This window comes from Emydura macquarii, unplaced genomic scaffold, assembly GCF_026122565.2.
Source record: "Emydura macquarii macquarii isolate MOO-44397 ecotype Brisbane River unplaced genomic scaffold, CSIRO-AGI_Emac_v2 contig_1644, whole genome shotgun sequence".
Lineage (NCBI taxonomy): Eukaryota > Metazoa > Chordata > Testudines > Chelidae > Emydura > Emydura macquarii.
Genome location: NW_027131781.1, coordinates 25,465,632 through 25,567,811, shown reverse-complemented (window position 1 = coordinate 25,567,811; position 102,180 = coordinate 25,465,632). Strand labels below are relative to the sequence as shown.

At 42.1% G+C, this 102,180-nt stretch overlaps 2 protein-coding genes across 3 annotated transcripts; both read left to right on the top strand.

Annotated features, from left to right (window-relative positions):
• Positions 1 to 9,295: 9,295 nt before the first annotated feature.
• Positions 9,296 to 99,584, top strand: ARIH1 (ariadne RBR E3 ubiquitin protein ligase 1). 2 transcript variants are annotated; one of them, XM_067555982.1, is made up of 14 exons: positions 9,296 to 9,943; positions 45,030 to 45,097; positions 61,352 to 61,496; positions 69,037 to 69,129; positions 69,476 to 69,531; positions 74,297 to 74,363; positions 76,639 to 76,745; positions 78,691 to 78,733; positions 80,693 to 80,764; positions 89,600 to 89,730; positions 89,835 to 89,892; positions 93,355 to 93,615; positions 94,462 to 94,574; positions 98,039 to 99,584. In XM_067555982.1, exons 1-14 carry the CDS (start codon positions 9,575 to 9,577, stop codon positions 98,121 to 98,123), a joined length of 1,668 nt encoding a protein of 555 aa, XP_067412083.1. In that variant the 5' UTR covers positions 9,296 to 9,574; the 3' UTR covers positions 98,124 to 99,584. The 2 variants fall into 2 exon arrangements, with proteins under 2 accessions (XP_067412083.1, XP_067412085.1); XM_067555984.1 differs by having other exon boundaries at positions 9,308 to 9,943; positions 89,835 to 89,893; positions 93,344 to 93,615.
• LOC137158370 (uncharacterized) lies at positions 24,250 to 29,134 on the top strand. The gene is made up of 2 exons (XM_067556137.1): positions 24,250 to 26,969; positions 27,577 to 29,134. Exons 1-2 carry the CDS (start codon positions 26,894 to 26,896, stop codon positions 28,533 to 28,535), a joined length of 1,035 nt encoding a protein of 344 aa, XP_067412238.1. The 5' UTR covers positions 24,250 to 26,893; the 3' UTR covers positions 28,536 to 29,134.
• Positions 99,585 to 102,180: the final 2,596 nt, after the last annotated feature.

The window sequence follows — 102,180 nt, the reverse complement described above, 5'->3', positions numbered from 1 at the left end:
CGTGGTCGGGCAGGCCTGACACCGCTGGGTCGAGTGAAGAATCCTAGTGCCCACCCTGCTACAGCCTCCCTGCCAGGCAGATTAACAACAGTAACAGCAACCCCCTTCCGTCGCTTTAGGAAGTGGCTACGTGATGGTGCTGCGGGGCCACGTTATTGCTGTGCGGCTGCAGCAGCCATAGCATAGACGTAGCCTAATCCAGCTATTTCCCCACAGGAAGAAGACGGCATGGTCCCAGTGTCAGGTAGCTTTATACCTGGATGACTGCCCATGCTAGGGGCTGTACCAGTATAGCTATATCGGTAGAAGAAAGATTACACCCTTAATGGATATAACAGTGCTCTGTTTACCCTCGACTACACTACGGGCTGGGTTTTGTAATTACAGATTAGACTCTGTCATTAATTTCACTTGTCAGGTGAGCATTTCAAGGAGCCCCAATCTGTCAGTGTTGGTAACAATCCCCAATGCCTTTCTGTTCATAGGTTCAGCTGAAAGATGTCTCCCGTGGGTCTTTCTGTTGACTCTGTAACTTGCAATGACAGAAAAATAGTACAAACAATATGTCAGTGATGAGAAGAGCTGCTTGGGAGGGAATGGAGAGTTTGAACACCATGATAAAATAAAACAAATGTGATTTTGGACTGGAACATGAAGCATGACTTGTTCCTGCTGCCCTGGGAATGACTGATCAGTCACATGGCGACATCCAGGGCATATCAGAGTTCCTCACCTTCCTCTGTTTTTCCCCTTATAACAATGTCACATAGCTTCACACACACTTTTTTCTTTTCCTTGCTCCCTGTTTCAGGAGGAGGAATCCACCCTCAGTTTACCCTGTATTTCCATGGTGGCTGGTCTGTCCGAAAGCACTACTAATATTTAATCACATAAAAGGAGCGGCCTCTGGAGAAATAGCAGAACTGCATTGCCCCAACTCCAAACATCTCAGTTGCCTCTTCCAGCTACGTACGAGATGGCAAGAAGTCTTGTGACCTCTGAGCAGGTTTTTATCTTGGGGCACATACCCAGGATGATGGGTGGAGATGGGTGATAGGGAGGTGGTTTCTTTGGGGCCTTTGCTGGGGGGCCTGGGTGGATTCCCCGGGGAGGGAGGTATCAGGCTGGGGTTGGGAATGGGTCAGTTCTCACTCAGTAGGGCAGAGGTGAAAGGGGTCTGGGATGGGGTGGAGTTATGGTTTGCCTGCATCATATCTGCAGCTGGGCTCAGCCCATGCTTTGTGTCCCAGCCAGCGGTGCCTGTGGGGAACCCCAGTGTGGATGGAGGAATTGGGCGGTTTGATGCCTCGGCGACTTCAGGTTCCCAGGCAGAAGCTGCTTCTGGCTTTGCCTCTTTATTGAGCTCTAGAGACAGGGAGAGCTGCATTCACTGACACCTGGGACCATAACCCGTTCCTGCAAAGGAAGGATGCTGCGGTGAGGCTCAGGGATGGGCGTAGTGTAGGGTCATTGGGAGGCCAGAATCTCTTGGGATCAGTGTCTGTAAGGATGTAGGAATCACAGCCCGGTCAGTCCCCATGGCCAGTGTGACATTTCCGAGGGGTACCCACGGTCTGAGGCACTTCGCTACCACCTGTCCTTAGCGTGAGGAAGCCTGTCTGTGCCTGCAGCATCATCTCCTCAGTCCATGGGCAGCACAGGTGCACTCCTCAGGGCCTTGACAGACCTGCTGTCTCTCCAGGTTAGTGATAGGCACACCCCAAGCCCTCCGAGCACCTCCCTGGCATGCCCAGCCCCTGGTCCACTGGGCATTTGCAGTATTCACAGATCCACTGCTACCAAAAACCAGCACACCCCAACTGACCAGTTACCCCAGAGATCATCACTCTGCTTAACACACGACGCTTAGGTTTGCTGACAGTGAAATCAAGGATAAGTTTATTTAGCAAAGCCTAGAGTTTCAAGCCGTAACAAATAGAAGTGTTGGAAACAAATGGTTACATATGAAATAAAATCATAACACATATTCTAGAGCCAAGACTTCATTAACTAGGTACTCTCATGTCTTGTAGAGTAATGCTCACCCAAAGTCCTTGCAGCACTTTAGAGCCAAGTTGGCTGTGACCCTCCTTTCATGAGACAGCTGACAGCTAGCCTCTGAGTCAGTGAAGGGTCCCCTCTGTTTCCTTGCACCCACAGATACATCAGAACAATCCTTTGTCTTTGTTCAGAAACAGGACCCCACCCCTCACTCTCGCTGATTGAAGAAAATGCCTTCCTCTCTGGGGTGCAGGTCCCTGGCAAGGACGCCTCCTTTCATTTTCCTGATTTGCAGCTCAAATGCCCTCCGTGTGATACAATGGTGTGAGCCCCAGCTAGCGTGTGACGAGCGTATGTCATATAGCACAAAGGGCCTGAGTTTATGATCGTTACAAGTGATAGACTTTGCAACCTAAACATCCATTTAATAGCAGGGGCTGGGGTGAAATAGACAGGCCCCACATTAGGGGGTTTGTCTCAGGAACTAGCCTGTATTGTTGAATACATAAACTGACAGCCAGGGCACCTGGAGAGGGGTATTTAATTGAGATCCCCATATAAGAAAAGCTTTTGGGGAAATATCTGTTACCTTTTCCATGTTTCCATGACAACCAGCATCTCTGCCTTTACCCCGGGGAAGCTGCTGTTGGTTATAGTGACACTGTCCCTGTTTCTCCTCCCACTGCCCCCAGTTTCACCCCAGTGCTGCACCGTTCAGTTCTATGCAGTTCCTTCCGATTCCCCCCATGTGAGATCAGAATCCAAACCCCAGGGCCACATAGGGTGAGCAGAGAGTAAGTGTGAAAAATCAGGACCAGGGCAGAGAGGGGGGCAATAGTTGCCTAAATAAGACAAAGCCCAATAATATCGGGACGTCTGATCACCCTAGGCCCAGATTAGAATGGCTTCTGGGAATGGGGAATGGGACTATGAATTGGCTTTTATGGCTCTTCTCACCATGGCATCAGAGGCCCCGGTTCAGCAAAGCAGTTATGCATGTGCTTAATTTAAAGCAAGCTATCAATCTGACTGACATCAACAGGAGCTGAGTTTGGGTGTGCGCCTAACTGCTCTGTTGAGCTGGGCCTGAGGGTCAGATTTTCCAAGGGATTTAGGCACCACAAAATGTGGATGGGGCCTAGTGGGATTTCCAAAAGTGCCTAAACAGGTAAGGCACCCGACTCTCCTTGACTTCCAGAGTGACCTGTGAAAATCTGGCCCCCAGTGCCTCCCGGAGCTTTTTCCTCAGCACCCATGTAAGGAAGAGAGGCACAGAGGGCCTTGCCCTAGGTCATCCTGGCGTCTGTGGCAGAACTGGGGATGAAGCCCAGGTCTCTGGAGGCCCAGGCAGTGCTTTAACCACAGGCCCATTGGGCCCTCAAAGGTTGTTCCAGAGGAGTGTCCGTGGGCAGGGGGGCTGGAGCAATTTTTATAGTGCAGGTGCTGAGAACCATTGAACCAAACTGTAAACCCTAGATATGCTGGATACCACTTCAAGCTGGGGAGTGCGGCCGCACCCCTAGTTCCAGCACCTATGTCCGTGAGGCTGGGATGCTTGTTCTCCACGCACAGCCGCGCACTCAGTAGATCCGCCGATCAGCTAATTCCCCCCAAACGGTGGCTGTAAGCAACAGCTGGCTCAGCCTGCTGTCTGCAGATCAGCTTGATCTAAACAGATGTTCGACACACCCTCCTTCTCCGCAAGGGCTGAGTCAGGCCTGGCTGGGACTGCTGCTCTGGCAGTCAGGGGCAGGGCAGCTGCAGGTGCTAACAAGGAGGGCAGGCCGCCAGGCCATGTAACAAACCAAAATAAGGGAGGTTGTGTGACAGACTGGTCAAGAAGCACTGGCCTTGGCTGGGCAGGGTGTTATTCAGCCCCTCCCTGCTCACCTGAGGCTGCCCCGCCTGCAGTGCCTCTCTCTCCTCCAGTCCAGTGAGTCCCCTAGTAGTTACTGGGCAGCAGGTGGTGAGTGACTGATGGAATCATGTGCGTGGCTGTAGCAGCTCCCTCTCCCAGCTGGGCTGCGAGTCCGATCCCAGGGCACCAGGGGAGTGAGTTCCGACTCCCAGCAGAGCCAGGGAAGGTGGGGGGGGATGCAGTGCTGGCCCCGGCCGGCCAGGAACCAGGGCAGAAACCAGGTGGGCAAGCGGCAAAGTCCCCGCCACCTAGGAGGGAGCCCCACCATGAGTCTGGAGCCCGGGCAGAAGCCAAGCAGGCAAGGGCAAAAGCCCCAACACCACGGACCGGCTAGGGAATGAACTCCACCGTCCTGGCCAATTTTAAACTTGGATCAATTCCGGGCTGTCTACTTTCAGTGGGAAGAAGACAGTGTGGGCTGTCAAGTGGAGCTCTGGCTTCAGAACTATATTCTCTTCATTTGTTTGTAAAGTGTAGAAATGTCTAACATGCACTGTAACATCGTTTGAATCTATCTGTAACTAGCAACCAGGTAAGGTTTACATACATTCCCCCAGCAAGAATGGTGAGAGCCAACATAAGGGAAATTGTAAGAACTGGTTGAACAGTGGTCCAATTAAGCAAAGCATATGCTCACATCCCACTGAATTTAAGCATATGCTTCAAGGCTTTGCAGAATCGGGGTCTAAATGCAAGTGCCAGGTGCTAAATCCGGATGGGTATGCTTTCTGGATCAATTAGTATGCATGATCATGGAGATCTGCTTGAAGCGCTTGCTGAGTGATACCCAGATCCTAATCCTTGCCTTGGGTCAAATGACCTGTTTATACGATGGTCTGAGGAGAGCTTTGGAAAACAGAGCTCTTCTTTCAGAAAAGTCAGCAGCTGCGTGCATCACTCTGACTTGAATTTTGACATTTCGGATGAATTGGATTTCATTTCCAACTTGCACTCCAGTGAATCACTGCTATCAATCTCTTTTAATCTTCTTTAAGAGAATTCAGAGGGAATATTTTAATGGGATTTAAAACACAATGAGGGCCCGATGCTGCGAACGTTTATACACTTGAGAAACTTTACTCATGCAAGTAGTCCACTGGGAGTAACGGTAATGGTGAGCCCAAGTGTTTGTAAGATTGGGCCCTTATATTGCAAATCTCTGGGCTTTGGGATCAAGATAGCTCAGGGCAACATCACATACGAGCTGGAATGTAACAAGCTGCCTGAATGAGGTGGTGCTGGCGTAATTGCTATGCTGGTTATTCAGACCCAGTTTATGCTATATTGGAAGTACCCTTTTCTGTACCAGAAACCTGGTTCTAATGAAGAGATTCAGTCCAGTGTAATTTTGCACCAATTAAAAAACAATCCCTGACATTGCAACTGGATTGGTTGTTGACACCCATGATACCTATGGCTTCCTATTACATTATATTCTGCCGCTGAATGGTTTTAATAGATAAATGTGGTTAATTTGTTTTTCAGATGGACTGTAAGCAAAGGGAGATGCAAGGGCACAGGGAAATTGGACAAAATAATTAGCAATTTCAGTATTAGCAGACAGGCAATTTCTCCACTGTGGATGTATTTGTGAATGGGAACATTTTAACAAATAGTAACTTAAAATGTAGGTTTTCTACAAAAAGTTTGAGGTGAGATTTTCAAACCCATGGAAACGATGTGGTTATCCAATTCAGGCAGCTTTGGAAACCTTAGCCTTGATGGGTATTTGCAGTCAAAACTTCTGTTTTTGGTTTTTTGTAAAGCATCTCTTTATTTGTGGGTGTACAAAATGCAAAAATCTATGTGCTTACAGCTTTGTTGTTTTCAGTACAGGGCAAGCTGCAAATGTTTGTGCAGTGTCTAGGTTAGTATTCACAGTGGTATCAGTTAATGAGTTTATTGGCAGTCAATTAATTAGTTAAATCAGAAGTCAAAATCTAGTCTAGAAAAACCCTTCCTGTATGAGCCCTTCACATCTCCAGCTAAATCAGGGCTGGGTTAATACTAGGACTGAAGGCCTCCAAAGAGTACTTATGGTGCATGCTACAAAAAGTGATGTTGATCTAGTAGATGACAGTCTTTCCTTGGAGCAGCTGTGCTGCCTTTTGGAAGAGATGTAAAACCAGGGTGTTGACCACGTGATTGGATCATAAGATTTTTGGGGCAAGGTCTGTTATTCATCACAATTCCATAACATTGATATTTATTGATTAGAGACTTACTTCTTAGTATTGCCTTGTAAGATGACACTGCTGCGTAATTACAATTGTATCTAGAGTAAACAATGTCAATGTATTCCTGCTAGTTATTTAAACAGGAATTTGATATTCCAGAATAAGATCTAAGGATGTATAAAAATTAGAAATTTAAACCCTGGAGGATGAATATTGCTGTTTCTTAATGTCTGGAGGCCTGGGGAAGACAATCACTGTGTAGATGGTTTGGTGGTATAATATAATCACAGAAATTCAGCTCTATAGCAAGATTTGACGACCTCTGGCTGGACAGTTTGTTTGGCAATAAACAAAAAGCCGAGACATTTCTAATATCCACTGATAGCAGAGCATCAAGCATAGCTTTCTAGTAAGGCAAATTACCAAAAACAATGATGTGATCTCTTGTGACATTGTACTGAATGGCAGTGACATCTCCTACGAATGGATAGCTTTCTAACCTACTTTATCTGTCCAAACACTGTATACAGGAAACCTGCATAATTTAGCAAGCATAAGATGCCACTGTTCAGTTGATGGCATCTCTACCACCTGGCAATAGAAAAGCGAGATGCAGCCCACTGGTAGGACTGAAGATGAGGAAAGCTCATGATATTTGGCTTTATCAACCCCATAATTCAGTGTGAAACATACATACCAGTCCTAGCTGTCTCCCAAGGCCTGGCTGTGCCTAAGTTTTCTCCAGTGAGACTGCTCAGTCTCCAGCCCCATCACCCTCTGATCAGAGACCACTCCTACCTCTCTTTGGCCTCAGTCCTGCAAGGTGCTAGGTGCCCTCAATTTCCATTGTCTTCAGGGGGAATTTAAGGTGTCCAGTTCCTCATAGGCTCAAGCCCTTCTATAGAGGGTGGAGATAAGAAGCCACTCCTGCCACAGTGAGACCCCAGCCCAGAGCTCAGTTATTGTCTTCTTGCAGGCAGGGCCGGATTTCTAGTTAGGCACAGTAGGCATATGCCTAGGGGCACCGGCGTTCTAGGGCACCTAAACAATGGTGGATTACTGCACGGGCCAATGAGACCCATACTCTTGGGTTCCCAGCCAGTCTGGGGGCCCTGCACAAGCACCAGAACTCCGGCCCTGCCTCCTCCTCCTCCTCTTCGCCCTGCAGCCCTGCCCCCTGGCCAGGCTGGAAGCTGGAGTCCAGGGTTGAGCATATTCCCCCCATCCGAAGTTGGCCAAGCTGGTCACTCCAGCCCATTTCCCCTTCCATGCCCCTCACGCAGAGCTACTGGCCAGCCTCTTTCTCCCCCATCATCCCCCCTATGTGGAAAACACAAAGGTCAGCTGTAGATGGGGAAGAGGGGGCACTGAAGATGCTGTGCCTAGGGGTGTGTAAGATATAAATCCAGCCCTGCCTGCAGGCTTCCAATGCCTGCTAACAGAAGCCAGTCCCTGGGTTATCCAGCTGGAGGCAGATGAGCTGGAGCCTCTTCGTCCCAACACAAGTTTTCCTGGAGGGTCCTTTGCTGTGGAAGTCACTCCCTCTTTGATCCAGCCCAGTCTAGTTCTGGTGACCTTCCTGGCACACTACAAAGCTCACCACTCTTTCCAGAACTTTGGGGAGGGTGATGAGAGGATGAACTGTTGGGGTGGGGCTATAGAGGGTCTGAGAAGGGTTACTGACAAGGCACTGTGCTTTAGCTGGTTAAGGCATCTGCCTAGTAAACAGTAGTGCCTGGGTTCAAATCTCAGTGGCTGTAGATATGGGGCTTTGGGTAAGCAATGTGGTCTAGTGCCTAAAAAGCTTGAGTTCTAATCCCTGTTTGATCACAGACTTGCTATGTAACCTTGGTTAAGTTGTTTTCCCTGGCTAAAATTCTCTGGCCTGTATGATGTAGAAGATCAGATTAGATAATCATAATGGACCCATCTAGCCTGAAAATTATGATTAGTTCGGAGCGGGGGGAGGGGGTTGCTGTATTGTGAGGGCATTGAACAGTTCTGCCTATAAGTTAGTGCAGTTCTTGAATGGTGTCAAACACCTCTGGTCAGAGTTTCAAAAGTACTTAAGCACCTAAAGAAACAGACAGGCACAAAGAAGGGTTTTCAAAAGTGCCCAAGCAGTCAATGGGAGTTGGGTGCCTAACTTGCTTTGAAAACCCTCGTGTGTGTCTGCATCTTTAAGCACCTAAATCCTTTTGACAATCTGGCCCTATAATATTAAATGGAAAAAGCATGGTTAATGTAGTGGTAAGGCTGCCTGCTGATAACACGTGCCCTTCCAGAACACCAAGTTCAGCAAACCTCCAACTTCTGAAAACCAGGAAATACAGAGTTAAACAAATGTATATGCAAACTTAACTCTGCCCCTGGGAGTTGGCAAAGTGTAGCTGTATGAAAACAGCTAAGAGTTGCTTCCAAGCACAATAGCCTATTTTGCAAGATATCATTATTATTTTTAATATTGTGGTAGCACCTAGGGGCCCCAGTCATGGAACTGGACCCACTGTGCTAGGTGCTGTACAAACACAGAACAAAAAGCCAGTCCCTGCCCCAAGGAGCTTATAAGAGACACTATGCTGCACACTATGAACCTGGTTATCTGTTGTTCTGCTCCTTCTGGACACTTCCTATACCCCTACGCCTGCCTCCCACCCCAAATCCCATCTGCCCTACCTACGCCAGTCCCCTACTCATCCCCCCCACAAACCATCCCTCCGCTCACCGCCCAGCGCCCCCAACAGGTGGTGGTTGGGGCTGCAGGTGAAGGGCCCTATGCCCTGCTGGCGGGACTGGGCAGCATGTGCCATGTGACCTCCGCATCACAAACCCTTCACAGGCCCCCCCCCACCACACACACAGACGGGCCCTATGGCGACTTAGTTACCACAGCGGGCGTCGCCTGGAAACACCCCGAGACTGAGTGTGCAGCAATGGGGCACAGGGGAGCGGGAATAAGAGGGCTGCCACACTCAACATGGCGGACACAACGAGGGGCCTGCCGGGTTTCGCCACATCCACGATGGCGTCCGCAAGGCTGAAGAAATCGTGGAGGGGGGGGGCTTTCGCCACACTCAAGATGGCGAGACCAACTCGCAAGACGGCAGCCGCAACGGAAATGAAGCGCCGCGCTTTGCCACGTCCCACATGACAGCCGCAACTCAGGGGAAGACCAGACACCACCCCGCTCCCGCAACCCACTTGCCTCACTCAAAATGGCGGCCACGACGTGAGGGCGCGCAGGCGGAGCCTCGCCGTGCGTGCGTGCGTGCGTGCCGCGGCGGCGGCGCGCGGTGACGGAGCGGGCCCGCCGCGTCCCTTTGTTGGCTCAGCGGCGGCGGCGACGGCGCTGTGTGTTGTTGTCCCGCGGGCAGAGGCAGGCCGCGGCGCAGGAGCAGCCAGGAGCCCGCGCGGGGGGGAGGGTCGGACTCGGCGCGGGCAGCTCCGGGCCGGCGCGGGCCGCTGCCGCCGCCTCGCCATGGACTCGGACGAAGGCTACAACTACGAGTTCGACGAGGACGAGGAGTGCAGCGAGGACAGCGGCGCCGAGGAGGACGAGGACGACGACGACGAGGACGACGAGCCCGACGACGATAACCTGGACCTGGGCGAGGTGGAGCTGGTGGAGCCCGGGCTGGGCGTGGGCGGCGAGCGCGACGGGCTGCTGTGCGGGGAGACGGGCGGGCTGGGGCCCGGCGGCGGCAGCGGGCTGGGCGGCGGGCCGGGCCCCGGCGGGGGCGGCGGCGGCCACGAGCAGGAGGAGGACTATCGCTACGAGGTGCTGACGGCCGAGCAGATCCTGCAGCACATGGTGGAGTGTATCCGGGAGGTCAACGAGGTCATCCAGGTGCGGGCCGGGGCCGGGGCGGGAGGCGGCCGGGCCGGGCCGGGGCCGGGCCCAGCCCAGGCGAGGGATCGGGGGCCCGGGACTGGGGCGCCCCCTGGCCGGGAGCGCTGCGATCCGAGCGCGGTGGTTTCAGCGGGCGGGAGCGGACCCGGAGTCCCCTCTGGGGGCGGTGACTGGGCGGCGGGGAGGGGGGAGAGGATCCTTTGTTGGGGCTGCTCTCCTGGGTGGGGGCTGCTGGCAATCCTCGCCAGCCCGGTGGGGGCTTCCCAAAGGCGAAACAGTCTCTCTTCAGAAGTACCTTTCTCTCACCCCCAGTACAGCCCAGGGGGCTGGATCCCGCCCCAGGCCTGCCTGGCACACCCCAGCCAGCCCCCAGGAAAAAAACCCTCTGCCACTGCTAGTCCCTAGTGTCTGTACTATCAGAGGAGCTTTTCCGTTGTGGATCACCTGATCCTGTGTATCCTCTACGTCCTTGGATTTTAGCTTCAGGCTGGAATGGGGGTGTGAGTGGGGTTAAAATCCTCCTTGGCCTGCTGTAAGGTGTCTGCTCTAGCTTGGTATTACCACCCTCCATACTTGACATCTCAGGAACCTGTTGCTTCCAGTGTCTTCATCATGGGGGCTAGGGGATAATTTTTTTCCTGGCTACCTGTCTGTCTTGGTTCTAAACATTAGCTAATTTATTAGCTTAAAGTAGTTGTTTCTCCCTTCTTTTTCTGATCTCAATTTACCATTTTAGTAAGTATCACATGCTGTGTACTCTTCTTAAGTGGAAGAGGGGATGGCAGCACATGCAATCATGCTCTCATTTAACTTAAACAAATCTTATTTTCTAACTTTAAGAGGACAAGTTTCTTCAAATGCATGGTCTACTGTTTTGGCCATTTGGACTGTTTCTTTTGATACAACTACTTTATCTCAGGACTGGGTGAGCCTTGTTCACTGCACTAACTACATCTTTTTATTTAAGAAAAAAACCAACCCTCTCACCGATTAACTTGAGGTTGAGGGGACTGAAGGCACTTTATTTGTTTAATGGGTGTCTAGCTGAAAGCTTGGGGGAAATGGAAAAGAAATATTTACTTAAAAATTTTTTTTAAAGCGATCTTTTGGTCGAGCCAAAGAACTTGGTCTGTGTAGACCAATATACATACCTTTTGGCTAATATTGCATGATGATTGTTCTTTCTGGTGAAGTCATTATTCAACTTATACAATTAAATGGCGATACATTTGGTACTCAACAGAATTATTTCCCTACATCCACGTTTGTCACCCTCCATTTTTCCTGAGTGTATTTAGAAAGTTATGTAGTTAGTACATGCAGTGTGAATAATGAATGTGACCCTGACTAATCTAATTATTTTTTCTGATGTCTGGCTACAGGAAATTTTAAAAAACAATTTTAATTAAAGAATATAACTTAGTGGTCTAAGTATTAAACTGTCTTCCAAAACAAACCTCTTCTGTTGTAGGAGACTTTTACATAACTCTAACAACTGAAAACATAGAAGGTGGTCCCTATATTACCTGTTTACATTTTGTTACAAAAGTATTCTTAAACTATCATGCTTATGTTGGTACTCTACTATGCTGCATTGTCCACTTTCAGCATGGTGCTTAGATATGACTTTGTATCACTAATGTAAAATTAAAAATCAAAGGCAATTTGAACGACACTAACCTTACTGTAGTTCAGTTAGCAGGCTGGATGCATTCACAGTGCTCAAGGTTTTGATTACAAATTAGTAAATGGCAGGAATTCTGGTGACAGTTAAAAAATTGTTCTTAATTGAAAGGGCTGCTTCATCTACTGCCTTCAGACAATATGACAATATTTTTATACTGATGACTCACTACTTAGTCTCTCTTGATGCATTTTGTTGCATCTGAACCAGCTTCCTGACTGCTTCACATCAATGACATGAATTTGCTTTATACAAAGCCTACAAGGGCCTATGTTCAGGCTAAGAGCAAGGCTATTGTATATTATAAGTTGGAAAACTATTTTAACTATAATTTCTAATTTTCCTTTAGTCTTTTTCTCTTTAATTTTAAGTTGTGTATATGAGGCTTTGTTGGTGACGAGCTGTCACCGTGAACTGATAGCATTCTCTAGAACCAGAGAAAAGGCAACCGGGCACTGTGCTTTTTGCACAGTTGTACTTGTGGAGAGCTGAATCCTGCCCTGTAGTATGTCTGCTGTTCAGTGCTGATTAGGGTTTTCTCTGGGATTTATGTATTGAAATACATCTTTATTTTTAAACTATTTAAAATAAAATTTGAAATGGACAACTATTGCAATTTAAATTTAAAAAAAAAACATATAGTACATGTTTGCTGCTGAAATTTTAAAGAAAGACCATTGACCTGGTGGGGAAATCATGGGCTAAGCACCTGGACTAAGAGTTTGTTGCAGTGCTAAACCACCTCTTGACAGCAGTAGCTTCTTCTGCAGCTGCAGAGAGAATATTTTCTTCATTTTAATTTATTCATCTAGTTCAGTTTAATGACAAGTTTATTCAACGTTGAGAAGCTGATTGGGAGCTGAAGAAGCAGGAAAGTTAATTTTAGTATTATGATCTCTGAATAAAATCGAGGTGTGAGGAAGAGATCTACTAGTTCTAAAATCTTGAAAGATATTGTTTCCGGTAACCATCAGTTAAATACCCTAACTACAGAACGCTTCCTTAATTCAAATAAATCTGTTTTAAATACAAAATATGTTTTTTAAACTTTTGTCTTGTGTATGCAGCACATGTAAGACAGTTTTATTTAACTAATAAAACAGGTTTAAAATATTTGTGCGTTTTTAATTGAATTCGAAGTTCCATCCAAATGCATCTTTACACAAACAATAAGTAAAAAGTTAATCCAAAAAAGTTAGAAAACAGTGAACGACACATTTATTTAACATAATAAATGCAAAAACTAAGAATCTGAATAACATATAACTGTTTAAATAAGTGTATATAGACAGACTGTATCTTCTGGTTTAGCAAAAAGTACCATATATACGTTAAAAAAAAAAAAAAAAAAAAAGCTATGTTTAGCTGCAAATCGACATATTTTAGTGGGTGTACCAATCAATGGGAATCAACCTTTCTTTAGGAAAATACAGGGCAAATGCAAAACAAAATTAAAATTGATGGTTGAAATAAAGTTTTCTGCTTTGTGATTTAAGTAGTGATTAAAATTTATTTAAATCAAAATGATATAAATCAGTTCTGATTGTTTCCTGAGCAGTCAGCCAGTTGTACCAAGTGGTGTATGTAAAGTGCTAGAGAAGTATCAAAGGGCCATTGAGGACTAGATTGAAAATACTGCTTTTGAACTTGAACCACTCGGCGGCATCATTTACCTACGTGCTTCTCTGCCTCATTCATTAATTTCTAAGTCAAGGTGTGGTCTTTTGTACGTATCTATCTTCTCTTATGTTGCCCCTTGGAGCAGTAGTACTTGTGTGCCTGGTCATCTAGACTCCTGCAGTGGGCTCTGGAGACAATATATCCAGAGAACAGGAGTTACCTAAAGTACAAAAAACCAAAACCCATCTCTCTTGCACATGCAGGAGGCCCTAATCCCGCATTATTAATATGTTCGGAGGCCAGAAGGCACCATTGTGTTCATCTAGCCTGTACAACACAGGCCATAGAACTGCCCCAAAATAGTTCCTAGAGCATGGAATAGCACAGAACATTAAAGTCTTTGGGGCTTCACACAGGTGTTGTGGTCTGCCAGTCCAGAACAACTTGTAGGATCAATATTTTAGTAGGTAGCAAAGCTTTTACTTTTTACATATTTTCATGGCTCTGTGAATTAGACCCAAGTCTGGGAGATTTTTTTTGTTTAATGCACATGAGTTCAGAAAATCAATTTCAGTGTTTAGGCTAGAATAATAACACACAAATTTTTGACCTAAAATCAGCTTATACACTCTAGTGTATCAGAAGATGGTAAAAAAAATTTCAATTGCTGATTTAATGCCAATATAGTATTAATGGATTTAAAATCTATTCATGGATACGTGAACTTAATTTAGTACTTAAAAAGATATATAGTCAGGCTTTAAAAAAAGATCTTCCAATGATTGCTCTTCTCCACTTCTCTGTTGCTGTTTGCTTTCTGATGAAAGATTCCAGGATTCTAGTCTGTGTTCTGTCTGTGGCATTCAACTCAGATTGCTGCTGCTGTTTCTGGTTCAGTGAACCTTGTTTAGGATCATATGGTAATATTGGCCCAGATCTTGCCGCAGATCTGTGGTTGCAGTCCCATGATACACTTGTTCTATCTAGTATTAAATGTTTTGACTTCTCTGTATCTAAATTCAGATTACTGATAGTGTCGGATGTCAAGCAGTGGAGAAAATCATGTTTACAACTATTTTATAATGCATGATAATTCATATATTGATTAAAGAGAGATTTTTGATGCAGAGGTGCCCAATATTTAGGAGATTTAGCATTGTCTGGCAGTTCTACCAGAGTTAGTGAATGTACCTGTCTCTGATCAGAATCTAGATACGAAAGTTAAAGATAGACTTGTAGGATTTTTGACTCCACATGGATGAAACACAGAATCTGGCTGGTATAATTTCCATGTGCTAGCAGGTTCAGTGAGTCTTTGGCCACGTTAAAACATTTGCGAGAAAGCAATTTACTACCTAGAAGTACTAATTTTTTTCCCTTTATGAATAAAATTGAAGTAAATTTACCTTCCCCAACCTCCCCCCCCCCATTTGCCTCCCACTAAAGCTGTACAAGATGCAAAGTAAAGCATAATAAGGCAAATCTTAAACAGGAACCACTTATTATATGATTTGATTTGGTCTGAGCCCATGCTGAAATTGTACCTTAATTGAAATAAAATTGTAGGCCTCAAGCATAGCAAACCAACTGATAGGTCTTAAAATGTGATTGTAAAGAGGGAATTATTGAGTGGGTGTGTTTGTAGTTGAGTCCTACTGGGATCTATTCTTGGCCTTGGTATATTTAACATTTTTATCAGAAAACATAGGATCATCGCTGATAAAATTTGCAGTTGACTCAAAATTGGGGGAGTGGTAAATTATGAAGAGGATAGGTCACGGAGAGCAGTCTGGATCGTCTGGTAAACTGGATTCAAGGAAGCAATGTGTATTTTATATGTCTAAATGTAAATGTATACATCTAAGAAGAAAGAACGTAGGCCATATTTACATGGTGGGCAACTCTATCCTGGAAGCAGTGACTCTGAAAAAGATTTGGGGGTCATAGTGTATAATCAGCTGAACATGACTTCCCATTACATTGCTATGGCCAAAAAGATGAATGCAATCTTTGGATGCATAAACGGGGGACTCTTGAGTAGGAGTAGAGAGATTATTTTACCTCTATTTTTGGCACTGGTGTGACTGCTGCTGGAATACTGTGTTCCAGGACTGATGTCCACAGTTCATGAAGGGTGTTGATACATTGGAGAGGGTTCAGAAAAGAGCTATGAGAATGATTTAAAGCATTAGAAAACATGCCTTATAGTCATAGACTCAAGGAACTCAATCTATTTAGTTTAGCAAAGAGGATTAAGGGGTGGCTTGGTTAGTCTCTAAGTACATGCACCAGGAACAAATATTTAGTAATGGGCTCATCTATCTAGCAGAGAAAGGTATAACACGATCTAATGGTTGAAGCGAGACAAAGTCAGACTGGAAACGACACACATTTTTAAGAGTAATTTACCAAGAATCAATTTATTAAAGATCATGGTGGATTCTCCATTACAGACCATTTTTAAATCAGTATTGGATGTCTTTCTAAAAGAAATGTTTTAAAAATTAATTTGGGGAAATTCTCTAGCCTTTTATACAGCCAGTCAGAGTCACAATGATTCCTTCTGGCCTTTGACGCTATGAAAACTTAATTGCAGATTTTGTAATGATAGAATATGTAAAGCTGTTGATATGCTGACGGATGTCATTTTTTTCTGAAGTTTGATCCTTTATTACATTTGAAACCTCACACAGTCTGCCTTATTAACCATTCTGACCATTCTGTTCTAGGACCATTGTGTGGAGGTGATCATCTTAAATAGTGTAAGGTTTTAGCCTTCTGTTCAGCGATTCAGCAATCTGTAAATTCTTGTTGTCTTTTTAATCTGAAGATGGCTGCTTCCAGAACTAGGTGCATCTTTTTTATCACTAGAGCCCATGGAAACACTGCCATATTACTCTAACTGCTGCATACCTCACATTTATTATATCTGCACGCTTGCACAGACATAAGCAGAATTGCAAATGCTTGGTAATGTTTGCTACACAACACTCAGCATTTCTGTTGCTAATATCTGATTAGAAGCTCACTCTTCATTGGATGAAGAACTATTGTGGGATGCAGCTAACACAAAGTGAAGAGATGTGAATTAGCTGCTGAAGCTCATGCTGTTCTTGTCCGGAATTTTCAGTTAGCCAGTCTTTAAATCATAGGTCAGAATGTTATCCATGTTATCTCAGAATCTGATTGTGTAGAACAGAAAACCATTTTGCAAACCATTTTGGGTTTTGATCTTCAAAATATGCATCCAGATTTTTTACATATTTTCCCCCAGGCTTTTGCAGTGTAACTTATTGGTCTGATTTTTAAATGACCAAATACACACTGGGAGATGTCTGGGACTTGACCCACTAACAGACATGACTTTCTTGCTAAAAGGGACACTTCCGATAAAAGTGACTGTCTTGCCAAGTATTTCTTCTGTCAGATCTTTAATAATAGGATTACGTCTGAATAACTGGTTCACTAACTGTTTTCAGATTCAGGCTTTTCTGTATCAGGCCACTACTTCTATCTTGATTCCATTTATTTGGATTCACATTTTATTTTTCTCTTCTGTGAATTGTGAAAATTAAGTTTCAATCTTTTTAACCATATTTCTACTTGGGTTGAAGTCTCTTAGCTGGTTGGTAATGTGAATGATTAGTTTCATTCATTTTAGTTTCTTCTTGTTTCATCTCAAGCAAAGGGCTTGTGTGACTTCAGTCTTTTTCCCTATCTTGATTAATAGGCTTTACTTGAACCTCTGAATGATATCAGTAGTGCTGTTTCAGTAGCAGAACTAGCCTTTTGCCATCTTGGAACTGGTAAAGGTATTAAGAATATTTGGCTAAAAATCCTAGGTGGCTCACATGGCAAAATTATTGCGCAAGACTCATGAAGATGCAAGAGAAAAACTCTTGGGAATCTGGCAGGATTTCATACTAGACCGACCACCAAGCTACAAGTTGTGCAATCTTGCAAGATGCTGACCATTCGGGCCCTGATTCAGCAAAGTGCTTAAGAATGTGATTTATTTTAAGCAGGTGCTTAAGTGCTTTGCTGGACTGGGACAATGCTCAGCACCATGCAGGGTCCAGACCTAGTGCAAAAATACCACTGTATCCTAAACTTAACGTACCATGTTCTCAATAGTTGAATAGATGAAATGTAGTGTAATTGAGCGCTTGTAGTATTGAAAATTGGTGCATCATTAGGGCCTGCCCTGCTTCCATTGACATTAGCAAGTCTTGTTGACATCTGTGGGAGGAGAGTCAGACCCTTATTGGATAAAAGCCTTGACACAGACACGCACAAAATATCCAGGCCACTCCTAAGTTACAATGCAGTGTTTGTTAAAAGTATTGAGGAACAGCTTTTTCAAGAGTACAGCATAAATGGGGCCATGCAAATTCCCCAGAATTCTCTCCGGCAGTTAAAAAGAGCTCTTTTATAGCAAGTGTGAACCTATTGTTGCTTGGAAAAAGTAGTACCATTAAACAATGGTTTTCCGTAGATGTTCTGGTTAGTACAGAATGTGCTGATTTCTGGCCATGGGTTTTATGAAATGTCCTCCGTGTTGAGTAGATTCAATATTGTTGGCAACCCAGTCAAAATGTGTTGCCCACAGTAGGATTGATTTGTCAGTGGCTACAGAAGATGCTGGTACCATCATGGCTTGTATTAAAAATCTTTCTTAATGTCAGAGATGGAATCTTGAAAACTTTACATAGTCAAAACTGCCTGACACTAGCATTCTAAGTAGAAGTCTGTTGTAGGAATAGGCGCATTTAAATCTAATATTCATTGTGTTCTCATCTGGCCTAGTAGCCTGTGTGAGGTAAATTGTGACCCCTTAGAGTTTGTCTTCTCAGTGAATACTTAGCTTATAACGAAATACTGTTTAAGGCTCTGAGTATTGTGATGCTAGAAGGAAATTCTTTATTAAACTTCATGCTTCTGTCATATGGTGTTTATAAGGTGTTTCATTATAGCAGGAATGCATTGTGTTTCTCAGGAGGAAGGCAATTTTCATTGTGACAAAGCTCTCCTATAAGATCTGCTTTGTGTAATTACTGTGCAACTTTTAAAAATGATTACATGGTACTTGTTTGTTGAAGTCGGTCAACTGGCTGACCTGTCAGTTAATGTCAGAAGTTTTCCACTGCATAAAATAGCTGGCTTTTTTAATTAAAGATAAGTTTCTTATATGATGGTTTAGACAAAACAAATCCTGCATCTTGACGGGATTAGATTAGATGATCCTTGCGGTTCTTTCCAACACTATGGTTCTATGATTCTATATGTATTTTGATTTCTTTTCTTTAGCAGGATATACAAGTCCACTATTTTGTACAAGTTTAAGTAATAACCTGAACTTGTGAGCTAAGTGGCATATTTTGTTAATGCCTTGGACTTCTATCTCTAGCAGCAAGTTAAAATTCTGGCTCTGGTCACGAAGGGAGGAGCGGAGGGGGGAAGAATTTGCTGGTCTCATTCTTGCCCTTAGTTTCATTTTGCAAAAATCACCACACATCAGTGGGATTGGCAGCCTTCACTTGAGAAGCCTAGGACTGCACTAGGAGGTTGATGCAGGTCATCACCCAGCTATATTGGAGATGCTTTCATGGTGCCTGAAAACATGGCCTTTCTCTAGCCCTTGTTAAATGTTCACTTCCATGAGCCCCAAAAGTCACAATTTTAAAAAAGAAAATAATAGGTGAAACATACTAATATGTAGCTAGAGCATTTTAATGAACTAGTGCTTGGCTACTGTTGGTTCTCCCAAGCTGAAATGAAAGCACTTAGCATGCAAAGCTATAACTTATTACTAAATCAGTGGATCACTGTGTGCCACTGCACATTTACAGTTGAAACTACATGGTTTTTATGGTACTCTTAACTTGGAGCAACAGATGTTTTCTTGGACACGACCTAACTTGGCCAGAAGCATGAAACTATAGCTCACGTTTTGATGCGTGCCACAACTGAGGATCAGCATGCTTTTGGTATCTTGCTCAGAGCTATATAGAAAGCAAAGTTCAGTTTAGGAATATGAAGCACTGAGTTTTGATGTGACAGTGAGTCTCTCATTCTGGGTATATTAAAATTATACCTGGAAAATGACAACATTCGTCTAAAGTAATAACCATTAACTAAAAGGTTAAAAGTAGTGTTATAAACTGCATCTTCAAGTCCCCCTGCCAACTGTTGTGCTCTTTCATGTTCCTGTTCTGAAAAATTGTTCCTCTTATCTTTGTGAAAGAGCCATCTCAATAGAAGAAACTGACTACACAAAGTGGTGTCAGATGCATTATAGAAAATTTATCCAGCTTGTTTTAATCTTTCACTTGTACCCTTGCGTTGTAACAATGGGGGTTAAAAACCTTCATACATAAGTGATAATTAAGATGGTGCCTCTTAATGAAGAATATACTTTCTTGTTCTACAGGCCAAAGTGACTTTTTGACTGGGGCAATTTAGTTTAAACAGAGTGTAGAAGCTTTGTGTATATGCAAATGGATCTGGATTTTGAAGTGTAGCATCTGGATTTGCAAGAAAATTGCAATCTCATTGATTGCAAGCTTGCACACAGGGATTGTAGAGACTCTGTACTCTGGCATATTTGAACAAGGCCCAGGATATCCATTCAAGTTGTGTTCCATGTAGGTGAGTATTAAAAACCACAAAACAAAATAAAAAAACTTCTACCAAACTTATGTGGGATGCTGATGGAGTATTAGCATAAAGAGGAAGTGTCTGGCTCAAATATTGTCAAGTATTTGAATTTGGCTTTGTAGTCTGATTTGAAAATAATAGTTTGCCAGTGAGCACATCACTATTTGGACCTTTTTTGCTTGAGAATATTGAAAAGCCAAAGGTTTTTGTCTGATCTGCATTTGGCTTCTTCACCTGTCAGTCTTATTCTGCACAACTTAATTTTTTGGTCTTGAACTTTGAGCTAAGTTATTTTGCATACACACATTCTTGTTTTTGTTGGTTTTCCACATAAATCCCATTCCTGTATAGTTTGTATTTTGCTAGAGTTCATTGTCGTTTTCTAAACACTTGAAATGCCCATATCTGGAATACAGACAGGTGGCTTTCAAACTATTGTATTTACATGGCATAGTTCAGAGTACTTATTCTCAGTATTCAAAATACTTTGTTCATGCAAATATAATGAATTAACTTTATCTGGATACAATGGATCAAGCAACTGTTTGCACTAAACTTTTCCATTTCTCATTGTTAGTGGACGTAGAGAAAACTTTAGCTAGTATCTAAACTTGCAACTATAAAGCAATGTTTAAGTTCATGTTTATTGCCTAAGGCTGCAATTTGCAAAAGCATCTAAGTAATTTAGGAACAAGTCATGGAACTTGAGCTCCATAGACACTTTTGAAAATCCCTCCCTTGGTAACCTAGCTATAGGCACCTATTTTTGAAAACCTAATTTTAAAAATTAGCTTGCACGTCATGGTAACTTCTGGAAACACTATCCATTTTGCCAGTCTCTATTTTGAAGACGGGCTGATGGTGCTACTGTCTTGGGCAGTGATAGGGAGCTGATAGCTCATGAGTGTACGAGCATCCCCATCTTCTCCAGGAAAATTATGAAGTCAAACAAACTGAGCTACTGGCAGGTAGAGCTGCCGCACAGCTGTACCGAAGCTGTGTCCTTCCCCCTGCTGCCAGGAGCTGTCACATCAGTCCCCCATTTTGCCTGGCAGCAGGTGCAGGCTCCAGTTTTTAACAGACCTGTGGGGGAAGAAGAGGGATCCAAATGCTGCCACTGGGGTAGAGAAGCAGTTGAGGATTTTACAGCCACTGCCAACGGGAAGTGACTGATTCCTGACAGCAGTCTAGGAATACCGAAAGAGATCACCTGCTCTATACAAGGAGACTTAACTAGAATTCTGCTCTTTTGGCTTTCCCTGGCCTGTTGGTGTTCACCTACTGAACTCAGCTATTCACTCCCGAAAGAGTGGCTTCCCTCCCCCCATTTTTCAGGTGACTTCATTTGTATCTGTACTAAACAAAAAAACTTGTATTAAGAAAATGTTTTAACTCAGTCTTTACTGTCTGGAGACCTGGGGGAGCAGTGTGAGACTCTTGACCACTTTCCCCCAGACTCTGTTTTAGGAGTAGCTGTCGCTTGAATGTGAAGGTTAGAGTGAAGTGTCCAGCATGCAAGTGAGGAGCCTTTTGTCCTAGCTGGCTCACCTCTATCTCTAACTTCTTGGTCTGAGCCAGCCCACTCTAAATGTGTGGAAGCATCTTAAGAGTATCAAGTCTGAAGAAATGGGGGTGGAAGGGGCTGGCGGCAATAGCAGTACATGAGGCTGTGTAAAGCATGGTGGGAATCCAGCTGCTTCATAACTTGACAGACATATCAAAGGAAGCCTTCTGCAACTGCATGAGCCAGTGACTTTATTTGGTCATTGCGATGTACGTTAATTTGAAGACCTGGCTCATGGGTGGTGCAGTCCTGAGCCCTGGTCGGCCCGCCGGCATGGCCCCGAGCATTGCCATGGCCCAGTCTCCATTACCTGCCACCCATGAGGGACAGGAAGTGGTGGGGACACCATGACCCAGGTGTCCGGCGGTGGGTTTGTGGCAGCTGTGCTGGGGAGCCTTAGCTTCCCCTGGCCTATTATAGCTGCCGACCATGGCCTGGCTGTACTTTGCAGCACCATGCTTCATCTGTTTATTCAAGCCTTGGAAGTGCATAGTTAGTCACTTGTAAGGGAGCCATGCTCTTAAGATACTTCTCCAACAGGCGAAGCTGGGTGAAATAAAAGGTTCCTTGCTGAGCAGGGAGCTGTGCGTGGACAAAAATAAAAACCCTTGCAGTTGAGAATTCTGACTTTTGATGCACAACAAAAATGTGTGAGCAATTGACTAAACTCACTGTGCAACTGCAGAACTGCATGCCAACTGGCAAAATAACTTGCGTATGATCTCAAGTATTTAAAATTTGGATCTGCCCCATCCCTTATTCAGGAGAATGTAGGAAGAGACTACTTCAAAAATTAAAATGAAACCATCCCAAACCTTTCCACTTCACCTATTTGCTGTCTTCACTCATATCTGCTTAGTACCCTGAAAGGACAAATTTTACAGCTCAGTACTGCAGAGCCAAGATAGTTGCTGAAGAACTAAGCTATTTTCTGCCTTGTGCATCAATGAAATAGCCAGTGGAGTTCAATTCCAGCATGTTTAATGTTGGTTATGATATGAAAAACATAGTTTAGCTCTTAGATACTGGATACATTTTTATAATGCTTGGAGATGGAATATGCATATATGGGGAGACGGGAAATAATTTAGCACAGTAGGGTAGTTTTATGCCAGGTCTATGCTAGAAGTGATTTGCCCAGTGAACTGCTTTGCCAGTAGAGCGTATTTCAGGCCCCCCCCCTCTGGTTTTGCCAGTAAACGACGTCTATAGTGGGGATTTAGATGACAGCTGTCAGACTGCACCATCATACTCCTGATTAACATGCCAATGCCAGCAAAAGCACAAATAGAGGGGATGGGGGAAACTATATATTTTTAATAAATAGGGAATGTAAATTTTCCCCAAATTACTCAAGCTCATCATTGTCAGTTTTCCTGTTTTTTGCAGACATCCTGACAGAGCTAGGCCTTTAGGAGGAGGAACTTGAATGAGATGAAAGTAGCTGAGTCCATGCCTTGTAGATGAGCTTGGGAAGGGTATTCCTTGCATGGGGATGTGGCATGATGTGGAGAGGCTTGTGTGAGAAGCTGACAAATGAGTTGATAAAGTGGACATCATTGCTGGGCCAGGGGATATGGAAATATTTGACATTTTCTTGTTCAAGTGTGCACATGAATAAGTCCATTGAAACAGATATCACAGTGGGGTTATTTCACTGACGGTATCATTCCTATGAGTTCTTTTGGTTCATGTGGAGAGAAATGGCAGAATACTTACAGGATAACAAGGAGGTTCTTGACAAAGAGTGTAAGTTTCCTTCAAATTTTACTTAGTCAGTTTGGTGCTCATCAAACTGAGGTATTATGGGAATTACTGATAAGCTTCCCATTACGACTGCTTGTAACTCTAGCAAATACTTGAGGTTCCAGTACTTAGGCCTTTCAAGCATGGGATACCAATCCGGACAAATTATGCATTCTGTTTGTGATATGAACGTATCATAGAAGATTAGGGTTGGAAGGGACCTCGGGAGGTCATCTAGTTCAACCCCCTCCTCAAAGCAGGACAAGCCCCCATTAAATCATCCCAGCCAGGGCTTTGTCAAGCCGCACCTTAAAAACCTCTAAGGATGGAGATTCTACCACCTCCCTAGGTAACCCATTCCAGTGCTCCTCCAATCTTCTAGGGAAAAAAGTTTTTCCTAATATCCAACCTAGACCTCCCCCACTGCAACTTGAGACCATTGCTCCTAGTTCTGTCATCTACTACCATTGAGAATAGCCTAGCTCCATCCTCCCTGGAACCCCCTTTCAGGTAGTTAAAGGCTGCTATCAAATCCCCCCATATTCTTCTCTTCTGCAGACTGACTAAGCTCAGTTCCCTCAGTTTCTCCTCATAAGTCTCCAATTTGTCCCCATCCTTTCTGTAGTGGGGGGCCCAAAACTGGACACAATACTCCAAATGTGGCCTCACCAGTGCTGAATAGAGAGGAATAATCACTTCCCTCGATCTGCTGGCAATGCTTCTACTAATGCAGCCCAATATGCCACTAGCCTTCTTGGCAACCAGGGCACACTGTTAACTCATATCCATCTTCTTGTCCACTGTAACCCCCGAGGTCCTTTTCTGCAGAACTGCTGCCTAGCCAGTCGGTCCCCAGTCTGTAGCAATGCATGGGATTCTTCTGTCCTAAGTGCAGGACTCTGCATTTGTCCTTGTTGAATCTCACCAGATTTTTTTTTTTTTTTTTTGGCCCAATCCTCCAATTTGTCTAGGTCACTCTGTATCCTATCCCTACCTTCCAGGGTATCTACCACTCCCCCCATTTTAGTGTCATCCACAAGCTTGCTGAGGGTGCAATCCACCCCATCAATAAGATTATTAATGAAGATGTTGAACAAAACCGGTCCCAGCACCGACCCCTGGGGCACTCCACTTCAAGCCTTTGTCAACTAGACATCAAGCCATTGATCACCACCCGTTGAGCCCGATCATCTAGCCAGCTTTCTATCCATCTTATAGTCCATTCATTCAACCCATACTACTTTAACTTGCTGATAAGAATACAGTGGGAGACCGTATCAAAAGCTTTGCTAAAGTCAAGATATGTCAGAACCAAGGTAGCTGCTGAAGAACTAAGCTGTTTTCTGCCTCGTGCAGCAATGAATAGCCAGTGAATTTCAATTCCAGCATGTTTAATGTTTGTTATAATATGAAACACACACAGTTTGACTCTTATGGATCCTGTACAAACATACAAAGCTACTACCTCTCACTTGTGACCTAGAATAGGACTTGATCTTTGGGTTTGTGGCCTCTATATCGCCAAGTGTTCGTCATATGTGCATACGTATACACTTTTTAACTTTTGGAGAATTGCTGTATGGCTGTTCCAAAATCTTATCTACATCACAGCTGATACCATTGGAGATGGCACCTGTTCTTACTTACCAGTAGAAAGCAAACATGAGCACTGTTCTGTGGCACTTACAAAATAGTAAAGTGGGGAATGGCATGAGGGAGGCGGAATAGTCTTGGCAAACAGGGACTGACTCTTCCAATATGCTGTTGTAGGGAGGAAGAGTAAGTGGGTGAAATTGGCTCTTCATATTGATCTTGTTCATATTAAGTCCACAATCTGCAGTCCATTCAGGTACTTGGATCCGTTATGTGGACTCTGGTGTTTGGAACTCTAGTAGTATGCTGAGGATTAGGGGACTGGAGAGAATGAATTGAAGAAAGATTAGGAGTTAAATATATGTAAAGCTTGGTTAGGAGAATGGTGTGTGTATGTGGGGGGGGAGAGGGGGGAGGTACAGTGGACACATCTGAAAGGGTTTACATTGTGAAAGGAGGTGTAACTAGGGACTAATGGGATGAAATTGAAATAATTGAGCCTGAACGTAGGAGTGGAAACTGCTTAACAATGAAATTAGACTCTAGGACAGTCTCCCAAGGAAGTGTCAGAAGCCTAATTTCTTGACACATTTTAAACCTAGACTGGACAAAATCCTAGTGAAAGTACCAAAGGAGTCCAATCCTGCATTGGCAGAGGGGGTCTGCATAACTTCGTCTCTTCTATGATTCTGTAAACTAGGAAGTTCTGATAACATGACATGGCCCTAAAACAGAGGGAAAGTTCTGAACGCATTTTTCCAAACTGATACCAGATCTGTCTTCAACTTAATTGTCAGCTTTCAACACGATAGAAAGATTTTGTGTGGTAAGAACTTAAAACCGCCTGGCAAGTATCTAAGAAATGAGGGGTGGAATTCTTCTGTGCTATTGCCATAAAGGTCCACAGAACAAACCTACCAGAAGATGCATCGTCAGTGGCCAGAGTATTTCGACACATGAATTCAAGGCCTTCTGGGTGGATTGAGTCAGCTTTTTCGGTTTTATGTTTTTAGATATGAACTAGCAAGTGGTTTTAAAACTTTTTTCTTTAATAAGTATACATAAGATTTTTAGTACATCTGTGCTTGTTTTTAGCTTTGAAGGCTCTAACTCAAATCATATATTAAACAAAGTTCCTTACCTGTATTCCTGATACCTGAAATTAACACTGAATATTAAAAATGCAGTGTGTACTTTCTTAGGTTCTTATGTTTCTGTCAGCTTGGGCAAGGAAAGTTGATGGTGCATAATAGAGGATGCATCCCAGTTTTGGATAAGCTTTTCTGTTAACAGTTGGGATAAATGAGGTTCATAGCCAAGTCTGTCTTAGCAAAGGTGCTTTGTGTGTACCATGATCTAGATCTTGAGGGCTGTTGTATTATAGACATAAGATATTTTGCACTCAGCTGGGCGTGGTGTGATCTGAAAACAGGGTGGATAAAAATCAATGATTTTTAAAAAAACAAACAAAAAAAAAAACCCTGATTTTTTAAAATTTAATCATGTTTTTTATTTTTTTAAATCAATAAATACTAAATTTTTCTCCTTTAAAAAAAGTTACAATGAAATCTCATCACAAACATGCTAAACCTACACTTACAGTCTCATAAAAATGGATCAATGGCTCTAGTCTGTCAAGCTTAACTACCAGCTCTTGCTTCTTGAAAGCTCTGGGCTTTCAGTTTCTGTTTCTCAGGAGACTAAAGTCACATGTGCAAAGAAAGACAAGGGCTGGGATAGGATTGTTGTTCCGTGCTCATGTGGTGGTGGAGCTGGGCTAAGCACGGCAGAGGAGTTTAAGAGACTGTCTTAAAGACAGAGACAGAGGACGGATGTAGAGTAGAATGGAACAGTGGAGTGGACTGGAAAGGAAAAGGGAAGATATTATTCAGTACACACACAGCTTTCTGTATTCACCCACACTTTTGCCACAGAAAAACTGTCATGGCTTCTGGGCGTAAGAGAGACCCTATCTGGGAATATTTTGAAGAAATTCCTTCCGTGGATAAAAAAGGAAAACGTGTCAAGTGTAAGCTGTGCAAGAAGGAGATGCAGGGCCTAGTTGCAAGAATGAAATATCACAATGAAAACTGCTTTATTGGGAGAAAATGATGTGGATGAAGATGTGGATATGTCTGAAGAACAATGTGGATCAACTGGTTAGTAACTTAAATAATTCACTTTGCCATGCATCATTCTTCAAGACTCTCTCTATGCCTTTTAGTATAAATGTGATTTAACAAGTAAATTCCCAAGCTGTTTGCTATGCTGGATGTTGCTAGAAAAAAAAAATTTAGCTAAGCTAATCCTTATGGCTTGTTTAATTAGTTAACTAGGTTTAGAATCTATCACCCAAATATATGATACAGAAAGCTGCGGTCAGAGAAATCTAGAGTTGCCAGTTGTCACTGGGTGTCATTTTCTTATTTTATATTACATAATACATGTGCCTTATTTTGGATCATCGTGGCCACAGACCATAATGGTGATGGCATAAGTCTATCCCTCTTTTACTTCAGCATAATTCAGCTTTCCCAAGGGAACCCCATCCTATACTTGTTTTCTCAAAAAACAGAAGTGCCAGTGAGTTCTATGGGGCTTACTTAAAACCAAGTGCAATCTAAGTGCAGTCAGTCTTAGCTTTTTTGGTAATTTGGAATTAGATCTTCATCCTTGCTGAAAAAAATGTAAATGATTAACTGAACAATAGAGTGAGAAGAACTGAGAAGAACAACTATTCAAAATCATTTTTGAATTTTGTTTCAGGATTCCATTTAATCCTAAGAGACTTTGACTGTGACTGTTTGTCTGCAGCAACTTCAGAGTCATCTGTTGGTACTTTTAGCAACAGTGCTGCAACTAAATGTATTTCAGACAACAAAATATCAGTAGCAAGCAAAAGATTTCAATCATCTAGTAAAACCACCACCATGAACGGGTTTGTAGTAAGGACCAGCAAATACCAGCAAGACACCATAGATGAAAAGATTGCTCAGCTCATTTATGCCACAAATTCTCCTTTTTGCATTGTTAGCAATAAACACTTCATTGACATGGTTGAGTCCTTAGAACCAGGCTACACTCCAGCTGGTAGAGCAGACATTGGTGGAAAGCTTCTAGATACAGCGTATGAGAAGGAACTTGAACAGTGTGCAAGAAATTCTGAGGGGAAATTTGCCAGTTTAAGCCTTGATGGATGGAGCAATGTACACAATGATCCAGTAATATGTGCCTGTGTGACATGGGGTTGCCTATCTTTCAGAAACAATAGATACATCAGGAAATGCCCACACAACAAAATATTTGAAAGAAGTGGCAGTGAAAGCTGTAATAAATTGAACAGAAATTTAACTGTCTGTGACAATGCTGCAAACGTGGCAAAGATAAGATACTTAAAAGAAGAAACGGAAGGATGCTCCTTAACAACATATGGCTGCAGTGCCCATTTAATGAATCTTTTAGCCAAAGACTTAAGTACGTCTTCTCCAGGAATAAAAGAAAATGTTGAAGTCGGAAAATACTTCTGGAACAACCATATTGCCTTAGTTTCACTGAGGAGAGCAGGAGAATCCAAACTAATTCTCCCTCAAGATGTTCGATGGAATTCTGTGGTTGATTGTTTTGAACAATTTATTAAGAACTGGCCTATTCTCATAAAACTTTGTGACGACAACTGGGATAAAATAGATGGAAGTATCTCATCCAAATATCTAACATTGGATTAAAGAGGAATGTAGAGGATATGCTCAGTATACTGAAGCCTATATCCATAGTCTTAAACTTCAGAGAAATTGTTGCTGCATTGCTGATGCTGTCGAAATTTGGAAGGCACTTCAAGAAACATTGAAGAAAGAAATACCTCACCAGAAAGTAAAACTGCAGGCAATAAAGAAGCGAATGGATCAAGCACTAACTCTACCTCATTTTCTTGCGAACATTCTCGACCCCAGATATAAAAGTAGATGTCTAACTTTTGAAGAAGATGATGCTGCCAGGCATGGGCATCTCAAAATCACTCCTCAGTTATGCCAGTCACAATACATTTCAGGGCTGGAGCAGAACCAATTAAACAGTACATGTTTACTGATGATTTGAACAAAGTCACTGCCCTGAATTGGTGGAAATCATTAGCCAGGCACCTTGAAACAGAGTTCCTTCAGCTGCTTAGCCAATTTTTCACAGCAGTAGCTTCCTCTGCAGATACAGAGAGAATATTTTCATCATTTGGTATTATTCATTCAACGCTAAGAAATCGACTGGGAATTGGAAAAAGCAGGAAAACTCGTATTTCTGTTTCAGTCTATGAATAAAAATGACAGTGGGAGTGGGGAAGATGAGCTAGTTGTAGAAGTTTTAAGGACAGCATACATTTAATGTTGTGGTGATTTGTCTGTTAGAGTTAATAAAATTTGAAAGTTTAAAAAAAAAAAAAGGGGGGGGGGGGAGTTCAAAGACAGCCGGCAACTCAGGAGACTGCTGCAGTTGCAGATGTGAAACATTTATGTAACATTTAAGATTTGGTATAATATGTAAATGCTATAGTGTTTGTGTGTGTGATTTAGTTCTTACCATTCCTAATGTACTGCTGCTGCATCTGCAGCTTGACACAGGTAATGAGTATTCTGTACTACTTCCTAAATTAATAAAAATCAAGTTATCTAAAAAATTACACAGTGTACCCTCCTAGATGTTGGAAAATACTGTATTGAGTTGTAAATTAACATGTTAGTGATCAGATTTGCATCATTGTTTAAGAAATATGTGAAGTATCCGTGGGAAACTTGATTTAAATTGGTGATTTTTTTTTTTTGGTGATTTAAATCATTGATTTAAATTGCCTTGATTTAAATCAATTCACCCAGCACTCCTTACTATGCTATTGTAACTAGCCTTGGAGTCCCATTCTGGAAACTGGCTCTGTAAATAACTCAATATGATTCTTGCCTCATTTTCTCCCTGAATCTCTAGATTTCTGTTGATGCACTTTTGCACATCTTGCTGTTACCTTTCTTTAGTTTTTGCCATGGAACTTTCTGATGCCTATAATCCATCTTCCTGTAAATGTGGCTGTTTCTCCCTTTGTGCATAATGAGAGACTAGCAAATCCTATCCTGCTTACCCCATGTCATAGGAATACTGGCATTGGAATGAATGTGGTTATGTTGTAGCAGCCTTCTCTCAGCCACTGATCACAACAGAAGTTAATACAAGTTGGGTATGCCAAAATGCTGTATCATCTTGGGGCGATTCTCCTTGGACTTCAGAATGCTCTGGGTTTTGTCCCTCTGCTTCAAAGGGCTTTTCATTCAAGCTAGTCATAACCTTCATCTCCAGTAAAATGGAGAAGGTCGTAATAGCAACTCATGAAAGGAGGGCCTGATACTTATTTGGTGACTGGTTTGACCAGACACTGTCCAGGGTGTAGGTAGATTACGCAGTCTGGAATATGGCATCTTGAGTCCCATTCAAAGTATGTTGGTGGCAGTAAAGGAAAAGTGCTGCTATCTTCAGAGTACAAATAATCTATGGAAACTTTCCAGCTATCGATGAATGTCCTTAATAGAAGTACAGTGGGCAGGACTACATGCAATCAGCTCCTTTTCTGTTGTAGAAATTCTTGGAAACCTTGTTGGCAGAGACAGTAGCACTGTCATCTGACATAGGTCAACAATGCCAGTCTCTTGAAATGTAGCTAGGACTGAACTAGGCAACCACCCCATTTCCAAGCCCATGTGGGTGTGTGCCACATAGACCAGAGACTTCAGAGTAAGTGGTCCCAGGCAAACACAAGCATCTCAGCAAGATACGTGTGAGCAATTGGAGTGCTTTACAAATTCCAGTTATAGCTTTTACACCAGGCCATGTAATTAAGTTAGAATGCTGTTCTATGTAGTGCTAACCAGCAAGGATCCAGAGGAGCATAGTAAAAAAATGTTATGGGATGCTGTCAACTTGAAACTTGAGTTTAAAAAATTTTTCCCCTGCCAATCTCAGGCGTGGTCTACACTTGAAGCGAAATTTGGCGCCAGTCGACGGGTTGGAATCTCCCATAGACTTCCTAAATTCTAATTAATTCCACTATGCTGTGCTGACGGGAAATGCTTTCCTGTTGACACATCATTTTTGTTTTCGGGGATGGATTTATTGAGTCGACTTCCGGATTGATTGAGCAGGTCTCCACTTCTACTCAGTTGATCCCGAAGAATCGATCCTGCAGCGCCAGGTGTACGTCCATGAGGGAAGACATACCCTCGGTAGCTTCTGTCACTTTCCAATTTTTAAAGCTCTCTCCTTTTGTTATGTCTCTCTCTCTCTCTCTCTCTCAACAAATCAGGGTAATGCTAACTATATGGGGAAATAGTGAAATGGAATGCACAAAGTACTGTCAAATGCCCAAAGTAAACAGGATAAAAAAACTTTTCCTGGTCTTTCTTTTATAGAAATCTTAGTGTTTAGTAGTTGCAAACAATAGTAGGTAAAAGAGTTTCACAAGCTGTCAGATTTAGTCCTCTGCCATTTTTTCCCCTTCTCTTCCACTCCAAAAAAGGAGTAGTCTAGCAAAGAAACTTTATCCCTTCTGTAGATGAAACTGCCAGATCCACAGTTCTCTGAGGAAGGTGGGAAGTACATCCAAAGGCTTTTCAGTTGCAAGATAATCAGTGGGACACTTGTTGAAAACAATCTCTCACCAATATATTTGTGTTTAGTACCTGAATGCAAGGGCAGCACTTGTGAATGTATGTTCCAGTCACGATCAACCTGATAGGGCATCTGTCAGGTCAGATATCCGTCTCTGGTTTCTCTGCTACACAAATTAACCGTGATGAAGGACAAAATGGGATATTTCTATTCTGGTAGCCTTTGAGCTGACCAGATTGTGATGGGACTTCTCTCCAAGCGGCATGGCTGTGCACTCAAACTTGCTGGTGGCTTGGCTAGTAAAAGGGAATACATTCCGGTGTTGAGTGAATTGCTTGAAAGTCAACTGGTGTGTTGAGCTGCTGCATGTCTCATACCCACAGGCACTAGAGCTGTGTCCTGACTTTAACCTGCCTCTTATCCTGTCTCCGATTATGGATACATAGGGACACTGTTTGCAACCTGATCCCCATGCACCTTCTTCCCTGAGGTCCAGGTTATATTCCATGGAATTGAGTGTCTTCAGTGCTGTCTGTCTGACGTGGAAGAGCCCAGTCATCACACCAAGGTGTAACTCCAAAGGCTGAGGAACAAAAAACACTTGGCCCCCAGGCAAACACAAGGAGACTTTATTCTCCCCATCACTTTCTCACGATGTGATCACGCATGGCTCCATCGTCCTTCCCAGTTCTTGAATGACATACATTGACTTCTCCAGGATGCTGCTTTCTGGAACCAGAATGTGATGGGACTGCTATCAGTAACTGGCTGAGAGTTGTTGACATCACTGCACTGTTGCATCATCTTCTGTGAGTGTGTTACAAACGTGAGACTCCCAAACAGACAGTCTCCCCTCCCCACTGGAATTCCAGCTCTTGCCACAGATTAACTTCAGAACAAGAAAATCAGGAATAAAGAAACCGGTTGTCCAGTGGCTAGTACAGAGGTATGGGAGTCAGGACAGATGGACTCGGTGAATTAGCAGCAGAGCAAAGCACAGTGACTCAAGCATTACACTTTTTTGGAAACACATTAATGGGGTTTTTTGTTTTTTTTGGACTGAAAGTCCTCTTCACTTGCAATTAATGAAGTTTTTTGCAGTAGTTGGGGTTGTCCATCCTCACTTCATAGGGACTTGAGGCTTCATTAATGGTGAAGAGGATGCAGAGCCCACTTACATGGGGAAACTCCACCAACAACCCCTCTGGGGCATCACTCACTCAGCTGGGCTGGCTTGTGGCAATGGGGTGGGAAATGCTTTTAAATGGGTTTTGGAAAGCCGTTTTGAACACCCTTTCGGTTAGAGCTGTGTCCTACATAACTGTTCAAGCTGAATTAGTATAAACTTTTAAGGTCAACTATTGAAAATTACTGTAGAATGTGGTCCACTTCCCCTTGTACATGGGGCCCATAAGTTCAAAATACTCCATTAAAATACAACCAGAGTGCCATTTCCCATGATGGCTCTGTGATGGCTATCTCACTCCATGATGTCCCTTCCATTCATGTGCAGTGATGATACCACATAAGTGATGTGCGCGGCTTGACATTTGTGATTAAGACACTGGACTAGGACTTGGTGTCCGGGTTCAATTCCCAGTTGTAACACAGAGTTCCTGTGCAACCATGGACCAGGCCACTTAATCTGTTTCTGATCTCCATCTGTAAAATGGGGATAATGATACTTCTGTCTGTCTAGATTGTAAGCTCTTTGGAGCAGGACCTGCCTCACTGTGTGTGCAGTGCTTAGCAATAGCAATGCAGCTTCCATCTTAATTGGAACCACTAGGCGATCCTACAATACAAATAAGAATAAAAAGGCACCTTTTTATAAAAATAAATTCCAGGTATGCATTAGCTTAGCTTTGCACCAGCAGATCTCATTTCCCCCGTGTAAGGTAATCAGACAGCCAAGGCCTCCCCTGGCATCCTAGAATCCTGCACAAGTAATGAGATCCTTACTAGCTCACTACTTTAAAGGATGTAGGTCTCTGCTGCAACAGCTGGGCTACACTGAAAGCTTACATTGGCGTAGCCACATCTCTGAGGGGTGTGGATTTTTCACATCCTGACTTAATGCCTGGTGTAGACAGTGCATGTTCGCAGCGCGCACTCAATGCGTGCTGGCCTGGACTAGACAGAGGAGGTACTGCATCTCTTGGGGAGAGAAGAGGCTGTGCAAGCACACCTATGGACCAGCCGTAGAAACAGGGATATATATGAAAAGATTGCGTGGGGGAAGTCCGTGGGTGTGCCAAGCATTCTTCCAGGTTAACTGAAAGGAAGAGTTAACTGCCTTTTTGTAGCAGTATCTGCTACATACAGTGGAGGGTCTGTCTTGAGCACATGGTTGGTCAGAGCGAAGTCCTGGATCAAGGGATTTCCCCGATTTGTAAACAAAGGGGTTTTTATATTTGCTCTCCATGCTGCATGTGTTGGAGAAAGCCAGAAGAAGCAGTTGAGTGTTTGACCATGAGAGGAAACATAGCTCCTTGGGTAGAGAGCTTGTTGTAGTTGGCGCATCCTCGGGGACTTCTGAGCAAGGAAACTGCCTGCTCTTTCTACTGCATGCAGGAAAACAGGACTGGGTGTATGCATTTGTAAGTGACAAAGAATGTGTGACTTGTATGTTGATTTCCCATCCTAACAAAACAACCCTGCAAGGCTCCACATATTGAGTAAACACTTGGGTCCAAGGGGCAACAGTAGCATTTGCTAGGAACTAAAATTATACCTGGATAAAACTAAGGGCCCTTTGCACCTCAGAATTGCAAAACTCACTGGGGTCCCAAAGTGGGGCATAGTATGGAGCTTCCAGAGGCGTCCTATCCAAGTGACTCGTGGTGCATTAACCCTTGTATGGAGTGTTAGTCTTAGGATAAACATTGTTTCTATTCTTATAACGGGTATACAGTACTAAGATGCTGGGTTACATTCTGCTGTAATGGCAACCTGTCATACTATTTTACAGCCCTATGGGTGACACCACAACAGGTACTAACAATTGTAGAAATCTGGAAAGGGTTAAACTGAAGAACTTTTTGCCAAGGAAACAATGAAGTTCAGTGATGCTTTGTTTTGAATTTCTTGAGAGAGTCCAGTCACTATATATTTGAAAGTGCCTCTATATTTGTGGGATTTTCTTCTAGAAAATCTAGTATTCTTTAAGGGCTTGGCTTATCTACACTAAGATATGTACCACAATGAAATGCTAATGATAGTCAGAACATTCCTGAATGCAGATCTGTAAATATTTCAGCTGAAAATCTGTTCCTATTCTGAAACCATTGATCCTATCTTATAAAACAAATGTCAAAATCTGACCTTTTTAATGCTTTGCTTGCCTGTAATCCATATGCAGTTTTTAATTCTGTGTTGTGATGCAGTAGCAGAGCTTAGGCAGTTGTCTAGATGCTTGAGGAGCTGGACAAATCAAACTTGTCTCTAATTGAGAAATGTTACTAGCATAGAGGCTGCAGTTTTAACATTCCTCACCTGTGAATTCATACAGGCATTGTCATTTGTGTATTCAGTGTTTCAAGAGCTCGATGAAGCAAAGTAACCTTGTTGTGCTTATTAATGGTTAACCTAAAACTTTCCAAAGGGCTCAAACAACAAATTATGAAGCAGTTGATTACTCTTGCTGTCCATTATTGAGTTACATTAGTGATGGCTATCTTTTGGTGCCATAAACTGTATCGTTTATAGAAATATTGAACTGAATTCCAGATCACTGCTCTGATTTGGCAGCTTTTTTTCAGTAGGCCCTGCAGCAGTGTGGGCCTTTAGGAAAGACTTGGGTGAGGACAGTGGGGACCTTGCTGATGAGCTCTGGAAAGCCAATTGCAAGCTTAGGAGTGGCATGCAAGAATGTATGGAAATGCTTTGGAATGACAAAGCAGGCAGATGAGACTGACCTCATTAGCAGGGTTGAAAGGAGCAACTCAAAACTAGAAAAGGCAGGTAAGTAGGGCAAGTTAGAAGGCTTGTTTACACTGCAAGCCAGGATGTGAACCTGCAGTGCACCACCTTGCTGTGCGGTAACTTGCTGCGTGGACACTGCTATGGCCCACTGAAAGTCCCGAGGTGTGGCCTGGCTTGCTATTAAGTGTAAGGACATTATTGGGTGGCAAGCTGGTGTGCTGTAGATTCACACCCTGGTTTGCTGCACAGTAACTTGCTGTGTAGACAAGCTCAGTGTTTAGCACAGCTTTGAAAGTGTTAAGTTCAAACTTGAATTCAGGAGGAGAGAGAAGGAACCAATGGAGGGATTCAGAAAGGGTGGCACGGTCAAAAAGAGAGGCAAGGTATTTGATCTTAATGACTGCATTTTATGTGGACCGGAGAAGGTGAAATGGCTGCTGAAAGCCAGTAAGGTGGAGCATACAAGAATCCGGATGGGAAATAGGATGTGAACAAGCTTCAGCTTTAGGGATAGAAAGGCTACACCTTAGCCAGGAAGAAGTGGCAGGATTTGGTCATGGCTTGGGGGTGTAGTGCTAGAGAGGAAGGAGTTTTCCCCAGCTTACAAGCCTGAGTGACTGATGGTGTTCAATGATAGAAAATTGGGGTCACAGCATGTTAAGCTTAAACTGGCAGCGAGAGATTTGGGAAAGGGTGTCTGAGAGAGGCAGACATGCAGAATGGGTAAAAAGGAGTTAGGAGTGGAGAGACATTTACAAGTAATCCGCACATGAGCCACTGAAACTACCCAAAGGTGATGTAGACTAAGAGGAAGAGGAGGTGGCTACAGATACAGCCCTATGTTGCCCAATGGGAGAGATGAAGATGACCAGCCAGGAGACACTGAATAACGGAGAGCCTTCAAAAGTAGAACTAAGAGAAGAGGATAATATCGGTTGTGGGTCTTTGAGGTAGTGAAATTGTGCTGTTTGACCCTAGAAAGGCAGAACTGCAGGCAAGAACAAATTGGTGGTGGAGGAAGTCCATGTGGTCTCTGGAAACTCTAGAGCAGTGTTTCTTAACCTGGGGTTTTAGAGGGGTCGCAAGTGCAGAGCTGGTATTGGGGGTGGCAAGAAAGGCAATTGCCTGGAGCCACAGGGGCGCCATGAAACTAAGTTACATGCCTCAGCCCCGTGGGGGTGGGACTCAGGCTTCAGGGGTACAGTAGTTTGGAAAGGTTAAGAACCACTGCTCTAGAGCCCTGCAACAGCAGTTGAGCAGTTGGAAGTTGGAACTGAGCCAGACTTGGGATTTATTTTAGTAGAGTGGCCTTTGTGTGGGAAGAAGAGCAAAGAGCAGAGAGGAGTGGGAGGACTTGACAAGTCTGCAGAAGTCAGCGAGTTAGCAGAGTGGCAGAAAAGTGACCCTGGTGGATTTGATGTCACAAAGGATCAGGTAAGAGTTTAAAGGGAGTGAGGGATAGGTAGTGTTAAATGAGATAATGTGGTGGTTGGCAAGAGGAAGCTGACATGGAGAAGGATGTAGGAGTAGTGATTAGCCACTCACTCAGCCTTATCTTCTCTATTTTGATGAGTGGGGAAGTTGATTGGGTTTGAAAGTCAATTTAAGGAAATGAGGAGGGTAAAGGGGGGAGGATTAAGGGATGAGACTGGAAGTCTGTGAAAGCTGAAGCCAATGTAAATTAAAGTGGCTAATTATAGGGGAGAGCCAGGTGTCAAATCAGAGGAGGGCAGTTGACAGCTATAGGTAGGGAGGAGAGGGTGGTAGTTTGATGCAGTGTTGCTTGGACAGGGCAGATGTGACAGGAGTGGGAGAAAAGCATTCCCTCCATGTATCTGGGGGTGATTCACAGACGTTTTTGGTTGATGAGAGGACACTGAGTACAGCTGCAGAGGGAATGTCAGATGGGGAAATCCTGGCTTCGGTGAGGGCATGGAGATGGAGGGAGCAAAAATAAAAGATGTGAATGGTATTGGGTTTTTTAGATGAAGCTGGTATTTGAGAATGGGGAAGGATGAGAATGCAGGTGAGGCTGGAGATTATGGGCCAAGATAGACTGGACAGGTGGCAGGCAAAGATGTGGCTGGTGGTGAAGTGAATGCTGGCTTGGGAGAAATGAGACAAAAGGTGAGGAGATGGCAGAAAAGGACAACATAGATGTGGGGGTAGATTGGCAGGAGGTGGGAGAGTCTTGTGGAGGGGACCATGAGATAATGAGGAAGAACTGATAAAAGGATGGGAGGGAAGGGAAAATGAAGAGTGGGGTAGAGAGAATGGTAATAAATGAAATGACTGGGTGGTGAAGCGATTGACAATGATTAGGCAAAGGATTATTAGGTGGCTATTATTTTAAATTATTGCAGACGTCCCCAGACAACTCAGTCTGAGTTTGTTGGACAGTTTGCACATTTCAAAGCCATGAGTCCTTTTAGTATTCAAATCCTGGAATTACTTACCTGTAAGAAATAAGATCTTAATTTTGCTAGGTAAGATGAAAGATGCCTGTGGCTCTGGGGTGTTTTCTGTAGAAGTCCCCTGTAAGAATAAAAGGCTTCTTTCACAATTAGAGGTCACACAATAGAAGTGTAAAACAAATTGAGCCTTGTTCTGGTGATGTGATGTTAGTATGATTCAGGCTAAAAGAAGCTGTACACATAACGAACAATAAGTGCATGTCATGTTTAAGCTTTAATTCAGTGATGTGGGTGGTTAGGATGGGGGAATACCAAAATAGCACAGGTGACTAGGTTATTGTCAGTGGGTAGTAGTGTAGGTTTCAAGTCAGCTACTAACCAAACAATAGAAGCAGGTATATGAACAGTGTCTCCTATCAGTTGCCCTCTTTTGTGTGGCACTATGGGACTTGAGCCATTGCCATCATTAGGAAAATTTAAAGCCCTTTATTCACCTAAGTAGGAAATTGTAGATTTATTGAGATGTTTATGGTTTCTGAGCCACTCTTGTTGGCTTTGGTGCATTTTTATATTGGGTATTTGCATCAGTCAATCCTGACTCCCATTTCTAAAATAACCGAGTGGAAGAGTGTGCAACCCAGAGATGGTCCTGGAAATGAGAGTAACTGGAGGTCAGGAAGCTTGATAGCTACTCTCAAACTAGTCTATGAATGTGCGCAAGTGGCTGTGGGGGGGACAGGCTTTATTACATTAATCAGGCAATTAAAGCTTTATCGTATCCTCTCATTTTTTACAAAGGTTTTTATATAAAAATGAATTGACCTTTTAGTGGTAATGTTGCTAAAATACCCAGGGAATAGAATTTCAGATCAATATGTGGGCCCAGAGCAAAACTGCACACCCTGACCCTGACCTGTACACTGGTTTTACTAAGACAGATCAGTGGCTTGGCAGAGGTAGGATTTTAGGATGAACATATGGGAAACACCATCCAATGCTATTCCACATATGCTCAAAAATGTTTGGCACTCTGATATTGGCAAACTTGCTAAAGGTTGACTGATTTAAATATTTGCAGCACGATTCTGATACCGCTTTATTAAAGGAAGATGTCTGTGGTGGTTGGACACGTGGTTGGCTGTTTCAAGCATTTAACTTTGTTTCTAAACTGCTCATCTTACAGAGGCTTGTCTTTCACCAGCTTATACAAGATGTTATTGCCAGGTAGAACTTTGTATTTTGTATGCTCAAACACCTACTCTGAAACCAGCTGTTGTCATTTGCCATGGAATTAAATACCACCTTGCTTCGTGTGTATGCCAGTGGAATGTAGCGGCCTGTCATTCAAATACTACAGCCATTCGTGGAGTTGTAGAGAGGTTCAGGCAAAGTCAGCATTTTGAGGGTCTCTGCATGATTGACTCATATATGCACAAGTATGACAAAGGCATAGATTGCATGTTCTGATATAGCTAAATTAGAAGCTATATCAGAAACCCTTAGCCATATAGGGGCCAAATCTTTGCCAGTGGATGTTGTGAAGGCCAAGACTATAACATGCTCTGAAGTGTCCCTAGCCTCTGTTTGCCAGAAGCTGTGAATGGGTGACGGCATGGATCACTTGATGATTACCTGTTCTGTTCATTCCCTCTGAAGCATCTGGCATTGGCCACTGTTAGGAGACAGGATACTGGGCTAGATGGACCATGGGACTGACCTTGTATGGCTGTTCTTATGTTCAAATAAGGCTTAATAGTGGCTGTATGTTCTATTTCCTCCTGTCAGTTTAACCTTTTGATGCAAGTTGTAGAAAAGCGAAAGCTGACACATTTAAATAAATGCTGAATAATAAAAATATCCAAGATGAGGAACTTACCAGTGCCCTGTCTTGAGGGGGTGGAGGAGTTTTGCTGGGGAACTAAGCATGAGCTGAATTATTAAAAGGCTATTTATGTGTACTGAACACTCAGATTGGAACAGCAGGTTCTCCCCAGTGTGTGGTGAGAAGCTGATTCTTCAAATACATTTTTGTCTATAATCAGCCAGAAGTTAAACTGCCTAGAAAACTCATCTTGAAACTGAATGCAGTGACAGATCAAATACTGCAAAATGTCACTCATCAACAAATGCTATTTTCAAAATTCCCATTTTAAAGTGCTGTTTTCATGATCTCTCCTAAGCTAGTTCACCATTCATGTATACTTTTAATGTACATCCAGGGCTTTAACTTTTCTCTTTGGGAGAGAGTGATTTTACCCTTTCACATCCCCTCCTTCATATGGGGAACCACAATATAGGGAAGGGTTTTATTTGGTAGCCAAAAGAAATTGAATCCAATACTAATTGGATTTGTAGCTATAAATACAATCAACACCACAACATTTAAGCAGTTTGTTTGTACTTCAGTTATCACTTCCTAGTAGAAGTACTCCACCAAACCTGCATTCTGAAGATTTTAGGATGCCCATCTATCCCCTTGTTTCCTGCATTCTTCTTTTCATGTTTGCTCTCTACTTCTGCTATATCCACACATCAGAGATAGGAACGTTAGTGGAACTCCTTTAGAACAGAATGAGACTTCAGAAGGTGACAGTCCTTCAAAGTCTGTGAAGCAATATGGAGTTTCTTCCCTTCTTCTATAGGCAGATTTACTGTACATATGTTCTACTAGAGTTGTCAGAACTTATTTTTAAAGTATTGCTGGAATTTTTCAACAAAAATGGCTGCTTCTTTCTTAGGTTTTCTTACTACCAACATATCCATTGCTTGTTGACTAGCTTTTTGTGAGCTGTAGTCAACCTTCTTTCTAGGTTTAAGCATATGAAACTAACAAGTGACTGGTCTTGTGTGGTAAGTTAAAACTGTTTTGGCTTTCGTCTCAAACACTGAATGAAAATCTAATATTTGAACACAAGTTAGTCTCTCCCTTGCTTGCCATCTGTTTCTGGCTGCTTTATTTGGTTATTGAAATGTGTTTTTGTAAACCGGAGACCTCCTAATAACCCACTTCTTCCTGCTGCTGCTTCAGACTAAATCCTTATCTTTGCATCACCTCAGCTGGCCTCTGGCAACTGTTTCTGGTGGCACAAACAAAGGATTATAATCTTGTGCGCAAGAGAGTAACTCAACCAGTAAGGGAACAAGAAACCAAGATGATATGTAGTCTGAGACAACTGCACAGATTGGTGGGGTTTTTTTGTGCAACTGCATATTAGTAGAGCCATGCAAATCTGTGGATATCCGTTTTATGTCCACAGACCATTTTTGTGGAGTGCAGATCAGCTGCAGATACAAATTTTGTATCCGTGTAGGGCTCTACATATGAGGCTGCTAGTAGTCACTCTTTAAGTAGCACAGTCCTTTAATAGCAAAGATTTTCACATGTGCATTTAATTGTGGCTAAAATCACCTGGTGATTTTTACCAAATTAAACCTTTTAAACTTTTCTCCTCCCTGGTTTTCAGGGTGCTGTTTGCTTAATTCATGGACAAAGATTTTACTGCTGTTAGCATAGTAAGGATGGAAAGACAAAGCTGTTACGTCTTGCCTTCTGTAACAACAAAACTACCGGCTAAATTCTGAGTCTTGAATCTTTGCTGTGGAAAGCAGATAATCCAGTTTTTTAGATCTGGTAGGAGTTTGGTATGCTGCCAGTAAATCTTTGACTTACACTTTTAATTAATTTGGTAGTAAAGTAGCTAAGGGAAACTAAACACCAGCAGGTTTGCAGAAGTGAACCTCTTTTCTGACCACAATCGCATTGCAACACACTGGGCCTATAATGTGACATCAGTGTCACAGGTATAATTATGGTGTAGCATGCCCTTTTGTGCCACTGAAGTCTTTCACCACTGAAGGAAGACAGGAAAATAGTTTCCTTTGTTACATTGCTGAAGATATCTTGGGGAGCCTGACTTAAAGGATTTGATGTAGAAAGCTGCAGTCCCACTTCAGTGGGAAACCAGCAGAATCCACAAATGAAACCAGTTCATCTTTCAGTCTATCAAAATACTTACTGTAAAATGTCATGTCAAACAAAGTTTGTTCACCAAAGTGCAATCTCTATCCAAAGCATTTGAGTAGAAATTGTTGCTGACCTTCAACATAGCATACTTACTGGTCTTAAGATGTCTGATGCGTCTGTACCCATACTTAGTCCGTCTGTTTTCCCTCCTGTGCTAAACAACTTACTACAAAAAGGGTCCATCTGTCCACTGCCTTTGTGCCCAGTAGATCTTTGAAATGATTAATGGAAACTTGCAGAAGAGTGATTTCAGTGGTCCAAGGGCCTGGTGGGCTACTGTAGCAGAGGCAGGACAACACTTCAAGGTAATTAAGACCATTTTAACACTGTATTAAGGAAGGAAAATAATTTAGGAAAACATTGCTTCCTTATGCATCCTTCTGGGAAATAAACTGCAACAGGAAGTATTGTAGATTACATTTAAGAGATTTGCTTAGAATTCTAGTGTAAGGCAGAGCTAACCATCTTTAAAACAAATACATAGTTTAAATCAGTGCATGATGCTGTTGCGATGATTAGCTGGAGAAACCCATATATGGCATTTGTGTGATATGCCTGGCAGGACACTGCCTGAGAGACTGAAACAAAGAGCCTTATTGAAATAGAAGGGAAGTTTTTTCTAAAGTTCAATATTTAGTGATAAGTGCTGAAATTGTAACTTGTGACCTAGGCAGTCTGGAGGTAAATCAGCTCAAAGACCAAAAGGGCACTGTTGCAGGGGCTGGCCCTTTCATGGGATTAAGGAACCAGTCTTTCCGTGACAGGGTCTTTTCAGGAGAATAAGCCAACCCAGATCCAGCCAGGTGACTGGGTGGCAGTTAGCTCACTAAGGAACATCTGGGCCTAATAAAGACTTATGAGGGTTCAGTCACAGAAAGCCCCAGAATGCAGAGGGGAAATCTCATGAGAAAAGGAACTTTTCAGGGGATCTAGTCAGAGAGCTCATCAGAAAAAGGGGGCCTAGGAAAGGGAGCATGTTCTAAAAGGACTACAAATGGCAAAGCCCTTGGAAGGCCCAGTCCCAACAAAAGGATCTTGCCAGACAACAGCAAGAGGTCCAGATGGCTGGGGGAACTACATGCCGCTCCAGAGAAGAGCTGCATCAGTTTGACCTCTGAAGGGGCCCTGAGTCCACAAAAGGAACCTTCCCCAGGTGAGGGCAGGAGACCTGACTCCAGAAGAGGGTCCCAGGTCACGAGGGTCTTAGTGGTGAAGAGCCTGCACAGAGGGCTCCCATGGGGAAGACAGACTAATAGTAACTTTCCGCCATCCACTCCCCCCAAGCTGGGATACAGAGGGTGAACACTGCTTGTCTGGGTGTTGAGCCTTAAACTATACCCTTGAAGGGGCACTGCTAGCTGTATGCAAGGGGAAACACAGAAAGTGACAGATTAGCTGCTCCATGCTGCCAGGAGAACATGAGTGGCCGTATTAGGTCCTTCTAGCCTAGTATCCCGTCTTTTGACGGTGGCTAGTGGCAGATGCTTCAGAGGGAATGAACAGAACAGGGCAATTTATTGAGTGATTCATTCCACCATCCAGTCCCAATTTCTGTCACAGAGGTTTAGAGACACCCAGAACATGGGGTTGTGTCCCTGACCACTTTGGCTAATAGCTATTGATAGACCTATCCTCCATGAACTTATGTAATTGTTTGCATTTATACTTTGGCCTTTGCAACATCTCCTGGCAATTAGTTCCATAGGTTGACTAGGCATTGTGTGAAGAAGTACTTCCTTTTGTTTCTTTTAAACTTGCTGCCTGTTAATTTCATTGAGTGATCCCTAGTTCTTGTGTTTTATGAAGGGGTAAATAACACTTCCTTATTCACTTTTCTCCACACCATTCATGATTTTATAGACCTGTATCTTATTCCCCCCACAATCATCTCTTTTCCAAATTGAACAGTCACAGGCTTTTAATCTCTGTTTATATGGAAGCTGTTCTATCCCCCTAATCATTTTTGTTGCCTTTCTCTGCATCTTTTCCAATTTTAATATATCTTTTTAGCGATGGAGCTTTATCTGCAGGTTTTGCATCTGTTTTATGGCAGGGCCTGGTGCTGTTTTGAGTTGGTGGATCCTGGTCTGTGGGGTATCATTTAAAAATTACAATCTATACTTGATGGGGACCATATCCTGAAAGAAATCTTTCCCAAACCCCCTCTACAGGCCTGCAAATAACCCCCCATCCATGCCAAGCACATCATCAGAAGCAAGCTCCCCATGGATCAGGACCCACCAACTGAAAGCAACACCAGACCCTGCCATAACAACAAACGCAAAGCCTGCAGAGGTACCTTCACTGCTACAATGAACAATACCTGCCACAACACATCTTTTCAAGATCCATGGGTCCTATACATGCTTATTACAACATGTTGTGTGCCACTTCCAGTGCACTAGATGCCCAATAACTATGTGGGTGAAACCAGACAATCACTGCGCTTTCAAACGAACTCTCAGAAAAATAAGACAAAAACACCCCCATCACGTGTGGGCAAACACTTTTCACACAAGTCACTCCACATCTGACCTCGCAGTCCTCGTCCTCAGAGGATACCTGCACATCATTTTCAAAAGACAAGCCCTGGAGCTTAAATTCATAACTTTGCTATACTTCACTTGATCTTAGCCCTTAAGACATTGGATTTATGGCTTATTACAACAATCTGTAACCCACTAACTCTTTTTTGTGCGATGACTGCAGGGGTGTTAATTGGCCACTTCACTTTGAATGGTCCCTTAGAATGTAACTCCTTATGCTAAACAATCTGTTCCACCTTACATTTAGCTGTGACTCTGAGTACCTTTCCCAGATCTAAGGAAGAGCTCTGTGTAGCTGGAAAACGTCTCTTTTTAGTAAAATACAGTCGACCTGAAATCAGCTGCTGTGGTGATATGTGGAGCCCTGAGTCTACAGTTTTTTCTATTTTGCTTAAATGAATTTCTTAGGCTATCAGTTATGAAAAATGCTTATATTCAAACAAATTTTAAACAAACCTATTTAATTTTTCAAATGTGTTTATCTACTTGGACTAATAGTTAACCCACTGTAGAGAGCATAAGGACAGTACAACTTGTCAGTGAACATTTAGTATCTTTGGCCTCCATGTTTGTTTGTGCAGACCCTTATTCAGGTCCATGATCACCAATGGACTGAGTTACAAGAGTGTGCTGTTATCTGTTGTACATTAATTTCTTTTTTTTCCCCTTTAGAATCCAGCAACTATCACCAGAATACTTCTTAGCCATTTCAACTGGGATAAAGAAAAGCTGATGGAGAGGTAAGCAGCCACCTTTTTGGTTAGACTGACACCTTTCACTTGAAACCCATGAGAAGTGTGGGTAACTGAATTGATACGGTCAAGGACTAGATAAATACAAAGTGAATGGAGAATCTATTAGATGAGGTAGAGAAACTTTTCCTTTTTACATGGCAACACACTAGCTACTATTTTAGCACTGATAATTTTCAGAGTCTAATGGGCAAAGTAAATACCCATGAGAAATATATCCTTTTTTTTTTTTTGAGGGGGCACTTGTTGCTCTTGAGTCTTCTCCCTCCCCCATCCCCTTTTGGTTTCATGTGTATATGCTTTAGGAATTTTTTGTATTTTTGCAAGGATTCCCAATGCCCTGAAGAGAAGCAAGCATGAACATGTTCCTATTACCTTGCAAATACTTATAATACTCAGATTGGGTGCCTTCTTCATGTCATCCTTGCATGTTAGTTTTTTTCTGTGCCTATCACGATGAGTCTTGGGTGTCCAGAAATAGACTCTGAATTAATCCTGCTAAGACTAAATTGCTCTTGACTGATACAGGGCACCACTGTAGTATGTGCTAGCCTGCCTTGTTTTCATCTTTTGGACACTGACTTTTTTTGTCTTTTTTTTTTTTTTTTTTTTTGGGGGGGGGGGGGGAGGAGGAGGAGGGGGAAGTGTTATGGTTTGAATCTTGGGTTTTCTGTGTTTTGCTGCCGCCTTTTGCCTTTTGATTTCTAGCTTTCACAAAAATGTTGTCCAAACAAAATGTTTCTTTTGGAAATACAAAGATTTGTATTTTCTGGAGTGAAACAAGGCTTTGCTAGTGTGTATTTTGCTGTTGCTGTATAACCTCTGAGCCCCAATCCGGCAGCTAGATTGGTAATGCAGGCCAAATATGTGAGTCTCTGTAAAAGAGAATATGGGAGCTAGGGAAATCAGCTTTCTTATACAGGTTGATTAAAAATCTGGATGTCAGTCTAGAAACACTGACAAGGCAGGTGCTGGGACTTTACCTTGACCTCCATGTCCTTGCTTATCTCCTCTTTGCTAGTGTTAGAACACTAATTAAGACAAGAAAAAGGTAACTTCAGAGAGAGGGTGTGCACATGCATTGCAATACTATGGAGTCTGGTAGGATAACCACTTTTTCTGGCCTGTGTTGGTTACAGGGGATGTCTGGTCTGTGAGGCTGTTTAGGATATGAGGTGGTAGGGTGATCCAGTGCCTATTATGTTGGGTACATGTGGAAACAGTTTCTTTGGTATGTGCTGGGAGCATGTGGTCACTGATCAGGATAGGGTGAGTTAATTGGGGAAGTGATGGTAGCAAATGTCCGTTCCATATGATGGAATAAGACAGGATCTTGTCCGTATATAAAGTAATGTGGGGTTTAACCCATAATGGGGATATGGAAGAGGGTCTGAATTTTAGCTTGTTAGTGGGTGGATTTGCATTTTAGATGCCCTGACATAGCTTCACTGCAGGATAGTAGAGATATATAACAGTAGCTGAATGTTTTATACATGGTGGTCAAAGGTAAGGGAACATAGTTATGGCTAGTATTAAAACCATAGCCATTTTGACATTGTTTTCTGAACTACAGGTACAACTTCCTAGATTCCAGACTTTCAAACATGGTAATATTGTAGGAGTTAATGTTGACAATGGCTACAGGGTGTTCTGTTTGGGAAGAATGCAGTTACATCGAGGTCACTTAACTTGCTGACGGCAACCAGTGAGCGGTGACATTTGGATTCTTGTACAGAGAGTCGCGGTCTGTTTCTGTAGTGCTATTTGTCTGAATGTCCCATGTTGAGTATTTAAGAAGTCAAATTGTAATCCTGCTGCCATGCTTTATTTTTCACTTTGCAGTAGTGGAACACCTATATGTGCTTGCTTAAGCATTAACACCTGGTTTTCTCACTTACCACCTGTCTACTGGACTGTTTGAAGTAGCAACAGTTTGGGAAAGGAAGATTACAAGTGAGATTTTTAAAGGGACATTGCTGTCAGCTGTTAGATTAGGCATTTTTAAAAGAGAATTTTACAAACTCCAACAAAACTTTTAAAAACACATGTATAATTGCAACATCCTTGGATAAATATCAACCTTGGGTAATGTCATTTATTGTTAAAGGGCTTATCTTAATTCTAGGGTTTTGTGCAAAATTTTAAAATTACAGCCATAAATCAAGAACCATAAGTGACCCTTGCCCCACCCAATGCTATTAAACAATACTAACGGATTGCCAGCAATCTCCTACTATAGCATGGGTGTTAAAATTCCTCCCAAGCCACTATTGATGCCCCAGCCCTCTCTTTCCAGAAAAGCCTGCAGCACAGCTTTTTAGCACTTCACAGAAGCTCAGATATGTCAAACCAAGGAGTGAGGGGCTGGGGAAAAGTTTGTGTTCATTGTCCATAGAGAACACCCAGCTGACAGCCTCTTTTTATACCAAGGTACTAACTTGAGTGCTTCTGAAGACTGCAGTTGCTGTTGTGTAATCGTCATTTGAGCAGCCAGGCCCCATATCATTCAGAGCTTTAAATTTCACACTGACTCAGTGTCGCAGGGCTGGAAATGAGATCAAAATCCATCTTCTGCTCTCATCCCTCTATTTCAGCAATAGGTTTCTATTAAAAAAAAATGTGGCCACCTACTTAATGTAGATATGGTTAGATATGGTAATCTTACAACACGAAATACATATTTAAAGCCTTGTTTAGCTTTAAATATTCTCTGGTAAGTGTTCTCAGTATGGTGCTAGTGTAGGTGGTACAGAAAATGAAAATGACTGGTATTTTCCTTGTCCAAGTAGAGTGAAATACAGAAGTCAGCCAACACATGGGAAAAAATTCTATTAAAATGTTTCACTATTTAAAGGTATTAGCAGTATGCTTTTTCCAAGGAAAGTAACTTTTGACCCCATGCTGTCCATTTACACTCTCCTGCCTTCAGCGTCGAGGAACTCACAGAACAATGTTTGTTACATTTCCTGGTTCTTAATATTATCAAACTTGGGTGCCTAACATAAAGCACCTAAAGAAGGAGCCTGATTTTTTTTAGATGTGGAGTACCCACACATCTTGTTGCCTTCTTTCAGTGGTATAAAATATTTCCTCTTAGCTTTCAACCATGTTACTGACCTCTTGAAGTCTATCATGGCATGGACTTCTCAGAACATGGAGATCTCCTCTCTGTCCTTTGGTGCATTTTGTAATTGTCATGCACATTTTATATTGAATATATTCATTTTTATATCTTTGTGGTGATACTTTTGGTGTGGCATGATGTAGAGTCCAAATGGTCTGAGTTTGCTTTGATTGCAAGAGAGGTTTCATCAGTGGTATTGGTATGCAGTGGTATTAGCAAGACATCCAGTTGAGAGACCGTTCTATCCAAGCATTCATTGTCTTCCATGTGTCTCTGAAAGCAAAATTGGTGTGGAAAGGTACGTTGGCGCATTGAGGCTTGCGGGGAAGTAATCGTAGATAGCAGTGATTAACATTTGATGCCCAATGTGCTGCACAACTGCAGGAGAATAAAAAATGCTCATGTCGCTATTTTTCCCTCTTGATCTCAATGACTTATGCTACTGTCATTGCAGTTAGCAGGATGATGGTTCTTGAATTTCCTCAAAGCTGAATGTGCCTTTGGATGTATGAACTTTACCAGTTGGTTTGTGAGAGGAAAATACCATATACAGAATAAGGGTGTGTATCTTTGGAAAAGACAGAAAAGTGCTTGGAACTGAAGTTTTGCTACTTTCCATACATCACACTTATGCCAGGGCTGTGAGCAGCTACATCTGAATCCATCCCTGTTGAGCATACCAGAAAGATGCATCTAGAATTTTTCCAGTGAAGCATCTTCTAAATGGTTACTTTCCATGGTCAGATGTGGTTTAAAAATTCAGCTTTTGGGATAGTCTGTTTAGTTTTATTGTTTTTCTAATAATAATTCTACTTCTGAAGATGAGCTGGAATGGGATAAAGAATACTAGACACCAGCTCTCAGGATCCTAAACCCCCTTCCAGCCCTTGGCTTAACCTGTCTTCTATTTGCATGGTCAGCCTGAGTTAGTCCACCTGTACCTACATGAAGTTTATGAAGTGAACAGTTGCCTTCATTATTTTTCATATCTTCCTAGCTGTTGACTTGACATCACTTCTTTGGATACTGAAAAAGGGTATACCTATTACTCAGTTACAGTAGTCTTATTAGTGCAGCTCTATTCTGAAAATGAGTGTTCAAGTGGTATTTTGTGGGATGGTATGTACATGTCTAAATGATTTTACAGCAAAAACATATGGTTGACAAGGAAAAATCACTGTTTGCACACTATATATACTCAGCCTAGGATACAAAAGTCAAGCTGGGTTTTGTCCTCATTCATCACAAGCAATGAACATGGTATTTTCCCACGATAGGAGGATTAGGTCCATTATCTTAGGGCTTGTTTTTAACTTCAGAGCTGCTGCTAACATGACTCCTGTTCGTACACACAAATCTGTAGCTCGAGTTAGCTGGAGCAGAATGCACCAGCTATCTGGTCAGTCTGAGAGTGGGCCGAAGCTCAAGTTAGTAATGCAGTGGGGATGCTGCAGCACCTCAGCTGCTAACCTGATCACTATGTAGTTCTCATGGTATTTTGCAGTTTGTCTGCTCTCACTTGAGCTGGCTAGGGTAGGCTAGCTTGAGTGTAGTAACTCGAGCCAACTGTTGCAGTGAAGGCAAACCCTAGTGCTATTTTTTTCTCCAGCAGAAAAATATCAGCAACTTTAGTTTGTGACAACTATCTCTTTGATTCAGTACTTAATTTTTTATTTAACCCCAAAGCATAGTAGCAAATAACGTGGTGACAGTAGACTTAGTAGCAGTGCCAGCTAGTGCCTCATACCAGGAGTTTGAGTCATGAGCGTGAAAGAAGAACGCATTGTCTGGATTTTCTTCAGTTTTCTGTCAAGAAAGGCCATCCTGGTGTTCTCCAGGAGAATCCAGTTCGTTTCACAGGTTTGTGGAAGCTGCCCTCAGAGATTCTGGGTATGTATTAGCGATAGCTCTGTCCAATTTGGCCCAGCTTTTTTTGGTAAAGACTAGCTTTGAAAAAACCCAATTCCAATGGAAGTGTTTCCATGAGATTTACAAATTCCAGTGGAAGCACTTTAAACATACATGCCCCTATTGTGTTGGCAACCCACATATTGTGATAATACATGAGAATACATCACACCTATAAAAGGTCATTGGCATGTATTACTGCTACAGATCCATAGTCCTCAACAGACTGAGTCCTCTAAGGACATCAGGGAAAGCTGACTATAGCATTCGAATCCTTTCTGTGACACTTGATAGAAATGGTTGTCATGGTTTGCTGCAGCAGATGTCAAAATATGATTAAGACAGTGATTTTCAACCTCCTCAGTATTAAGACTTCATGTTACAACAAAGTGTCAGAGTCCTCTGTCTAGCCATAAAAAAAGAGAAAGTGGTTGCAACCTACTTGGACCTGTTTTATTTCATTCTCAGTATGACAACCTCTGGAATAGCCCCCACACAGGTCCTTTGCCTGCTTTAATTTCTCTTAATCAGTAAGGCATTTGTGCCCTTGTGCTTGAATTCCAAGGTGTCAAACAGCTTGAATTTCCAGGGCTGCTGGCAGACAGGTGAACATCTGGAATTGCACAAAATCAGGTTGGGAAATGTCATGTTATGTTGTCTGGTAAGGCATTGGAGGAAGGTAACATGGCTTGAGTGGCACCCAGATGGAGTCTCATGCTTGATAGTAAAAAAGTCAGTCTGGCTGGCTGACAAAGGGGATGATGTATTAACTCCTTCCCCACAGTGTCCAAAGGAATTAGAAATCTAGGTTACAGATCTTTTAGGATGGCTCTTAGGCCTTGTCTACATCAGAAAAATAAGTCAACCTAACATAGGTCGACTTACAGCCACCGCAGTAATTACTGTGGTTACTGATGTCTACACTGCCCTCCTTGGGTCAGTGGAGTGTGTCCTCACCAGGAGCACTTCGACCAAAGAGGAGCCCTGTGGGGAGCTGAGAGCCTGGTCTCCCGGGCTCCTGGTGGGCTGCTCCCTCTCCCCCTGCCCACTCCCCTTTCCCCAGCCCAGGGCTTCCCGTTCCCAGAGGGAAGCTGCCGGGGCTTCTTGCACCTGGGAGTGGGGTCCAGCTGCCCTAGCTTCTCCACTGCACCATGCTGGGAGCTGGGCAGCCTTGTCAATTTCATGGCTGAGCCGTGAAATTGACAAGGTGGCCAGGCTCCTAGCAGAGAGCAGGCTGAGAAGCAGCCCAGGGATTCTCCCCTCTCTGCCAGGAGCTGGGGGAAGCTGCCACGGACTTCTTCATTCCCTGCTCTCTGCCAGGAACCAGGCAGCCATGTCAATTTCACAGCTTGAGGAGGCTGACCCTGCTCCCTGCAGGGAGGAACAAGTGGAGAAGCTCCCATGCTCACCTGCCCTGGCTCCTCCTGGACCAGCGGCTCAGCTCTCAGAGGGGCTTTCTTGTCATTGGAGTGGTGAAATTGACAAGAATGATAGCCCCACAGCCGGTTTTAGTATGTCCTCATAGCAAGGTGGGAGGAGCATTTTGTCGATAAAACAGTGGAGGTGTACAGACTAAAAGTCAGCTTTTGTCGACAAAACTCTCCAGTGTAGACCAGCCCTTATGTGACTACATCACAAACTTTGTCTGTCTGGCCCATAAAAGTAAGGGCTATGAGGTTCTGACCTAGTTGGCTCAGTGAAAGGGGTGTTGGCTGTATATAATAGATAAGCTACAGCATAATGTGTTTACTGGGCTCTGCGCACAGCAGATAGCAGTTGGGGCCACATTCTCCTCATACAACCTTGCATCAAATATTCAGGTTTTCAGGAGTATGTACATGTAGTTTTTCTAGATTTCATACCTTTAAAATGTTTTAATGTATTCTAAACTTAACCTTAATTTGGAATTTCTTGGATTTCTAATATTTATTTTGGGGGTAATTCCAGTGTTAATGTCATGGATTTTACTCCAAATTATTGACAGGTACTCTGAATTTTAACTCCATGTTAATCTAGTTCTTGTCTGGGAATGGTATAAAATTTTCAAAGGCACATGTGGCAGTTAGGCACTTAACTCCTTTTGAAAGTTATTGGGTGGGTACCGACTCTCTTCCCCCTTATTGACTTTAAATCTGTGTTCTTTTAAATAAATAAATAAATTGTCCATTGGAACAGCTAATACCCATTGAGGCCATTTTCCAAATGCCTCTAGCATGTTTCCATATTACTCAGATCTCCAGTCTAAGTACAGAATGTTGTTACATGGAAGAAAATACCTTTTGAATATAAAACTTTTCACGTGCAATTGTGATCAGAATGACTATTTACTAAAGATTTGTTGAAACAGAAACTTGAAAATGCATTCACATTATCACCTGCTAATAACTCCCGTTAAATGAGAGAAGTTGCTTATGTCCTTGAACCTCATGCAGACTAGACAGGGGCAGCGAAAATGGCTTCGTTCAGTGGTTTTCAAACTGTGACTCAGGACCCCAGAGTGGGTCACAAGTCACCAGGCCCATTGTTAGACTTGCTGGGGACCGGGGCTGAAGCCAAAGCCAGAGCTCCCTTTTTCCCCCTCCGGCCCCGTCCGGGTCGTAGTAATTTTTGTTGTTGGAAGGGGGGTTACAGTGCAATGAAGTTTAACTGCTGTCTTAGTTAAAGGATGGATTCCCTAATGCCTGTACTTCCCAATTAACATAATTCTATCAAGCATGAAGAATGGACTTGATTTAAACTCTCTGGTTCTAAAAGTAGACGTTAAGGCCATGATTCAACACTGGGTAACGGATATCCTACATACTCATAAGTGGGAATTCATTTTCTGTATTAGTGGACACTTACTCCAATTGGAATTCATATAATTCCATTGCACAGAAATCTGGCTCTTTGATAGTTACTAATGCAAAAACTTAAAATACAACATTGTAAGAAATAGCATTACAGCTTTGTAAGACCTAGTCAATCTGAGACGACATAAGACTCACGTTACTACTTCATGTCAATGTTTCTGCTCAGATTTTCAGAGCATGAGAAATGACTAAATGCACTAGCCAGAAGGTCTTTACTACAAATTTGTCTGATACGTTGCTGTTTACAATGGAATGCAAATTGTCCTGTTTTTCTGGGATTGAGACATTATCTTCTGTTCTAATTGCAATGTTTCCGCGACAACCAAAAATATATTATCACAAATAGATATCACTGAATGTGTACAGGGAGCAGCTCTCTTCTTTCAGTAAGCAGGTGCTATTTTTGCATAGTCACTTTCTGGAGTGAGACTCTCACAAATGCAGTAATCCTGTACTAGGAAAATGTGGTTTTCAAAATACTGACCTGGATATCTAAACTGTCTGCCAAAGCATTGGAACTAATTGCTATGTCGTAAATCTTCAGTTTGTTTGCATATTTCTATAGTTTTCTTCACACAGCATTCAAGAGTATTTAAATGTTCACATCAGTTTCTTCAAAATGATGTGGCTAAAAGTCTTGCAGCAGGAAATAAACAGTAATATTTTTATTCCACCTATTTCATTTATTTTTAGCCTTGCAGATCCAGCATAGTTGAGTGAGCTGAATTCTACTTGTGCATCAAAATTGTTTATAAAGTTCCAATTAAAAGGCTATTTATACTCACCCAAGCCCTTTGAAAGCAGTGAGGTGCACAGTTGTCAGAGCACAGTAGGGCCTACAGAATCTCTTCTATCAATCCCACCAGTCAGGAAAGGGATAGATAAGACAGAAAATGCCACTATATAAATCCAAGGTACGTGCACAGCTTGAATACTGCATGCCGTTCTGGTTGACCCATCTCAAAAAGGATAGATTAGAATTGGAAGGGCAACAAAAATGGTTTGAGGGTATGGAACAACTTCCATATGAGGAGAGATTAAAAAGTCTGGGGCTGTCTGGCTAGAGGGAAGTTACTAGTGGAGTTCCTCAAGGATCAGTCTTAGGGCCAATCTTATTTAACCTTTTTATTACGCACCTTGGCACAAAAAGTGGGAATGTGCTAATAACATTTGTGGATGACACAAAGTTGGGAGGTATTGCCAGTACAGAGAAGGATCAGGGTATCATACAGGTCTGGATGACCTTGTAAACTGGAGTAATAGAAAGAGTGAAATTTAATAGTGGAAAGTGCAAGGTCATGCATTTAGGGACTAATAACAAGAATTTTTGCCATAAGCTGGAGATGCATCAGTTGGAAGTGACAGAGGAGAAGGACCTGGGCGTATTGGTTGATCACAGGATGACTATGAGCTGCCAATGTGATGTGGCTGTGAAAAAAGCTAATTTGGTCCTATGATGCATCAGACAAGGTATTTCCAGTGGAGATAGGGAGGTGTTAGTACTATTATACAAGGCGCTGGTGAGACCTCATCTGGAATAATGTGTGCAGTTCTGGTCCCCCATGTTTAAGAAAGATGAATTCAAACTGGAACAGGTGCAGAGAAGGGCTACTAGGATGATCTGAGCCATGGAAAACCTGCTTTATGAGAGGAGACCCAAAGAGTGTAGCTTGTTCAGCCTACCCAAAAGAAGGTTGAGGGGAGATACGATTGCTTTCTAAATACATCAGAGGGATAAATACCAAGGAGGGAGAGGAATTGTTTAAGCTCGGCGCCAATGTGGACACAATAACAAATCAATATAAACTGGCCATCAGGAAGTTTAGACTTGAAATTAGATGTAGGTTTCTAACTGTCAGAGGCCTAAAGTTCTGGAATAGCCTTTCAAGGGGAGCAGTGGGGGCAAAAAACCCAGCTGGCTTCAAAACTGAGCTTGATAAATTTACGGAGGGGATGATAAGATGGGACAGCCTAATTTGGCAATTAACTGATCTTTGACTACTAGTGGTAAATATGCCAATGGCCTATGATGGGACATATGATGGGGTTGGCGTCTGAGTTACTACAGATAATTCTTTCTTGCGTGTGTGTTTGGTGAGTCTTGCCCACATGCTCAGGGTTTAGCTGATCACCATATTTGGGGTCAGGAAGGAATTTTCCCCCAGGGCAGATTGGCAGAGGCCCTGGGGGTTTTTTGCTTTCTTCTATAGCATGGGGTATGGGTCACTTGCTGGTGCATTCTCTGGTGGATTCTCTGTACCTTGGAGTCTTTAAACCATTATTTGAGGACTTCAGTAACTCAGTCATAGGTTAGGGGTCTATTACAGGAGTTGGGTGGGTCATGTTCTGTGGCCTGCGTTGTGCACAAGATCAGAGTAGATGATCATATTGGTCCCTTCTGACCTTAAAGTCTGATTCTGAGTCCATGTAATAGAGGTCTAAAATTATGAATGGTGTGGAGAAAGTTAATAAGGAAGTGTTGTTTATCCCTTCACATAACACAAAAACCAGGGGACAGAGTGAAATTAATAGTCAGCAGGTTTAAAACCAACATAAGAAATTAGTTCTTCATACAACATGCTGTGAACCTGTGGAACTTATTGTCAAGGGATGTTGCGAAGGCCAAAACTATATAACTGGGCTAAAAATAATTAGATAATGGACAGATAACTCGAAAATTGCCCCGTGCTGTTTGTTCCCTCCAAAGCATTTGGCACTGGCCACTATCTGAAGACCGGGTAGTGAGCTAGTTGGACCATTGGTTTGACCTAGTAAGGCAATTCTTAAGAACATTGAGCAGATGTTTTCAGAGAACTAGGCACAGTGACTCCAAAATCTTTGAGTGATAACAGGTAACTTAGACCCCATCATTTTGTGTCTATGTGCAATTGTTTTCCAGTGTGCTTTATTTTGCATTTATCAACATTGAATTTCATCTGCCATTTTATTGCCCAGTCACCCAGTTTTGTGCTATCCTTTCATAACTCTTCGCAGTCTGCTTTGGACTTGACACAAAATTACTTGGCAAAGTTGGCAGACAACTATCCTATCTCACTGTTTACACCTTTTTCCAGATCATTTATGAATAGGTTGAACAGCATTGGTCGCAGTACAGATCCTTAGAGCCCTGCACAGATACAAATATGTGGATCCACATTTGCAGGAATAAACTTTCACCCGACCCGCAATCCACCCTCCCTCTTTTAGATTAACCTGCATCTGCACATCAGCTATTTTGGAGCCAGCAGCCCTCCATAAATTGTTGAGCCCTTGCCACCCTAAACAGCTGATGAGCTGTTGAGTGCTGCCAGCTGCCTAACAGCTGATCAGTTGCCACTCCCACATAATAGCTGTGACCATCCAACTGTGATCTGCAAGAAATCGTCTGTGGATATAAAGCAGCTATCCATGGATTTGCAGGGCTCTGCAGATCATTGGGGTAACCTGCTATTTACCTCTCTCCACTGTGAAAACTGACTGAAATTCTTACCCTTCATTTCCTAGCTTTTAACCAGTTACTGATCCACGAGACTCTTATCCCATGACTCCTTACTTTGCTTAACAGCCTTTGGTGAGGGACCTTGTCAAAGGTCTTCTGAAAGTCCATGTACACTGTATCCACTGGATCACCCTTGTTCACATGCTTGTTGACACCTTCAAAGAATTGTAATAGATTGGTGGGGCATAATTTCTCTTTACAAAAGCCTTGTTGACTCTCTGCAATGTCTTGTCTTCCTCTAGTGCTCCTTTAGCACCTTGATCGTCCAGTGGCCCCACTGATTGTTTGCTTCGGATATACATACATTTTGTTGTTGCTTTTTTTTGTCTCTTGCTAGAATTCTCTTTTGGCCTGCCTAATGATACTTTTACATTTGACTTGCCCATTGACTTTATATTGATAAAATAAACAAATATTGAAAGAATAGAATAGGTCTGCTATGAGTTTATATATTAAAACATTCTAGATAGTTTATCTTCAGCATTTTGGCTCCATATCTTTATCGTATTTGAAGAGAATTGCAAGTCTTTATCAAATTTAGTCTTTCAAGTAACATCAAAGAACAGTGGCAAGGCCTAATATATTTTGTTCCCCTAAAATTTATGACCTCCTGCAGAATTCCGAAATTTTAGATTGAGCTCTAATGCCTATTCAGTGTTTCTCAGTCTCAAACTGCTTCAAGCAACTGCTGAACAGATGTGAACTGGCCCTGTGTGTGTTAACTCATAACCCTAATGACATTTGAAATATCAGCATGATTTTATAATCTGCTGGCTGATGTGGAGTAATGCCAAGTTAATATGCTTATTAGTTGGATGCAATGGTGGATATTGAGATTGGAAATAATGAGGTCTCAGCTGGCTGTTGGGATTGGGAAAGTAGACATTCAGGTCTCCAGCCCTGCCCTTAGAGAGGGAGATGGGGGAGAGAGAGACACATCCCCATCCCACTCCTAAAAGCCTCAACACCTTCTTGGGGGGCCAGATTCCTAATACCCTTCTACGCTTTCGCAGGGACCAAAATCCCCTGTTCTTCAGCACAGCTGCCAGAATTCCATCTCACACGGTGTAATTAATTAAAACCTCATTTTTAAATGTACCTGAATCTGTGGCACCACCATGCCAGAAACCAAGGTCCTTGCTGCAACATTTATGACTATCTTGTAGGTAGGGCAGGGGTTCTCAAACTGGGGGTCATGACCCCTCATGGGGTCCTGAGGTGGTTATGGCGGGTTGCGAGCTGTTAACCCCCAAGCATGCCGGGAAGGGTGGCAAGGCGTGGGGGAGGGTCACCACTTTTTGGGAAGGTCATCATAGCCTGAAATGTTTGCAAAGGGGGTCCCAGCAAAAAAAAGTTTGAGAACCCCCTGAGATAGGGTCCACTGTACTTTGCCTCAGGTACCGTACATAGGTGATGCTACATTGGAGAAATGGGCTAAATGAGCCCTAATAGGACTCTTCTGACTTAGTATTCTACCATAAGAAGTGTGCTCATGTCCTTAGCATCTCCTCAGTTGTGGATGTTTTTGATAACCCTTTTGGGCTCATGACATTTACAAACTAAAAGATTTTGGTCCTCATTTTACATCCTTTCCTGTCCCTGGCCACCTCAGTTAATGGTGTTAGAGAACAGAATTTCATTTAAAAATATAATAGGCTTTTAATTTGGTGTGTAAAGCCTTTTAATACATGTACAGCTGGAGGAGAATTGCTGCAAACTCCTGGGCTCTAGAACAACTGAAGCAGCATTAGACCCACCTGACAGGAAGGAGAGGTTAGTTAGTTGCCCTGCCAGCTGGCAGAGTCTCTGGCTTTTGTGTGAGACCGTGGCTATTTCCAGCAAGCAGCGTTGACTGCCCAGTGAGAAGAGGCTTTGTAGTTCCTACTAGAGACCAGTATTCTGATGTCTTGGTTTTGAACGTATCAGATACATGTTTTTTGAAGACTCTTTGATCTTGAATAGTTCTCCACACACCTATTTACATAGACAAATGTGTGCTGGGAATAGAATTAAGATGATCATATCTGATTCCACTGAATCACTATCAGATGGGGTAACTTTCAGGCAATGGCCACCTAGTTTCGATTTAACTGGCTGACTTTTGTGGGGGAGGAAGAACTATCACAACAAATAGTGCTTTCCATTCCCCTGTGTTGAGCCATTCCCAATGAAATGAGTTCAGCTGTTCATCAGTCAGGTTTGGTGAGTCACCTGCAACTGGCACAGCCTCATGGAAGGTCTTGTGATGCCTTGTTGTTTTTTCAAAATCAAATCCTTTTGCTGCTGCTGCTCTGTAATTCATGGAGAAGGGAAGGATGATCTTCCTGAAGTCTTCTGCCCAAACTCTCTCCAATTTGACAGCCTTGTGATGGAGGAGGAGGGAAATGAAAATACTAGGGTAGCAGTGGCTGTGGGACTTGGAAATAAAATGGTGCTTTTTAAAAAAAATGAGGGGGGTGGGGAATGGAGATAGAAACATTTTCCATAGTAATTTTCACTTTGTTTTTTTTAGTGTGTTGCTAACCAGTTCCAAGCATGGAAGACTCTCTGCTTGGGACATTAGTCAGCTAATAAAACATTTAGTGTTAGAATGCTGAATAACTGATTAGAGAGGAAAGATGGTGCAGTAATTAGGGTGCCAGCCAACAACTTGGGAGTCCTAGGTTCATTTATTACTCCATCATAGGCAAGTCACTTAGTGTTTGTGCCTCTTTTCTCTACATCTCTCAAGGGTGCTGGGAGAATAAATTCAGGAGATTGTAAGGCATTCTGATACTACAATCATAGGAGGTTTATATAAATGGTAGTTTGTTCATTTGTCACAATCCTGATTTGAAGGCTGGAGAGACCTTTAACATTTGTCTGTAGAATATTTTGGGAAGCATTCTGCTGCTTGTGCACCAGAATTGTTTGCAAGTTCTAATTACAGGGCCAGTTTCACTTAAAGAAACCCTCTGAAGGCAGTGAATTGCACAGGGAATCCTGAATTCTAAATTCTAAACCAGATGCACTTGCTTTATTACGTTAAGTAACTGGCTGTACTCTCAGCTTCCCTATGTTGATCTGATGATAATACAGTGACAGAGTAAGGAGCTGCAGTCTGCCACCAGAAGTAAACACAGTCCAACTTCCACCATGGTATTAAATACCTGATATTTATCTGGAAAATTTAAATTAAAGTGAAATCGTAAGATGGGAAAAGAGAACCATTTGCCTAATACATAACACTGGTCAGAAAACTTTCATCAGATTTTTAAAGTTACTTGTTTGCCATAGTATATGGGTAGTTTGTAGAAAAATATCAAAATCTCTTTACTTGCTGCAAACTTGTATGCCAGGTAGGTCAGTGATGCAGGGAAATGGAGATACAAACTTTCTCTAACACCTTGGGATGGATTTGGCGATAAAAGCTGAAGAGACGTTACACACTTGGGGCAGGGCTACACTACTAACTTGCATTGGAGCAGCTGTGCCACTGTAATGCATCTGGTGAAGACGTTTTAAGCTGACGGGAGAGAGCTCTACTGTCGGCTTAACTCCACCTCTGTGAGAGAGGTAGTAACTATGTCAGTGGGAGAAGCCAACATAGCATTGTCTACATGGGAGGGTTCAGGTGGGTATAAACATCTAATTCAGGATGTGGATTTTCCACATCCCAGAGCAACACAGTTTTGTCAAAGTAGTGTAGACCTGGTCTTGGTCTCTTTTTTGTTTTCCTGCCTCACTTTGAGTAAGGCCTGTCCCTTTGAATAAGGACATGATTACTGTTCCTGGAGCTTTCCTGTTGATGAGGCTGGAGCTCACAGACAAAATAAACCAGGCAACCCTAGTTTTCCTCTATTTCAGTCTATTACCTGACACAAAAGGCTCCAAGGATGTTACAAACTAGCGTAAAGAAGTTGAATTGTGTGAAGAACTCTTCCCATTGCCCCTTTAACTTAAGCTTCTTTTGATCAAAGGGCAGTGGAATATATATTTACTAGGACTTTCTCTTTGGTTTTCATTTGTCGCTTTCTATGCTAATTGCCTATTAGTCTTCCAGCTGTCAGGATGGAAACTGCTGTCTGTGGGGCTGAAGCATTCTAATCAAATGGTCCTGCCAGCTTGTTTGCCTGTCTCATTCTCATTTCCCTACACAAAATCAATTTAAAAGGTGCTCTTTTTAAAAAGAGCAGGTTCTCCCTTCAGGAAAACTAACCAGCATTTTGACTCTAAAACACTTCTGCTTTACTGGCCCTGATCCAAATTGTCCTATGAAATTTTATTGAAGGATGTCTTTGTTTCTGTTTCCCAATTCAGGCAGTACCTAGTTTTCACTCAAACCTAAGTTTTACTCTCATTATAGGAAGTGAAGGTTAAGCATACTCTTGGCCTTCATCCTCCTCAGATTAGTGTACTAGCTTGGCTGGAATGCACAGGAGGACTTGGCAGTGCTCTGACACACTCATATGTTTCCATGGGAAATAGACTCAGGCCCCAAAATCTCCTTTAGGTTACACATTTATCACTTTCCTAAATCTTTTACTGTACAGTCCTGGCCAACCCAGTGAAGGGTTATTGTCTGAACCTGTTTCTTTTTAAAAGTAATAGAGCTTCTACCAGTTATTTCTGAAACTCTGGTTACAACTGTGAATTTAGTACAATTTACTCAAAAGTGCAAACTGATTCGAGACACTAACACAGAATTTGGATTGAAACTGTCATCTGGTTCAAACGGAATTCTTCATCTCAAATTGCTGTCTACCTTCTTTGAAAAGAAAGAATTGTTAGATAATTATTGCCTCTTTGTTTTATTTCTGTTCATATTTTTAAGTGTGTGGTGGCTACACTCTCATCTCCTTCCTGTGTCCATTATACAGGTATTTTGATGGCAACCTGGAGAAGCTCTTTGCTGAGTGTCATGTAATTAATCCAAGTAAAAAGTCTCGAACGCGTCAGATGAACACAAGGTCATCAGCCCAGGACATGCCTTGTCAGATCTGCTATCTGAACTACCCCAACTCGGTGAGTACCTGGCAGCTCAAGGCAACGGGCAATTGTTTACAGCTCAGCGCAAGATTCTCTTCTTATATTGAAGAATTGCCTTTAGTCAGAGTGAAAAGTTAATTGCATGTTTTAGGGGCAAACTGCTTACTTTAAATGCATTACCATTTAAAACCTGTATAAGGACTGAGCAATAGGAATGTTGTTTCAAACAAAAAATTGCCTTTTCAAAGGGACGTTGAAGTCACATGGGGTTGAAATCTCTAATGTAGAAAAATTGAAAAGCCTTTGTTTTCCAAGATCAGAGTTTAGGGTGCTATTTCTCCTGCAGCAATTGTACTTTACAAGTATTGTAGTCCCAGTGTCCTAAGCAGCATGTTAGATCGAAATTACATGGCAGGGATTATGAAATTATGTAATACCCTTCCCCAGGAATCCTCTACTTTTAATTCCCCCATTCAGTTCAGAACAGTATGCTTAAAAACTAATTTCTTCCCCATTTAGCCATTGATTTTTAAAAATAAACTCTAAAATTCAAAATTTCATTTTTTAAGGTTTTATTTACAATGAAAATGAAATTTACAATAGTCTAGTTTCTTGTCATTGTGCTGAAAATCCATTTGAAATCAATTTCTCATTTTGGATCTCATCCACTAGCACATGGCTGCACTGTAGGGTTGGGGATACTGTGGAGGAATGACTTGTGTAATAAGCTGTTTCTAGTGGATTTTTTTGTGAACATTTTTTTTCCAGGTTTCAAGTTCGCTAAATGTGATAGGACCACATTTGGAAGGATGAATGTGTTCTCGAGTCAAGGATTTCAGACTATAGGATAGCATTTTCTCTTAATTCTGCTGTGCTAGTCCATATGACTAAATATAGGTCTTCCCTGCCAGCCGATGGAGACAAATATTAGTTATTTTTAATTCAGATCTAATATTTGTAATATGAACCTAAATTGAGGACTGGATGGTAATTCATCAGAGAAGCAAAAAGAAGTACAAGCACATCTTGCCCCTTTGAAGTTTTGCAAATGCTAGTTCTGATTGTTCATGCAGATATAACTAAAATATGGACACTTTGAGTGATTTGCACTATGAAATTTGTAGTGCACTAAATGTTTTTGTATAGAAGTGATTAGTTTCAACTAAAATTGTGGCAGGACATTTGAGCAATGGAAGAAAGGTGTTAAATAACAAAGCCTAAAAAAGGTTCCATTGTCATGTATCCAGAGTTAGGCTTGTTACATTCCACTGTTGACTGTATTTGTAGATACATTTTAAGAGGTGGTGTCAAGCTGTGGGCAGTAATGCAGTAAAACCATTCAGATTAAAGTAAGCATTCGATCAAATAAGGGTACATGCTAGCCCAGCTCAGACAAACTAAAAAGTTTGGGATAAAACTGAAATGAGAATAGAGGGAAAATAAAATTACACAGTATTCTGCAGTGAATAAAACTAGCAGATGTGGAAATATCTAATTCTTTACACCATACGCACAGGTGGTCTGTGTTCATGGAATAGCTTAAGTGGAGCACTCCTCTAGTGACTGCACAACTCCTGAGTTGTGGCAGGATTGGCAAATTTACTTTTTTGCAGAAATTGCCAAATGTAAACTATTTGTATCAAGGTTTCAGGGTCTCACTGTACTGTGTGCTGTGCAGACAAATAACATGACAGTTCATGTCCTAGAAAGCTCACAGTTTAGGTGTTGGGATGCTACAGATGGATGGAACAAACAGGGAGAGGGAGGATAAGATCAGAAGAAAAACGTAAGTATTTAGAAACCTAGAAGTTTCAGCTTGTCTGTGGCTTTGCCAGCAACCAACATCCATTAGGAATTTTGTTTTCTTTATTTGAACTTAGTTTCATATGGAATGGTACTGATCTTCAAAAACAGACACCCTTGTTTGGCCTTTTTTGAGAACAAGAAAACCTTTATATGAGCAAGGCATGAAAGCTTTCCATTAGTTTGCTGGAAATGTTTATTAGCCTACCTTTCAGGTTACCATTGTGCACTTTGGTTTTATGAGCTGCCTTGAAAAAGAGTACTATTTTGTTGACTGGAATGGCTGAAACTTCCCCAGTGAGGAATGGGCAGTACAAGCTCTGTGGAAGGAAGAGCAAAGCACAGATTCCACCACCTCGGAGATTCTCAGCCTTGTGCTGCACTGGAGGAGTTTACCATTAGGTGCTCTCCAGCCAGTAAGGAATAAAACATCACCAGAAATGCAAATAAATGGTTCAAGAAATACAGACTTGCACATTCCTCCCCTCTTGTATCTTCAGAGCCTTCTGCACTCCCGCTTCCCCATTAAAGGTGAACTGCAAGGGGAAGACGTGTATCCCCTTTGTTGTTTTGTTGTATAAAGATTTTTTTAAAAACCTGCTTAAGTAAAAATTCACACTTGTTTTTCATTAGAAATTCATGTCTAGTCTACCTTGGAAAAGTCTGGTGACTGAAAAGTTGGTAGGGTTATGCACTACGGTATTGAGGAAGTGAAACTGGGTTAAAAGTGAAATTATTTTGATTCAGACTATTAAACTGCTTAACTTAAACAACTGAGATGTAGGATAAAGGACATCCTTACTTGATTTATGATCTCAATGTTCATCTGAGATTTACTGCAAGTCTCCTAGCAAAACCAGGGATAGCCAGACTTAACATTCCAATACAAAGTTCTAAGAAAGCAAAGAACCCACCTTAAACTTTTAGTGCCTTTATCCATCATAATGAAGCAGAATGGGCATGTGTCTGACTTTTCTCCCCACCCACCCCTTACAGGTCACTTTACCTCTTAGAGGGCACATGTACGTGCACACGAGTCCAATATTCCACATTGAAAGTGGAGCATAGTAAATTCAATTGCAGCCATCTGCCCCAGGTGGGCTCTTTACCCATATCCCTACTGCCTTTACAAATTTATACCTTGTCCGTCCCTGTGGCACCAGCCATACTCCTTCTCCACACACTGCTTTTATGCATCTGGGTGTTAGCCAGTATCCAAAAAGTTAATATCTTCACATTTTAAGGCTTGGACTGTGCTTCTGGCTGAGGAATAGGCACTACTTCCTCAATATAGCAGTGGAAGATCATCTAGCCGAAAGTGTGGAAATCTTCTGTGTGGTTACTCCTACTCCCTGATTTTTCCAAACCTGTGTTTGGCTTAAATTTGCCAGCTTCCTTGCATGCCTCCCAGAGCTCTTCAAAAAGTTCTTGTTAAGTATAATCTTGCCTTCCATTTTCATGACTGTCTCAATATTCTGCTATCAGTGGGGGCATAATTGTTTCAGTTGTTTCATCTTCCAGTAAATCTTCCATAACCAGTGACTTTTAAAGCAGTGACAAAGACGAACTGCATGTGACCATTCTGTTCCCTGTACCACCATGGGAATAACAGTGAGTTAAGTCTGGAGGTTATAAATTGAATGATTTTACACAGAGCAAGCTCAGCGCAGTTGGAAGTAATGTATTGGCCAGAACAATTTAATAACCGAATAGCCTATGAGTGCCCCTCCTTGGTATAGGGTTTTCTCACAAGTCAGGGTTGAAGGGGAGGGGGCATCAGATAATGTTCTGGAAATCTCACATTGACATTTGACACACAGATTTTTATGTGGCCAAAGAAACCTTTCAGGTTAAACGAAGTTACTGTACTATGAACAACAAAGCTAAAGCTTATAATCACAAGATGCCTCCCTGTTACTACTATGGGATCAGTATATTGTAACAGTACACTCTGGTGTGTGTTCCATTTGCTCCATTTCCCTGTTGCCTCAGGTAGCCCAGGTGCTCACCTTAGGTGTTTCTGCTTTCCTTTGTAATAGAAAAGTACCTTGAGTAGTAGCGGCAGGGTCAGTAGGAGATCAGTCTAGTCCTTAGCTGGAAGGAAGATAGTGTCGGCTGGGGAAAGCCTCGAGGGTGAGGGTATAAAGGGTAGGAAAAATGGAAGGCGATCCTATCCTCCATTTCTTCAGCATATGATGAATCTGGGGGAAATGATGCAGGAAAACCAGGCCCTTTAATCTTCTTTTTATGAAAGGTATGGGTCTCTGTATGTATGAGGTCACTGTCAGCCACCTAGTTTGAATTTGAATTGAAGCTTTTGCATTAGGGGCTAGAATACTGGGGGGAAGGAAGATATTTTTTAAATTGAGCATTTAACTTAAAATTCCAGAATCTTCTTTCCCAGGTGATCCAAAGCACTGTAGTTTTGCGAACAATTCCTTCCTGCTTTTAGAATGCTTGGGATTTCAGAGGTTTTAAATTTTTAAAAGTGCTACAAATTCACAAGAGACAACTAGTTGTGCAGAGATCACAGATAGCCTCACACTCTGCCTTGTAGGACTTATGGGGGGGTTATATTTTGTGTTCCTTTATAGTAACCCATCTGCCCTGTTCAGGAGAGATTTTGATTGAATTGCAACTTCAGCCGGCAGAATGGTAGCCGCCATGACACATGTTTTGAGAGTGGTGGCAAATACTAGTGGAAAAGAGCTTTTTGCTGTTAGCTCACAAGTCTGAATCCAAGAATGACCATTTGGTGGCCTAAGTGAAACTTGTTGGTCTGTTTGGTTCCTAATGGATAGGTGTCAGATCACCAGTAATCACATTAAGTGACCCTTGTTGACAGCCTTCAGAGGCAAGGACAAGAATTGAAAGGGCTAGGCAGACAGACCTTCGTCCTCCCTCCCCCACCGGATGTCCCTTCAGATTAGGTTTGGTGGGAGCATTAACAGTAGTGTTCCTGGGAAGCTTGTGCTGCAGCCCATGTGGTGCACTTGTTCTGTGAATATATAGATGGCTCCTCAGATCTGGCAGTGATCAGTGATGCCTTTCACTGAGCTATTTACTGAAGAAGAAAAACATTTTGAGTGAAGCTGCTCTGGAAAATGTCAGTCTTGGATATACAGAATCCTTGCTGTGTTTGTTCAATTATTGCTTACAAAAGAGCAGACACAGATATCCGTAGGTAGTAAAATACCGATGCTAGTGTTCTTGCAAATAGGAATATGCAAAAAGCAGGAAAATGACACTGAGCCTGACCCCAAAATGAGGTCATTAGAATCTTGTCAGTGTAGATAGGCAAGGTGAAAGTGTAAGGTAATGTCTGTTTGCCCATGATATGCCATTTTGGAATAAAACCATTATTTATCAGCTGTCATAATTGCCTGTTGTCTGTGTGGTCTTTCACTGGTTCCTCCCTTCTTGATTTCTATAGCCAGTCAGCCTCAGGCAAACTCAGCAGTTCATCAAATTAAAGAAATGGCTAGACAGAGAAGCAGATGTTCTGTACAGGAGGCAGTGATTGACAATGAAATAGGGAGCTATCAGCTCTCTGACTTACTGGCCTGAAGCCATCAAAATCAGTCTTGCACTAAGGATACACAATAATCTTTTCTCTTTTCTCTTGGACTGACATTTCCTTTGGTATACTTGCTTGCAAAAGATAGTACAAGGATATTCTTGTTCGTGATAGCTCTAGACTGTCAATACCTATCCCATGCAGATGAGCCTTCTGTGCTATGGACACCATAGTTCTGGACTAAAGCAGTGCAATCTCCAAAATCTGTGGTATCCAGTGGTTCCACCCAAATGTGCCAGAGACTTCTCAAAACCTAGAAAATTAAGTTAGTTGCTATTCTATTGAAGCTCCATCTCAAGGGGAGCATCGTTTGAGCACAGAAATGTTTGCAGAGTTAGACGTCCTCTTCAACAGGATGTTCAAATAGTTTAAATCTGAGCCAGGTCTTCTTTCATGCCGGGATTATGGCCCTGTAAACCTCCTGCATCGTTGATAACCAGGCAGTGACAGAATATGAAGGTCTCCCACAGGAAACTTCCACTTAAATGCAAAGCCTGGTGTAGGTCTCCCTGGGCCTTCACTTGAGCTGTCTAGATTAGAAGAAGGGAAGGAGGAGTGGGCCTCAGAATATATGACTCCAGGCAGAAGTAGTAATGAAGACAGCTGTAGTGAAGACCAAGGGACCCTCTAGCAGGGCCTTGAGGAGAGTGTGTAGGTGAGTGCCCTCCAGAGCAGTACCTGAGTAGGATGGTCATGCTAGTGAAGGAAGTGCAATCTAATTATACTTCAGTGTCAGATGCCCAAAGTAAACAAACGTACGTTTGTAACAGTATTTTCAGAAAGAAATGTGATTCCTCCCTCTCCCCTCAGTTGAATGTGTTTTAATTGACAAAATTTTGCTTCTATTGGAATATCGTACCCTATTATCTGTATAGCCTTACGCAAGTGTATGATGCTTTACGGGTGGAATATAAAACTAGGGTTCAGTTCTGAGAAGATATCAAATTAGAACGTGCATGGGGCAGTGAAGGGGATTTTTTTTCCTGTGGTCTGAAACATAATTAAGTCCTGTCCATAAGTCTCATTTATATAGAACCCTCACTTCAAAGTTACTCTTCTCAGGCAGTCCTATTTAATGCTTTTTGGTTCTTTTTTCCACCACCCCCATATATAATCAGTTGAGTCACAGACGGTACACTTGGTGTAGAGGATAATGCATACAGAGTCAAAGTTGTCTTTGCTGGGTCGCTTTCTGCATGGGTAGCTAATCATTTGAGTAGCTTATCATTTGTATCAAATCTCAATTGGTAATTTATTTCTGCCGGTTATGTTCTTCATTCTTCTGATCAGATGAGCAACTGGGTCCCAAAGAAGGCTAAATAGTTTACCAAGCAAGCTAACATACTGAAAGTCAGTTCACATAGACCTCTAATGTTGTAAACTCCTGTTACTCAACATTAGTCCCATAACATATTACTTCCTTTCTTCTTTGCTGCTTCTGCCTGCCTGGGCAGTATCTTAGATGGTTAGTAATCATTCTGGAACTGAGCGGCTGAGTATGATTTCAAAGTGGAGGGTTGTGAGTGCAGGAAACCAAACCATGGGTATCATTTTAACTCTAACCCAAGTTTCCTGATGCAGCATTTGTTAGTGATTTACAGTAACAAAGGTAGAAAAAAATGTCATACCAGGTGCATGAGTCAAAGACTACATCTGGGTAGGTAGAGGGTTGTGGGTGTGATTCTCAGCTCGTGTAGACATACTCTCGCTAGCTCTTATTGAGCTAGCATGCTAAAAATAGTAGTGTAGTTGTGGTAGTGTGGGCCATGGAGGCATGGTCTAGCTGCCCAAGTACGTACCTGGAGTCTGGGTACTGGGACAAAACCAGGCAGGTTTGTACTCAGTGGGGGCTTTTGCTACCATGGCTACACTGTTTTAGCGCACTAGCTCAGTGAGAGCTAGCACAAGTATGTCTGCTCATGTTGAGAATTGCACGCCAGCTTGAAGAGTAGAATAGCCTAAAATGAAGGACAACTTAGAGGTATTTGAAGAGGGAGGGGCAACGACTGCAGCTACATTGAGTGCACATTTAAAGCTGCTGTAACAATGTGTTGTGGTGATAATGATGTAAAGTAATCAGTATGGTATAGGTGGAACAGTCAGATTCTGTACTGGGAATAAGAGGTGAAATAGCAAAATTGCACTGCTCCAGGAAGGACAGAATGGATACAGGGTCACGTGTCTTTGTTGTTGCAGTACTTTACTGGCCTAGAGTGTGGACATAAGTTCTGTATGCAGTGCTGGAGTGAATATTTAACTACCAAAATAATGGAGGAAGGCATGGGACAGGTAAATATTATCTATGTGGCTTGTGCTGGTCTTGTGTTGGGGAAGAGGGAAGGATGGGTTGGGAGCAGGAGTCTTTTCTAATAAATGAGTCGTGGAGGTTGAATTCTTTATTGAATGTATGGAGGGTTTGATGGGGAACTGTATGGACTCTGTCTAAGCATCTCAGCCCTAGTTGGACATGGTCATGCTGTTCAGGGAGGTGGGCCCAGATGATGTATCTGGAGTTCTGACTTTACTGAGCAAATATGGCTAATTGCAATAAAATCTTGTGGCTTTGGGGTTCTTCATGAGACCAGAGGGGCTCAAAAAATTCAAGACCTCACTTGACCCGTTTGTTCCTTTTCAGACTATTTCATGCCCTGCTCATGGCTGTGATATCTTAGTTGACGACAATACAGTTATGTAAGTACCACAGTTGAAGGGTGGCATCATGTTAACCTTCCTCTGTTAATATTTTTCCATTTTGCCCCTCCAGTAAATGTTGTATGTGTGAGATGGCTGGTTCAAAGCTCCTTTAAAGTCTTAATGTGTAAAGAGATGGATGTTCAACGAACCTGTGTTGGCATTAGCCATTCTCAGTTGCGTGCTAGAGGGGAAAATCTCTGCCACATTTATTAAACATAAAAGTAGAATAAATGCCCTTGCATTCTGCCACCAAAGCCCCAGTTAATTGCCATGTACAGTTGTTCGTTTCCTCTCATCTGACTAGGAATATAGAATTTACTACAGCAGGTCAACGCACTGGTCCATCAAGTCCTGTATTCTGCCTTGAGCAGTGGAAAATACCTGAAGCTTCAGAATTGCTCTCCTGTAATGCATTTGGCCAACTGTGCAGTGCTGCCCATGTAGGCTGTTGTGGGAGATGCCTTCTTGACCCCTCTCATAGGGAATTCTATTACTTACACCCTGAGTCATGAGATTTGATTACCCTTTTATGTTAACCAGTGTCATAAGTGGTATTACTCACAAAATTACCAGCTACGGTAAGTGACAGCAACCTTATGCGGAAATTAATTCTATGGGTTTCCCCTTCTTGTTTTTAATGTAAGGTGACACCTTATTATTGAACAGATATATCCTTTATAATCCTAAACCTCAATTACATCCATTCTAACTTTTCATGCTAGAACAGCATCTGAATTGAAGCTTTCTGCTTGCCAACCTGCTCCTCCTACCTAGAGCCAGACTTGTTCATAGATGTTAGTTTGCTGTTTTACATCACTTGCTTCCAAGGTTGTGAATTGCAGTGTCACTGTGTGCATGGAAGCATCAGTCAATCATAAAGGGGAACCAGGTTGACTGTACAAAACTGCCCTTAAATATCTTCATAACCAGTCATGATTGGGAAGGAAATAGTGTGGGGGGACAGGAGTGCTTGGTGGGGTGAAGCAAGGCACATTGTGTTTGAGACATTTAATTTTAGTTTTTGCCTGGTATTTTAGATGCCACTTTTTAAAATAGACTTTATTTCTAGGGATCTTATATTACTGGGATCCAAACTTACCCTGAAGTGCCACAGATCTTCAGCAAGGAATTTCCTAAGTAGCAGTGGATCATCTGGCACCAATGTAGAAGCTGACTTCTCTTATCAGACGCACTGCCCCATACACTAACCTGCTTCAGGGGAGCTAAATTAGGGGTCTTGATTACATTTGTTTCTTCTCATAAAACCTAGTCCCTGTAATCCCAGTGATGGCACTTATCCATAAAGGAGACCTGCAAACGTTTTTTTAAAAATGAATTGGGGTTGGTGAGTGGCTTCTGGTTTGTTTGGGTTTTTTTGTTTTTTTGTTTTTTTTCTGCTGCTGCTTGATGTATGAAGGAGGAGGCCTGACTGGCTTTGGTTGCTTTTTACTTTATCGATTGTCTAAACTGGGAAACTAGCACAGATGGAACTGAACCAGTGTGACTTAACCTCATTTTGCAATATCGTAGTTTTGCAGCAGTGGAGCTATGTCTATATAGTTACATCCATGAGTCATTCTTCTCTGAACAAGCACCTGGATTTTAAATCCCTGTTGTTTGTTTGCATTCTTCCCTAATCTTGCAGAAGGACCTCTGGAAGGGGTAAGAGGTGTATGAGCCCTAACACCTACGTGAAGGGGTGAGGATGCTGGACCTTTAATAGGCTTCAAGATATTAAGTAATTGGAATTAAACAGCTGCAAACAAAAATTAAGTTTTAAATAATCTGACTAAACAACCCTTCCTCTACCTATTATTTAACTTCCACTCTTAGCTCTTGTGATGTCACCATTTCACTAGCTCTCCAACCTTAGCCTTCCAGACTACACAGGACCTGAATTTCTTCTGCTAAAAAAAAATACTTAAAAGAAAAAACAGTTTTCAGGGCTTCTTTAACCACCATAAAAACAGAAAGCCCAGACCCAGTTTCACCTTCCCCAGCCTATGAAGCTGTGGATCTGTAAAGCTGCACTATTTGTGGGCAGGCCAGTTTCAGCAGTAAAGATAGACTTTCCCAGATCCATCATTGTGTAGCTTTATTCTTGTGAATTATACTTCCTCTGGCTTTTATAGCTATTGATCTAGAGGGGGAGGATGAAGAGGGGGATGTCTCAAATCCTTCAAGATCTTCAAGCCAGCTGAAGATAATCTGTTTCTATCCCTCCCTCACCCTTTCTGATGCTGCTGGTAATTGCTTTAACCTACATGCAGTGTTGTTGCTTTCATTAATAAGCACAGCAGGCTTCCTTTATTACTGGTGCCAAATGGCTGTTGCTGTCGTGTAGCCTCTGCAGTCCAGTCGCGACCGACAAGAATCTGCCTACTCAGTTTCTCTACAACTTCTGGTGACATTGATGGTACAACCGTATGTCTCGTTCCCATTTGGCCTACTGCTAAGAAAGTTCAGACAAAATTGAAAAGACCGTGTTGAGGAACTCGGTAGAAAAAGGGAGGATGCAACAAGTAAGAAGAGCTGACTCTCCAACATTAGTGCCTTATTTTTATCCCCTCCATATCTGCAGTTACTAGTGGTTGTCCTCATGCCCTATAATCCTCATCAAAGAATTGTAATGAGGCCACTACAGAGCAGACAGCACTATGTTGAGTTTTCAATATAGGATTCTGTGATCCAAATTGGCTACTCATTTCTATAGCTCATGCATCCTGCTATGTTTGTTGCTCTAGGTCTTAAATTCCTAAGACAGCAAGAAATTGGGTAATGCAGTAATTTTTTTAACCTTATCAGTTGGTAAAGAAAAATACCATGAAGTTAAAGGACCACTACCATACTTAGGTGAAGTGTAATGGAGCTGTTGTAAAAATATTTCCCCAGAGGTCAGTCTGCATGTATAACTTAGTTTAATGAAGGAAGGAAGCCTGGCTAGTGGTTAGAGTATGGGGCTGGGAATCGGAAAGAGAGAGGGCTTATTCCAAATGACTGATTTGTGGCATTGGGCAAGTCACTTACCCTCTTTGCCTCAGTTTCCTTGTTGGTCAGACAGTAATAACACTCACCACTTTAAAGGAATTTGTGATCCTCAGATGAATGGCACTATAGAAATGCGGTTGTCACTTTAAAACGACACTTTCAAATCCAACAGACAGGAGCTGATGCAATTGTGAAGGTGGCTTATTTACCTAGTTTGGTAAACAACAAATGTAAAGGATTGTATTGCCATACTAGCTGTATTCTACTTACATTTGAGATGGCTCTTGCATCCTAAATTTTGTCCTTGGTTATGTATGGCTTTTGGAAAATTTGGAGCTGAAATTTATCATCCCTATTCTCATCTCAGAGGTGAACTTTTTGGTAAAGTTCCATACATCTATATTACAAGTTAAATTAACATTCTTTGTATTCTCAGATAACAAATGGCTTCGTTTAAAAACTGGTAAACTAGCCATGGATTTGGTCCTCCATAACAGAAGTTTTTGGCACGTTTGAAGACATTTTAGTTCAGAAATACTTATGCATTTGAAAATTCCATGCTACGTATGCACAGTATTGTGCTTTTCACTAGCTCAGGACCACTCAATACAACTTGTATCTGCTAGAGTTTGTCTGGAGCGCTGTGCCATTCAATGCAGGTGCATTTCAATCTTGATTAGAATATGAGCATGTGAAAGCTCATTTGATTGCCATTAAACGAACACACATTCATGGATGAAAAGTCCCATATAAGAGCTAGGAAGCAGAATATTTATTATTGTGCGTTAGTTTCAGTATTTTCTTACTTCTAAATGGCCCTCTGGATATCAACAGGTTGGTGAGCATGTATGTAAAACAATCTCTCAAAGTCATTAGTGTTTATTCCAGTATATGATCATGAAGTGGTGATTGGTTTTTAACAATAACTTATGCAAAGTGGAAATCATTCCAGCTTCATAGGTTGATTTTAAATACTCAAAAGGAAATTCAGCCATGGTCTTCAAGCAATCATAGCTATGCTGCCTTATGCTTATGACAGCTCATGTGTAAGTGTTTTCAGTAATGCATAATTTAATGTAGTTATTTACAATGCATCAAGATATACACAACATAATTATAAAATCCAGAGCATGCAGATCGGATCAATAAACTATTGAAAGTGCTCCTCCAAATTGAAATGATTAACTTAAAATGAGACTTTATTTACTTTTGCCAATGTCTTGAAGACCATGTGTTTTGCTGATCTTGCAGCTTTTACTTGTTGCCTTTCTGTATATGAATGATCAGCAATATTCCATTAACATTTAAGATGGTGATCATTAACATTCCATTGAAATAACATCTGGGCATAGCTGGTGCTTGTCAGCAGCACCGTGAGTGCAGTCTGAAGCCTTTGAAAGCAGTTTATAGGAAACATGTAAATCTGACATGAATAGAAACTAGCAAAATTGTTTACTGTTCTTCCTGGACTCTTCAGGAAAGCCTTAGAAAAATTCAGGTACATTCTTCAAAACAGTCTTGCTTGAACTGTATAACTTTCATTTGTGCTTCTGAATTAAGAATCAGAAATGAAAGCTGTAAGGTTCAGAGTGGTTGTGTTGTGTTGTAACATTGCACAAATAGAAAACAGGTAAGTGTTCCTGGATATGTGTAGCTGCAAGCATGTGAGAAAGCAGCCAGCATCGTTACACTGTCTTTTTCAGTTGTTGACTTTGTGTAAAGCAATGAGTTTCCTCCTATAATGAATGTTTCTGCATTTCTCTCCTTTCCATAGGCGTCTGATCACAGATTCAAAGGTTAAATTAAAGTACCAGCATTTAATAACTAATAGTTTTGTAGAGGTGAGTCTTTTATTTGAAATTCTTTAACGAAAGAAATAAATGTCGTTCTAATCTTTAGTCTTATACACAGAAACAAACCCCTTTGATAATTGACTCTGGTAATTTCTTTGTATAGTGATGTCTTGGACAAGTTTTTGATTGAATTGTGGCTCAGTGGTTGATGATGCGGGATGGGGGCTTACTTCTGTTCATGTATAAAGGCTCACTAACACCTTTTCATTTTAGTCAAGCCAGGTGCTCTTATGCTGGGGAGACAATTTAGATTTCCATATTGTGATAGGATATAAGCGTGAGAGCTAGTAGTCAATTTTTCTCTTACTGTGGTACCTCTTTCTTGAAATAGGCAGGCATTTGTCATGAAGGTTGAGCTTGTATTGACTCTTTTATGGCAATATGTTCCAACCTTCATGACAAATGAAGAAAGTGAAGAGCTACCCAAGTTTAAGGGTTATAGACATCTGTACAAGTAGACATCTGTACAAAAGATGATCTAATCAGTTGTAACAACAAGGTAGAGCTCTTGCAGCAAGTGTTTAAAAATCATTTAGTCTATGTGCAATTATGGGGAAAATATTAAACTATTCTCCAGGGTATTGGGAAGACACACAACCCTGAGAGGTATGTACTGGGTGAGGGAGACGCACGGTGAGATGTTACCTAGAGATTTAGAAAATTACTGTCACAGTAGATGAGAAAAATCCAGTAGGTGTTACCTAAGTCCTGAGAAGCATTTAAAGGTCCTGGTCTTTCCAAGGTCATGGTCACTGTATTTGAGTAAGCTTTTTTCAGCCTCAAAACCAGGATACACCAAGCATTAAAGTGTAGCGGATACTCTAAATCCCAGTCTTAAGGCATGAAGATGTATAACTGCTTTGAATAAAATATTTGTGTTCTGTTAACTACTGGCTCCATAATTGAAAATAAAATCAATGAATAAACCTACATTCGAAAAGTAAGATTTAAAGATGCAAGCTTGGACATTTTCATTGTATTCACTCCCTCACTGCATCCGTGTTGCATGTATTCAGGATACTGTAAACAGCCTGTTTAGTAATCAGCAATAGCTGGGGAAAGTTAAGATTGCAGTCAAACCATAACTTTCACTTATTGACTCTTGTGTAAATCAGCCTTTTTGACATTGCACAAATGTAACATTGGAGACGCACAATTGTTACAATCCACGAGGTTTATAAAGGTTGGAAGACGTCCTAGAAGTCCATTTGTGGCAGCAGTAAAAATGCAAACAAGGCAGTTGGATATGTTACCAAAAGGGTTGAGGATATGTATGACTTATATGGTGGGTTCCTGGACATAGCCGTAGGTAGACAGTGTTTAATTAAAAGGGAATCCCTGGGGCACAGAGGTTGGGAGGTGGGTCAAACTGCTCAGATGCTAGTTTGACCAGTACTTCCCTAATGGAAGCTTAAATATTTTACACTTTCCTCATGAAAAGTATCGTCCAGGTGACCTAGTACAGTGGCTCTCAACCGTTCCAGACTACTGTGCCCCTTTCAGGAGTCTGATTGCTTGTATACCTCCAAGTTTCACCTGACTTAAACTACTTGCTTACAAAATCAGACATAAAAATACAAACGTGTCACAGCACACAATTACTGAAAAATGGCTTACTTTCTCATTTTTACCATATAATTCTAAAATAAATCAACTGGAATATAAATATTGTACTTGCATTTCAGTGTATGGTATATAGAGCAATAAAAGCAAGTCACTGTCTGTATGAAATTTTAGTTTGTACTGACTTTGCTAGTGCTTTTTATGAAGCCTATTGTAAAATAGGCAGATATCTAGATGAGTTGATGTACCCCCAGAAGACCCCTGTGTACCCCTGGTTGAGAACCACTGACCTAATAGATATGTTCAAAATACAGGAGATAAAAGTGGGATAGCAATTAACTGTTACATGTCTCCTTTCTAAACAAGCAGTACTGTTAACAGTGAAGCAATTGACTGCTTTATTCAGTCAGTTTCTGTGTGGATGGTGTGAACTTGTAGAACAAACAGACATGAGGCCATTGTGGATAGGCATTTGATAGGAAGGGTGTGTCTACACTGTAGTTAGACACATGCGGCTTACCCATGCCAGCTGACTCTGGCTTGGGCTGTGTGGCTGTTTAATTACAGTGTAGACACACCCAAAGACACTTAAGGTTAAAGGATACAGGGACAATGTTGTGGGGGATGGACACCAGATTATTAGGGTAAAGTGTTCTTTCCCTCGCAGTTTTGTGCCATGCTTTCTCATTTTATTTTCTAGTGTAATCGACTGTTAAAATGGTGTCCTGCCCCAGATTGCCACCATGTTGTTAAAGTTCAGTATCCTGATGCTAAACCTGTTCGCTGCAAATGTGGACGTCAGTTTTGGTAAGACCACTCTTACGAATTAATTCAGAGCTTTCCAAGGCTATTCAAAAGCTAACTGTTATGTACTGTATAAATATCTTGTTGAGAAGTTGTTGAGAGCCAGAGGAGGTAGTATGAGCTTAGTAACCATTTGGAAGAAGAGAGCGGTTTTAAAAGTTAAGGATTAGTTTTGTGGCTCATCTTCCCTTTTACTTCAGTTGAAAATATTCTTGCTCATCTTCCTAACTGGAAAATAAAAATGTCTCCAAGTAAGAGTGTCTAATCTCTGAGATGTTTCTGGAGCAATTCCAAACCCCTTGGACCCTATCCCTCAAATCAGTGGTTCCCAACCAGTGGCCTGGAGGCCAAAAGTGGCCCATGGCGACTTTCAAAGTGGCCTGTGCCTCCCCTCCAGCTGACTGTAGAAGGGAACTGCTACCTAAGGACCCAGGCGGAGCGCATTTCCGCAGGGCTAAAAGACGGGTGCAGGCTCCTTGCTGCAGCCAAGGGGATGGAAAATCAGCGCTCCCCTCCCTCTGGCTGTAGCAGGGAGCACAACAAAACGCTCTGCTTGGGTCTCTGGGCACTGGGGTCCCTGCTGGAACCAGAGGGAGGAGAGCACTAATCTTCCATCCCCCTGGCTGCAGAAGGGAACCACTGCCTAGGGACCCAAGTGGAGCGCACAGGGCTACAGGATGCGTGTGGTTTCTCTCCTGTAGCCAGGGAGATGAGCGAGGTGCTGAACATCTTCTGTCTGGCTGCAGTGGAAAGGGGGCAGGGGAGGCCTGCTGGCCCTTCAGAGTTGTAAAAATGATATCTGTGGCCCTTGAGTCAAAAAGGTTGGGAACCACTGCCTCAAAGTGGTTCATTTAACAAAGGAATGGGAGTTATGTTAAGCAAACTGAAGCTGCTTAAGTCAGTTCCCTCATTAACGGAATCATTGTGAGAGCACTTGGTGATGGTCATGTATAAAATTTAAAACTGAAGCTTGGAAATGCATTGATAAAAGCCTGGAATTTCATTTTAGAAATGGCAAAATTAACATGTTGACAATGTAGGGTCATCTTGTGGGTAAAACCCAGGACTGGTAATAGAGTCAGTCCCATACTCACTCAAGGACCTTTGAAAATTCAGTCACCCTCTCTGTATCTTGGTATCCCATCTCAAGTGAAGGTGGTTCATAGTCACAGACAGGTTAAGGCTGAATTCACCAGTTTTCCAAGTGGGGAGAGCGCCTCATCTGGGAGGCACTACCACACAGGATTATTTTTTATATTGTGCCTAACGTGCTTTTAAAGGGTTTTCATCCTAATTCAAAATCTTTTGGACTTTCAATGAGAGAATCAACAGCTGTAGTCAAAAGCCAAGAAACATACATCTTTAAATGCTCTTGAAATGTTTTGGGAAGGAGCTTTGCTTGAGACCTGAATTATATGGAAGTCTGCAAACTGTTAGGGCAGTTAACCTCATTGAAACAGATGTTATCCAGTAGAGGAAACACTTTTTTTTTCAAAATAAGTCTGAAAACGGTTAGACATGGAAACTGCTTATAAAATAAGGGTCCATTTTTATACCCCTTTAGCCATTTGAAGTGCCTTGCATAGGTGAAGTTTTTTGTTCAGCATTATGCTTTTTATTAAGAGCCCAGATGTCTGTTTTATTTTACAAGGCTGCCTTATACTTCCGGATGGAAAACTAATCCATTTCAGATCTAATGTTAGTAGCCGGGCCTCTTCTGGAACGCTCTAAAGTGTGTCATGTACCCATCAGGGGGCATGAGATTCTAGTTTAACTGAAACACACTTACAGTATATTGCCTTCAGCAAGATCTGGTGGCCAGATTCTTTCATTGGAGTAACCCAAAAGGCAAAAACCACTGGAAAAGTAAGTTTAATGGAGTTATGATTTAATTAGAAGCATAGAGTGATAGCTAAACTTCTGTGAATTAATTCTTTTTCATTTACAGCTTTAACTGCGGTGAAAATTGGCATGATCCTGTTAAGTGCAAGGTGAGTTGTCCAGCTTCCTCACGGAACCCATGGCTTTGCGGAACTAAAGGGATAAAGTCAAACTGTTAGCAGGGCCTCTGGCAAAGTAGCATGGTATTGTGGGTATTTACAGTGTCTAGGTCTGAGCCCACAGATGCCTTATAGTAACCAGTCGCATCACCAACAGGCACAGTAGGCTTCTGCCTCTTCATGTCAAGGAAGTAACAAGCAGCACCTGAAGTTGCTAGCAGTCTTTAAGGTCACCACTCGGTGTTGTCTGCATGAAAAATGTCCTTTAGTGCAGCTATGTGGAAGATTCCGTTGTCGTAGGATAATGTTATATAAGTGTCTCTCCCCACCTATGTTGTAGAGAAGTGTGGCTTCAGGAATAAATGCTTCATTCTACAGGGGTTATTCCTATGCTCACAACACAAAGCACAAAGTAGATGCTTAAATACCATAGTCACCTCATAGATTGCTTCTGGTTTTAATATGTAATCTCAGTGATCCTGATCCCAGGGGCCCCTGCCACCTAGCAAGATCTGTGGGGAAAAAAAGGATGATCATTTTATTACTGTAGGACTCAGTGGCCCTAATCAAGACTGTGGGATCCCATTGGGCTAGGCACTGCACCAACACATAGGAAATCTTGTTCCATGCCCTAAAGAGAATCCAATCGAAGATCTTAAATTTAAGAATGAGTGCAGTTAGCTAGCATTGGGGCAGTAAAGGGGGGTTGAAGTTCAGTTTGTCAGCATTTCCATGAGGGGTTCAATCAGTTCATGATCTACAAGGTCTAAGAGGTCCATTTTTCTTCAGTGATTTAAATTCATTGACTTAGCAGTGTTCCTCTAGAAATCTAGGGAAGTATATGTGAAAGTAAAATGTGTATGCAGGCTTTCCAAATAGCCTCAATGTGCATCTCAAATGGTAGAGATATGGGAATGTAAAATACAGATGCATTTATATTCTCTTTAGATTAATCTAAAGCTTACAAGTGAGAGCTTGCCTTATGGTTGGTGCTTTATTAGGGCTTTGGAGAAGATATTATGTAATAGCAGGGTTTTAGACAACTTTTCCCCAATTGAGCTCTCTTAAACTTGATCTTAACTTATTTAATCATCTGCATTTGAAATGTAAACCTTGAGGCCAGTGAGCATAGCTAATTAAAATGGCTTTTAAACTTTGCTTAGTATTGAAATACTGCAAGCAAATAAGACTCCATAACTATATAATATATATGCAACACTTGCAGTAGCTTTAAAACAAAAAACAATATACAGGGGGGAATAATATGTAAATTGTGATGACATAAAACTAGTTAGGACATTGTAGGAGACTCAGTCTGTGGAGGCTTTGCATCTTTGAGTTTATGCAGAGAAATGTTTGAACACTAATAGTCACTGGATGATAGACCCACCGAGACCCAACATAACAAATCAGGTTAATACATATTACCATTAGAGAAGAAAAGCACTCCTGATGTACAGTCTGCCAGAATATCACAGTTAACATGTAAGAAGAAAAAAACAGCATTAGTCCTCTTTCCTTGCTTTTCTTAGTTGGTAGATTTGCGAAAGGAAACTGAAACTTGATATTCTAGTCTGTGTTCTCCTACTAACTGGACCATGTAGGTATTAGGGGCAGAGTCTGCATGGAAGTAAGCTACATCCAAGACTTATCTTCTGAAAACTTGTTGCTATTCTGGACTGACTACTAAAACAGTCCCCAGAAGATGGTGTTCTGGATATCTGTGGTCATAGAATACTGTTTTCCAGGGTATATCTAGTGATTCTGGCAGACAGATTCTTCTGCCATGAAAGGAATTGTGATGTTAAAGCTCAGCCCCCCCCGGCGTGGCAAATGATGTCAGTCAGGTGTACTTTTTATGTTAATTGCTTAGTGTTAGCTTAATGTAATGTCTGTGATTTAAACTGTATAAAGTCTTGTAAGTATTCTATTTTTTCACTTTCTGAACAGTGGTTAAAGAAGTGGATTAAGAAGTGTGATGATGACAGTGAAACTTCCAATTGGATTGCAGCAAACACAAAGGTTGGTTTCAGTTTCCTTCACAAATACACCTCACAGAAGCCCTGATGAAAGCCAGAACAGTAGCATAATCCTTTGTCACTAGGAGTATCCGTCATCCCAGCAGAGTGGTGGTGTCAGCATCAAATGCTAAAGTCACCAGTAATCTAAAATGATCATCCTAGGTGCAAGCAGAAATGCTTCAGCTAATGGATGGGTAAGATTCTTCATAGCATAGCTAAGGGAATGGAGTTCAGTTATTTCCTTTTGTACTAAAGAGTTAATCAGGAACCCAAAGCAAGTTGAAGCTATTGCTCTTAGGGCTTCTGTCCAGCACCAATTACTTCCTTCAGTGTAAGTGTGTGAGATGTTTATGCCACCCATGGCTTGGTTAGGCTGGGTTAATTTACATCTGCCTTGAAAATCCCCTGGGTTTGGCTTTTCAAGAGTTCATTTCCGTTGGGCAGGATTCCAGATGGAGACTGGCAGACCAGCTGTTAAGATTTTATTATGCAAATATATTGGTTCCAGCCAGCCTAACTTTACATAAAACTTCAATGTTCTGCTTTAATTTGCTTTGTGAGGAATAAAAACAAGGATTGGCATGGTGGCAAGGAAGCAGAACATGTAACTATTATGTGGGGAATGCCGCTTAGGAGCAAACCTGGGCCTTTGCCTGTGAAGCCAAGGGGCAGTCTGTCTGTCTGTCTGTGTGGGGGAGCGGGGGTGGGGGGTGTGAGTTGCTTGTTTTCTGTTTAAGTGGACTCAGTTACATTTTAGTGGGATCAGAGCTACCCACTGTAATGAGGTGCATGGTTGATGTGGTGCTTCCGTTGTGAGACCCTGTCCATTTTCTGACTTTCTCAAATTCTTTGAACTGAGTCTTTCCATGCTTGCACTCTGCTTTTAGGCAAACTTCTGGAAATTTCTCAGTAAGATGCAGTCAGTGTTCTTTGAGTTCTATGGAAAATAAAGTGATTTCCTATTGTGCTCTGAACCATACATGAGCTGACACCACTTTGTTCAAACTTTTGCCTGCTCCTTAGACCCTACTAAAGCCAAGTTTGAAGGAAATCTGTTCAATAGCTATGATGGGAATCATCAAAAATATATTTTATGTTTTCCTCTAGGATTCTTTGCTTAACCTGAGTCTGAAAGGTTAGGGGGACGCATGCACAGTAGACTTAGATGCATAGTTAGTGACCAGATAGTAAATGTGAAAAATCAGGACAGTGGATTTTTTCCCCCCCCGCGCGGTGGGAGAGTATAGTTCCCTATATAAGACAAAGCCCCTAATATTGGGACAGTCCTGATGCTATTGGGATTTCTGATCAGGCACAATAGATTGTGCTGCTCAGTATTGTGTTAATCTAAGTAGCATTGAGGATTGGTCGTACCGTAAAAATGCTTTTGTAAGCTACTTTCTGTCTCTTAATCTTGAAAGGGGGGGTCTTCCGCAGTGCTCTTCCAGAGTTTCAGGTGTGAGAAGAAAGAGACAATGTGTAAAATGGGAATCTTACTTTTACCCAGATCTGAAATCTATTGCACAAGAGCCATACTAGTAGTGGTGCTGGGAGCTGTGTCAAGATCTAGGATTTATGTGGAGGGGCAGGAAGCCTCTGTAGGAACACACATCCACAGAGAGGGTGGGAAAGGGAAGTTGGGGGCCAGCCATGCTAGTATTAGCCCTGCTAATTTGTCAGCTCCTGATGTTCTGAGCCAGCAACAAAGCGAGCTGTGTCCTAGAACATCCCTAATTTTTTGAAGTTACTCTCTGTGATCTAATCATACAAGACACATCTACAGCAAAAAAATACTCTGATAGAGCCCAGACTCTGCAGTAGCAACAAAAACCAGTGTAATTACATCAGACATCTGAGCAGACCCACTGTCACAGAGTCTTACGGTATGCATAGCAATTGGGTTAACTACAGCAGTTAACTACATAACAATGTCACAATTATTCTTCTCCTAGAACTGACTGGATTGAATTGAGAGGAAAGCTGGCAGGAAATGTAACCCACCCCCGTTAATAAACTCTCTGCTTGCTAGTGGGCAGTGAAGGCATGGAGGACTGTGATTTTCCACTAATGATTAAGTACTAGTAATACCAGCTGAAGCACATACAAGTTGAGCTTTGCCTGGTGATTATTGGTATGCCACAGGAGAACTGGAGCAGCCCACCTTCTGGCAGGGCTGCAGGCTTGCCAACAGCCTCAGTCCCCTGGCTGGATGCCCACTGGCTGCAGTTCAAATTCCCAAAGAAACCTGAGCACACATCTGACTGTGGCATATGTTTACCGCCATCAAAAAGGAACTAAATATTTGTATTCTAAAGAACCCTTTCCTGCTCAAGCACAAGGGAAAGAAACAGCCACACACAAATGGCTCAAAAGGGCAGTTAGGCCCAGAATAATTCTGCAGTTTATAAACTCAGGCAGTTCTTGAAGCAAAGGGCCTTGAAGGGAACCAAAATAAACCAATTTTGAAACTCCCTCTTGGGTGAAATAGTCTCACTACATCAATGTCTTATGAGCAATCTCGCTTTAATGTTTCATTTCCATTGCCTTATTTTCAGCAAAAGACATTGCTGCTGCTTTTAGCTTCCAAAAAATGATTGCTTTCCTTATCAGAGATGGCCTTGTTGGATGCTACCACAGATTTCTGTGCCATTCCTTATGGCCTCTTCTCTGGGGGGCAAAGCTCCCTCCATTTTACCAAGACCAAGATGTAACTTGAGAAGATCAGTCCCCGTGTCTGTGTATGCAAAGTCCTGGTGATCTTGTTGCAGGTACAACAGGATAACATAGGATAGATACATTTGTTCAAGCTTGCCTTATAAGAAAGGAGTGCCATGAGGCAGGACCCTTAAGGAAAGTAACGGTGAAGGGAAACCAAACAACTGCTCTGCGAGAGAACACAAACATGAAACCCAATTTAAATGTGCTGCTCATTCAGGAATGAGTGTGATATGACACATTTATTTCTTTATAAATGTAATTGATCAGATTTAAAATGCAAATTGTGTTTAATATTGAGGTTGGCCAGGAGGCTTCTAGCTGGAATTAGCAGAACTTTATCCTTAGACACATTGGAGCTTTATCAAATCACGTAACAAATGGCTGAAAATACCACTTAGCCTTGTCTACATGTTAAACCAGTGCAGCTTTCTGTAAATTGGCTTAAAATTACACCAAATTAAACCAGTGCAACTTCCTGTCGTTAAGGCCTTAAATTCTCTTTTCCTGTTTGGGGAAGTCAGAAAGTTGGAGAGGCTTTTTGTACTACTTGCTGTGGTCTCAATTTGTATCAGGTTCTAACATGGCCTTCATTATCATAGTATCTGAGCATATGTTCATCTAGCCTATTAGACATGGTTTTGGGCATGAAGACAACTTCTGTGCTAATAAAACTAAATGTTTCTTTAAAGTTGACCTTTAAAGCTGGGTTTGTGCACTTGTGTGCTTCCTTATGATTATGGCTAAGATTTTGACAGGTATTTTTAGTAAAAGTCAAGGACAGGGTGCGGGCAATAAACAAGTTGTGGAAATGCATATACAGTGTAGCTTTCACTACATCATTACTGAAGCCAGAGACCCACTGCCCGGGTCTGAAGCCAAAGCTCGAGCCCTGCTGCTCAAGGCTGAATTAATGGAAATTTGAGGAAGTCACAGAGGTCTCGTAAAGTCACTGAGTCCGTGACTGACTCTTAGCCTTCCTTATCATGCATCAGGAAGGCCCGAAAGGAGTGTTTTAAACTTTAAATCCTAGGAATGTAAAGTCTGGTTGTCTTTGGCTGGCATTATGTCACCCTTTCACTATCTTCCAGTCACCATAGGGTCTTCCAGGATAGACAGAGGACTCGCATTTCTAATGCCCAAAACAAGCAGGGTTTTTGTCAGGCCCTTATCCTTTGTAAGGAAGCCCAAGCCCAGGTCTCTTCCTTTTCAAGTCACTTTTAAACATCTGAACTTTGTGTTCCACTCCCATGTTGTTTAGAAATACAATATTTGTATTTATCCTTTATACTATAAACAATTCTGGAATCCTGTCAAGTCCTCTTTTTTTAGTTTGGTGCTGGGTCTGAATTTGTCCCTTTCACTTCTTGCCACTGTAGTTCAGTGTAGAACCATGAAAGTGTCTTCCTTTCCATGTGGGACTGCCATCTTTCCTCTCCTCTTAGACAAGTGTTTTAAAGCAGCCCATTGAGATGAATAATTTCTAGGTGTCATTGCAGTTTAATTCTAATAAACAAGACTCTGCAAAATCCAGAATTGCAAGAGAACTGCTGAAATGCACCAAGAACTGGAACATTTGACAATCCATTTTTAAGATCTGGAATGTAACTACAGGTGTTTCTGTGCTGAGAGCTAGAATTCAGACCTACTACCACCCCTGTGAAACACTTCACCAAAAGGAACAGGGGAATAGCTCTTCTCATGTGGTGTTGCTACAGAAAGCACTGACACTCTTTCACTTGCATTGAAATAGGAACTGCATTTTCTGAGTCGACTAAATTCATGTTAATCTGAGCATAACGATAATGGAGGGTAAGCATCACAAAACAAGAACTAGCAAATGGGAACAGGTTTGCCCTGACCTTTGTTTCCAAGTGGAAGATTTGACTCATAGCCAGATAATCATACACTTGGGTTTGGAGAACCTTAATGGGGTCCCTTCCTGCATTGTAGCAGGGATAAATAATCTAGCCAGAATAATCCACTGGTATGGTAATTTGATTTCCTGACCAAATATTCTTGTTTGGCCATAGTTCTTAAGATCTTCCTTGCCTTACCCAATCTGTACATGATCTTTCCCATGCATTGATAGTGACTTGAATAGCTACAGCTGTTGGCTTTTCTGCTATTGTTCAGCATTTCTTCAGTATTCTTTAACGCCTGTTTCCTTGAATGTTTAATAAAACAACAATGGTTTGTTTAGACTTTTACACTCACCAACTGAATGGGGGACTTCCTTCATAGATATGCAGAGCTTACTGTGTAATTCACCTGCCATGGACCTTGAAGGAGTTTGGAGATTTCAAAGATGTCATGAATCAGTTAGCTCAACGGTTACTGTTAGGGTCTTTGTATTTATTTGCATTGTGGCAGTGCTTAGGAACCCCAGTCATGGGCCCAGGGCCACATCATAGTAGACACTGCACAGACACGTGACAAAAAGACGGTCCCTGCCCCAAAAAGCTTAGTCTCCTGAGATACTCTTTAGGTGAATTTTAATGCTCATAACAGGCAAATCAGGTGTAGTACTAGTTAAAGATAATGCTGGGAAAGCAAGTGATCTGGAAGTGTCCTGACACAGTTCCCAAATGTGCCTCGTGCTTGAACACTCTTTATCCAGCTCTGAATGGCTCCTAAACAGGGACTGCGTCTCCTACTGAATTGTACCACTTTCTCTTTTCATTTATCTGTGCCCCTGCAAGAATTAAATATGAGCATCTGTGTGGATGACAAAATATGTATGCAAAAGGGATTTTTCACAATTGCACCAGACATCCACTTCCACTCCAGAGCAACGTACTGTAGGACCAATATTTGGTTAACTGTTGGACCACTAATGTAAAATACTGGTTTTTTTAATGGAGCAGCATAATAGAAATGGATACATTGTTCATAGGTTTCAGCAAAATTATGCAAAAATTGTGGCTTAGCTGTCTTGAGTCTTTCCACAAAAGTGTGAAAAGTGTCCATTTGGTAAATCTACTTTTGGATCCCCCACAATGAAAGGAAGGAGAGAATGAGAGCTCCCTTGGGAAAAAATGACAGTCCATTGTAAGCTAAAATGTTGGATACCCTTCCTGTCATGGAAAGAGTCCTTTCTGAGTCTCTGCGGCTTGTAGAACTGAAGTAAGAAGCCCTAGAGGTGGATGCTTCCCAACCATGACCACCCGGTGGATAGCCTGGTAGGGCATCATACAGTTCTTGTCCATACTGTTCAGACTGAGACTCTCAAGAGCCTTCTCAGCTTTATTCTTCTAGATCACTTTTGCTTACAGATCTGAGTTTTCTTGCCTCTTTGTGGATAGAATGGTTCCATCTCTGGTTAGAAATTGTCTGAATTTTGGCAATTTTTATTCAAGGAGGAGCTATAGGAGCATTTGGTCACCACTTGTTGGTAGGACCAAAGTCCCTTCACTTCTCAGCCAGTGAAGGTAGTGGTGTCCTTATTGAGGATGGGATTGAAGGATGCAGTGACACTGTCCCAGCTTCTCTTAAGGGAACAGAACTTTATATGGATGCTGATAGTATCACCAGTTACTATCAGGTTTCTCTGGAACCATCTTCCAAAAAAGGTTAGAAGATAGTGAAGCGTCTTTGTGCACTGGGTACTCAGTTTTTGTTAATCATGGTCAGTCTGGTTCTAGGTTTGAATGTGACAGATGCAACCCTGGTTTTCTTGGTTGGTTGGTGTTCTGGCGTGGAAGAAAGCAAAGAGTCTGTTTCTTCTTGGTCTATCAGCTGCCTTTTTGACTATTAATTATGCATTGTTGCTATGTTGGAGACCCAGACAAGGATAAAGTTGCTCTTGATTGACTCCATTTCTACACTTCCATGTGACAAGGAGTGTTGTCTTGGGTAACTTTTCAGATGCACTGTTGTTTCTTATGTTGGGGTCCCCCAGGATTCTATCTTGTCACTCACCCTGTTTATTTGAATGGGGAGATGTCTTGTGAATCACTTGGCTCTACTTCCTTTTCATTACTCAGCTAGTGCAGTTGGTTGACTTGTTCAGCATCTTGCTAAGATCATGGTTTTGAATAGAGTAAGCTGGCATGATTCAACCTGAAAGAGTGTGGTTACACCATAGGAAAGAATAGCAGAGCTGATACTTGCTTCCTGAGTTGCAGGGAATCTGTCCTCTTATTACTCTGTTTTGGGTGTCCTCCTGGATCTCCAGCTATTTCCAGGTGGCCAGGTAGCAACAGTGAGTAAAAACCTCTTTTAATTAACACAAAGGTAGTAATCTCTGAGACTAGTGACAGTCTCACAGCAGTCCATGCCATTGTCATAATAGGATTACTGCATATGGGGCATCACCTGAAGATAGTGCACAATGCCACAGACTGTTAAGGGGTATTTCATGTCCTGGTCCACCACTAAGATCTACAATAATACAAATAACAAATTAAACTAATGCACATCATGGGGCACTAGCTTCGTAATAACTTCTTGGTGCAGCTTAACCTAGCTTTAACATAGAAAGCCTTATTTGCATTAGGTCCTAGTGGAAATACTTCTCTCCTGTGGTGAGACTGTGGAGATCATATGCACTTGAACTAACTGCTCCCTGTCTAGCTGTGGGGGCAGAGAAAAAAAGACTTTTTTTCAGTGAGAATTTGACTTTCAGGTCACACTGCACAGTTTGTTTACTCCTCCTGTTTTTTCTTAGGAAGAGGGGGTCAGCAGGTAGAAGATCGGAGGGCTTTGGCTTTGGACAGGGTGACTTGGGAGAGAGCCTTGGTTTTAGTTACTGGTCCTTAGTTGTGTATTAAAAGCAAACGTGCACACAGAGTAGTAGGTGGGACCTCTTCAGAATCTCTCTGCGCACGGGATGTTTACAGACAAGGAATAATTCCAATGGCTGAAAGTTTAAACTTAACATTTTAGAAGAGGGGTGGTCTGGTGGTTATGGTGTTAGCCTGGGTCTTGGGTTCACTTTTTTTCTCTGCCACAGACTTCCTGTGTGACCTTGGGCACTAGCCGTTGGCACTCAGTGTCTCTTGGCTCAGTTCCCCATCTGTAAAATCGAGATTGTATCTCTGCTTTACCTCTCCAGGGTGTTGAGGATGCGTACATTAAAGGTTGAGGTGCTTAGATACCACAACGAGGAGGGCAGAGTGGGTAGCTAAGTGCCTAAGGAGTTGTTTTCCTGACACTTCCCAGGAGCTGAGGAAGTGGGGAGAATAATTACCTGCTCGTTCACTTGGTTCTAATGCAATATGGCTAAGTTGGGTTCGGAGAGCGTAAGAAAGTGTGACTGGCTGCACAGTGTTCTGAATCAGAAAAATAGCATTTCTTCTCTGTCCCCAAGCCAGAGGTTAGGTTTAGAAACTTTGTATTTCTGTGTCAAGACTCTAGTCCTGAAATGTAAATGAGCAAAACTGAAGTTCGGGTTGTAAAAGTGGCATTCCACAAAGTGTGTTGAGCTGTGTTCTGAAATAAATTCAATGACTGCCAAATAGCTGTAAACAGACTTAAATCTGCTTTAGCCCATTGTATGTATCTGGAAGAACATCTCTACTGCACAGATATGCCCTAAGAGTGCAAGAAAGTATTGTATTTTTGCAGTTTGGCAAATAAAGTGTAATAAGCTGGTAATGGTCGTTGTACATACTTTCTCTACTGGTGTCAGTCATCTTGTCCTCTCTCAGCCTTGGTCTTCAAAGTTTTTAAAAAAAATTTAAATCGCCCAACATGTGGAGCACACTTTGTCTTACTACAAAATATTCTCCTGTTCTGAGAGATACCCCATGAGTTGGTAGCATAGAGCAGTTGTTGACTTTACCGATAATCATCAAATTACCTTTTTCCCCTGGAATACCCAGGCAATATTGGCAAGTCAGCTTACAGTAGCTGTGCCTTTAACTGGATGAGTCATTCTTAAAGCTTTATCATCATGCCTCTTCCAGTGTTTGAAAGTCTCTTGGGCCTTGACTCGGGAAGGAAGAGGATCATATTGACTTCACTCCTGCTTATTTAATTTCTGATGGCATGTAATTTCTCCCAGCTCTGTTGTGAACCTGGTTGGCTGAATTAGGTTCATGTTTGTGTTCTAACAAGATTGGAAAGATCAGAGCACATATGCTGCTTCTATCGTTAAGTGTCTGTTCTTTGTTCACAGGAATGCCCCAAATGCCACGTCACCATCGAAAAGGATGGAGGCTGCAACCACATGGTCTGTCGGAACCAGAACTGTAAAGCAGAGTTCTGCTGGGTGTGTCTTGGCCCCTGGGAGCCACATGGATCTGCCTGGTAGGTTTGGAATCTTAAACTGGCGGAAGAACAGGGCGGCTGTATTGCAAACATTCTACATGTTTTAACTTATGTCCATGAATTCAGTCTTCGTCTTTTTTCAGGTACAACTGTAATCGCTACAATGAGGATGATGCAAAGGCAGCAAGAGATGCACAGGAGGTGAGTACATAACTCTTGGTGAGGATTGGAAGAACATCCTGTTTGTGGAACGCTTTCTTTTGGATTCTGTAAATCCTAAAATACTGTATACTGTCACTTCTTGTTAAAATACACAAATAGTGAGGATTGACTGTTTGGCCCATCCAGTTCCTGGAGGTTAAGTCCAAAAGACATTTACATTTGCTCACAACAATGATATCTTCCATTTGGGGTAAGGTCAATGTACAGTGTCTTCGGAACGTTTTAACCTAGGTCTGTTTATCATTCTTGTTGCCTGCTGGTTTGTTAGTTGTAGCCAACTCTTCAGAGAAGTAGTCATTGCAAAACCAGGAATCCGAGATCATCTTGACTCTGCATCTAAAATGCATTATATTGCACATTGAGCACGTAAAGCGCTTGAAGCTAATCCTGTGGTGCTTCACCTGCAAAAGGTCTGCTGCCCTTAATGTAGTAGAATTCACAATCATTGTTATAAATGATCTATAATGGGTTTTCAAGAGCTTGCAGGCAACACATTCAGTGAGATGTTTGTGAAAGGCAGGCTCGTTGAATAGAAGTCTTGGATATATTTGCAGCTCTGTTAAGCATTGTAGTGTGAATAACGGTAGTGCATCCAGGAGTACCCTCATAAACAGGGAGGGATTCGCCATGTGTACAGCAAATTGCAGCAATCCATTTCACCCACTTTGACTTAAGTATTCCCATAGCAGGGAACTAGAATATTTCCTGAAACACATCTGCTACAAATGGCTGTAAGTACTGAAATATAATACAGCTATCTTCTGCACATCATATTTATACCGTGCATGTCATTAGTACTTCAGCTAATCTGCCAGAGAAAAGAAAACTAGAATGCATGTGATTCATGCCTGTACTATTCATCAGTGGTGCATTTCTCCATACTAAGTATACAGCATCTCTTTCCCATACTCTTGAGATCAGGTTTTTCCTTGATATAATGTAAATATCAGTATTGTGAAATAATTTCTTCTCTAGGTGCTAATCTGAAAATGTAATTTTAAAAAGTTTTGTATGCTGTACAGTCAGTCTAAACCTATAACCAGCACTTTCCTTGGAAGGATGTAAATCAGTGTTCTAATTCAGATATTAATTTCCGTTGCGGATTGGACCCAGAGGCTGCAGTCAGGATGAGGCCCTAATGTGCTGCACTGTACAGGCATACTGAAATTAAATGACTCCATAGTGGATCACTTCCTGTTAGATTTCTGAAAATGATTGATTGTTAAACATCCATAAGGAGGAGATTTTGGCCAGCCCAGTGGTCTATCAAGCATCTAACAACTGTGCAGAAGGTCTGGGTTTACTTTGTGGGTCTAACAGTGTGGAATGGTAGGGATTAGCAGTGATACTGAGACAGAGAAGAAAACGACTTGTCACTCGAAACCCCAACCAGACCAGAATGGCGATTATTCTTATTTTCCAATTAGAGGCAGTTGAGGCCCAAAACAAAGGCGCTAAGGTTGAAATGGGGGCACAGATCTTCAGATATCCAACAGGGGCAGAGAGGGCCTTCTTTAAAGACAAAAACAGTTTTCTTCCTTACTTTTTTTGCATCCTTGGTGCCAGCGTGCACACAGTCCTGTACGTGATCTACAGGTAACGGGATTTGTAAGGGGACACATTAACTAAGGTCTTGTGACAGAATATTTTGAGCATGTATGCCTACTTGTCAAGTACCATTTACAGGCTATGTAATACCAGATGACCTATAACAAGTGATCTATATTGGACAAATTATAACAACCCCTCTGATACAGTTACCTAACTTGTACCATTATCAAAACTTCTCCAGCAGTTTTTTTACTGACTCTAATGACTGTTTGGTTTATAGCAGGGATTTGAAATCTGCCAGGGGGATGACTCTGTGTTCAAAGTGGTGTCTTTTGCATTCCCATGAAAATACATTAAGGGGTAGGATTAAATGTGCTTTGGAGGATAGAAATTTGTCTAGGGCCAATCCTGCCTGGCTAGCTTTGCCTCTCTTTTGTGTTTAATGCTGGAGAGAGAAGGTGGGTAACTGTTTAATGCTGAACAAAATTCCCATTCCTGGTTTCCACTCTCCACAATTTCATGTGGTTACATATGTACATACAATTCAACTTTTGGCTAGGAGATGCACAACTGATCTTGCTTCTACTGCTGACATGTCTCTCTTCCCTGTCAATCTAAATATCTTTTGACTTAAGGCAGGGATTCTCTGACCACCTTAACCTCTTTCATAACTAGATGAGAGTAGGAGGCCCAAAACTTTTGTTGTAACCTGGGTCCAGAAGAGGTGTAACCATGCTCCCTGTTTTATGATTAGATGCCCTCCTGGGCCAACCTCTGATGTGAGATCATGATATAGAAAAGGTTGACTTAAATGAAGATACACTTGGATGGAAGCAAATGGGTTCTAGAATAATATTCCCTGCAGACTGGTGTTGGTGATAATTTTGTACTCTTCACAAACTTCTGGTAGAACTGGGAAGGGATCCCATATCTGCTGTATGGTTTAACATAGTCTCACTTGCTTAGCCATACTGCTTCCCAGAATCTTCCATATCTATGCGCTTGACTGTGCTGCCTATAAAATGTGGCAATTCTTGCATATATAACCACTGCCTTCAGTGTGGTGCTCTTTGTCCTTCAGTGGCTGTTCCACAGAGAATAACAATCTATCTTGCTGATCGCTACTGTAGTTACTTTGTTCGCTTCAGTGGTAGTTAGTGCAGAAGGTCCAGGGTTCAAACCTTGCTGATACATTGGGGTTGGGTGTTAAATGCGCAAAATAGAATGTTTTTCCTTTTTAAAAATCTTCAAAATTACATACAAAAAATTACATGAAAAGGATTATTAAAGCAAAGTCTAGCACTCAGATCTTAGTGAATGCTGAAATTAAACCTGCTTTTGTGCATATGCACTAATACGTTCCTTAATTATGATCCTATGCCCTCCTCCCCACTCCAAATAGGAAACCTGCCTCATTGTGCGTGGCATGACAACCCTGGTGTGTGTATGTACCGGAAATGAATACTGGAGGTTGACAGGAACCAGTCTAGTATGTACTGTAAATGAACACTGGAAGATAGACAGGAACCATTTTTGTGAAATGTGATTTGTGTTTTATAAGCGTGATTTAATTATTCTTCCAAATGTCATGGGTTGGGATTTCCTCGTGCAGCACTAATGCCCTCTGGGTGACCTGGTTTTCCATAGAGGGTGTGGACTTGCGTACTCAGAGCTGCACAATGACTGGGTGTGTTTCAACAGGACCGTGTAAAATGGTTCCATGGTCCCATCTGCGCCTGACCTATTGAAAGGAGCAAAATCATTGTTAGAAGGGAAACTGTTCTGCTGGTCACAGTTGGATTCCTTCACCAGACTTTGTTCACGCCTAGTTTTCAGCCATTACTTTGTTGTAACTATTTATTTTCTTTTCCCTAATGGGAATTAACACAGCGATCCAGAGCAGCCCTGCAGAGGTACCTGTTCTACTGCAACCGCTATATGAACCACATGCAGAGCCTGCGCTTTGAGCACAAACTCTATGCTCAGGTGAAGCAGAAAATGGAGGAGATGCAGCAGCACAACATGTCGTGGATTGAGGTGCAGTTTCTCAAGAAAGCAGTCGACGTCCTCTGCCAGTGTCGTGCCACGCTCATGTACACTTACGTCTTTGCCTTCTACCTCAAAAAGAATAATCAGTCCATTATCTTTGAGGTAGGGAAAACACATTTTGTACTCCTTCCCTCCAACTAGCAACACTACTGAGTACCACAGGGGGACTGGACCCATGGAAAGGAGTTACGCAGAGATCATACAATTGTGGGTTTTATTCAGTATTATTGAGGGCTGATGAGACTGGGTAAGAATCATCTAGGATCATGTGAAGCATTCCTAGTGAGGCAAGGGGAAAGGGAAATAGACTGGCGTAAATCATTGTCCAATTGCTGTCTCATGCCATACAATAATCGCTGTGTTCGGAGACCTACAAGAAGCAAATTTTAGGTTTGGTCTGTTGAAAGTGTCATGTAGATCTTAAATTTAATGTTTTTCTCTCTCCAGTATTGCTGTAGTAGCAGTAAAAGATAGTCCCTGAGCCTATGCTACGTAGACAGAAGCAGTGTTGGCTGTTAACTGAAAATCATTCACCGTTATTCATTCAGGACTTAAGCAAAATGCTGTATGGCAATGGCAGGAGTGTAGAGTAACAGACCAATACTAAAAGCTGTGCTTGGTCATTCATATGGATGCACCAGCAAAGACCTTGTTAGTGTTGAGTGGAATTAGATATACAAGGGATAGGAGGGGAGAGGATTATTTGACTGACAGGAAAATCCAAACAGGGAAACAAGCATTATTTCAACACCTAAAGGAAATTTTGAATATCTTTAACTTCTGGGTGAATCATGAAATGAATTCTCCTCAGTTCTGAACTGCAGAGGGGCACATTCCGCAGTGTATTCAACGCAATCGTCCCCGTCTGCTTCTCGTTCAGGTCAGAATTTCTAGTTGATTTGAGGAAGTGTCTATATAAAAAAACTGGCACATCTTTTGTCTTTGCAGAATAACCAAGCAGACTTAGAGAATGCTACGGAGGTGCTTTCTGGGTACCTGGAGCGAGATATATCCCAAGATTCGCTGCAAGACATAAAGCAGAAAGTACAAGATAAGTACAGGTATATTTTTTGATTTAGTGTACGTCCTATATTGCTAACATCATCCCTCTGTAGGTCACTTTTGATATGGCAGGTAAGAGCCTGGAGAGAGGGCACGTGTAATAGCCAGGCTACAAGTTTCTCCTGGACCTAATCCCTTTGGAGAGTCTCCCTCATTGTTGGCCTTCTGCCATGTTTCTTGATCAGCAGCCAATCTCTGACCAGTCAGCTAAAGCCAGTAGCAGGCTGATGTCCAGTACACAAAAACCAAACGAGTATTAGCTGTGCTGGATACCTAATGAAGACTGGCTGCCAGCACAGTTTACAGCATGGTGATCTAGCCCTCTTGGGAGCAAGTGAAACTGAAGTGGTGCTGGTGGGCAGCCTTCAGCAGTATCCACAGCACTGTTAACTCCTCTTCTACAAAGCAGTGGTCAGAAACTCTCCCTTGTGTAGATAAGGCTTCTGTGTAAAGTGCAGTTGCTTTTGGACCCTGCTGCTGCAAAGGAGAAGACCCTGAAAAAGACCAAAGAAGGGTCACACACAGTGAAGGGAAAGCAAAGAGGAATGAGTAGGTTTGATGTTGCTGTCCAATAATTTTGCCCTGAGATGAACCACCAAAGGTGAGCAACCAAAATGTTTATGTAGCTGGGCAGCTAGCACCATTCATTGCATCTTTGCGCTGACTAAGCCAACTAATGAATAGGCTGAGAAAAGAGCATCATGCAAGAAAAGGGAGAGAGACATTTACTCCCTCACCACCTCTTCTTGTAGCTACTGAAGGTCGTTGGGGAAACGCTCCTACATATGGAAACCTACAAAACTGGAAACATGGATGGGCCACTGGATTCTAGGCTTCAGTTCTGAGGCATCAGGCCAGAGTTACTGAATGTCTGTTGTGTCTAGCAGGAAAAACAAACCACTGCACAAGGAAAATGAGCTCTACTGACTGGGAAGTTTCCCTTGTGAATAAAAACACTAATGATCTTATGATAGAGATACTGCCCGCTCTCCTGGAGTGACTGGCAGCACTGCTAGAATTGAACATTTCCATTAGACTTGGCTTTTGAAGTGTTCGTAACTTACTCATTTTAACTGGCATTTAGGCTGTGATTTTTGGCTCTGAGGCTCTTAAAATTTGCTATTCTGTTATCAGCTATCCAAAACAGACCATGGTTAATCTGAATGTGTCTGTATTGCCTGAAAACCCAGCATCCAAACCTGCCTTCATATTTCTGGGGAGAAAGGGTGGTCTTCCAAGCGTGCACAGATCCTTGAATAACCCGTCAGATATTACCTTAATCACGCACCTTTAATCAAACTCTTTTTGTTTGTTGTTCTAACCTTAACATTTGTTGTTCTAACTAAATAACTTTTGCTGGCTATAATATTTTGGAGTAATGATGGGGCCTGGGACTGAAGAGATGCAAGGTGTGGATGGTAAATCAAAAGCTTTCTGATCTCTGATTTAAAGAATTCCTTGGGAATTTCAGTGAACCTCCACCTTGCTCATTCAGCTCTAGCTGGTTTTGGCCAATCAGCTTGTGATGCTCGTGACATTTCTGGAAAACAGGAGTTAGAAAAACCCAGCAAAATAACTGAAGATTGGAAAGCAATTACTATGCATGTTCCATTTATCACATGTTTCATGAAATCAATGGGACTTTGTGCTGTGATTTATTTGCAACAGCTGATACCAGTGGGAAGACCTAGAATAGGTTCTTTCAAATAAATCTGTCAGCTGGATCAGATACTGAGTGTTAATGTGAAGGTTGTAACTTAAAGCAAGACCATTCTGTGTGCAGGTTGCTACTCTGTGCCTTTCCCCCTCTCTTGTTCCTGGATATGGTAGCATAGGCAATCAAGGATTGTTGGCTGTTTGAAGATTCCTGCAACTGACTACAGACAACCTTTTTTCTCTTAACATGTATCTTGCTTTAGCTGGGGCGAGGGTATTTGGCTTTTGTCGAGCAGGCCTGGCTCACAGCTGAGAGCCTTTCAGATGACACTGACAGATAGATAAATAGCTCCCAGTGGGAGCCTTAACTCATGAGTTGGTTCCTAAATTCTAGCTTGTCGTATTACAGCAAAGTGCTTTTCTGCTGGTGGTATTCCACCTGTGCTGCCAAGCGGCACTGATTAGCCAGGGAATCAGTGGGATGGCCATACCTGCTATACTGGGAAGCAATTAATGGAGTAAAGTTTCCACCCTAGCACGGAGGAAGTGGGTAGCGAAGAACCCAGGAAAAGGGATGATCTCCAGAAATGTGTCAATAAGTAGCATGAAAGGGATACTGAAGACTGACTTTATTGTGTATAATAGCCATGTAAAACCTTAATATTTTTCAAATTATTTCTCATCTTTCTAGTTGGCTATCACACATGGCTACCTTTGATTCATTACTTTGCTCCAATGTCGTTGGTATTGATAGCAGTGTACCTAGCTCTGGGATCAGTGTTAATTGCTGCTTCACCAGCAGGGAAATCATCATATTTTGAAAGCGTGCAGATTGGAGAGGCCTTTTAGGACATAGTGGGTAAACTTTTCAAGGACATGCTGTGGTGATTCCTAGGGCAGACCCTTGGTCCAGCAAGGCTAACCAGCCATTGCTTTTTCTTTGTTTCCATCTTTACTATTTTGGAGGTGAACAAAATTGGACCCAGTCCCTGTTTTTGTCATATTGGCTTTTCTCTTCTGTCATCTAAATGTGGTCCAGTGGATAGGGCACCAGGCTGAGATACAGGAGAACTTGGTTTGTTTCCAGGTCTGCCACTGACCTGTGCTGCACCTGTAGGTATGTCACAATCCCTCCACATGTCCATCTTTCAGCTTGTAAAATAGGGATAATGCTGACTGAGCTCTGCAGAGGACTTCCTTCTCTGCAGATGAGAAGCGCTATATTAAGTATGTTTATAATGTGTACCTCACAGACATCTTGATTGACTCCCAGGCTTTAATCAGTGGAATTAATAAATTATCTGTATGTGAATTCAAACTACATTCCACATAATGGGGCCGGATTTAGGGGCAGGCAACCCAGGCGACTGCCTGGGGTGCTGGGCTTGGGGAGCACTGGGCTCGGGGTGCTATTTTTGTTGTTCTCAAAAAGTTTCTATAAGCTTAGAGGAAATGATTTTTATTTGCTTACGTATAGCATGAATAAATACAGATTTACAGATCCTAGCATGCAAATGTATTCTCTTATATGACAGGGGTAAATCATGCATGCAAATTGTGCATTAAAGTCCTGAAATGGGCTACATATGCAACAAAAAAAGTATTCAAAAGGAAGGGGGTGCTGAAGATGCTCTTTCCTGGGGGTGCCATTTGGTCTAGGGTTGTCCCTGCCACACAGTATAACCTTGTCTAAAGGTCGGTTTAATTTTGAGTCTGCAAAGCAGGACAGTCACTTGTCTACAGTAGCTAGAACAGCATACATGCAGTTCCTAACCAGCGTCTCAATGTGCTTTCCCCTTTGCTGCAGATACTGCGAGAGTCGACGAAGGGTGTTGTTGCAGCATGTGCATGAAGGCTATGAGAAGGACCTGTGGGAGTACATTGAGGACTGAGACTGGCCCTGCATAAAATGAACTCTGAAAACTTTACCATCTAGAGTGCTCATGCAATTAAAACACACACACACACAGAGGCACTACGCCTATTACACCGCTGGGTCTGTAGTACCGGGATTCTGTTTTGCTAACAGAAAATTTAAGTAAATTATATTGTAATAAAAAAAGGTAGATAAACCATTGTACAACAGTATTCTAGGCGGCCAATAAGAGTGTGACAGACGCACTAAAAAAACCCTCCAACTTTAACTTGTAACGTAGCTTCATTCTCCAAGCTGACTCCTTTTTTCTTTTCTTTTTTCCTGTGTGTAGTACAGATGAAATTTAAACCAGTTTCTTGACACCGCTTTTCATGTCCAAACCAGCCATTTTGATGTACTTTGGTAAGAGGTTCTCCCTCTCCCTCCTTCTCCTCCTCGCACACCCAAGTTCATGAATGAATGTTGATTAGCTCATTGTAAAGATGATTCTCGGGTGGGAACGAGAGGGGTACTCAGCAAGGAAAAAAACTTTGTATATGACTTTTAAAAACAAAAAGAGGACAACACAGTATTTTTCAAAATTGTATATAGCGCATATGCATGGACAAAGAGCAAGCGTGGCACGTGTTTGCATAATGTTTAATTACAAAAAAATATTTATTCTTTAAAAATCTTCAAGATTATGTCTATTTGCTGTGCATTTTCTTTCAGTTTGCTTTTTTTATCCCCAGGGTTGGGGTGGGGGAAGCGTGTGCTGGTGTAGTGACTCTTTTGAAGGCTTTTACCAGAGAAGTTGAGTTTCTCCTCTTCCTGCATCTTTGATTCCCTTGGCTCCATGTTTTGTGTGTCCATTGCTGGCAACGGAACCACCCCCTCAGATTTCTAGTTCCTAACGCCAATTGATTAATTTGGTGTGTTTCATTAGAGATGAATGTATGTTGTGATTCAAGATGCTATGTCTTTTTCGCCTATAATATTATCTGCCCGAATCAAACCTAGCCATTCCCATGCACGCAGGACATGCGCTCTGAACCTGGCTGATGTTCAAATCCATAGGAAGTGTGTGTTAGCAATTTTTCTTTTGAGGGAGGAAAAAGGAAGGTTCTCTTACACCACTTCTCAAAGAGCACTGAAAGATTTCAGCTGTTAATCTCCTCCTCTCCCTCCCCCCTTTAGCTATCAAATGGAACATTCCTTGCTGTTTTTACGTTTCACTTACATTATAACAAATCGTGACGTTGAAAAGGAAGATGGTGGAATTGTCTTTGTTTTGGGCTGAGTTACTGGGCAAACCATCCCGGCAAATACTAAACACTCCATCTAGTGCAGTAACAATTGAAATCAGTGGGATATTTTTTCAATTAAAAGGGGTGAGAACTAATGAGTTCTAGCTGCTAAGTCCATTTTTATTATTTCTGTAACAAGAGCTATGTTAAAGTACACAATTGGTGGTGGTTTTATTAAATTTACTCCTGTATAGGAATTCCTTCTGTGGTATTTTTCACCAGGCCAGTGTCCTAAAAGCTTCCTGATAACCTACCGATTTAAGGGAGAAGGAATAAAAAGGGGCAATTGAGACAGTCTACAGACGTGCCTAATATGAAACACCAGTTTCTGCTGAGGTGGTCTTAATCATTTCCTTCAGCTCTCTTGCATCTGGAGAGGATGTTGCTAATGTTGACACATACAGAAGGTTAGCTTTGCACTTCCACTCCTGTGGTACATCAACTTCCCTTCAAAGTGTTTGTCTCAAGCCCTTTAAAAAGATTGTGTTGAAGCAGAATGTGTTCTGTGCACTTTTCTTTAGAAGACTGCTTTGGGGGAAGTTAATCTGAGGGTGTATGTGCATACAGGGAAGAGCTCTGTTCTGATAGGCTGGGCACATCACAGTGGATATCACTAAAGGATATCATCTGGCCTCACTTCCCATTAAAACTGCTGTGTCCTTGCAGTTCTCTGCCACCCAAACTTTACTGATTGACTCTTGAAAATGTCAGGCCCAACAGATGTATTTCAAGTTAAAAATGTAAACAAAATGCTTCCTAAAATAGCATCTCCATCTGCAACCACTGTAAGGGGGACAGCTAGCAGTGCTGGGTGGGGTGGGGTGGGTGGATGGACAGAGTTAGCAATTTAAATTTCCAGGGGTCAGGTTTTATCCTATTTGTTTACTGTCCCCTCAGCTGAGAATTGAAAAGCAATGTGCACATAGTAACTTCAGTTCCTAAAGATAAAGGGATATATGTTGTGTTCTTAAATCTTGATTGCTGTAGACCTCATTTAAGACAACCGATTAAAACCACCATTTCCCATATAGTGTTTAAGTTCTGGATGGCCATCTGTCACTGTCCAGTTATTTGCTGACCCTTTATCCTAGCTTTCAAAACTCTTAATTCTCTGTATTTATTGAAAACTCTCCTTTTCAGTATTGCCAGCTGGGCGGAGCAGAGTTCCTGGCCCAGTCTGAGACAGTTATTTGATCATTCACATCAGCTGGCAGGCCCTTCCCTTCTTTAAAGGGCAAATATTTGCAGTTAGGATGCATGGAGTGGATGCCTGAGCAGCAATATGCAAAATACTGAATGGACCTCAGTCACTTACAAGGGACTAACTCCATGACAGGGTCCTACCAACAGAAAACAGAACAGCAACGTGAGTCTTGTGGCTTGTCTTCAGAACCCTAAATTCCCTATAACTCCCTGCAGTGCTGTTGGGTTTTATACTATATGGAGCAATGAGTGACTGTTAACTTCGTTTTAGTACAACCATCGTATTCAAACTTAGTTCAGAACGAAGTAGAGCCACAGCCACAAAACACACACACTACTTGAATTGAGCTCCTCTCAGCTGTGAGCGCCCTGTTAAGCACTTGGGGATGGTGAGACAATCAGATTGGGGATTGCTTGATCCATGACTCCTAACCTCATTTCCTATGTAGAAAGCACCTCAAGATACGGAAAAATAACTGTTCTTGGGCAATTTCATTGTAACTGCTGGACTGTTCCATGTTAAGGTTACAGAGGGAGAGACAGCGTTCCTAATGCTAATAAACTTTTATTTTGTTATTTCATTAGTTATTTTTGTTTGTCATAAATTCCTCTGGTGCCCTGCAGGGACCTTGATTGGTGGTGCAGTTAGGGTGTCCTGCTCATAGAAGGGTATCATGCTCAGACAATCTATCTAAAATAGCAACCCTGACATGGCAGTATCATATAACTCTCTGGATTTGTTTTAGTAAAGTGTCCACTCAGATTCTGATGTCAATCCCAGGACTGAATCGGTCAGAACAATGAAGTTACTTAATGTTCATACATTATATAACACGTGGCCTAGCACCACCAGTGATGGACAAGGGAGGGAGGGGATGGCTGCTCCTCAAAACCATAGTGCAGGTCCCCTCCTTGACACCTGCATGTTGGGGGAAGAGGGGTGTGCGGGAGCGAGTGAGCTGGTTGGTTTCCTCCAACTGTTAGAGCAAAACTGGGACAAATTGCACTGTCATTCTAGAAACAGGCCTCTCTAGCCCCCAGCAGTCCATCAACTGCAAGCTTCTCCACTGCTGATTAGCCCTCCTGATGACTAATGTTTCAGGAAGCTGTTGACATCTGGCTGCAAAGAGCCAAGGCATTCACTCTGCAGATCTAAAAAATAATGCTATTTAGCTTCTGCATCCAAAGCAGTAGTTATATTTACACAAGATGCCAGTGTCTAGGTATCTTCCTCCCCTCTTAGGAACTGACACTGAGATTCTGCATTTGTCACTACTTTACTTGGAGTAGGAGAAATAGTGTAATGACATCTAAGGGCAAAAGAAGATATACAGTTAGATGGGGGAATGGGATTCATTGTTTTATTCATTTCCCTAGCTGGTTATCAACTAAGGGAAAAGTCACAATTCCCTCTGTGCTTCCATGAAATACCGTTCTGTCTAAAAGCCCCACCTTCTGTAAGCACCAAAAGGAGAGAGCAGTGATATCATTGAACACATGAACGGTTCTCTCCCAATGTAAATCGTACACTAAACATACCCAAGCCCTTGAAACAAATTTGCTGGGGCCACCTAGGTTTTAATA

Coding starts and splice junctions, on each gene's coding strand:
- ARIH1 (XM_067555984.1), top strand. CDS start 9,575: ATGGACTCGGACGAAGGCTACAACTACGAGTTCGACGAGGACGAGGAG. Junction 78,734..80,692: donor ATGATCCTGTTAAGTGCAAG/GTGAGTTGTCCA, acceptor CTTTCTGAACAG/TGGTTAAAGAAGTGGATTAA. Junction 89,731..89,834: donor GAGCCACATGGATCTGCCTG/GTAGGTTTGGAA, acceptor GTCTTTTTTCAG/GTACAACTGTAATCGCTACA.
- LOC137158370 (XM_067556137.1), top strand. CDS start 26,894: ATGAAAACTGCTTTATTGGGAGAAAATGATGTGGATGAAGATGTGGAT. Junction 26,970..27,576: donor AGAACAATGTGGATCAACTG/GTTAGTAACTTA, acceptor ATTTTGTTTCAG/GATTCCATTTAATCCTAAGA.